Source organism: Nannobrachium achirus, assembly GCF_963921795.1.
Source record: "Nannobrachium achirus genome assembly, chromosome: 14".
Taxonomy (NCBI): domain Eukaryota; kingdom Metazoa; phylum Chordata; class Actinopteri; order Myctophiformes; family Myctophidae; genus Nannobrachium; species Nannobrachium achirus.
The window spans coordinates 26,884,854-27,029,032 of record NC_137821.1 but is presented as its reverse complement, the minus strand read 5'-3'; the positions used below and the strand labels follow the sequence as shown (position 1 = coordinate 27,029,032).

General features: G+C 41.9%; 2 protein-coding genes across 4 annotated transcripts; both read right to left on the bottom strand.

The window, feature by feature from the left end:
- Positions 1 to 53,688: 53,688 nt before the first annotated feature.
- Positions 53,689 to 108,834, bottom strand: usp53a (ubiquitin specific peptidase 53a). Of its 3 annotated transcripts, none has more exons than XM_080742362.1 (17): positions 108,393 to 108,834; positions 97,736 to 98,469; positions 95,203 to 95,295; positions 94,455 to 94,589; positions 92,605 to 92,715; positions 90,095 to 90,177; positions 89,531 to 89,615; positions 88,526 to 88,672; positions 83,874 to 84,023; positions 80,704 to 80,875; positions 76,428 to 76,619; positions 73,677 to 73,823; positions 65,710 to 66,514; positions 64,355 to 64,419; positions 56,568 to 56,634; positions 55,733 to 56,472; positions 53,689 to 55,521 (listed from the first exon to the last, which is right to left on the bottom strand). In XM_080742362.1, the coding sequence occupies exons 2-17, from the start codon at positions 97,877 to 97,879 to the stop codon at positions 55,445 to 55,447; spliced, it is 3,213 nt and encodes a 1,070-aa protein (XP_080598488.1). In that variant the 5' UTR covers positions 97,880 to 98,469; positions 108,393 to 108,834; the 3' UTR covers positions 53,689 to 55,444. The 3 variants fall into 3 exon arrangements, with proteins under 3 accessions (XP_080598488.1, XP_080598490.1, XP_080598489.1); XM_080742364.1 differs by having other exon boundaries at positions 55,733 to 56,469; XM_080742363.1 differs by having other exon boundaries at positions 108,584 to 108,834.
- An 18,226-nt stretch (positions 108,835 to 127,060) lies between these two features.
- On the bottom strand, positions 127,061 to 138,783 carry myoz2a (myozenin 2a; the record flags this gene model as incomplete). The annotated part of the gene is made up of 5 exons (XM_080741510.1): positions 127,061 to 127,286; positions 128,552 to 128,732; positions 133,920 to 134,058; positions 137,390 to 137,565; positions 138,702 to 138,783. 5 exons carry the CDS (start codon positions 138,781 to 138,783, stop codon positions 127,061 to 127,063), a joined length of 804 nt encoding a protein of 267 aa, XP_080597636.1.
- Between the last annotated feature and the right edge of the window lie 5,396 nt (positions 138,784 to 144,179).

Genomic DNA, 144,179 nt, shown 5'->3' with positions numbered 1-144,179 from the left:
GCAGACATTTTCCTTCGGTACCAGCCAGTGGGAGTGATAATGTTCCGGTTTGGGGGCTTGATGAATATTCATTTGCTCCCATTTGCTTCACAAACTACAAAGTATTATGTTGTTTTGGTATATTGTGTGCAACATGGTCCATGTGTGCCACGGGAGGTTGGATCATGGCAAACGAACAGCCAGGATTAGAGACTAAAAATGCAGCTTCAGCCACTCATAAAAGACAGAAAGAAATCAACCTCTGCACGCCAGCATGCACACCTATAGCTGGGGGCTGTAACAGTACATACCTTGCCAGCAAGTGCAATGGAACCCCCCACTCCCTCCATGATGACACGATAACATTCCACCTCCATCATATATATACTTTACCTTAATCGAATTTGACACGAAACCCAGTCTGTGTCCGCCAGATAATGGAGGGTGACCTCGACCCCTTGCGGTCAGCTGATCAGGGGGTCAAAGCACCATAAAGGATACAGTATATCTCAAGAAGAGGTGACAAACTGTAGGCTATCAAAAGAATGTGACAAACAACCCCATTTCGACATTCCTCAACCCAAATACAGTATATCTATGCTACCCCCCCCCCCCCCCCCCAACACACACACACACACGCACACACACACACACACACACACACACACACACACACACACACACACACACACACACACACACACCGTTTAGTCATCTGTAATTCCATTATCACGGCTTCCTCTCCTCATTACTCAACCTGGTTGTCTTCACTACTGAGCCATGAAGAGAAATTAATTCTTTACCCCGTCCTCACGGCCATGCAGATCTCCATCTTAGCTGGAGGAGTGGCTGCTTCCTCGTCTTCAAAAATTTCCAACAGTTCATGTTTTTTTTTTCCTGTACTATTTCCTCATGTGCCCCCTAGCCAATTTAAATTTTGAATTACTCGACTCAGACGAAGCGAAGACGGGGTGTGATTGCACGACTGCATTGTGTAAAAAGACGGCGGGGGGAATGCGACCTCGCTCCGTAGCCGCCCCCTCCCCTCCCCTCCCCCCCCCTCCCCTCCCCCCTCCTCTCACAGTCAGCCGCCACCGCTGCCATTTCCATTCAGACAGCGACATGTGACTGGGAGGATCCCATCTGCAGCGGGTTGTCAATCACAGGAACCCCTTTTCACCTGGTGCTTTTGAACACTGCACGCGACCATGCTCGACTTGTTCCATTGCTTCTCCTCCCACTCTAATCCCCCCTCCCTCCCAGTGGCGTCAGTTCAGAAAAGGCTAAGGTATGGCAACATGACTGGTGTCTTCGCGCGCATGTAAGACACCAGTCATGTTGCCATAACTTAGCAACAGGCATGATACATTTATTGTAAGACATACATTCTATTTTTCCCCCTGTTTCTACGGTACTACGTGTCATCTTTTCGACACCCAACTCTAACCCTTACCCTAACCAAACCTCCGTGGGGTGAGTCGCTAACCCTCCCGACGCTCCTTTGTCGAAATGACGGTCGTTCGAAAGAGCGAGATTTCCCCGTCTTTAACAGTTGTTCAAGTGCAGCTAAACTTGGCATATTAGTAAACGTGCCACAATTAACAATAATGAATTGCACCTGTGAAGCTGACCTGCAGAACCTGGGAATACAAAATGGGGAGAATAAAAGTGTGGAGAATATAATTATAATACCTTGTTAAACGGACCATTTTGTAAAATTTTGCATTTGTAGTTATTTTAATGTAATTTAACAACATAACCAGCACAGATAGACAAAGAGACATTCGTGGATTTATATTTAAAAGTAACTTTTGTTCTCCCCCTGGACCCATGGCAGCTGCATACCCCTGCCATACCCAATTGACGCCCCTGCTCCCTCCCAACCCTCCCCCGACTACTCTCGTACTTCAGTGCGTTCTCACACATCCAGGGGGGGGGAAACAAACAAGCGGTGTCATACCTCTATTATGTGCCAGGAAGCCCACTACTCAAGGCCTGACACGTGCATAATGAGAAGTAGACGTGGTGTGTCCATCACCTTATCAGATGAGAGCTCCTTCACGTGATGTGCGGCGGCGGTGGAGAGAAGTTTCAGAGGTTGTCAGTAGGGATGGGACGATAAGCGATATTATCGTTTATCGTGATAAAAAAAAACACTCACAATAATCGTATCGTGGAGATTTCATTTATCGTGATATTGTCCTCCGTCATGCACTGGGATCAATTCACCTTTTATTGCCGAGCTGCATATCCGGTACCACTTAAACCCTCTATTATTGGTAAAAGGAACTTATAATATACGTACTTTATACAGTCTTTTTTTCACTCTATCAAATGTCTTTGCCAAAAAATAGCCGATCTACAAGCTCACAACGCGTCGTGTTATGAGCTTGTAGATCAGCTATTTTGGATTTTGGATTGGCCAGGATAATGGATCTTGATTATCATGATAATATCGTAAATTGCGATTTCTGTTGTCGCAATATTCGTGATATGAAATTTTCATATCGTCCCATCCCTAGTTGTCAGATGGAGAGAAACACCCAGCCTATGGCTACACTGACGAATGCACGCCCTTGTAATTGCATTTTACAATATGAGCTACCACATCAGGAAAAAAATAAAATGTATAGTTTTACACGTTTTGCAATAGAACTCAAAAACGTGTTCACACATTTGTTACAAGATCATGTTCAAGATGTAAAACACTAATGTTGTTATCTCTCACCCTAGTCTTGTTAACAAGGCTAACCACCTCGTTAATAATCCAACCAAACAACGCATTAAAATTCCCCCCACAGATCGCACTTAACAAATAGGCACACCTGAAATTAGATCCTCTCCCTTGTTTTTAGGTTGCGAAAAGTAAGGCTGTGCTTGGGCATATAAATATAGCAACGGTCTCTGGTGGCTCAACATAGATGCTCTCCGGATAGCGGGGGGAAAAAAGGCAAAGTTAATTGGGAAACTCTGGGCTGGAGTGTGATTGTGACTTTGATCAATGACTGGGGAAACTCATTACCAGCGCAGGCCAGCGCGTGAGGCGGACCCTAATTGCGTGCCAGTCTGTAACTCGGTGGTGTAATTGACAGCTGCATGAAGCAGGTGTGCCCGGTGACACGGGGCACGATGCAAAATACAAAGGAGAAAGGGACGGAGAGTAGGGAGAGTAGAAGGGAAAGGATGAGTGATGGAGCAATAAGGAAGCGGAAGTAGGTGTCCCGAGCGGTGTCTCGCGCAGACATATGGCAGATCTACAAGCTGAGTGCTGTATGTGTGAACGGGGACTGCCCGCTGGTGTGCAACAACCAAACGAAAAGAGAACAGCTCGGTGCACGGTTATCATGGGTTTTGCACGTGACATTCATTGCAATTGTTCAAAAGAACTCCAGCCTGATATCACTACATTTAAGTTTTTTTGGGGGACTTTTTTGCCTTTATTGATGCCGTCGGGATCCGGACTCGAACCCACTATACACGCTGTCATGCTACAGTACATTGAGTGCCTGGACTGCTGAGCCAGCGGCCCAGGCCGGTGATAACTACTTTTTTCCAAAATGATCTAACAGCGTGACCGGCTGGAGGATGACTACCTTTCACATTTGGCTGTGGACACCAGACCCACCATTTAGGGTTTTCAGTAATCACAAAGAATAATTTACAAACACGAGTACTGTATAAAAGAGGTGCTGTAGACCACTTATTGTACAAAAAGCATTTCTTTACATTACAGCATTCAGAAAAAAGACTATTCCCCGCTGGTGCAGCAGTAGCTGATGGTTGTAAATAGCATCGTCGACTTAAGTGCTTGTCCAGATGAAACTAAAACATCAGCATTAAGCTGATGTAAACAGACCGAGGCAATAAAGTTGAGACTGGTCTCACCTCTTTGGCTGGGACTAAATCAAGTGCCGGGTAGAACAGAGTTTTTGTAATTAGCACTAGCAGTATGTAAATCAGACCAATTACTGGACAAGAATTAAAACGTGTTTTGTTTGCAAATTTCATGTATTATTCTCACTGACTTCAATCAGTTTGGCAGTGTTTCTTTGATGACTCAGATGCAATAGCACAACTTGTCATTCAAAAATTGTTTTAATCCCAACCAGTACCAACCAGCAACCAGCGGTGTAAAGTAACTAAGTACATTTACTCAAGTACTGTACGTTTTTGTACAAGGGTTATTTTTTAGGTATTTTTACATTACTGGAGTTATTTCCCATTTTTAATTCTTCTACCCCACTAGATCTGAGGTAAATATTATATACCTTTTCTCCACTACAATTACAACTTTAGATAGTTACTTTGTAGATTTTGACTATTATTACTACTAGACATTACTAGACAGCCCTGTATACATTTTGGCCATTTGAAAACAGACAAAAATAGCCATACTTTTGGTATGTATTTGATGCCAACAATACCTTTGTACTTTTACTCAAGTACATTTTGATTACGAGACTTTTTGTAACAGGCCAACTATGGATTCTCAGGCGTGCTGTAATTACAAAGCAGAGTTTATTAATGATTTAATTTGTATTTGAGTATTCTGGCTGCGCGTCAACCTGGAGCTTCACCGTTGCCCACAAACTCACAGTAAATCTGCCCTTTCTCCTTCTGGTGTCCCTTTTTATCCAGTCCGCCTCCACAGGTCATGTGTTTTGCCTGGGCAACCACATTACAGTATTTCTACTGTGGTATTGATACTTTTTACCAGGCACGTGCACACATAGACATAAAAGGGGGCTTGAGCCCCGGCCCTTTTATCCGTCTGTAAAAAGTGCCCTCTCCAGACCATGAATGCAGTTTTTACTATGGTGAAAGAAATGCAAATGCCTCCTTTCCATGCCATATACCTGAAGGCACCATTCAAGAGAATTGCCTGGTCCAAACTCTCCTGAATTTGAACACAGCATCTTATGTTGAAAGAATTGCCCTCTCTGTGTAGAAATCCATGCCGTTATGCCAGATCTCAAGTATTGACTTGATTATGCTTAGTTCAGTGTTGCATCAAGCATCGACAATAGCCGACCTCCAAGCTCACAATGTGTCGCAGCGCGACGCGTTGTGGGCTTGGAGGTCTACTATTTTCAATGTTTTCACAAAAAGTGCCCTTATAGAAATGTCAGCCCCTGCCTCTCTAACATTCTCTGCACGTCCCTGCTTTTTACTAAGTAAAAAATGAGTAGTACTTTTCCCACCACTTCCTGCAACAATCAAAGCGGCCTTCCTGCTTATCTGAAGTGATCCACTGATGCCGTACAGTGGCCCAAAGGCTGTGATTCATGCAGGGTTTTTGGGTAAAAAGCTTGGCGCTGGCGACCAGGGCCAAAGCACATTGAATTCAATCAAGCCCACTATAACTCTTTGCAGTGTGAATGAGAGGGACTGACTCATAGGCCTCTAATGGCTGCCCATAATGAAGTACCATGATTAAGCACTTGGAAGAACAAAAAAAAAAGAAAAGGAAAAAAACTCTTCCTCTGATGCACCTCACAACGGCCTCTATGTGGGTGCTTTTATGCAGAGTCTCCTGCTTTCTTGCTTGGTTTTGGTATGATTCCCACAGAGAGTAAAAGGCAAACAAAAAGAGGTTGCATGCTATTTCCCATTTAAGCCTAGAATTATTGAATGCTTTAACTATAGAAAAATAGCAGATATACAAGCTCACAGCGCGGCACCGAGAGCAGATCTACAAGCGTGGCACTCGGTGCCGCGCTGTGAGCTTGTATATCTGCTATTTTTCAATAGTTAAAGCATAAAATAATGATACACAATAATGTGTACCCGTTCTGAATGGGTTAAAGCCTTTGTGGATCCCGTGCTCCATGGGCTGCTTTTCTCAGTGTTCCCGTAGTTTGGATATACATTTTTGGCCCCTATTTTAGCTATCATATTCCGCATTATATAGAAACCAAAAACAAAAGGACCCATAAAAATGTGTCCGCGACCCACAAATGGGCCCCGACCCACTGTTTGGGAAACAGTGATATAGACAGTATATCGTCACTGTCGGACAGAAACCTCGTATCTCCAAATTTCAAATTTGTACGTTTTTTTGCGAAGTAAAGCCCTGCTTCATCAGACAAGGCCGTCGCACAAAAGTAGTGAAAACAGCAGATCTCAAGCACACAACGCCTCCCACGGCGAGGCGTTGTGTGCTTGTAGATCGTCTGTTTTCACTAGTTTAGTACATTATTTTAAATGATAAAAACCAACGGTTTTGGACATGCAAGGTTTCCACCCGACAACGACTATATGTAGAATTGGTGGAATCACTTAACCACTGTGTGAACCAAGTCAGCATGGAGCTCTGGGATTTGAGATCACTCCAGGATATTAATGCTTGGCCCTTGACCACACTAGGAGACAAATCACACACTTAACGACTGACATTCAGATTCTAGTTGTTAAAAGGACACATCGTGGTGGACCTACTGGTCCGAGCCTCAATCAGGAGGCAACTGATTTGAATCCTAGATTTGATCCCAAACCCACACACCCCACAAGACAGTGTGCCATGGTGACCACCTGCCCAATTGTGTGAGTTTGCTGCCATCTAAAGGTGACACATCATCTAAAAGGCTGGTGGTATACTGTGATGAAAGTCACATAACTGCAACTAAAACATTTAACCACATGGACCTAGCGTCCATATTCCTGGGCATGACATAAAAGTCAAACATTCGGCAAAAATAGCAGATCTGCAAACTCACAACACAGGTTTTGTGAGCTTACAGTATACAGTAGATGGCTATTTTTGACTACGAGATGTACTGTAAAGGGGAAAATGGAGCGTACCAAGTATAGACTCCTGGGGTCTTTACTTGCGTGACCACTCACAAAAGTGCCCTATAGGGTTAGTTCCACCTAAAACTGGCATTATCATTAAGGCTCACTTATATCCATTATTCAGGTACATGAGACAACTCAGCCAGACCCCCTCCCTCCCGTGCTTCCTTCCGCATTGTTATTAAGGCAAACACAACAGGGCAACGCACACCTTGCGGTGGTGTCACAGACACCGGAACACAAGTTGTGTTCCTCCGAGGATGTCTTGAAGAACATAGACTAATTATAATGTTAACGTGGCCCGTGGAGACGAGGCTGGGGCAAGCGGCCAGCCGGCGGATGACACCGTCCACATGGTCAGACACACTAGATGACCAAACAGATGCTTCACACCTCCAAACTCATTAGCAGGGGCCATCAAGGTGCTGAACCAGCCTCCACCAATCTGACCATAGCCATCTGCATTCTAAAAAAACAAACTAAAAAAAAAAACACCCACCTTGCATCTGTTTAAGGAGCCTTGATGACCACGTGTTGTTCAAATAGCCACATTTGTCTACATGGTTTGTGAGCAGATAAAGGGATATGGGATTGTACTAATGAAGAAAAAAAAGAAAACGTGTGTGTGTGTGTGTGTGTGTGTGTGTGTGTGTGTGTGTGTGTGTGTGTGTGTGTGTGTGTGTGTGTGTGTGTGTGTGTGTGTGTGTGTGTGTGTGTGTGTGTGTGTGTGTGTGTGTGTGCGTGCGTGCGTGCGTGCGTGCGTGGTATGTATGTATATAAGTATATACTGTATATATTATAGAACTGTCACATCTTGTGATTGACTCACGCGCTGACATCACTGTGATGTCAGGGGAACCAAATCCCTTTTATGCCCATATATGGAGATCCCATGGGTACCATTTGTCTCAATATGGGTAACTGGTCCAATATACATGACTGGCCAGATGGCCAAGACATGGCGCGTCTTACTGTGTGTGTGTGTATATATATATATATATATATATAAAATCTATTTTTATGGTGTTTGAGGTCTTTTGTTGAGTGAAGGGATAAGTGACCACAGTTGCACTTATTCTCATTGCAGTGATATTGCATTGTACCAGCTAACACATGCACATACATGCGTGCACACATGCATGCGCGCACTTGCACGCACGCACTGCCTTGGGCACAGGAGAAGATGGATTGCCGCTAAGTGTTTTCTGAAACATATCACAGTCCATAGATTATAGCTATTATAGGTAAAGCTCCTGGCGAAAAGATTAGTCTAATTAGTTTTCTCTTTAACTATGCTCCGTCTTTGGCTGTACATTATTTGTGATGCATTGCCTCTTTAAAACTTGGAGAGGCGAGTGGAATGCCACTTTAATCGAGTGTTTTGCATCTTCCGGTCGGTTTACCCTCATCAACATAACGGTTCGAGGGATGCTTAAATGGCTCTTGAAGTGCGTTATGGACGATGATGATCTGCCTCATATTTATTTAGCACCAAAGAGAGGATGCAAGGCCACGGAGAAATCCAGAGAAATCATCAAGCTGTTATGACTCTTCTCCATCAAAGAAAATCCTCCATCAACTACTTTGAGCCCTTTCTCTCAAAATATGGACGTAATGATAGTCATCTCTTACTCCCAAAAATAAGCACAGACATGATGTCTGACAAATGCCCCAAATATCCATCAAAGTGCTATTTCCTCACCTTGTGTCCCCCCCCCCTCCCTTACCAGCTACTGACAATACATCACTGACTTTGATCCCAACTGTCCTAACTGTCTGCCGAATGTCACACCAGTTCTGAGGCTGGCTGTCTAGTCTGCTCGTGTGTGTGTGTGTGTGTGTGTGTGTGTGTGTGTTTGTGTGTGTGTGTGTGTGTGTGTGTGTGTGTGTGTGTGTGTGTGTGTGTGTGTGTGTGTGTGTGTGTGTGTGTGTGTGTGTGTGTGTACGTGTGTGTGTGTGTGTGTGTGTGTGTGTGTGTGTGTGTGTACGTGTGTACGTACACGCACACACGCGTGTGCACACACACACACACACGCACATATGAATATTTCAAAACTGTACTGAGAGTTTTACGGATACTACCATAATATGCAACTGTGTGTGTTCACATGTAGGTATGCGTGTGGCAGTGCATTGGTTAAGTGAAAGGTGTGTGTGTGTGTGTGTGTGTGTGTGCGTGCGTGCGTGTGTGTATTTGACACGTCTGGGCAGCAGCCTTATCCAGGGAGGATAAATCCAATCCATTACCTGGCGGGGCTCAGGGCAGCTCAATCGATGGCACTCTCAGTGGCTACTGATGAACTTCCCTCCCTGACAAGGTGTATCATTCAGACCTCTAGCCAGAGTGTACTGTAGGCCTCCGTCTGGCATTTCAAAGCATTAAGCACGTGGAGGACTCAAATATTTCTCAGGCAAACCGAGCAGATAATGTGTTGAGCTCAGAAAGCCTCACAGCGCAGTGCATATATGCTGTGCAAAGAGTTCTACTCTACTCTGCAATAAGTAATGCAGTGCCTGGTATGGTGCCGGGCAATATATCGATATTATCTTGATTTGAGAGTAGATATCGTGTGGGGTTTTGGATATTGTAATATTGTGTTATGGCGAGAAAAAAAAAGTGTAGTCTTTTCTTTTAACCACTTGAGCCCTATTTTATACTTAACCCATTTAGGCCTAGAATTATTGAATGCTTTAACTATTGAAATATAGCAGATATACAAGCTCACAGCGTGGCACCGAGTGCCACGCTGCAAGCTTCTAGATCTGCTATTTTTTTAAGTCTTTGAATATATCTTTGTCTCCACCAGCCGAAGGCATGGGGGAGAGTATGTTTTCCCCTTCGTCCGTCCGTGCGTCCGTCCGTGCGTGCGTCCGTCCGTCCGTCCGTGCGTCCTTGCAGTTTGTGTGCACCAAATCTCAGTCGCCGTTGGCCCGGTCGCTGCCAAAGTGAGCACACACATTCCCTGGATGCCAATCTAGAACCTCTGCCTTAAATTTTTCAAATAGGCCTTTTCTAGCGCCACCTAGTGGCCGATGTTCACAAAACACATTTCTGTGCACTACTCTTACAGATTTTGTCCAAAAATCCCACAAATCGGTAGGCAGTATCTCGACAGTCATGTGATCGACACAGATCTGTCCAATTTTGCATATTCCATCCTGATTGGCTAAGATTGGCTTCCAAAATTTGTAGGATTGAGCCGTTTTGAACAAAATGCCTCAAATCCCAAACGCAAAGTGTAATTATCATGAAATTGCGCACACACGTTCCCACTAGGTCGAGGAAGAAATGCCACTTCAAATTTTTGAAATCAGCCTCATGGTGGCGCTATAACAGGCCAATTTCTGGTTTTACCTATAACTCCACCGATCAATTTCAAACTTTGTAAGCGCACTCCCTAGAGGCTAAGGATAAACCTTTGCCCTGCATTTCTCACATCAGCCTTTTATAGCGCCACCTTTGGGCCGACTTATGTAAAACACATTTTTTAATATTACTCCTTGAGATTTTATCCAAAAATCACGCAAATCGGTACACAGTATCTCTATAGTCATGTGATCAAGTCCGATCCGTCTGATATTTCATATTCCATCCTGTTTGGCTAATATTGGCTTCCAAAGTTTGCAGGATTGCTCTGTTTTTGAACAAAATGCCTCAAATCATCAACGCAGCTTGCGATTACCGTGAAATTTGCCACACATATTCCCACTAGGTCAAGGAACAAATGCTACCTTTTTCACATTGGCCTGTTATAGCGCCACCAGCAGGTAGACTTTAGCAAAACACATTTTTGGAACACAATGCTTCAAATCATGCATGCAGCGTCCGATTGCCATGAAAGATCTAAGGTGAAGAACATATGCCACCCTTTTTTACATTGGCCTATTATACAGTAGCACCACCAGGATGCACGGCCTGGTGGAGACCTGTTTCTAGTTTTAAGAGCACTGCTTCTAGTTTTAAAAGTGTGTTTGTAGATTGTAGATCTTGCTTGTAGATCAGATTGTCTATTTCGGTATTTGGGGAAAAAATACATTATCGTTAAAATATCGATATTGAGGTATCTGGTAAAAAAAAACATATTGCCCAGCCGTATCGGGTATACGTTTTTAAACCAGTTTACACCAGACCTGCTACATTTACTCTGCAGAGCCGAGCCAAGTCGCTCTATTCAACTATTTTGTTGTAAATTTGGTTGTGGCAACATTGACATTTGTATGTCACCAATGTGTTGTCGCACAAGTCTATTCACAAGTGTTGTATCATGTACTGTATAGCTCAGAGCAACAACAGACTACATCTCAACTGAATCATGCATTGAATGTCACTTTTTTGCTAAACTCGCTTGAGTGGGGCGAGAGATGGGGAGCGACACGCGGCAAAGGTCGAACCGGCGACGCCAACAGGCATCCATGCCTATGTGGCAAATGCCTAAGTGATACCAGTGATACCGCGCCCGGACCAGTAGGCCAGCAGGCGCCCGAGTTTAAACATTTTCAACTCAGAGATTTGTGTTGCTTCGCATCTTCACATTGACTTAATGTAATCAAACCACTCCCGCCCCTAGAGGCTGTGTTGCTCCTTATACCAAGCCAGACATTTTTGGACTAGAGGTGGCACTATAGGCAAAAGGCCATGGGGCCATCAAAATCAGTTTGATTCTTCCCTCAGTCAGCCTATTAGATTAGATATACAGTATTTTCTGCAAAGTTGACACTTTAGCCTGATGCTGGCTCTAGTGGCAATATCATCATGGTCACTCAAATGGTTTGTCTTCGGGGGAGCAGCAGTATTTGTCATGGTACAGTAGTTTGTTTCATGGCAATCCAGAATCCACCCATTGGATTTGGAGATATCATTTTGGCATGATTGTGGCTCTAGAGAAAAGGCCATGTAGTGTTCCACTGGTAAAGTGCACAGTAAATGTAATTTACTGAGCCTGTTGTTTTCCACATATCTTGTTGCAGGCCTAAAAATAATCCAGTATCTTCTAAACACAATGTTACAGTTAGATTAATTATTATTAAAACAATAAAAAACTCATGTGCCGACATGATGCGAGATAGATCCTTTAGTTAATCGGTGTATTTTTGGATCCAGCACCCATCCAATTAGTTTTGGGGATGTGCATGTCTTTTTTATTTTTACTTTTTACTGGACTGGAATTTTGACATAGCAGTCTGATTGTGACTCCCTTCAACTGAGAATTGTAATACCTGCTGAAGACCGCTCTGTCCTGTACCACTGAAGCATTGCGGATGAACCGTTTCAGAGACATTTTACATTTCAGAGGATTACTCTTGCATCATGTTGGCAGACTCCCGCTTTAATGATTCCAACCACTGCTGTACGTTTTAAATCCATTTGATGGGAGCTATTTGGTGTCTGGATTTGTCTGTTTTTTATATGACTAGATATTTTGGATCCAGTGCTCATCCTATTTGGTTTAGGGAGTGTACGTTTATTATCCACTAGGGGGGGCTGGTTGACAGATTGTAACTTTAAAAAAAAATTCCTTGCCCCCCCCCCACCCTTCAGATTTTTTTGGGTGATCCCCCCTGCGTGACTTGAAGAAAATGCATGCCCCCCCCCCTCCCCAATAAACTATATATATATATATATATTTATATATATTTATATATATATATATATATATATATATATATATATATATATATATATATATATATATATATATATATATATATATACGCACGCATGCACGCACGCACACACACACACACACACACACACACACACACACACACACACACACACACACACACACACACACACACACACACACACAGTACTAGGAGACAATAAAATGAATGCTGACCTATTAATATAGCACCCTATTTGACAATTGATTGATTGATTGAGGGTACAGAACAGTAGCCTACAGTTCATTGATACAAGATTAGCCTCGGAAACCCAGGCATTTTATTTTGGCAATAGGATACAAGATCAACTAAAAGGACCACAAGAAAGCTTTTGGGATTAAATGTGGGTCTCTTTGTACTCAACTAATACAGAAAGGGTCCATTTGGTTCCATAGGTGGCCTCTTGGGGTTACAACAACACTCAAAACAAAAGAAAGATTGAGCAACTGTGAACTATTTTCCATGATATAAAATCTAAAATCATTGCCTTGAACTAACAATATTTGACAGATATGACTGCTTATACATTTCAGTCTCAGGCCACATTCTCATATACATAATTCGGTAGTCAGACTCAGTGCGAATTATGGGAGGGAAGAAGTTGCAACATTCTTGCATATAGGATACGTTTGCTGCTCCACTTTGTCAACCGCAACAATTAAGCCTCGCTTAGTCCACGTCTGTCCATGGGACATGTATGTATCCAAGCTGACTAATAATGCATCCTCCATCTCCCTGTGATTATTAATTCTTCAAGTTCAACCTCAATGTAACCAGGCAGTGTTTACCTGCGGTCGGAAACGGGCGATCAAAAAATAAAACGAGCGGCGGCCAGCAGACTCGCAAAATCTTGCAATAAACCAAACAGCAACTACAGTACTTTAGCAGCTGTACTTTAGCAAGATAACGTCTCTCTCTCTCTCTCTCTCTCTCTCTCTCTCTCTCTCTCTCTCTCTCTCTCTCTCTCTCTCTCTCTCTCTCTCTCTCTCTCTCTCTCTGCGCTCCACGCATGAAGCGTCTCCATTTGGACATGATTTGGAACGGAGCAAGAGAGAGATGGAGAGAGAAAGCGAGCGAGCGAGGATTACGTTTTGTTCTTCTGGTTTAAGTTCATCATGGCTCGGTCAATTATGAAGCGATTAAAACAAATAAAACGTCACCTCTTCCGCTGATCTACCAGTGCGCCATGCAGTGCGCTCCCAAAATGGACATTTCCCGACATTGGTTTGCTATATAAAACCATATTTGATAGATATAACTATCATCTACAATTACTTATTGTAGAGAACGATAGGGTATTTTAGCCTAGTGCGCACTGCCACCCTGGCAATGCCGATACGAAATGAATATGGCATTCATATTATTCAAGTTATTATACAGCCTACCAAAAGCTGTATGGTTTAAAGTAGGCCTAGGCCTAATTAATATAGGTATATAGGATATAATGCAGCACTCGTGTGTAAAGCCCTGTGTTGGTTCTTCTGTTCGCTTCACAATCACTTTTGGAGAATGCAACACAAACTCGAAGCACTGCGCTGTCAGCGCCGAGTCGCCGACTGCGCCCAAACATGAATGCGTTTTCTGTGGGGAGATTTACAGAAGCGGAATATACCAAGTTAATCAGGGGGAACTTGATAAATATAGGGGAGTAAACACGTATGAAAAATAACAAAATAAAACATTTTTTTAATACAAAATTCAACAAATTAAAGTAGCATGGACCCCCCTCCAGCCAAAATAAAAAAGTCATGGTCCCCCCTGACAATCAAATTATTATTTGAGAACCCCCCCCCGCTGTGGACTATACCAACCTTAAGTATTAGACGAACACTCCCTTAGGCATGTGCATATGTCTTTGTGTTTGTTTGTTTTTTAATCATTTAATTGGGCAGTTTTTGGACTCTAGACATGGAAATAAGATTTAACTTTAATTATCCAATGAACAAAAAAATGTTGCTTACAGTAAAATGACATATGGGCGCCAGGTTGAAAGTGTTGAAATTGGTACATCGGCATCAGTTCCATATCGGCCTAACTGAATAACCGATATATCGGTCTGGCTCTAATACTCCAGATCTGCTTATATGAAAACATGGAACCTCGTGTTTAAACAATCCAGCATAGCCAAGTAGCCTCCATATCTGGCATCTCATTGTCAAAAACCTAATTGAGGGCAGAATAATGTTACCCCTGTAATAGGCTACTACTGTATGCACATTGCACAATCATACTTCACAAAGTGAAGTCAGAAACAAAACCAATAAGAACAGTGCCAGCAATGTATTTGCCATGTCTAGAGAGGCTCTACTCACATCCAAGCATGTTTTCATATCATCTGACTGCCACTTCCTCTCAAACTGAGAGAGAGAGAGAGAGAGAGAGAGAGAGAGAGAGAGAGAGAGCAGACGGAAGAGGAGGAGGAGATGAAATGGTGCGGCGGTTATGAGATGTGTGTCTGATGCCTTTTCAGAGCTGCAGTGTTTTGGCCGCCGCACCAGTCAATCACGATTACAATGACGACGGGAGACGGGAGCAGCGATGCAGAAAGAGCAAGCGCGATAATTACAATGCAAGGGACAAGATAATGGGAATGCGCCACACTCTCCCAATCATTTCATGTATCAACTGTCGACCGAAGCCCCCCCCCCCTCCCCCCAGACACCGCCAGACCACCCTCCCCAAACAGCACTCCCCTCCGACAACTAGCAATCACTTCACAGGTCATATTTGTGAAAACTGAAATGAATTAATTTGCTGAGGATGGCGGCATATAGCTGCACATGTGTTTGTGTTTGTGTGCCTAGTCGGACTTATGAGCTGGTGAACGATCTAAGTCAGCTGAAGGACGAGTTGTGTGGGTTTGCTCAGCTACAGATTTGAGAAGCACGGGCCAAAACACTGATCTCCAAGAGGGACATGTAATGTTATCCAAGTAACAAAAAAAATTATAATAATACTATAAAAGGCCTATACCCAAGCAAATGGTTCCTAACCAGCTCTTGTAGCCTATGTTAGCTTTCAATTAGCCTGAGATCAATGCCATTTTCGGGTTTCTGATCCGGTCAGGAGCAGAAATAACTTAGGTCATGTTTTAGGGATGCTTAGTGATGTTTCGACGTGCCGTTGTTTTGAGCGGCCAGTTGTCCGAATCGCCGGTGAACGCTAACCCTTACCCTAACCTTAACTGGAGTACTGGGGATGCGAAACAGCAGGACATCGAAATATCGAGATTTTGTCATGTTGTAGTCATCAGGTGGACTACAGGTGGCCGGAACCAACTAACCGGAACAACCGGTGCCGGGCACCTCTAAGATGTTTCAAATTGGTATAATCGTTTTCTTTCTTTTGGTATAATAATCGTTTCTTTTGGTATGTTAATTTTTTTTAATTCGAACTAATTGATTCGCTTTATTATGGAAATAATGTTACGTCAAGTTATTAGTCATCAGGTGGCCGGAACCAACCAACTGGAACCACATATGTGTATTTGTTTTCCTTTTAGTTCTAAACCGGATAACACGGCTATAGTTTTAGAACGAATACCGGGCTTTCCTCTGAGGTGGAAAGTATGGTGTCGCGAGGTTAGCTATCTTTCAATATCGCCATGAGACCGAAGGCAGTATCTTGCTTACACGTCTGTGTGCATCTTGCAAACTACTGCACCGATCAGTGTCAAGTCAAATTCTTAAGTTGTGCATGTATTTTACACATCAGTCACCGACAATAATGTTATTTTTGTGAATTCATAATCTCAGATCTCTCCAGGCTATGGGATATGTGTGTCCATGGCTATGGAGTTAATAATCTAATCAGGAGCAAGCTGTCCGTCCTCCACGCTATTGTTCCTGTGACTATGTCAGCATGTGTGCAGTCTGCACACAAATGTGAAGCTGTGGCTGGTTTGAAAATATATAAGGACTTTCTTTCTTTCTTTCTTTCTTTCTTTCCTCCCTACATTTAGAGTAGCCAATTATCGCTTATCCTATCTCAACAATTTAGTAACATGCCAGTTAATTCCTCCCACTGCTAGCCTGTTTGTACTGGCTCACCTGACAGTGAAGAGCTTACTTGCATACATTTTGTAACAAATACCCCCTTTTCCGCCCAGCTTCCCTCTCCCGAACACGGGCCAGTTGTGTTCGTAGCAAAGCCCGGACAAGCCGGATGCACCACAGTGGATTTGGACGCCTAGACTTTGCGGTGGTGGGCAAGAACTTTTTCCCTGCACCACTGCTCACACTGTGACCAGTTTCCATCCTGTACTTTATTAGTCAATTACAACTCAACACACGATCAACTGACTTTGCACAAACATGCGTGCACAGATACAGAACAAGATAGCGAGAGAGAGAGATAAAGACACACTCAGAGTGTCAAAAAGAAATCAATCAGTTCGATATTACTGCAGCATACAGTTTAAGAATTATTATTGGGGTGTGTCTCTTGTCAGAGCTTTTCCCCTATACTCAGTGCACCTTTGGTTGTGTTCAATTTGGAATTAGCTGCATCTGCCTGCTTGAAACCATAATTTCCATATAAGCCACTGATATATTCTAACTAATGACAATATGACAAATTAATTCCATAAATACAGATATGCCAGTTAACAGTTTGTATATAACAGTTTGTATGTAATCTACATTGTAATCATAAAATAGAAATGCCTTGTTGCCTTTAGCATATTTCAGATTTATGCCACAAGGAAACAGTCATTCCAAATTAACAGTCATTTTTGCTACTGTGTATTTCCACATGTGTATAATGGACTAACACTGACATATAATCAGTTTCAGTAATCAGATTATTGTAATCAACTCTAATATGTTACTTGCAAACATTGCTCCCACGATATGAAGAAAAACAGCATTCCTTTACTAAGCTGGGCGGGGTAGATATCACCCCAGTCTTCTTTCTAAGTGTATCTAGCTGAGAACATTAATCACAGGATAATTAAATTTGCTGTAAAGTGTAAAGAGGCTTAATGAATATTAAGTTGTTTATGATGCTCATGATCACATAGGTATCTTCCTTTAATGTATGTAGCTTAAATGAGCAGTGGAATTTATTGGGACCATTTGTAAAAGGCGAGCAATGGCACCATGGACGCCCAGAAAGCACTCTAGCAAAGTGGGATGAGGATAATTAATCAATACAGTATTATTGGTATACATTAATCAGTTCTGCATGTGTAATGACCCCAATTCTATTTGTATACATTGGTTAAAAAAATAAGATTATAATCTGTGATTATTTAAATCTAGGTGAAATTGCTCCCTTTACATTTAGTACAATGGAAAATGTCTGGAATTAGCAACAGTTGTTTTCAGCATTTGTTATATGAAAAAGAGAAGAAGTCTGTAATCTGTAAATATTTGAGAACAGTTAACCTAAAGGGGATGTAATAGAGTGCTTATTCAGTAACAGTTAACTTAAAGGGGATGTAAGTAATAGAGTGCTTATTCACTAACAGATAACTTAAAGGGGATGTAAGTAATAGAGTGCTTATTCAGTAACAGTTAACTTAAAGGGGATATATGTGTTTAGAATGTTTGTTCAGTAACAGGGCTCTCCCTGTCTCTCCAGCTCTTTAGTAAACAGACAATACATTTTCAGGTTGGGATACCAATCCAGTCAGGGGAGAGAATACATACACGCTACAGGATAAAGTGAAATTAGTGAAACAAATAAAAATAATTAACTGACACATTTTGAATTGGAACACAATTGAAGCTGATAAATGGTTTCTCTTTCCCGATTGGATGAAATTGTCGACTCACATGAAAATGTATTTTTAGTTGTCCTTTAAGGGCTCTCCATACTGTCCACCGAACTTTTCTTATGAGAGTTCACGGCTTTCTGACGTGCAGCTTTCCGAAATCGTCATTTTGTAGTTGAACCGGACTTTTCAGACAAAAGGTGGTCGGAGACAGTATGGACAGGCCTCATACAGACACTCATACATATGTGACCAGATGGACACTGATAGTATTATTGAATATATTAAAGTGACAACGCCACTCCCAATTACAGGGTGGGAGACCCGCCTATCTTATACATGTACTGTTATCGTTATGACCAACATAGTCTCCCCACACAGGGCTAAGAAGACGGACAGAGGCTTTTGTGAATCATAGGTTTACAACTTTATTTAAACATCATCAGTGAGCAAAGTTAATCAAACATGTCACACTACCATCATTGGACTGGGGTATTAATAACACTGTACAATAAGAATAAATCACTGCAAACAAAGATAAATCACTGCGACTTAAAGCGCACACCCCAAAGATATCATTGAACACTTAAAACACTGCACACTAATAAAATAGGGAAGGGTAGCATACAGTCCTCAAAAAGGTAGTGGAATAATTTGATACTCTAGTAAAAACCTGTATTACAAATAATGGAGGCACTTGAACATCAACTATAAAACTAAAACCAAGAGGAGGAAAAGAACAATGGCTGCCTGCTGAACACAGCCGTGTCACCAGTACAGCCTGCAATAAACAAATGCACTCATTAGTTTCCATAAACAGCATATACATCCCATTACATATACACATTATACTGGCAAGCTCAACTTCATACCTCCTAGGCCCTAAGGACTGGGGCGCCCAACAGGTAGGAACCGAGCTGACCAGGAACCAAGCTGACCAGGACACTCATCTAGTATGGTACAGAAAATAATATTAATATAAACAGTCCAAAAACGTTCTGCAGTTTAAATGAAATAAACCACCATACTGGTGGACACCATAACCTTCATACAGTATACACATGAACCTTGTTTGATAAAGTGTAATTAAGCCTACCTCAAGACTCTAATGCATGTGCATGAACATTGGTGATTTCTGGCTCCCACATAAATCACAGCCCAAGTCCCAGCACAGCAACACCAGGAGTCTAGAAGTGCAGTAACATAAGTAAGTACTTGTAATGTGACTCATAAAACCAACAGAAGATACAGAAGGTACCAAATCTAAAGTGTCAATGCCTTTGGTAACATACCGTTTAAGTTGGGAGAATACACACAAGGTGCTGAACACCAGCGCACCGCGCTCCTCACAGTCAGACAGCCTCGACGCACGAGAACAAACGCTAGTACAGCTGCTCTCACGAGACCTCTCCTATATGGAAGGCTCCGCTCTAGTCCCTGCCTGCTCTAGGCTCCCAGGTCCTAATGTCCCACCCGTCACACATAGGGACTTATAAAGCCAGATGTAGGAGCAGTTGGCACTGCTCAAAAATAAACAAAATACTTTTGATAAAAAGGAGGGTGAAAAAAGTGATACATTTGTCGGGCTCTATTTGCGGCACATTTTAGGTTTAATGGCTTGAAGTCACTCCCAACAGCAGAGAAACATGTTCACACTGTAATTTGCACTGATTCAATGATTCAATAGGCTTTGACAGCCTCTGAACACAGAGCCATCACTTGCTATTGTGGGCGCAATGATTTATGCCGTGCAGAGAGATACAATGGAAAACAGTTTAATTTGAATATTAAGTCTGTGGGAATACTCATACAGTAACAGCTGCTCCCAGCATGTCAATCAACTGCCATGCTTGCCTCAAAACAGCAAAAGCTGTTTACACACACATGCACAGTAGCTGCTGGGGATTATGATTATATGTCATACAAACGTAGATCTGGAGTTATTATTCTGTTTGAATAATTATCAAAGATAAGATTGGTTTCCACTTTAGAATACAAAAAGGACATCTGCAAAGCCGGACTCAATTTTAGTGGCTAAAGAATATAAAGCTTACTTCACTGGCTGTACTTTGAATAGCTACTTTATCGACTAGTTCTAACTATAAGGAGCAAATAACAAAAGCAGAATAATTTGCAGTAGGGCAAGCCATTTGTTGCATTGCTGTAACTTATGCAAATGCATAAACCATACTTATGTGGGAGAGAGCCAAATGTGCTTTTGTGCCCTACTCACATTGGAAAGAAACACACAATCCAACACTCTTGTGGTGAACGTACGTGACACAATTGACACTGACACATGCACTGTGTTGGACAAAAGATAAGACAAAAAAATAAGGAGACAAAATAAAAAATAACCTCCCTAACGGCTACAAAAATAACAAACAAGCACAAAAACCCACATATCTGACACGATTGTATGCCCATGTAGAGAGGGAGAGAGAGAGTGTGAGAGAGAGAGAGCACATGCACAGTTAATGCTTCTTGAGGGAAAAGGCAGCGCTAATCCCTGGTTATCAACACTTTTAAGCTTGCAGACTTCAGAGCCATTTGCAAATGCTCCCTCCGATTCTGCTTTATTTATATATTTCACTGCCATCCCCTTTTTTTTATTGCCGTGTTGCTATGTACCAAGGCGCTCATGTCGCCACCTGAAACCGTGACAGGCTGCCTGCACAGTGGCAGGCAGCGTGGTAATGGTTTCCAGGGAGACTGCAAAAGCAGCGCTCTGAGATGTACACGGGATACAATGCGTTACGCCCCATTTCTACTCCCAGGCACACACCAACGGGTTTTCAATCTGGCAAGCATTGTGCCTCAACCTCTGTTTACCGCACGAAGCTGCCTGCCTGGGAGATCAAAATGTATGCAGCGGCGTATGTATGCGGTCGCTACTACTTTGAGATACACATACGGGTATTTGTGGGGCATGACAGAGACCACCATTGTCTTGTAGGTGCAAACAGCACAGGTATCACCACTGGGGAACGTATACAGTAGTGTTACAACTTACGCCCCTTTTCTACTCCCAGGCACACACCAAAGGGGTTTCCAATCTGGCAAGCATTGTGCATCAACCTCTGTTTAACGTATACTATCCAGTGTATAAACATATATTTTATTTTCTGACCTAAAGCTATGGTTAAGATATTGTAGTGCAGGAACCTGCAACATGGAAAATAAAGACAGGATGTCCAAATAGTTTTTCAAGCTCCTTAAGCGACAAAAAGGAGCCACATAGCACTTGCTCTTCACACTCACATGACATAGATAACCTTTGAGTCGTCCTTTTGTTACCTTGTCACTACACCCAATCGGTGATCAAATATTTTCATGAGGTTTGTTTATTAAAAATAAATAAATGGGGGCCCCGGGCACCTATGGTCTATGGCTCCAAAGTAGCCTGAAAGCGTATCGCGGATTCGAGTCCCAATCCCGACGGCCTTTGCTACATGTGACTCCCTGGGCTCTATTTTTGTCCATGCCTTACCCCTTATTCCTAAAGCTCCTTGCCTTTTTTTTACTATTTTGAAAAACATTTTAAAACACTTCAAATAGCTGTTTGTCAAAATAGTAGATAATAGTAAAAAAGTTTAGGCATGGACGAAAATAGGGCCCGTTACTCTTATCTCTCTCCCCCTTTTCCTGTCAAGCTACTATCCTTTCAATAAAAAAGCATAACAAAACACACACAATTGTGAAATTAGCACATTTAATAACACCCCATACATATTTCATTGTTGAGTAATGCATGTTGAATTCAAGTCAAAGGGATTATGAAGCTGTATATGGGGGGTCATGGGGTCACTCAAATGGATAGGATTCTTCCTCCTGGAAGTGTGAATTTGCTCAGAAGATATTGTGGCAATCCGCTCATTATTGATTGTTAGATATCTTTATCAAGTGGAGATCAAGTGGAGATTTTGGCTTGATGGTGGCCGTGCACTGCTTCTCAAACATTTTCATGTCAAGGACCCCCGAATTAATATGCATTTGGTCACACCCCATCTGAAAATATAGGCACAAAAAGAGCAGGCAGTGATCACCCCATGTGCATACAAACCCCATACAAAATGTTTCAAAACTATTCATTCAACATTTTAAAATGTTTTTTAGTTTTTTTGGGGGGGAAATATCAGATCTACAAGATCACAACGGCTGTAGGGTTGAGGTGAAAAACAACAACAACAATACACAAATTAAAAATAAATTTAAAGGCATTACATAATCGGCATCATAAAATGTTGATGTCCTCATGGGTATAGTAATACAAACGTGTTGCACACACGCACGCACGCACGCACGCACGCGCGCACGCACGCGCGCACGCGCGCACGCACGCGCGCACACACACACACACACACACACACACACACACACACACACACACACACACACACACACACACACACACACGTTTGTGTATGGCTTGTGCAGCACTCACACATGCACATACACAGCCACATACAAATTTCTTTCAAAAGCCTGACAGTTTATGTCATCTCTCGTCTGAATAGAATATTTACAGTTTTCATGGTAACAACACATGGGGCTCCGTGACCAAACGGAACAAAGGACGTGGACATCTTTCTAAATTAGTTTTCAAAAATCTGTCTGCTAGGGTCAAAGTGCTAAGATGCTATAGTGAAAAAAGAGGAAGATTATTGGATGGCAGACAAACATGATATTTTTTTTCAGCTGGAGAAAGGATTAGACCCCACAAATCTCAATTAAAATATATCTTCAAGGAGTCACAGGGGGCAAAAGTTAAAACCCTGGCACTTATTCATCAAAGACATATTTATTTATTTATTAATTTAAATAAATAAATACGTCTCTTGCTATGTTACTTTTTCTATCGTTCTGTGGTCTGAGCTTGTGCCTAATGTGCAGCTATGTATCTTCTTTCTTCTTATATAAAAGAAAGTATTTAACGTTGGAATGTAGCAGGAGGAAACCTGATATTGATTTGTTGCAGGTGAGGAAACCAGATATGGGTTTGTTGCAGGTGCAGGAGAGAAAATATATTCCCATAGACTAGACATAGAGAAAAAACAACACTCTCCAAAATGGAAGACGGGAAAGGAAAAGAAATTTAAGGGAAAGGAAACGGAATCACAAGTGCTGTACAACAGTGGTTCCCATTTATTTCTTGTATTCTACATTTTTCCCAAAACAATTTCCGATCTACAGCGCGGCGCAAAGCGACACTTTGTGAGCTTGTAGATCTGCTATTTTATAGTAGAAACATTTGTCTTTTGGGTCTTGCGCTAATAAGATTGGGAACCACAGCTATCAGGCATACGGTAGAGAAAACAGCACTCTCCAAAATGGAAGGCGGGAAAGGAAAGGGAAAAACAAGTGCTGTACAAAACAAAAAGTAATCAACTGTTACTACAATTGCCTTTCTAACCATGCAAGGTGCATTGTCACTGTCAACAGATCTTCTTCCCAGATCCTTGCAGTAAGACATGAGCATGACATTGTGTGACTAAAATGTGCGTGTGCAAAAAATATGTGCAAACCTCCCTCTATTTGAACCCTCCCAGGGAAAATCCAAAACGTGGTCTTAACTCTCCTCTCCACTCCAAATGACAGCTCTTCCCTCACAGTCGTGTGTTACTTTGCACCGTGCAGTCATTACAGTGATTTTATTTCATGCAGGCAAGTGGGAAAGGCACATGTGTGGAAGTGGTGGAAATTGGCATGCAGGCTTCTGCCAAATAGCCCCAGGTTTGAGTGGGAAAATGTGGTCTCTTAATGCCCCCTGCTGGTTAATTGAAAGACCTCAGGGAAATGTACCTTTCTTGCCATTTATGGTCCTTGATTCTCTCTCTTTCTCTGATGAACTTAACTTCTCCCCAGGCGAGCCTCTTGCTGGTTATGAAACAGGAGAGTGTAGTTTAGCCTTGACTAATGTCTCCATGTGCTTGGAGATGGGCAGTGATTTGGCCATTACTGAGGGTGTTGCGGAACTTGCGGTTCAGGGTCAAAACACCTGACGATCGATGGATAGCGTCTGAGGACCAGGCACGTGCAGTCGTGCACACATAGACATTGAGCCCCTGCCCTTTTATCCGTCTGTAAAAAGTGCCCTCTCCAGACCATGAATGCAGTTTTTTTCTGTGGTGAAAGAAATACAAAATGCCCCCTCTTCCATGCCATACCTGAAGGCAGCATTCAAGACCCTTTGTCCAAACTCCCCTGAACTTGAATGCAGCATATTATTTTGAAAAATTGCCCTCTCTGTGTAGAAATCCATGCCGTTATGCCACATCTCCAGTATTCACATGATTATGCTTAGTTCAGTATATAGCCGACCTCCAAGCGGGCCCTTTTAGAAATTTCAGACTCTAACGTTCTCTGCACGTCCCTGCTGAGGACATCAACTCCTCCTGGTCAAGGCCACATTCACCAAAAGTGAATGAAGGAGAAGCATCTTTACATGGGGACCGTACCTATGTTCCCCAGGTTCTATGTTCCCCACTTACCACCTAAACCTAACTTTAACCCTCCCTAACCCTAATCTCAGTCAAATTAACGCTGGTGAATGCTAACCTGGTGAATGTTAACCTGTGGGAAACATAGAACCTGGGGAACATAGGGAGGAACCCTTTAGATGCAATTGTAATCACTTGTGCACATGTGCTTGGATTAAATTGGATAAAATACTGAAGAATATGTAAGCAGTGTGCTAAATCAACAATGTAACATGAGATAAGATGATCTGAAATGTCTCGAGCAGGATCTTTGACCCCAGACATTTACAGTATGGGTGAGGTCAGGAAACACGTTTGAAAAAGTTGGAGGAAGAAAGGCTGTTGGCAGTATATTGTCGTTGTTGGGGGAAAACCGTGTATGTCCAAAACTGTTTGTTTTGTATTTATCGTTTTAAAAATGATTTAAACCAGCGAAAACAGCCGATCTACAAGCGATGCGAGGCGTTGTGTGCTTGTAGATCTGCTGTTTTCACAAATTTTGTGCAACAGTCTTATATGACGAGGGAGGGCTTTAATTTACGAAAGAACGTGCACATTTGAAGCTTGGAAATACGAGGTTTCTGCCCGACAGTGCCCTACGATATGTAGCCTCTCTCTCTCTCTCTCTCTCTCTCTCTCTCTCTCTCTCTCTCTCCCCCCCCCCCCCCATCCTGTCTATTAAGCCACCCTCTCAAATGTGAAAATTTGGTAAATCCCCAGAACGGACTACTACACCCTACCGCTTTACTTCCCCAGCCTGCTCGTATTTAGGATTCCACCAACCTCACTGGCTGATATTTTTTAAATCTTCCAAAGCAATCAGATTTCACACTTTCTCCTAGCCCAAGTAGGGGGGGTTATACCCATAATCCTGCTCCTACTGCTTGTCAGGATGACAAGGCAAACAGAAGACTGTGAGCTCTCTCTCTCTCTCTCTCTCTGTGTGTGTGTGTGTGTGTGTGTGTGTGTGTGTGTGTGTGTGTGTGTGTGTGTGTGTGTGTGTGTGTGTGTGCGTGTGCGTGTGCGCGCATGTGTGTGTGTGTGTGTGTGTGTGCGCATATATGTGTGCGTTCGAGGCAGAGGAGTGTCACTGGTCGCAACAACCTCACTTTTTAAAGCGTTACTTGATTAAAATATATCTATAATTGTTTTGGTCACCAATGTGCAACCCCAAAGGCACCACCCCACGACCCCACTTTGGCTCAGGACCCATACAGTAGTTTGAGAACCGCTGGTTTAGGTCAATGTACAAATGTACCCACAAAAAAAGAAATCAGTTGAAATCTCTTTCTGCATCCTATGATTCTAAAGCGACCCCTTTTCCACTTCAAGGTCTACCCTGACCCACAGTCACTGTCACTGTGTGAGGAGCACACAACTAAACTCACAGTGGACTGCTACCTTCAGGATTTGAGTTGAGCTTACAGGTACCTCCAGTCAGAGTCCTGGAGGTCATTCAGCAGAGTTCTACCCTCAATCCTGACGGCCATGTAAAGCACTAGAGTGGTTTGGCGGTGAGCGAGTTTTTAACTCTTCAGTTTCTGACGGCCATGATATAGATGCACAAGAGTGGTTTGGCGGTGAGCGAGTTTTTAACTCTTCAGTTTCTGACGGCCATGCAACGCACAAGAGTGGTCTCTATATGCACTAGAGTGTTTTGGTCATGGAACAAGGTTTTACTCTATCAAGCCTGGTGGCCATACAGAGTTGCGCTCAATGTCTTGGAGGTACCAGTCAGTGTGAGTTCAGTCTCAAAGTCCTGAAGGTAGCAGTCCACTGTGAGTTTAGTTGTGTCCTCCTCACACAGTGACAGTAACTGTGTGTCAGGTTAAATGGAGGCCGTTATCCATGCCTATCTGTCAGGCGGTCTGCCCAAAACGTTAGAGTGCTGTCTATCACAATAGAAAACCACTGATGGACAAAACTCCTGCTAAAGCCAACCTTTTCCCCTGTATCTTCTTCGCCCAGATGGCATGAGTTTGAAGTAGTGATACAGGGGATTGTTAGGGTAGAATTATGATACATAATTCTATGATTTGTGTACGAGGCTCATATGACCATATAAGGATATATTATGAACTGAACTTACAGTATAGGAGACCACATTTTGGTCGGATACTGTAAGCTCAGGCTAATAGATTACAGGTCATAGTAACTTTGGTTGCCCTGATTATGAAATCATGTTTTGGTTTATACTGTATGTCACTAGTGGAAAGTTACCAACACTACGTGTCACTGTCTTCCTTGTTATGATCTGGGAACAAATGAATGAGTCCCACGAAGATCTTACTGTCATAACTGTACTCTTTATATACTGAATGTTAACTTCCATTTTGGAAGAGAGAGATTTAGAAAGCTACCACTATGGTATGCTCACTGTATTGTCTCCTTGTCTGACTCTCTTCAAATACAGCAATCTAAGATATAGTCCTTTGGCTCGTCTCTGTCTTATTTTGGATATGGATTTATCCATATCCATATATTTATTTAACTTTATTATTAATTTATATAACAGGGATGATCAGTGTCATTAACATTTTATAGCATTATGTTTCTCTATCAATGTATCTATCTTTGTTGATGCTGCTATTTATTTATGTCTCGAGAGCCCATCTTCCCAGCCCAGAGGGACCCAGAGGGACCCAGAGGACCTGTCGAGGAGCGATGCCCACTACCTACGTGAACGTACTAAAGAAAGAACTGGCCAGATGTATGGAGAACCAAGATGATTGGAGATGCCGATGGAGGGCTCCTCTGAGGACGACGTAGAGAGAGTGGTAAGACTACACTTGTACCGTGTTTGATATGATATCAAATCAAATGAATGGATTGTCGCATGCGTTACTATACTGTATCCATGCATGTGATATATTGATGATGATGACAACGATGATGATGTGCGTTCGAATATACTGTACACAGCACTGGTTCCAAAGAAGTAGTAGTGAAAATAGCCCACCTACAAGCACACAACGTGACGCGAACTGACGCTGTTGTGAGCTTGTAGATCGGCTATTTTCAGTAGTTTGGGTCCTAGGCAAACATATAATCTCTCTTTTGGGTCTTGAGCTAAAAGGTTGGGGAACCACTGCTGTACCAATACAAAACTAACACAGGAGTGCACACCCCCATATCCGAATGCACACTCCTTTGTGTACATAATTATTTACCAAACTCTTCACTTTGCAGTGGTTTTAGATGATGAGGAGCAATGCTATGGTGTGAAGGAGCACTACCCCATTCGAGTGTGTGTCCAGTGGAGGTAAGAAGTGAACAATGAATGTGTTTATTTTACATTTTCAAACGGAAAATGGGCTTGCAATGTTTACACCGTTTTCTCTGGATTCAAAGCAATCCTATAGTTTACTGAGACACTACACTGCCTCTCTGCATTCTATGATCCTATAGTTTACTGAGACACTACCCTGTCTCTCTGCATTCTATGATCCTATAGTTTACTGAGACACTACCCTGTCTCTCTGCATTCTATGATCCTATAGTTTACTGAGACACTACCCTGTCTCTCTGCATTCTATGGTCCTATAGTTTACTGAGACACTACCCTGTCTCTCTGCATTCTATGATCCTATAGTTTACTGAGACACTATGCTGTCTCTCTGCATTCTACGGTCTTATAGTTTACTGAGACACTACACTGTCACAGGGATTGTCCATCAGTGGTTTTCTATTGTGACTCATTGTTTGAACTCATACTACTTTGTTTTCTGTTACTTGGTGATCCCATGCAGACAAATGCTGGAGGGTCAGGTTGCGGGTTGTTGCCGAGCAGTACTCCAGCTCTCCTTGGTGGTTTACCCGGATCTTCTTCTGCTGAAGCCATGAAAGGCAGGTCATTCCTTAATCAATCGCATTAAGCCCACATTGTCATGCAGCCACATAGTGTCTTGTACTGTAGTCACTCACACTCATTCACTCACCTAAATGATTATTGTAAAACAAAAAAAAACAAAAAATATATATATATATATATATATATATATATATACAACGAATGGTGGTTTTAATGAGTTTATATTAAAGCAGTTGTTCACCCCCAAAATGACTTTTTTTCAATCGATTACTCATCCCATGGAGACTTGAGTATCCCTATAGGCATGTGACTACAACATGCGGAAATGTAAATCTATGTAGAGTGCTCTCTTTACTTTGTAGTGACTGACATGGATTGCCATATCAACACATATGTTGTTGGAAAGGTGTGGTTCCACTGAATTCAGCAATGGTGTCCCAAATAGGGGGTAAATATATGGGCATTCCCATATGAAGTCCTGTTAGATATTGGATATGGTTTAATAATGATGACATCAGGGATCTCCATATATGGGCATAAAATGGATTCTGTTAGTGTGGTTAGTGATGTCAGAGCTTGATGTCAGAGCGGCAAACCCATTGACCGTAAAGAAAACGCACACGGACAGACGTCCGGAGACATGATGTGCTGTTTCTCATACTAAACTGCTACCTTCGGTCGCAACAATCTTTACAATATCACACTGATTAGTTTCATTTTCAATTCACCTATCAATGGTAGAATGGTAACACACTCACTTGAGTAGAAGTCCCTGAAATGTATGAAATGAAAATATGAAAACATGTAGACCTACTGTAGTACTACTTTTTTAGCAAACCTGGCTGATGGAAACCAAGCTCCATCCATGTGATGCTCATTATTATCTGAATAACAACAGTCTGGGGAGGAATGTGAAACTCTGAGTCTCCACTTCTCCTCTGTGTGGGAGAATATTACACCTCGCCCCCTCCTGGTTGATGATGGTACCAACCTACCTAGTACACCTGTCACTTATAGCATCGGGCAGGTGAAGACGCTTCTTCGTAGAGTTGATGGGAAAAAGGCAGCTGGAAAAGACTGCATCCCTGCCTGGATTCTTAAAACCTTTAATGAAGAGCTTGCCCCAGTGCTGACTCATCTGTTTAATGCTTGTCTCAAAGAAGGACATTTTCCTACCCAGTGGAAAGACTCTTTAGTCTGTGCAGTTCCCAAGTGCAGTAAACCAAGGTTCCCACAGGACTATCGCCAAATCTCTCTTTTGAGCTGTGTTGGTAAAGTGTTCGAGGGAATCCTGAAGAACCAACTCCTGCAGGAAACTGAAAATGCTATACTTGCTTCACAGCATGGGTTCATGAAGAACAGATCTACTGTGTCAGCTTCATTGCACATTCTGCAAAGCTGGCATGATGCTGTTGATGCAAAGCCAAAATATGATGTGCATGTCACATACATTGACTTCACTCGTGCTTTTGACACAATCAACCATGGTCATCTTCTTCATTCATTGAAAATGCTTGGTGCATCGAAAAACATCTGGCTAACAGTGCAAAGCTATTTAGAGGATAGGTGGCAAACAGTTAAGTGGGGAAATCATTTTTCTAAGCCGCAGGCAGTCTTAGCTGGCGTCCCTCAAGGTGGGGTACTATCCCCTCTCCTTTTTGTTCTTTGCATGAACTTTCTCGATCACCTGTTGCCAACTAGTGTTGAGCCAATAAAATATGCAGATGATCTGACTCTCACTGAACATCTCATGGGCTCCCTGCCAGGACAGATGCAAGCAGCTGTTGATGCAGTGACAGCCTGGGGTCAGACCTACTGCCTTGCAGCCAATGCTGGAAAAACAAAGGACATGGTTATTAGTCTCAGGGAGCCTCAAAACAGACCAATACCTCCTCCTATTGTTTTGAACAACCAGGCAGTAGAGAGGGTTGATACATTCAAGCTCCTTGGAATACAGCTCTCCTCTGACCTGAAATGGGATGCACAAGTTCAGTTTATGCTAAAGAAGGCTCAGCCAAGGGTTCACTATCTGAGCGTGGCCAGACGAGCACAGCTCCCCCCAGATGTGTTGACCCAGGTATACGTGACCTTCATCAGACCAGTGCTGGAATATGCATCACCTGTCTGGGCCGGCCTTCCAAAACACCTGACCCAGGAACTGGAGTGTCTGCAGAGAAGGTGTTGCCGCATTATTGGGATACCAACTAATTCCTTCCCTACTCTGGAGGCGAGGAGAGAGGAGGCCACTCTTAGAGAATTCAACCGACTACTGAGAGAGGGGACCAGTCCGATGATTCAGAGCCTGTCTGCAAACACAAGTCGCTACAACCTGAGGAATGGGAGGACACTCACACAACCTGTGAGTCACACACAAAGGCACCAGATGTCATTCCTCCCAAGAGCATACAAGCTTTACCAGAAGTAATATAAATGTTTTTATTTTTGTATTTTCATATTTGATGATTTCTTTTATTTTTTAGTAGAGCGGTCCTCTTGTTTTATTGATCTGAACTGTAAGAAACATCAAAATTCATATTGTTATGCTATGATGTTTTCTAATAAACTTGAACTTGAACTTGAGTCTTTCAATCTGAGCCTGGCCTGCACAACCAAGAATTTCACCCACCTGACTTGTAATGTGACGAGACAATAGTTTGATTCTGATTATTTAACATATTGGTTCAAATGAAGTTATATACTACAGGATTCTAAACTCATTGCAAATATTTTTGGAAAGTGAAAAGATGAGAAGGACCTTGCCAAATCAAGAGTGATCTAGCGTAAAGTTCCATTTTAGTGTCAGAGCCTCTCCAATAGCCTACATTGACATTGTATTTTGTATGTTGTGCTGTGGTCTAACCAGGTGGCTTTTAAAAGTGCTCTAGAAATAAAATTGACTTTACTTAACTTGACTTGACAATAACAGCACAATGACTCTGTTTCACCAGAATGGAACAATGCCTTAGCTGGTATCAATATGGTTACTGTACACAGAGTCTTCAACGTTTTCAGGCCAAGGACCCCTTAGTTGAGAGAGAGATGAAGCAGGGACCCCCACTACCTTTTCATAGATTCCATATGGCTTAATTGTTTGACAGCACAATCATCGTTTGGATTCATGTCAATTTGTTTTCAGATACGTATTTAACCACTTGAACCGCCAACACATGACATTTCACTCTGTTCTTAGTCTGCTCTTTTACCATCTACACCCATCTACAAGCTCTTGTAGATCTGCTATTTTTGGCTAAAGTTCTCCGAATATGGGCACTAGGATTCAAGCGGTTAATATAAAAAAAGATTCAATCATACAAAGATTTGGAGGACCCCCTGTAGTAACTCTGAGGACCCCCCTTTGAAGACCCTTGATATAGAGCCTAACAATGGTGTATGTACAATGTACATATTTGTATTTTATTTTACCTGAATGTAGAGTAGTGGTGTATAAATATTGATCCAAAGCTTTGCATCATCAGTGCAGCCCACTGCAGAGGGCCTTAAATTCATACTAAATGTAACTCAACGGAGAGATGATGATGTTAATAAAACCCTGTCTCCATATACAGATGATATACTTTCTTTCAAAATGAATTGTACCTTATCATATATCATTCCCAATGTATGAATGAATGAACCATTGTAAAGCGCTTTGAGCACTTGGAAAAGCGCTATAAAAATGCAATTCATTATTATTAAATTCATTATGTAGAGCAAACTATTCCAGTAAGAAAAACAGTGAGCAACAAGTTGCAAATGTTGATAGTGAGAGCAAACATGCACTAGTCCCAAGAAGCGGAGCAGGGTTGATACAACATTGTTTAACATACAAAAAGATTGTTTCATTTGTGGGAAGGCCAGTACAAGACCAGAACATCTGACAGCCAGTATGACTGCTACAGGTAAGAGTACCAGAGACAAGGTCTTTCATGCAGTATCAGCAAGGTTGATGAGGTTGGTGGAGTTGTACTGTACATCAGCGGTTGCTCTCATACCCATGTATTTGTGTATGATGCCAAATATCATAAAAGCTGCCTTATGCACCAAGATGTAGAAGCTGCCAGACTAAAAAGAAAAATCAGAACAGCAGACCAATATCTACCAGTAACACGCCTAAGGGCAAAAAGGGCGAGGTTGCGCCATGTCTTGGCCATCTGGCCAGTGATGTATATCCAGGGGTGTCACAAGGGGGGGAGTGGGGGGGAGTTACATGGGCCCAAGGTGGAGGGGCCTTAATTATTTTATACTTTAGCTATTGAAAGCTGCAAGCTTGTAGATCTGCTATTTTTGAAATGTGTGCACATCTTTGAATATATGTATTTTTAAGCGAACATTTGTAACTCAACTTTTGCTTCTGGGGGTCCCTGGAGCTAAATATTTTGAGATGGGAAACATAGGTTTTTCAAAAAACCTTAGAAGGATTTGAAATATTCAAAGACTTGCAAAAATTTTCACAATATTTCAAAAATAGCAGATGTAGAAGCTCGCAGCATGGCACTTGGTGCCGCGCTGTGAGCTTGTATATGTGCTATTCTACCACTTTTTCGAGTCACGTGTTCAAATACTGGATTCTGATTGGCTAAATTCCGGAGGTTATGAGAGGACAACTGCCGCAAAGTTGTGTGCGGACTTGTCCGAGATCAATGCGCCTCAGTGTACATCCGGGGACTTCAGGAGGTAGTCGGAACACCTTTCCCCCAACCAACAAATGAAGGTCGCAGCGGTCCTATGTTTACTAACGTGCGTACTATCGTCGCCGATTTATTTGGATCCAATGCAATCCGCCAACTTTAAAGCCCCTTTTCTCTGAACCTATGCCTTTCTGGAAGCGAACAGCCTCTATTTACGGCCGGAACGGTGCTTTTAACTGACGTTAGCTTAGCTGTAAGCTAGACGCATGGATTAGTATGTAGTTGGCGCCATCTGTTGGTGAGTAGAAGATGTTGTTGGTGGAACTATCTGCTGTCTCGCGGAAGTTTTATAGGCAATAATGATTGTAACTTAAGATCCTTGCAAGTTACAACTATGTGTTTTCTTTCATGTATACGGGAAAAAGTGGTAGAAAAGCTATTTACCACTCGGGGTCGGACATTATGCTCTCATAATGTCCTGAGTGAGGGTGTTATCGGACTCGGCTGCGCCTCGTCCGATAACACCCTCACTGCGGACATTATGAGAGCATAATGTCCTCTCACTCGGGGTAAATTGCTTACTTTTTCAACAGTTAAAGCACAAAATAAGGTGTAATAATGCGTTCCCAGTCTACATGGGTTCAACCCCTATGTTAAGTCTTATGACGTCTATGACATCTGACATACAATCCCTTTTATGACCATACATGGAGATCCCTGTCTGTAGAAGTGGGGTTGGTTCCCCTGGCATCGCAGTTATCTCCATATATGGCAATAAAAGGGATTTGTTCCCCTGACATCACATCACAGTGAATCAACAAAAAAGACAAGCGTTACCCATACATACAGATACGGTCAAGATGTGATGGTTCTGATAGTAAACTGAGACCTACGGTCGCAATGACAACGCTTTTTATTAAGCTCACTGGAGTAATTGGCAAAAATAAGTCAAGATCTTTCTGAGAGGCAAATACTACTTACACTGTAGAGCTGCAGCTGTATCCAGATGGGCATGGACCAGCGTCTTCAGTATGTCATCTTAACCCTTAGTTTAGTAGTGTCATCACTTCAATTTCTATACGTTTTGTCAGTGACTTCAGTGAACTAGATACTGGACTCCTGCTGTTTTTTTGTTTTTTGTTTTTTTTTGTCTGGCAGCTGCAATATTAGGTGTGGTGTTTAAGGCAGCTTTTATGATATTTGGAATCATACACAAAGACATGAGTACAACTTCATCAACCTTTCTGATGCTGCATAAAGGACATTGCCTCTGGTACATGTACCAGTCATAATTGCTGTCAGATGTTGTTTTTTTGTTTTTATTTCATGTCTTTTTGATGGGACTTTAACTCATACACCGTCTTTTGAAAATACCTTCGAAGTCCCAGACGCCTCCCTCTCCATAGACTTCCATGTAATTCATAGTGCACTAATCATGTCATGTCCATGCCTAGATCATGCACCACGTGTGTGCACATTGCTCACAGCTTTCAAACAACAGGAAATTCTCTGGATTATCGGGCCTGGCGGGGAGGGACATTAGCATATTCTCGGGACTATCGGGCCAGGCAGTGAATGAGTAAAATTAACAGGAATTGTTTGCTCTACTACATGATAAGATATACTGACTTCATTTTGAAGGAAGGTATATGTCATTTGTATTTTTATGAACATGGGTTTTATGAACATCACCATCTCTCTTTTTTTTTATGACTCAATGTTTATTTTGTTTTAGATTTTTCACAATAACATCGTACATAACAGTGTACACAGCAACCATAGAACCGACCATCTCTCATTTTGAGAAGGCCTTCTGCTGTGTTCCAATCAGAATTAATTTGTACAGTATTGTACGTACGTTGTTGTTAGGCTCTCTCTACAGTAACCATATTGTTAGCAGTGATACTAATTAATGCTCTGTTCCATTCTGGTGAAAAGGACAGCTCTGTTACACTAGATTAAACTTTAAGTTAGGTTAATTAGCTACTTGATTTGGCAGCCCATGTAGGAAATAAGATGCAGATAGAACAGCTGGAGCCAAATTTTATAACTTGACTGTAACCAAATATGTTAAATGATATAAATTAAAAAATATAAGCTTGATTTCCATCAGCCAGGTTTGCCAAATAATTTGAGTTCTATTATGGGCCTGCATTTATCTCTGCACTATTGTTGAGGTTGCATAAAATGCCAGGACATTTCATACATTTTAGGGATGAAATGTCCCAACTCAAGTGAATCACGGTAGTAAACATCTTCCACCCTTGATAAGGTGAGTTGAAAATGAATCAAATCAGTGTGATATTGTAGATTCCATTCGGCCGGTTAAAATGTTCCTCCATTTGGGACACCATATACATTTAGTGATACAACTGAGTATACAAGGTACCTTTACATAAAATCACAACTGGTATTTCAGAAAAAAGGCCTTCTACTGTATAAGGAGGTTAGAGACATTTTGGTAAAAGTGGGAAACCAGACCACTTCACATAATTCATGGGTGCCAAATATGAAATACCTGGTACCCAAGCAAAATGTTGAGTTTTTGACCTTCCAATTTGTATAACAAAATAGTTGCCGAATTGTCAGCTCTTCAAGGGCTATTTCACTTTCAAAAAACTTTTAGTAATTGTATCGTCTTCAAGCTTTTGGGAACCCCCAGAGTTGTTTGATTCAGTTTAGTTTTAGATATTTGATATTCATTTTCATCAGACACTCCCCCTTCCTATACAAACCCATTGTAACTTCAAACTCCATTTTAACCATGATGGATTTAATGAAAACACCCGTCCTTTTTTCTGGTGACTCCTGACGCCCTCCTAATACGTGAGCAGGTTGTGTTTTGTCGATAACATTTTTCATTTATTATTAATCATTTTCCCAAATAATTATTAAAACGAAACTAAAAAAGGTTTGTTGTTTTCATTGAATCTATCATAGTTAAAATGTTATTTTCACAAATAACATGTTTATGTCTATGTCAAATAAAATAAAATAAGGTGGATGCCTATGGACCCCTTTGAGTACAAACCGTTTCTGTAATGGTGGTCTCTAATTTGCATATTTAAGAGTAAGCTTACCACTAATTACATTGAAAATACCTTAAACAAAATGTATACACTTTATATGTCAGCTTTTTTGTTGTTATAGAGCCATTTTGTTACACAAATTAGAAGGTCAAAAACTTTGCTTTGGAACCATTGTTTTCAGATCCGGCACCCTTGAATTGTGTAAAATAGACTGGTTCCTAACTTTTACCCCAAAATGCCTCTAGGACGCCTGACCTGCTGGAGACCTGTGCTCGGAAGAGCAAAAGTTTAATTTGCTCCATTCTTCTATTATCTAATCACTCACATGCACAGTCTTAAAGGATAACTTTGTTTTTTACAACAAGGGTTCATATTTTAGATTGTAATTAGAGAAATGAAAAGATGAGCTTTAAATTTTAGGGATTTTAATTACTTCGATTTCAGTGGTTGGGGCATGCGTGCGTGCAAGTGGCTAAATATAGTCTTTTTGGATACAATAAGCCCATTCTCAAGATGCACCACAATCTTTCATGGGGGCCGGATGTCACTTATGGGGGCCAATAGTTTTACTGTAAAGAAATCGCCGGCTTGTTGCGTCTAAAAAGTCACTTGGCCCCCACCCACTGAAATCAAGGTCATTAAAATTGCTAAAATATATAGAGAGAAGTAAATGAAAACATTTTAACACATCTTTTCGTCCCTCTAAGGCAGGGGTGGGCAATTATTTTTTGCTTGTTATCGAGACAACATCCAATGATCACGCACACGTGCTGATGTACGCATTGCGTCCATATGTATGCATGATGTAAAATTAGACAATGGGTTTATGTTGTAATTTGCCATTAACCCTACAAGGGCCGGTCAGAGTGGACCAAAGGGACGCATACGGCCCCCGGGCCGCACAATGCTCTAAGGGGTCCTCCCTATGTTCACCAGGTTCTGTTTCCCACCCACCCTCTCCCAAAAAAGGTTCTGTGTTCCCCGACCCCCCCAAAAAAAGGTATATGTTCCCAACTCAAATGCAGGAAATGGTGGGACAGCTGGGCACTTAGAACACATGGTAATTTAGGTGCCCACTCATCCAGTTGTCCAGGTGCCCACGTTCCTAGTGCCCAGATGTCACCACCCCTAAGTGCCTACTTGTCCAGGTGCCCACTCGTCCAAATGCCCAGATGTCCTGGTGCCCACTTGTCCAGATGCCCAGTCATGACAAATATATGGTGCCCAGATGTCCCTAGTGCCCCCCTGTCCCACTAGTATTGTAATCACTTTGTTCATACACTCTCACAAACCTAAATGATGGTCTGTTCTACTGAAGCCATGGGTGGCACACGCTTCAGCAAAATGTATATCGCTATCTCAATCAAACTCACTTGCATTTGTAACCTTAACTCAGTCATTTCAAGTATCGACACGCTCTCTCTCCCAAACTCATACACAATTACGCAATTCACACTAAAACGCTCACCTCTTTAAAATGTTCTAAAATGCGGGTGTATAATGTGTTTTGTTTGTTGATGTTTAATCATCATGGATATCTTAATTGGTCTGCCACATCGCTCCATTTCATTTTAGGGTGTGAAATATCAGTTAATTTGATGTGTCTTTTGTAGATATTATTTTTGGAAGCAATTATGGGTTCCTAACTTCCTACAACTTCCTAGATGTGGGGAATTCACTGCTTGCACTTATCATTGTGTGACCTGACCTTCAATTCACCCTTTGTCAAGTCCCGCCCGTTGTCCTGCCCCTCTCCACACCCATTGGTTGCTGTGTCTTGGAGGGACATTCAGTGGGACACTCCATCCACTATCATGTTAATTCAGTTGCTTCGTATTGTTATTCTGTGTGCTCAATTCTAATTTCAAACTTGGTTTCAGTCAAATGAAGTGAATCAGCATGTTTTTATATGTTTGTATTTCTCCATAAATTATGTTTTAGCAAATTCAACATAAAAAGGCGGAACCAGGGTGGGACAAGGCAGATATAGCCTGCTGGTTGGTCAGTCTAGGGACCAACCAGAAGGCTAACAAAGGGTGAATTGATCTTAAGCACTCTAAGCAGTTAATTATTCTGATGGAATTTCAATATTTATTGTAAAAACTGATACTGCCTGTTTTCTGATACTGCCTGTTTTCTGTCCATTTCTTCTATGAGTCGCTACCTGCAATGGCGATGGTGGAAATGAACCCCTGTTCGTCAAGGATGCTGGGTGGGACCACGTCAAGGCCTAGTTTGGTGCCGGGCTGCTTTGTGGTACTGACTCTACTATGAAACGATAGTACTGACCATACTATGAATATAACTGGCATCATTGTTATTTCTAATTGTGTTATTTTATTATTTTCTTTCTTGTTTTTTTCATGTGTTATTTTATTGTGAAGTCTCTGGAAGTGTGTCCTCCCATGCAAGTGGAGTGACGGGTTTGTTTGTTCATTTATCCATGTATATCAAACTGAACATTGTTTATTTTGAATGTTTGGTTGATTTATTTATGCTGTGGGAACAAGTTGTACTGGATGATCATTTTTCCCTTTAGTACATGCAGCCAATGAGGTGTTTGTATTTTATGCTTTATTTTTATGCTGTATGATGCTTTTGTTTTGTTTTATTTGTTGTGTTTATGCTTTGTTTTTATTTTCACATTGGGTTGTTGTTGTGTTTTTTGGGACTAGAGGGAATGACAAGGAAACTATGGTGCTACTATATAATGTTAACAACTACTATGCTACTATCTATCTATAAATGCGACAAATCTCTGTCTGTTTGTTTGTTTGTTTGTTTGTTTGTAATCCGCGTATCTCGAGAACCGTTCGTCCCACCGGCTTCAGATTCGGCACGCGCGTTCCCCGCTGCGGCGCAGAGTGCAGTGCCGGGCCTCGGCCCGACTCGGCATGCGGTTTTCCCGAAGCGGCGCGAAACGTTCGGAATCTCCTTACGCGGAGCTGATTGTTAACATCAGGCTGTTCCTGAGGAAATCGGCACAATCGCTGACTCATTGTGACATCACTTCATAAAAGGCTCTGACATCACGTACGCCAGGAGTCAACAAAAAATCTCTGTGAATGTGTATGTATGTATGTGAATCTCGAGAACCGTTCTTCCCACCGGCACGCGCGTTCTCCAGATATGGGCATAAAATGAATCCCCGAATGCGGAGCTGATGTCTGACATCAGAGTTTTCCGCAACCGGTACTGTGTGTGCAGAGATCTCCATATATTGGGGTTTGCATTAAAGGGTGGGGACAAAGGCTAACAGAAGGCAAACAGATGGTCAAAACGGGTCATATGACAACATGACAACAGGTATATTGGGGTTTGCACTGAGGAAATCGGCACAATCGCTGACTCATTGTGACATCACTTCATAAAAGGCTCTGACATCACGTACGCCAGGAGTCAACAAAAAATCTCTGTGAATGTGTATGTATGTATGTGAATCTCGAGAACCGTTCTTCCCACCGGCACGCGCGTTCTCCAGATATGGGCATAAAATGAATCCCCGAATGCGGAGCTGATGTCTGACATCAGAGTTTTCCGCAACCGGTACTGTGTGTGCAGAGATCTCCATATATTGGGGTTTGCATTAAAGGGTGGGGACAAAGGCTAACAGAAGGCAAACAGATGGTCAAAACGGGTCATATGACAACATGACAACAGGTATATTGGGGTTTGCATTAAAGGGTGGGGACAAAGGCTAACAGAAGGCAAACAGATGGTCAAAACGGGTCCTATGACAACAGGTATATTGGGGTTTGCATTAAAGGGTGGGGACAAAGGCTAACAGATGGTCAAAACGGGTCCTATGACAACAGGTATATTGGGGTTTGCATTAAAGGGTGGGGCAGGCATAAAATGGACGCAAATAGACAGATATCTCCATATATGGGCATATGGGCATAAAATGGACCCAGAACTATATCTGCAGTGATCTCCATATATGGACATAAAATGGACGCCGACAGACAGACAGATACAGATATCTCCATATATGGGCATAAATGGACAAAGGCAAACAGATGGTCAAAACGGGTCCTATGACAACAGGTATAATGCCTAATGGGGTTTGCATTAAAGGGCGGGGCATTCATTCTCTATTTACATCGTTCCCGAGTTGGCCAGGTCGCCGACTAGATGCTGGGCCGCCCGAAGGGCGGCCCAGCTTCTAGTAATATTAACTGCTATACTACTGTAATAGTTAATAACATGATAGTAGTATAGTAGTTACTAACATGATGTAGTAGTTGATGTATTAACATGTAATTTTGGGGGTTTTGAAGACAATCTAAAAAAAAAAAAAAATTTCATATCCATGCGTTCGTCTCGAAGAGCTATACAACATACTAAGAGACAGGCGCTTAAAACCTATTGGTTTCCTAGTTATTGCACTTTGAAAAATCTAGGATTGCATTTGTCGAAAAAAAGTAGGGTTCCAGGGGTCGCACAGCAATGTGTCACACATCCACACGTTCGTCTCAACGAGCTATACAACATACCAAAAGATAGACACTATCGGAAATGTAAGACTTAAAATCTATGTTTTGCGCCTTAGTCTTATGTCATTTTGGGGGTTTTGAAGACAATCTGAAAAACAATTAATTTCATATCCACGCGTTCGTCTCGAAGAGCTATACAACATACTAAGAGACAGGCGCTTAAAACCTATTGGTTTCCTATTATCGCACTTTGAAAAATCTAGGATTGCATTTGTCGAAAAAAAGTAGGGTTCCAGGGGTCGCACAGCAATGTGTCACACATCCACACGTTCGTCTCGACGAGCTATACAACATACCAAAAGATAGACACTATCGGAAATGTAAGACTTAAAATCTATGTTTTGACGCCTAACTAGTCTTATGTAATTTTGGGGGTTTTGAAGACAATCTGAAAAAAAAATGAATTAATTTCATATCCACGCGTTCGTCTCGAAGAGCTATACAACATACTAAGAGACAGACGCTTAAAACCTATTGGTTTCCGAGTTATCGCACTTTGAAAAATCTAGGATTGCATTTGTCGAAAAAAAGTAGGGTTCCAGGGGTCGCACAGCAATGTGTCACACATCCACACGTTCGTCCCCACGAGCTATACAACATACCAAAAGATAGACACTATCGGAAATTTAAGACTTAAAATCTATGTTTTGACGCCTTACTATAGTCTTATGTAATTTTGGGGGTTTTGAAGACAATCTGAAAAAAATGAATTAATTTCATATCCACGCGTTCGTCTCGAAGAGCTATACAACATACTAAGAGACAGGCACTTAAAACCTATTGGTTTCCTAGTTATCGCACTTTGAAAAATCTAGGATTGCATTTGTCGAAAAAAAGTAGGGTTCCAGGGGTCGCAGAGCAATGTGTCACACATCCACACGTTCGTCTCGACGAACTATACAACATACCAAAAGACAGACACTAACGGAAATTTAAGACTTAAAATCTATGTTTTGACGCCTTACTATAGTCTTATGTCATTTTGGGGGTTTTGAAGACAATCTGAAAAAAATGAATTAATTTCATATCCATGCGTTCGTCTCGAAGAGCTATACAACATACTAAGAGACAGGCGCTTAAAACCTATGGGGCTTTTAAGCCGTGACATCATTTTGTAGGCAGAGGAGAATCTGCCCCCAGAGCATTTTCTGTCCCTCACTATTAAAAAAAACAACTAAAAAATAACGACTAAAGTATAATTCTAACACTTTCCTTTCAACAACAAAGAGAAGAAACATGTGTAAATAGTAAAAATAGTAAAAAGATTCACAGAAACTGGGGGCAGAAATTCTCCTCTGCCTACAAAATGATGTCATACTTAACAGCCCCATTTGTTTCCTAGTTATCGCACTTTGAAAAATCTAGGATTGCATTTGTCGAAAAAAAGTAGGGTTCCAGGGGTCGCACAGCAATGTGTCACACATCCACACGTTCGTCTCGACGAGCTATACAACATACCAAAAGATAGACACTATCGGAAATGTAAGACTTAAAATCTATGTTTTGACGCCTTACTATAGTCTTATGTAATTTTGGGGGTTTTGAAAACAATCTGAAAAAAATGAATTAATTTCATATCCACGCGTTTGTCTCGAAGAGCTATACAACATACTAAGAGACAGGCGCATAAAACCTATTGGTTTCCTAGTTATCACACTTTGAAAAATCTAGCATTGCATTTGTCGAGAAAAAGTAGGGTTCCAGGGGTCGCACAGCAATGTGTCACACATCCACACGTTCGTCTCGGCGAGCAATACAACATACCAAAAGATAGGCACTATCGGAAATTTAAGACTTAAAATCTATGTTTTGACGCCTTACAAGTCTTATGTAATTTTGGAGGTTTTGAAGACAATGTGAAAAACATTAATTAATGTATCCACGCGTTTGTCTCGAAGAGCTATACAACATACTAAGAGACAGGCGCTTAAAACCTATTGGTTTCCTAGTTATCGCACTTTGAAAAATCTAGGATTGCATTTGTCGAAAAAAAGTAGGGTTCCAGGGGTCGCACAGCAATGTGTCACACATCCACACGTTCGTCTCGACGAGCTATACAACATACCAAAAGATAGACACTATCGGAAATGTAAGACTTAAAATCTATGTTTTGACGCCTTACTATAGTCTTATGTCATTTTGGGGGTTTTGAAGACAATCTGAAAAAAATGAATTAATTTCATATCCATGCGTTCGTCTCGAAGAGCTATACAACATACTAAGAGACAGGCGCTTAAAACCTATGGGGCTTTTAAGCCGTGACATCATTTTGTAGGCAGAGGAGAATCTGCCCCCAGAGCATTTTCTGTCCCTCACTATTAAAAGAAACAACTAAAAAATAACGACTAAAGTATAATTCTAACACTTTCCTTTCAACAACAAAGAGAAGAAACATGTGTAAATAGTAAAAATAGTAAAAAGATTCACAGAAACTGGGGGCAGAAATTCTCCTCTGCCTACAAAATGATGTCATACTTAACAGCCCCATTTGTTTCCTAGTTATCGCACTTTGAAAAATCTAGGATTGCATTTGTCGAAAAAAAGTAGGGTTCCAGGGGTCGCACAGCAATGTGTCACACATCCACACGTTCGTCTCGACGAGCTATACAACATACCAAAAGATAGACACTATCGGAAATGTAAGACTTAAAATCTATGTTTTGACGCCTTACTATAGTCTTATGTAATTTTGGGGGTTTTGAAAACAATCTGAAAAAAATGAATTAATTTCATATCCACGCGTTTGTCTCGAAGAGCTATACAACATACTAAGAGACAGGCGCATAAAACCTATTGGTTTCCTAGTTATCACACTTTGAAAAATCTAGCATTGCATTTGTCGAGAAAAAGTAGGGTTCCAGGGGTCGCACAGCAATGTGTCACACATCCACACGTTCGTCTCGGCGAGCAATACAACATACCAAAAGATAGGCACTATCGGAAATTTAAGACTTAAAATCTATGTTTTGACGCCTTACAAGTCTTATGTAATTTTGGAGGTTTTGAAGACAATGTGAAAAACATTAATTAATGTATCCACGCGTTTGTCTCGAAGAGCTATACAACATACTAAGAGACAGGCGCTTAAAACCTATTGGTTTCCTAGTTATCGCACTTTGAAAAATCTAGGATTGCATTTGTCGAAAAAAAGTAGGGTTCCAGGGGTCGCACAGCAATGTGTCACACATCCACACGTTCGTCTCGACGAGCTATACAACATACCAAAAGATAGACACTATCGGAAATGTAAGACTTAAAATCTATGTTTTGACGCCTTACTATAGTCTTATGTAATTTTGGGGGTTTTGAAGACAATCTGAAAAAAATGAATTAATCTCATATCCACGCGTTCGTCTCGAAGAGCTATACAACATACTAAGAGACAGGCGCTTAAAACCTATTGGTTTCCTATTATCGCACTTTGAAAAATCTAGGATTGCATTTGTCGAAAAAAAGTAGGGTTCCAGGGGTCGCACAGCAATGTGTCACACATCCACACGTTCGTCTCGACGAGCTATACAACATACCAAAAGATAGACACTATCGGAAATTTAAGACTTAAAATCTATGTTTTGACGCCTTACTAGTCTTATGTAATTTTGGAGGTTTTGAAGACAATGTGAAAAAAAATTAATTAATTTCATATCCACACGTTCGTCTCGAAGAGCTATACAACATACTAAGAGACAGGCGCTTAAAACCTATTGGTTTCCTATTATCGCACTTTGAAAAATCTAGGATTGCATTTGTCGAAAAAGAAGTAGGGTTCCAGGGGTCGCACAGCAATGTGTCACACATCCACACGTTCGTCTCGACGAGCTATACAACATACCAAAAGATAGACACTATCGGAAATTTAAGACTTAAAATCTATGTTTTGACGCCTTACTAGTCTTATGTAATTTTGGGGGTTTTGAAGACAATGTGAAAAAAAATTAATTAATTTCATATCCACACGTTCGTCTCGAAGAGCTATACAACATACTAAGAGACAGGCGCTTAAAACCTATTGGTTTCCTAGTTATCGCACTTTGAAAAATCTAGGATTGCATTTGTCGAAAAAAAGTAGGGTTCCAGGGGTCTCACAGCAATGTGTCACACATCCACACGTTCGTCTCGACGAGCTATACAACATACCAAAAGATAGACACTATCGGAAATGTAAGACTTAAAATCTATGTTTTGACGCCTTACTATAGTCTTATGTAATTTTGGGGGTTTTGAAAACAATCTGAAAAAATTTTGATAATTTCATATACACACGTTCGTCTCGAAGAGCTATACAACATACTAAGAGACAGGCGCTTAAAACCTATTGGTTTCCTAGTTATCACACTTTGAAAAATCTAGGATTGCATTTGTCGAGAAAAAGTAGGGTTCCAGGGGTCGCACAGCAATGTGTCACACATCCACACGTTCGTCTCGACGAGCTATACAACATACCAAAAGATAGACACTATCGGAAATGTAAGACTTAAAATCTATGTTTTGACGCCTAACTAGTCTTATGTAATTTTGGGGGTTTTGAAGACAATCTGAAAAAAAAATGAATTAATTTCATATCCACGCGTTCGTCTCGAAGAGCTATACAACATACTAAGAGACAGACGCTTAAAACCTATTGGTTTCCGAGTTATCGCACTTTGAAAAATCTAGGATTGCATTTGTCGAAAAAAAGTAGGGTTCCAGGGGTCGCACAGCAATGTGTCACACATCCACACGTTCGTCCCCACGAGCTATACAACATACCAAAAGATAGACACTATCGGAAATTTAAGACTTAAAATCTATGTTTTGACGCCTTACTATAGTCTTATGTAATTTTGGGGGTTTTGAAGACAATCTGAAAAAAATGAATTAATTTCATATCCACGCGTTCGTCTCGAAGAGCTATACAACATACTAAGAGACAGGCACTTAAAACCTATTGGTTTCCTAGTTATCGCACTTTGAAAAATCTAGGATTGTATTTGTCGAAAAAAAGTAGGGTTCCAGGGGTCGCACAGCAATGTGTCACACATCCACACGTTCGTCTCGACGAACTATACAACATACCAAAAGACAGACACTAACGGAAATTTAAGACTTAAAATCTATGTTTTGACGCCTTACTATAGTCTTATGTCATTTTGGGGGTTTTGAAGACAATCTGAAAAAAATGAATTAATTTCATATCCATGCGTTCGTCTCGAAGAGCTATACAACATACTAAGAGACAGGCGCTTAAAACCTATGGGGCTTTTAAGCCGTGACATCATTTTGTAGGCAGAGGAGAATCTGCCCCCAGAGCATTTTCTGTCCCTCACTATTAAAAGAAACAACTAAAAAATAACGACTAAAGTATAATTCTAACACTTTCCTTTCAACAACAAAGAGAAGAAACATGTGTAAATAGTAAAAATAGTAAAAAGATTCACAGAAACTGGGGGCAGAAATTCTCCTCTGCCTACAAAATGATGTCATACTTAACAGCCCCATTTGTTTCCTAGTTATCGCACTTTGAAAAATCTAGGATTGCATTTGTCGAGAAAAAGTAGGGTTCCAGGGGTCGCACAGCAATGTGTCACACATCCACACGTTCGTCTCGACGAGCTATACAACATACCAAAAGATAGACACTATCGGAAATGTAAGACTTAAAATCTATGTTTTGACGCCTAACTAGTCTTATGTAATTTTGGGGGTTTTGAAGACAATCTGAAAAAAAAATGAATTAATTTCATATCCACGCGTTCGTCTCGAAGAGCTATACAACATACTAAGAGACAGGCGCTTAAAACCTATTGGTTTCCTAGTTATCACACTTTGAAAAATCTAGGATTGCATTTGTCGAGAAAAAGTAGGGTTCCAGGGGTCGCACAGCAATGTGTCACACATCCACACGTTCGTCTCGACGAGCTATACAACATACCAAAAGATAGACACTATCGGAAATGTAAGACTTAAAATCTATGTTTTGACGCCTAACTAGTCTTATGTAATTTTGGGGGTTTTGAAGACAATCTGAAAAAAAAATGAATTAATTTCATATCCACGCGTTCGTCTCGAAGAGCTATACAACATACTAAGAGACAGACGCTTAAAACCTATTGGTTTCCGAGTTATCGCACTTTGAAAAATCTAGGATTGCATTTGTCGAAAAAAAGTAGGGTTCCAGGGGTCGCACAGCAATGTGTCACACATCCACACGTTCGTCCCCACGAGCTATACAACATACCAAAAGATAGACACTATCGGAAATTTAAGACTTAAAATCTATGTTTTGACGCCTTACTATAGTCTTATGTAATTTTGGGGGTTTTGAAGACAATCTGAAAAAAATGAATTAATTTCATATCCACGCGTTCGTCTCGAAGAGCTATACAACATACTAAGAGACAGGCACTTAAAACCTATTGGTTTCCTAGTTATCGCACTTTGAAAAATCTAGGATTGTATTTGTCGAAAAAAAGTAGGGTTCCAGGGGTCGCACAGCAATGTGTCACACATCCACACGTTCGTCTCGACGAACTATACAACATACCAAAAGACAGACACTAACGGAAATTTAAGACTTAAAATCTATGTTTTGACGCCTTACTATAGTCTTATGTCATTTTGGGGGTTTTGAAGACAATCTGAAAAAAATGAATTAATTTCATATCCATGCGTTCGTCTCGAAGAGCTATACAACATACTAAGAGACAGGCGCTTAAAACCTATGGGGCTTTTAAGCCGTGACATCATTTTGTAGGCAGAGGAGAATCTGCCCCCAGAGCATTTTCTGTCCCTCACTATTAAAAGAAACAACTAAAAAATAACGACTAAAGTATAATTCTAACACTTTCCTTTCAACAACAAAGAGAAGAAACATGTGTAAATAGTAAAAATAGTAAAAAGATTCACAGAAACTGGGGGCAGAAATTCTCCTCTGCCTACAAAATGATGTCATACTTAACAGCCCCATTTGTTTCCTAGTTATCGCACTTTGAAAAATCTAGGATTGCATTTGTCGAAAAAAAGTAGGGTTCCAGGGGTCGCACAGCAATGTGTCACACATCCACACGTTCGTCTCGACGAGCTATACAACATACCAAAAGATAGACACTATCGGAAATGTAAGACTTAAAATCTATGTTTTGACGCCTTACTATAGTCTTATGTAATTTTGGGGGTTTTGAAAACAATCTGAAAAAAATGAATTAATTTCATATCCACGCGTTTGTCTCGAAGAGCTATACAACATACTAAGAGACAGGCGCATAAAACCTATTGGTTTCCTAGTTATCACACTTTGAAAAATCTAGCATTGCATTTGTCGAGAAAAAGTAGGGTTCCAGGGGTCGCACAGCAATGTGTCACACATCCACACGTTCGTCTCGGCGAGCAATACAACATACCAAAAGATAGGCACTATCGGAAATTTAAGACTTAAAATCTATGTTTTGACGCCTTACTAGTCTTATGTAATTTTGGAGGTTTTGAAGACAATGTGAAAAAAAATTAATTAATTTCATATCCACACGTTCGTCTCGAAGAGCTATACAACATACTAAGAGACAGGCGCTTAAAACCTATTGGTTTCCTATTATCGCACTTTGAAAAATCTAGGATTGCATTTGTCGAAAAAGAAGTAGGGTTCCAGGGGTCGCACAGCAATGTGTCACACATCCACACGTTCGTCTCGACGAGCTATACAACATACCAAAAGATAGACACTATCGGAAATTTAAGACTTAAAATCTATGTTTTGACGCCTTACTAGTCTTATGTAATTTTGGGGGTTTTGAAGACAATGTGAAAAAAAATTAATTAATTTCATATCCACACGTTCGTCTCGAAGAGCTATACAACATACTAAGAGACAGGCGCTTAAAACCTATTGGTTTCCTAGTTATCGCACTTTGAAAAATCTAGGATTGCATTTGTCGAAAAAAAGTAGGGTTCCAGGGGTCTCACAGCAATGTGTCACACATCCACACGTTCGTCTCGACGAGCTATACAACATACCAAAAGATAGACACTATCGGAAATGTAAGACTTAAAATCTATGTTTTGACGCCTTACTATAGTCTTATGTAATTTTGGGGGTTTTGAAAACAATCTGAAAATTTTTTGATCATTTCATATACACGCGTTCGTCTCGAAGAGCTATACAACATACTAAGAGACAGGCGCTTAAAACCTATTGGTTTCCTAGTTATCACACTTTGAAAAATCTAGGATTGCATTTGTCGAGAAAAAGTAGGGTTCCAGGGGTCGCACAGCAATGTGTCACACATCCACACGTTCGTCTCGACGAGCTATACAACATACCAAAAGATAGACACTATCGGAAATTTAAGACTTAAAATCTATGTTTTGACGCCTTACTAGTCTTATGTAATTTTGGAGGTTTTGAAGACAATGTGAAAAAAATTAATTAATTTCATATCCACACGTTCGTCTCGAAGAGCTATACAACATACTAAGAGACAGGCGCTTAAAACCTATTGGTTTCCTAGTTATCGCACTTTGAAAAATCTAGGATTGCATTTGTCGAAAAAAAGTAGGGTTCCAGGGGTCGCACAGCAATGTGTCACACATCCACACGTTCGTCTCGACGAGCTATACAACATACCAAAAGATAGACACTATCGGAAATGTAAGACTTAAAATCTATGTTTTGACGCCTTACTATAGTCTTATGTAATTTTGGGGGTTTTGAAGACAATCTGAAAAAAATGAATTAATTTTATATCCATGCGTTCGTCTCGAAGAGCTATACAACATACTAAGAGACAGGCGCTTAAAACCTATTGGTTTCCGAGTTATCGCACTTTGAAAAATCTAGGATTGCATTTGTCGAAAAAAAATCAAACCTCGGTTCGAAGTGGAGCGGTGAATCTGAGCAGCTATACCCTGTGTGTGTTGCTAAATGCCTAAACTGTAAACTGTAAACTGTGCCTGTGAGTGAGTGGTGAGTGTGCCTGGCCTGCACAAAACAGCGCCCCTCCTTTAACTAGTGTGTTGTGTGTGGCCACTCAAGGTATTGCCAGGCTACGGACACGGCCAGCCAGCCACCCACCCACGGACATACCCACGGACATACCTGTCTATTGGGAGCGCTTTCACCGCTCCAAAAAGTAGGGTTCCAGGGGTCGCACAGCAATGTGTCACAATTCCACACGTTCGTCTCGGCGAGCTATACAACATACCAAAAGATAGACACTATCGGAAATTTAAGATTTAAAATCTATGTTTTGACGCCTTACTATATACTAGCCCTTACCCGTTCAAAGATATGAGCTCCGAAATGATGTGCAGTGTGTGGATTATGGGATGTGCACTGTGCACACAGTATATGAGGGATGGAAAGTAACTTTAACTGGTGCTTGCATGCTAATATGTAGGAGCATCAATGTAAGAAATACCCGTTCCATTTAACGGCTACAGAGATACTGTGTACCGATCTGCATGATTTTGGACAACATCTGTAACAGGGCCAGAACCCCCCCCCCCCCCCGCCCGCCCGCCTGCCCGCCTGCACACACCACACTCCCCCCCCCCCCCGTGTGTGTGTGTGTGTGTGTGTGTGTGTGTGTGTGTGTGGGTTTGTGTGTGATTGTGCATGGCCTGAACAACAGCGCCCCTCCCTTAACATGTGTGGTCACAAAAGGTACTGTAGGCTAAATAGATATAGATACACCATAAAAATGCTATTATACAGCATACGATTTGTGAAAGTGACAAACGGGCTTCACAGTTATGTCAGGTGTGTTCATATGCTGATGGTGATGCGATTTCAGATCAATTGCTCCAGCCACTGAGGAGAAACGCTGAGACACTCAGACACTCAGACATTCGCAAAATTATAGTATAGATAGTCTTATGTAATTTTGGGGGTTTTGAAGACAATCTGAAAAAAATGAATTAATTTCATATCCACGCGTTCGTCTCAAAGAGCTATACAATATACTAAGAGAATGGCGCTTAAAACCTATTGGTTTCCTAGTTATCGCATGTAAATCTAGGATTGCATTTGTCGAAAAAAAGTAGGGTTCCAGGGGTCGCACAGCAATGTGTCACACATCCACACGTTCGTCTCGGCGAGCAATACAACATACAAAAAGATAGGCACTATCGGAAATTTAAGACTTAAAATCTATGTTTTGACGCCTTACTAGTCTTATGTAATTTTGGAGGTTTTGAAGACAATGTGAAAAAAATTAATTAATTTCATATCCACGCGTTCGTCTCGAAGAGCTATACAACATACTAAGAGACAGGCGCTTAAAACCTATTGGTTTCCTAGTTATCGCACTTTGAAAAATCTAGGATTGCATTTGTCGAAAAAAAGTAGGGTTCCAGGGGTCGCACAGCAATGTGTCACACATCCACACGTTCGTCTCGACGAGCTATACAACATACCAAAAGATAGACACTATCGGAAATGTAAGACTTAAAATCTATGTTTTGACGCCTTACTATAGTCTTATGTAATTTTGGGGGTTTTGAAGACAATCTGAAAAAAATGAATTAATTTTATATCCACGCGTTCGTCTCGAAGAGCTATACAACATACTAAGAGACAGGCGCTTAAAACCTATTGGTTTCCTAGTTATTGCACTTTGAAAAATCTAGGATTGCATTTGTCGAAAAAAAGTAGGGTTCCAGGGTCGCACAGCAATGTGTCACACATCCACACGTTCGTCTCGAAGAGCTATACAACATACTAAGAGACAGGCGCTTAAAACCTATTGGTTTCCTAGTTATTGCACTTTGAAAAATCTAGGATTGCATTTGTCGAAAAAAAGTAGGGTTCCAGGGGTCGCACAGCAATCACATTGGGTCACATTGGGTTCAGAGGTATAGATTATGTCAGTTGTTGTTACATGATATAGATGAATGATAGTTGGCACAACATCCTACTAGTGACCACATTTGGAGATAACTGAAAAAGTTTTTTGATCAGGCCTATTCCACGCAGTTAAAAATACAACAGGACAAAAGGTGAATAAGTCAGCAGGGCACCGCAGGGAGTTGCACCCCATCCCAGAGTAAACCAGGAGTACCATACTACCAGAGCCTTTTGCTGTTTAACACCATGTCCTTCCTTGTATCATGATTCATGTGAATAAAGTTGTTGCATCACAGAGCGTGTAAGAAAATATTTATTTGTATTTATTAATTTATTTTAAGAGGATGGCCCCTGATGTGGTATAACGTTATTTTCCATCTATCCTAGTCTAAACTGTGTCTTAGACTGGGAAAGATAATGACACAACTCTAAGGAGCTGTAAAGCATTGGTTCTCAGAGTGGGGTCCGTCTGCGGACCCCCAGGGTTCCTTGAGGGAGTTCCTGGGGGTCCGTCTGGCGGTCCGTCTGCGGACCCCCAGGGTTCCTTGAGGGAGTTCCTGGGGGTCCCCAGCCAAATGATAGTTAGGAACCAAGCCCTTGTGGATATTTGACTCTGAGTGTAGCATTGGTTCCATTCGTACACTCTGTGTTAAATTAACATTGATTTTAAAATATACATTGGGGTCTAATATAGAAATGCCATTACATGGAGACAAAACAGTTTCTCAAATAGAGCTAACAGCTAGCAGCATAGCACCTGTTCATCCAAAGATGACGAAAAAAACTCCAGTCTCTAACACTAGACAGCGTAGTCTAGGTGAATGGGAAGCGTGACTACCTGGAGAACAGGAGGTCGCAGGTTCAAGACCCGACCTCGGCAGACGGTTTGATGGGAATATGGACATTGGTACAGCTGGATTATCTAACACATCAGCAGGCTATTCAATAATCCAATACAAAATCTGCACTTTGGAAGGGAAATGTTTAAGGAAGTTTGAATCAGGCATCAAGCCATTTATATTCACATTATTCCTGACCTTCTCCAGGGCACTATTGATATTACTATTGATATTTTCTCTGTGTGCTGCATCTTTTCACTTCAGATTGAGCCAAAGAAACGGGCCAGGTCTATGAAAATAAACCCAAAAGCAACGACTACTTTCATTGGCTATTTGAAAATAGCAGAGCTCACAATGTCACATCACGACACGTTGTGAGTTTGTAGATCTGACATTTTAAAAAGAATAAATGTATATTTCTGAAACATTTTAACAGCACAAATCTTGCGGTGTGGCACCACATATTTTCAGATGGGGATCAGAAACGATTCCGTCTGAGGTTCACCATGCTATGACCCACAAGCACCACTAGAGGTCACTAAACACCAGACTATATCACCACCAATTCTCCCATAATCATTTGGGTTGAGTCAGGCAGTGTTGGTGTAGCCTGGCTCCAGCCAATAGACCCGCCCACTCTCTGAGTGAACTGCCCCAGCGTAGAGTCTGAAATCAGGCTAGTGTTAGTGAATCCTATTTTACTGACATCAAAATACATTAAAAGTTTAGTGGTATTTACTGTGGTAAAACAAATGCTTTAACAATTACACAAAAACAATACTTATATAATACGCATATATTTCACATTTAAATAGTAAATTGGGCTATTGGGGTCATTAGTGAGGAATACCTCACCATTTGTTTGTTGTGCACTCTCCAGCTGTATCCTGATATCCCATAAATGTATTTGAAATACATAATGTTGTTGACACTAATAAAAAGCAAAAAGCTATACACATCCATCGTATACCATGGATGCTTACAAACTAAAATGGAACCATTTTAGTTTGTATGTCAAATTGTTTTCCTGCATCATTATTGCTGCCGTTTCAATACATTTTATGAAGCAGGCTTAAATTGTTTTCCTGCATCTTTATTGCTGCCGTTTCAATACATTTTATGAAGCAGGCATTGCCCCCTCTGTTTAGCAATTCTCCTGGTGCTATATTACAAACCAAACAGTAGATGGCAGCAGAATATCATGACCAAATGTATCTCTTTTCTCCATATCTTTGTATTTTTTTTTCTCCCAAAATGAATGCCCTACTTCATGTTGATAGTAGCAATAGTAGCAGATCTGAAAGTTCGAAATGTGTTTTGCAGGTTGAGGTTTCCTGACAGAGATAATAATAATTAAATACAGAGAGATTTCATATTTTTAAAGCAGCTATGATAGTACTGTAATGAAAACTCTAAACAACTTCATACATTCATGGTTAAATAAAATAGTTTTATTAAACAGTTAATCAATAAAAATGAACTTAAATGTTATAAAATAATCTCAAATTACAGAATTATACAAATTATGACTCCTATTTAAACTTGTTTGGACGTAGAAAAATACAAAGGCACTGTGCAGTAAATTCTGCTGAGCAGTATACAAAACACCATATTAAAACAAAACAAATGAACAGAAATTACCAATGAGATTTAGAGCATCTTTTAAAATAAACAAATATACAGTATGGGGCTTGGGTTAAGCAAGAACATAACCTACTAAAAAAAAAGTAATAATATAAGTAAGCCCCTTCTATCTCTTGAAGACACTCTTGATATCTCCATACCCTGCCAAAAAAGGTGTACTGGAAAGGCAAATTGCAACTGATAAACCCTTAACATTTCACTCAATGTGGAGGAACATTGGAACAGCTTATGACTGGAAGGAGTGTGAAAGATACACATTCTAAACCTGGGAATACAATATAAAGCCATATAAACTGTATATGATTATTGTGTTTCTGTGTGATGGGGGGTGTGCAAGCAAGTACGCCTATGTGCCAAATACCAGTTTACCAGCAAACAATAAAGACAACTAAATCTGCCCACCACCATATACCTGCAAGGACCCTTGGGATCCATTTTTAAGTAGCAGTCCTCTCATAAATGTACAATACAGTATGTACAGTAGAATTTAACTTCCCCCAAAACAATATTATTAGGTTTCAAAAACCTCTACACCAATAAATTACAGAAAGAAAAGAAAAGAACAAAAAAAAAAACATTCAATAGGCGGAATTAGGGCACAGACAGACATCTTGTAACACTGAAATGAGAGCAATTCAACAAAGAGATATAAGCATTCCATAGTTTGAGAGAGAACAGATTGGTTAGAAATAGGTTATTCTTTGTTAATCTCTTGACATGGAAAGTGGCTTTTTGAGATACATTCTTTACTAATCCAACCAACAAATCATTGGCTTGCCTTGTGAGTTCTGGGAAATCCAAACATTGATTGATAGCAGCCATCTTGGTGCCGTTTTCTTCTCTTTTTTTTGTGTCTCTCTCTCTCTCTCTACCGTGCAAATTCAAACTTGGAGTTAAGTATCTCATACCAGAATTCAACAGAAAATCCTTCCATTCATTCCACCATGTTTCGGGACCAATCTCTTTGGCATCCAGACTTGTGTCCAAATTTGTGACTTGACACCTGTGCAAGCACATGCACAAATCCTTTTGAGGGATTCACTTATTGCAGCCGTCACCAGGGGTGTACTCTGTACTGTGGACTTTTTAGCTAGTGGAGCGATACGTCGCGCACATACACACGAACGTGAACGATCGGCGATTGAAATAACCGCTTTAATATGTAGGCCTACAATATACTGTTTATCAAATTTTATAATATTTACTTGAAGAATGGGGACACTTTAGTATTGGCAGAGTGTCACCTCTGCAATTTAATATGTCCAGGGGAATCCATCAGCCAATGTTATCCAACTATTCAGCAGGTTGGTCATTCTTGTTAATTCACGCTGTGACACTCTGCGTCGGCAGCTTGCGAAAAAAGGGCGGTTTTGAATCGACCCGCAAGGTAGATGCACGTGGGTACGCACGTGCATGTCCGTGCATGTGCGGGAGTGCGCGCACCTTCAGAGCTCACCGGCAGTACACCCCTGGCTGTCACAGTGAATAACAACTTCCAGCTTTGGTGACATGTCACTGATATCAGGTCCTTCAATGCTTTAGCTAAAATCACAGGAACCCGTGTTCATCAAGTCCTTTTGGAGTGACAGGGTTCCATTTCGCAGTTGGTTTACATGTAGAATAACCTGCAAAATAAAAGGACATACAAAGCGATTCAATTACCATCTGCAATAATATAATCATTCTGACAGCTGAGCTGCAAAAAAGTAATTTGTATTATTGTGGTGCTCTAGAAAATATACAGTATGTTGGGATGAAGCAAAGACATTTGTTGATCAACAAATGATTTACGTATATTAAAAGAAAAAAGCTCTATAGCACATGATATTTCTATACCTGATTCTGATCTGCTTTTGGGGGGCTCCGGTGGCTGGACCTCGGGCTTCGAAAGCCCCTTCTCTTCAGCATCACTTTCCCCTGACAAAGCATGTTCCTCTGCTTTCGAGTCTGTCATCATGTACAAGGCCGGCCTCTTATGGTATTTCGCCCGATAAGTGTCTGTCATACAATTATCTACAGAAAAGTATGTGGTGGGCAGAACCATTTCTGTTGGAGAGGGGGAGTCAATGTTCTCATCATGCCCAGGCTTTGGACTGGGAAACCTCTCTTCACTCTCGCTGGCAGACAGATCATTTCTGTCCTGGTCTGAGGAGCCTGACTTGGAGCTGGCATACGAGGCCAGCTTGTGCTCGGCAGGTGTCTCGATCCACCGACGAAGGTGGGAGTGTGAGAGGGAAGAAAGCTTGTTTTGGGAGCTCGTCCGTGACGGCACCGTCGGGGACTGAGGGTGAAAGCCTGATGTGTCATTGTATCCATGGCCATGAGTCTTGGGAGGTATAGGAGGTGCTAAGGTATGGTGATTGTGCATGAATGGCTCCCTGTGGATTAAAGTGAAGTCCTCTTGCTCAGAGAAGGGACCGGCGAGATCGTCAGAGCTGTTCCACTCAGAGCTGCTGGTCTTGGCCAAGTATGGTGGCACGGGGCTGACAGGGCTGCCATCGACGTTTTCCTCCCGTTCACTATCAAGACCGTCTATCTTCTGCAGGACTCCGGGAGTGTATCGGAATGCTCTCCTTCTGGTGCAAGCACAGATTATGTTAATGATGCATCTGTGAGGCATGCAATCTTAATTACATGAAAATAAACAGTGGTAGAGTTTAACGTTTTGTACCTTTGTAAACATGGACTAGATTTGAGGTTTGCGTCTTGTAGATCTGGAGATTTCCTTCCGTATTCACCTTGAAGACACAAATGACAGCTTACATCATCACACTAGTTTCTACATTACAGGTAATTACTGCTAGACCAACAAAAACCAAACAAAAAAGTCTGTGCAAAGTTTCTACATTACAGGTAATTACTGTCAAGACAAACAAAACAATGTATTTAGAGTCCCAGAGATTCTGTGTTTTTCTGTCTCCAGCACAGACATGTTACCTAACAGGGGTCATGGTAAGGGCCCTTGTCTGGTGCTGGGAGAGGAAGTATAAAAGCAGATAGCCAGTCTGGCAGAGCGCCCTAAGGCCCCCTGTGTACCACTCTGACTGTCTGATCCAACAACCAAAGGGAGGCCCCCTCAAAGGGAAGTCGGGTTCACAACCCTGCCAGTTTGTAGCTAGCAATGCTAAGATGAATGACTCAATGAACCTACACTAAAGGGAAAGAAACCTCACATTTGCTTGATCTTTCATTTCTGCGTTCCTTTGCATCCTTTCAAGGAATTGCCTTCTATTGTACAGTATATATAACCCACCCATCTACATGTGATTGGATGGTATCAGGTTATTAGACTAAGTCACTGGATTAAATTGCTACACTGAGATAATACATGAAGGTGAAAAGGTGGCCAAACAAAGCAAATCCCCAAAGCTGGTGGCATCGGTGTGATTTGTAAGGCTTGAGACAGACAACAGCTGACTAATGGGGCAAGGAAGAGAGTGAGTGGCTAAGGACCATCTGTGATGTGTCAGCACTCCCTCCCTTTTTTGCACTCTCTGGGAGCATTAGTGACTAAATCCTTTCTGCTGGCATGCAATTACAGTATGCAAGGGTCAGACTCTAGAACCCCTCCCCAGCACTGCTGTGTGTTTAAGCCTCTAAGTCCACGTGGCTATTCACTATTTGATGCAGTTGAATTCCAAAGTCTGCAAACGAATTTAACAATACAACTCTCGAAAAAGACAGTGAGATGGCGTTTGCAAGCCATGTAACACTGCTCCTCAGCAAATCCCCTCTCTTTGCGGTCACGAGCGCTGTTGCCAAGACAAATCTTGGAGGGAGTAAAGAACTGTTGTATAGCAAAGGGCAAAGCGACTGCTAGTTGGTTAGAAAGCTGCCTGTTGCTGTTGAGATCATAAGACAATGTCAGCATTGTAGGGCAACAAAACTCATTCTTATGATCCAGTGCTAATTCACCAATAGGCCTACAAATAATTCGAAGTGAGGCTTGCTGTTCATATGCAGTGGAACCCGGGGAGGTATGTTGCTGTAGGTGTCTAAAAAAAAGCCTGTACTGCTCAATCAGTGTGTGCAGCTGACTGAAGTGAATATCATGTTTGCCCAGCAAAGCATCCATCCTGTGACTGCTTATGTTTGAATCTGAGCCTCTATATAATATAATTACACAAACATAATATCTTATCTACAGTATACAGGGGGTGTCTATTAAACACTACTACTAAATTCCTAGTAAAGTGGAAGAAAATCATTGAAACCAGTAGGGTTCTTCCTCCAGGGAGCATGGAGGTGCACAGCCAAGTTTCAAGATAAGTCTTTTGTGTTGGACCAAGCATCCTTAGCTAAGTACCGCTTACGTTCACAGCTTCATTTCATACAGTATAATGTAATTTAGTCCGAGAAGAGCACTGCAAAACGCATACAACCCATTTATGGAATGATCAAAAAAGGCTCCACGCTGTGTGCACAACTCTATATTTAGCTTTTTGAAAGTGATGGATGCGAAGATACTGTTTCTGGAGATCTAGTAAATCACATAGTGGCCTTTGATCTCATTCCAGCAGACCCAAATTTGCAGCCGCCAAAAGAGACACCTGTTGGGTGGATCGATATGATCTGTTGAAACAGTTAATCATGTCACCTAATTGATGACAGAGGGAAAGCAATGTGACCGTTTTGATTATCACTGGCAGAGCCTTAGGTCTGATTCTTTCCGATGATTTATTTTGGAAAATGTGTTGCTATACATTATACACTGCGCCGAAAGCAATGCCAACTTAGCTTTGAAAAATTACAGGGGAGGATTGTTGACAGCCTTTTGAAGTTCAGTTGATGTAGCAAAATTAGACACCTGCACACAACTCCATGTGTGATCCAATTCCTGCTGATTTGCCATCCTTAAAATTCCTCAACATCAATCATTTCCTCAATGCATATTTCTATGTGCACTTTTAGAAATAATTGGAAAAAGTAGCCGAAAGCTATTTGGTTGTTTCAAAATAAAGTTCTTGTTAAATGTTGCCAAATGGTGTGAAGGAGGTAACTTCATGTTGATGTGTAAATGCAGCATCATCACAGGCCTGGCACATTATTACATAATCGTCAAATCGCAAATATTTGAGATTATCTTTGCATAATCGTTTTCATCTGTTTCCATCGGTTCACACATTTTCGGATATTAGAAATAGCAGAAACAGCAGATCTACAAGCTTACGACATGTAAGCTTGTAGATCTGCTGTTTCTGCTTACGACATGTAAGCTTGTAGATCTGCTGTTTCTGCTATTTTTACGTGTATAAGATTATTACATATTTCAATATAATTCATTTATACATTTCAGTTATTTGTCATATCTGCCCTGTGCCATTTTTGATTACGAAGCCTAAAAGGCCAACAGAAATAACAATAACAATGTTCAAAGCCAAACACACAATTAAATCGCTAATCGCAATTATTTGAGGGACATTTAATCCTCAACTTCAATTTGTAATCGTGACAGCCCTAATCATCACTTCTCTGATCATTTTAAGTCACAAGAGTCCAACACAAATGATCCAAACTGAGATCATGTGTATGAATATTAATACACTGAACTCATCCTGTATTTACTGTGAGTGGTAAGAAACTGAGCCATTAACCCCATTGGCATGATATTACCGTATATCAAAATGATCACATTTTGATTGAATCGCCCCTCTACTAAACCTAATCACCCCTCTTGGCATAGCTTGCATGGGTTTAGTTATGGCCCAAGCCTGAAAACATTACGCCAAAAAAGGTACAATATGAATTTGGACTCATTCCAAGGCATTAACACTTAGGTTAGCACACGTCAGTCACCAGCTTGTTAAGTGGCATCAATCGGCCCTCTAAGCCTGGCAGCATTATAGTCCAGCTCTCAACACAACGGACTCATCGACAGACATGCACACCACAGATGCCTGCACAGCACACGCATTACCGCCATGGATATCATAACCGCGCTTTATCCCTATGATGAAGTCTGATAATTCCTCATAACAGCTTTTATCTTTTTGATAAAACCTCTATTCTGACATAAGTAGATTTACTGTGAAGTCAGGCTGTAAAACATAAAAGCATATGTAAAAATGCTTTGCCCTCCGAACAAGGAGACAAAAGGAATTTTCCCCTTCAGGCATCAGAGCCCGGGCACTTTCTCAAGCCGTCAATGTGGACATATTCACTGCCCACTTGAATATCTTCAGCATATTTCAAACAGTTATAAAAAAAGAAAAACTAAAAACACAGAGAGTTAGTTTTCTTTTTTTTTGCGTTTATATTTTTAGATAGTGTGTGAACGTTGGGTCAGTTTACTCTTCACCAAGACAATCACATAACTGAGAATATGCTGAGGTACTAACAAGACAAAGCTGGTTGCACACTGCTGCATTTTTTTTGCAGTCTTCTTATTTTTCTTTTTTTTTTTTATCCGAAATCCGTAAAAACATTTTTCAGGCCAAGGAGAGAGAGAGAGAGAAGGGAAAGAGAGAGAGAGAGAGAGAGAGAGAGAGAGAGAGAGAGAGAGAGAGAGAAGAGAAGAGAAGAGAAGAGAAGAGAAGAGAAGAGAAGAGAAGAGAAGAGAAGAGAAGAGAAGAGAGAGAGAGAGAGAGAGAGAGAGAGAGAGAGAGAGAGCGAGCAAGGGACCCAGTGGCGACAGTTAAATGAAACGGGCTGCAGTGTACAAACGTGATTGACATAATGTGAGGTTCATTTCTTTTATTTACGTGTTCCGAAATCCGCTCCGATATTCGTCTGAAAAAACGAAGCAGTGTGCAAAGATTAAAGGTTTCTAGGGAACCACAGTGAGCCAAGCTGGGTGAATTAAAGTGAGGGGGGTGGATTTACTGGTAAGCAACCACAGGTTGATTTGGCCTGACGCCCTAACCATCTCCCAGCAGCACAGCCTTTCCAGTTGACACTGACATAATCCACTAGTACCTAGGGGTCAATTTGTAAATTAAACAGGGGGGAGACATGTTTTAACCACTTAAAGGACCACTTCACCCATATTCAATCTTCACCCATTTTGGGTCTCAGAGGAGGGCTGTGGATAGTTCAGAAACCTGCCTACCAGTGACGTCATCAGTAGGCAGGTTTATAATGAATGTAAGAACACTGGCTTCTATTTCAGCATGCCAACTTTCCAGGAGGAGAAAGGCTGCAGTTTCTATTAAGCTTGGAACCCCATTGATGAGGTCATTGGTAGGCAGGTTTCTGAACTGTCCATAGCCCACAAAATTAAACACAGGAGGTGCCGTCTTATATTGAGTATTAGTAAGGACCAATTATATGAATTACTGTAAGGTACGTGTTTTAACAACTTAAACCCCATATACATTAGATGTATTGATGTTGATGTATTAATGCACACGCTTATGCAAGTCGCTCTGGATTAGGAGTGTCTGCTAAATGCCTAAATTGTTACTTGACCGCTCCTACATCTGGGCCACGCTTCAGCTTACTTAAAGGGGAAGACAACCCATTATCAATATTGAACAATGTCATTGTATTGTAAAGTACACCGAGATGACATCACACCGGTGTACTTTACAATACAAACCCCAAAATTAATCCTCCAGTTCTAGGCAACACAGAAGGTGTGGGAACTTTTTTTAAATAAATTATTTCCACACAACTTCTCTAAGGTATATTAATGACATAGTTCAATATTGAAAATGGGTGGTCTTTCATTTTATACAACAAACCTTGAGACGTTTGTGCCAAGATGTAGGCCAGGCTTCAGTTTACTTAAGCCCTGTACGTTTTACACAACAAACTTTGAGACGCTTGTCCCAAGAAGTAGGCCATATCTAGGCCAGGCTTCAGTTTACTTAATCCCTGGACATTTTACACAACAATCTTTGAGCCGTTTGCACCAAGACGTAGGCCACGCGGCGCCTCATTTTACTTAAGCCAAGGACATCTTTTAACACGTTTTTCCAATAGGTTTTTGACTGGACAAAGCCAGATGTTGGAGCTATAGCTCCTGTTCCAGGAGCATCGCTCAAAAATAAAAGTATTTTAGTGTAGCCGTGGAATCTTTCCAGACGTCTCTGGTATAGGAGAGCAGCCCGTGCCAGTGTATCACAGCTGAACTCTAGCCAAACTGACTTCACACACATTTGCTGCAGTTTGTCAATATATTTTGCAACTGTGGGCAGGAGAAGCCTCACAGTGGCCCCATGCGGGATGTTTTACCATAATATACATTTGGGGAAACATATAAATCAAACATGTTTATGTTAAAATAGCATAATGTACACAAATAATGTTCATGTGAATTAGTATGTTTGTTTAAAGAAACTTTTAGCAAAGTACTAAATCAATCCAAACTAAAAATGCAGTTCGATATAAACATTAAATGCAAGAAAGCAAAAAGTAAAGCTCATGTATAGCTGCATCGTTATTTTATGTTGTTCTCCGATTCCAGATCAGACGCATAAAAGAGCAGCAACATTATTATAAGCCTACATTTTGATTAAAGACATAAAATATATATATAATATGCCACCTTCAATTTGGGATAAAACTGTGTCTGTTTTCTTCCAGATAAAGATGATCTTGGCAAAGTATTCGTCCTGGAATGTTCAATAACACCAAGGCAGAGGAAACGCAGTGGCAAAAAGTGGCATTCAATTTCTATACTATGCTCAAGCATCTCCTTCTGACAGACCCGGGTCATAGCATTTTCTGCCTGACCGGGCACAGCTGGGGGGCCCTCTAAAGCGTACCCATCATCCCCCATTTAGCATGAGGATAAAACCATACATGCATTCCAGCTGTGGGAAGTATGGTGAAAGGTGAATGAATTTAAACCGATATTCTCCCCTCTCTCTGTGTTCATAGATCACATGGTCGGAACATGTGCTCCGAAGAAAGGAGAGAGAACTGTATGGTGTGGAGAATGTGGAGGGTGTCTGAACTACAGACCCCTGCTGCTATTCATGACATCTGCCCCCCCCCCCCCCCCCCCCTCCTCCTGTCTGGGAGATAAAAATAGCCATTATATTTATATCAACTTCTCAACCTGACTTGTGGTCAGTGGGTCTGCTTCTGAAACTTTCTCTCGTCAATCGCACACACAAGAGCAAACATGTGGCAGCTGGGTAGTGGGAGGAATGCCACTTTAAACCCGACGCAGGACTTTTAGTCATTGCTACAATGGTCAAATAAGATCATTGTCACAGCTGTGCAGAAGAATGAATTAACGCGTCTTTCACACAGCATCTTCATTCAGTCTGCTCACGCTCATCACCTTGTATCAGAGGACATATGATAATATCAAGAGACACAACTCAAAGCTGATATTGAATCGAAGTAAAACTAATTAAATTAGATCTATCTTGGGGCGCCCGCTGGCCTGGTGGTCAAGGCGCATACCACATACAGTACTAGGCTACGATGCCTGCTGGCGTCGCTGGTTCGATTCCCGATCCGGACGACCTTTGCCGCATGTCATTCCCCATCTCTCTCCCCATTTCCTGTCAGTCTGCTGTCCACCTGTCCTATCAATAAAGGCATAAAAAAAGCCCAAAAACAAATCTTTAAAAAAAAAAGAAATTAGATCTATCTTGTTTATTTTCCCCTTTATAAGTCCATATGCTAGCAATAGATACTTGGTATTGACGCTGAACTTTCAGGTGAAAAGTAATGCCCCACAGTCATTTACTTGGCTGAGGAAAAAGGTCAGGGCTAGTAAATGAGGGACCAGAGTACATACATTTCCATACAATATCCCTTCCACCAGGCTCTGACCTTAACAATGCTGATAGAACCATAAATCAAAGAAATAACTCAGTAATATCTTAATGTGTCTAGTCTGTACAATACATGGAAGTCCATAGGGCAGAGGAACTTGACAGGAGCAAGGTTTATAAATGACTCTTTATAACTGATGGCCTCTTTGCAGAGAAATACATTGAAAATTAGACACTCTCACCACTCTCACGGTTATGAGATAGAAAAACTCTACATTAATATTGCAAGATTTGATTTGACTGATGAAAAGTTCAACCTGTGGTGTCAACTAGCTTAAAGTCTTAAAGTCTTAAAGTTATTAAACTGAAACCATAGTATCCTTTAATTTCAAATAAAGACTGATGATTTCACTGTGTATATTTACTTATGCCAGATGTTTGTCCAAGAATTAGATACAAAATAGGCGATCACTCCAGCTGCTAAACAAGTAACGCTACCTTCCCAGTGGATAAACATTAGGACAGTGGTTCTCAAAGTGGAACCAAATGGATCATTACAGGTCTGCAAATCCTGTGAGTGTACAAATGGAACCAAATGGATCATTACAGGTCTGCAAATCCTGTGAGTGTACAAATGGAACCAAATGGCCCCATCAGGGTTCGCTCCCATTTGTACATCTCCGATGTATGGGGATCCGTGGTCTAATTCATACCAAACTGGGGGTTCTTGAAACGAAAACGTTTAACTAAAAACATTAGAACTGCATTAGAAGTAGTCTCTTACCATAGGAAAATGAGGAGTGCAAAATGTCTGCTTCTGAATCGTCAATTCTCTGAGCATATGGATCCCTAAAATAAAAATTCAACAAATTATTATATTGCATTAACAAGGGCTTTCATCATTTGTAATTCAATACAATTAATCTGTAGATCGTATAGTGCCTTGACATCCATATTTTCATGCTACGAACCTTTTAAAGAGTTTAATATGGCTCTGATTTGTATACTTGATTTACTACTGTAAATAGCTAACAATGATGTAATGTGATATAAATCCCTGCATAGCATCCATCCAACGTCAAAACTAGTGCCTGACTATTAAGCAAAAACGTCATATTGTCGCTGTCTTGTACAAAATGATTACTTTTCAGGAAATAGTAAAAAATAACCATTATTCCAATGGATACAATAATGTAGTTATTATTTGTTCACAATCTTGTATTAATAGTAGTCATTGGATAAATAATCTTAAAAGTTAAAACCCACAGAGAGACTGAACCACTTCCAGTAACACATTCAAAATCATTCAAAGGTAGCCAAAATAGTCAATCTACAAGCTTTGTGAGCTTGTAGATCAGCTATTCGTTATTTTTGTGAAACACTATCGTATGACAACGTAGGGTATTCATTTAGAAAATATGTGTATATATATATATATATATATAAAAAAAAGTTTAAATATGGAGATGCATGGTTTCTGGCCATCAGCAACAATATGTTAATCCCAAAAACTACAAAATCCTGTGTATTCAAATATTGTGGCTGATAACAATGGATATATTACTATAACTATGAAATACATGAATGGGGAATTCATTATTGAGCTACCCTATAACAAGCTACTCTCAAGGGACAGGCCTGCATAATGCACGCCTAAGTGGTTAAGCCAAAGTCAGCCATTGACTGTCTCTGTAAAGGATTTATCATCAGCTTGTTGAGATCGTTATTTCAAAACAAGACCTGTGCTGTAGACTACAGAGCCAACAAGTGACAAGCCCACTACAAGAACACTATAAAAGTGAAGCTGATAAATTGTGTGGGATTCTCTCTCAAGTTTGGATAAAGTTATCCATAAAAATGATTACTATCAGAGTACAATGATTTTCTTTTTTCTTTACAAAATCATCACACCACCTTTAAAAACGGTCTCGCTATTCTTAGCACAGATTTCTAATAATACCAGCTACAATTGATGCTCAAAGTATATGGGAGGACACAAAATGCCTTTCAAACAAACAATCAAGGGAAATTAAGTGACATCATTAAGCAGTGCCATATGGTTAGATGTTACCGATATATTCCTCGTTGTTCATTCAGGGAACAGTACCTGGTTAAAAACAATCAAATGATCTATTGTACCTTGTCCGATGTAGTTCAGGGATAGGCCTAAGGTCTTTGGAGGACAGGTTATCCACCACAGGAGAGTCTAGGTTCGCAGAGCCATTGCTGAGTCTGTCGCTGCTTTCGTATCCAGACTCGGTCCTCTGGATCTTCCAGTTGCTGTCCGTGCAAACTTTAAGCGTGGCCACGCCCTTCGGCCTGTCCTTGTCACTGTAGCCGCCCCGGCTGTCCGAGTCCAGGGAGCTGCGGCTGCCGCCCGTCTCGTGCCTCTGCTCGTCCTCATAAATGGTCATGAGGCTCTTGCTTGGCTTGCGCTCCTCTCGCCCACCCCATGTCGTCGAGTCCCTGTCTCGATCTTGCTCTCGTTCTCGGGTGGGCGACTCGCTGCTGGGCCTTCTCCTGGGACTGTGCTGCCTTCGCTCCTGACTGGCCACGCTGCTGGCGTTTCCGGCGCCGCTTATTACGCTGTCCACGTTCAGCGCTTCCCGCATGGGCTTCCACGGGCGGCTGGGCCTGCTGTTGCTGTTGCTGCGGCTGGCGGGGCGCTCCCGCGAGTCTTGACTGCTGTCTGTGTCGTATCCGTTGGTTTGCTGGTGGTCCAGCCTCCGGCTGTGGTGGCCGCCGCTGGGCACGGCTGGGAGCACTTGGACCCTGGAGTGGGAGCGATGGGTTTCGTGGGAAGATCGACCGCCCATGTAAGGCGTTCGCTCGGTCCGGATGGGTCCTTTGCCCTGGCTGGCGTAGAGTCGAGTGTCCAGGTACTGCTTGAAGCCGTTCTCTGGAGGGGAGGCAGAGCGCGAGTAGGGCCGATCTTGGGCTGGATCTAAGGGCAAGGAAAAACAAGTTATATTAAAGCTTTAACCAACAGCACACCATCTGATTTTGCTGAGGTTTCATGCAACCGTTGTTCTGCAATCTGCATAGTACTAAATCAACTAAATGCAGAATTATGGTTCGTTATTATTATGCAGGGTACTGCAGTGAAATCGCAATGCAGTGACAAATCGTCCATTCATTATTATTATTTTTTTTATTTATTTTTTCAAATCTTTTTTATTAAAGCACAATGTCATAATGAGGCAGGTACACCTATTGATGACACCCCAAGTCCCATTCCCATCACAGTAATCATAGGTACAAATTAGCACGACTGCACGAAACCTGAGGCCATCACGGTACATACAAATTTAGTACAAAGAAGAGAGACCCTGCCCATGAAAGACAATAAAAGAAAACATTTTATCCCCTCCATATACCCAGTTTAGTTAAGCCAATTCCCCCATTCCCCATGCTCTACGCTAGACCCATCCCTGCTAATCCCCACAGTACTCATTGGGAGGGTGAAGACAACAACGGGTCTCCTCCGATACCCGATCCGTCATGCCACCATCTTCTTTTCACCTGACATTAAGGAGCATCACCGGGGGGGCGTAACGCATGCGGAGGTACACGCTATCCTCCCCAGTTCCACCCCTCTCTGAACAGGCGCCCTGTCCATTCATTATTTTGATTTTTTAATTATCTTTTGATCAAAGCATGATATGGAGAAAGAGGGGACTTTTAGAGGTCAACATAACCAAACCAGGTAACAAGAAATGTCACTTTTTCTGCACAGCAGTGCTGATTCAAACACAGCTTTCTGGCTGGTACCATCTCTCTCCTGCTGTTTTGTGATCTTGTTGCCAAGAACAAAAAAATCACACCCGTGTGAAGTGGAGCTGTGTGTGTGTGTGTGTGTGTGTGTGTGTGTGTGTGTGTGTGTGTGTGTGTGTGTGTGTGTGGATCATGTGTACCGATTTTTGTGACATTTGAAGAAAATATGTAGGAAAAGGAGCAAAAAGTGTGTTTTGCGTTTCCTGCGTTTCTGAAGTAAGGATATGGTTTCTTGTTTTTAAGAAATAGGCTCCTCCCACAAGTTCCGCAAGGCGATTACGTTGTCGCGTCTCTCCAGAGATCGTTTGTGTTTCGTTTTGAGAGGGTCATTCCCCCTGAAAAACACGTTTTGGCATGAAACGGTTACGTTTTTCGCGTTTGTGGCGCCCCCTATGGGTCGAAGTGGAAATGCTTTTGGGTATATGTTCAGTATAGCGCCCGCCACTTGTGTTTAAAATTTTGTGTTGACTGGATGTTTCGTTTGTGATTTATGGCTACTTCTTATAAAATGGGTTCCTCCCGCTAACTTTGGAAGCTTGTCACGGAAGAACGGTATGGACTATCAAAATATCGTTTGAATATGTTTATCGCATGAGTCGATAGATCATGTGTACCGATTTTTGTGACATTTGAAGAAAATATGTAGGAAAAGGAGCAAAAAGTGTGTTTTGGAGAAAATTCAAGATGGCGGAAAATCTATCCTGGCGCAAATGGGCGTGGCCTATGTGGGGAGATGCGTCTTGACCCAAGGAATCCAGGGAAAAAAGAATTTTAATTTTCCGATCTACGGTTCAAGAGTTACGGGGCAAAACGTAAAGTGGGCCGTTATAGCGCCACCATGAGGCCGAATGATGTAATTATTTTTCAGTTAATCCTTGCCTGCATTATGAACCTCCTCTCCAAGTTTTGAAACTGTAGCCCCAATGGTTTGTGAGGGAAAAATAATTCAATGTGAGTTTTTGTGATTCCCATTATAAGTCAATGGGGAAAATTAATTCACTAATAAATTTATATCAATTAAACGATACAACTTTTCTCTTAGAAAAGTAATAGCCCACGATTCCCGAGTAAGCCGGTCGATTTGACATATGGCGCGAGTGTGTGGTGGCAAAACTGTGGGACTAGTTACGCGCCGAAGTCCAGGCTACGTACAGACACACAGACACACAGACACACAGACAGACCCACACAGCCACGTATAGGGAGCCTGTGCTTCACACAGCTCCAAAAATAAAAAGCACTTTCAAAGCAACCAAGATGCAAGGCCTTGCTAAAAAACTACACCAGGTGGGGTGGTGACCACAGGGTCTCTTGACATTTAACACTGGGATCCCTGCATTGCGTGCAGAGAGTAAATAATGGTCAGCTCTATGCTGGGTGTCCTCTATGCCAGTGGTTCTCAAACATTTTCATGTCAAGGACCACACAATGAATACATATTTAGGATGTGGACCCTCATTTGAAAAGATTTGGTACCAACGATCCCCAAAAGAGAAGATCTTAGTTGTCATTCAATTCAATTAAATCTTTATTTCAGACTCAGGGTCCACAACAGCATATATATATATATATACACACTATTAATAGTGATAATAATGTAGACTTTATTAATCCTACAAGGGAAATTCAGTTTCAGCTTCACCCTGCTGATGGCTCTTCATATTGAGTGCTCACAGTTAAGGGTTAAGTGTCTTATTACTCCTGGACAGGCGGCCTCTCAACCCATTATCTACGCCATATTGTTGAGCCACCTTCCATACTATATACGCTCCGATCTTTGATTTGTTTTTAAGCGTGTCTGGCAGAACTTGCTGACGGTGCATGGATTATAATTTTGAAGACGCCACAGTCAGAGAGTAGAGTAGGCGCTCTGCGCATCATATGCACGGTCACGTATAAAGCATTTAGGCCTAGAATTATTGAATGCTTTAACCAGTGAAAAATAGCAGATATACAAGCTCACAGCGCGGCACCGAGTGCCGCGCTGCGAGCTTGTAGATCTGCTATTTTTGGAAAAAGTCGTGAAAATGTGTGCAAATCTTTGAATATATGTATTTTCAAAGCGAACGTTTGTAACTGAAATTTTGCTTCCGGGTGGTCCCTGGAACGAAATATTTTGAGATGGGGGGTCCGTGGCCAAATAAATATAATTTTGGGGGTCCCTCACATGAAAAGGTTTGAGAACCACTGACATAGTAGTCTCTCGAGAACAACCTAACTGAGCTCCATTTAAGTGAAAAGGACCTTTTCTTTGACGATGGCCATAGCCAGATTGCTGACATAATAGAAACATAGGTTTTTCAAAAACCTTAGAAGGATTCAAAAGACACGTGTAGAATCGGGTCAAAATTCTAATTTTCACGATTTTTCCAAAATAGCAGATCTACAAGCTCGCAGCGCGGCACTCGGTGCCGCGCTGTGAGCTTGTATATCTGCTATTTTTCAATAGTTAAAGCATAAAATAACGATACGCAATAAAATGTGTATCCGTTCTGAATGGTATAAAGCACATCAGCGTGTGATCTACAGCAGGGGTATGCTCTCAGGTGTGCAAAGTGAATTATGGGATACAAGCCCAAGGAAGTAACCCCTGGAGATGTGGGGCGTCGCGTCGCCGTACAGAGAAGGATTCTGCCGACGCTGCGTGGGACTTTAACCCTGCAAGGCCCGAATTAATTTCTACTGGCCAAAAAAAATAAAAAAAAATAAGATGGTGTTGTAGGAGTCCTAATCACAGGAAAATGTAATTTAAAAAAATTAATGTTTTTGTAAGGGTTTATAGCCATAAATCATAAATCATAAATCATGCTCTAATTTGCATTTTGGGGTTTATTTTTCACAATATTAACTTACAGGCATTTTACTTATGTTTTTGTGAGGAATAGCTTCAGTTAAAAAGTGAGATGTTGTTCGTCCAGACGCTGGAATTTCAACTTCTCTGGGAGGTGTGAATGTCAGCCCCTGTGGGGGGTATTTATATGCAAATATCGTGGCCAATGGCATTGTAATACTAAACAATAGGATTTAATGGTGATGTTAATGTGAAAAAAGAACAGGAAAACTAATTTAACATTTTTTTAAAAAATGATTTAAAAAACGTTGCCAAAAAGCAACGCTGGGCCTTGCAGGGTTAAATCAATTCAAACGGTACAGTACATGCACGCTTTCAGGTCTTGTGGCACCGGGCGTGACGTTAGACTTTCTGATGTCAACTTGGAAGTTTATGAGTGGCTGAAAGAGATCCACGGTGTAGTTTGGAAGGAAGAGGTCTAAATCAATGCAATAGGACATATCTTCAGGGGTCTTCAACAGGGGGTCCTGGACCCCTAGGTGGTCCTCAAAGTTACTACAGGGGGTCCTCCAAATCTTTGTGTAATAGAAACATGTTGCTTTCCCCCCTTTTTTATATTAACCACTTGAAGCCTAGCGTCCATATTCTGAGAAACTTTAGCTAAAAATAGCAGATCTACAAGCTTGTAGATCAGCTATTTTGGGTAATGAGCTTTGGAGGGGGAAAAGGGCAGACTAAGTACAGTGAAAGGTCAAGTTGATAAAATATTGATGGTTCAAGTGGTTAAATATCTGAAAACCCACATTAACATGAATCCAAAATATGCTGATGATCGTGCTGTCAATAAAATGAAACTAGGCTATATAGAATCTTTGAAAAGGTTGTGGGGGTCCCCGCTTCATCTCTCTCTCAAATAAGGGGTCCTTGGCCTGAAAACATTGAAGACCCCTGCCGTATGGCCGTAACTCCAAAACTGTTGCTTTTCAGGAAATAGACAAAAGAACAGGTGTTCCAATGTACGATGTGGCATTAATTTACGAAAAAGTAAAAAAAAGAAAAAAAGAAAAGAAAAGAAAAAGTTGCAATATTTGGAGATATAAGGTTTCTGCTCGACACCAACAATATCAATTAAAAACACCTCAGGGTCAAATATACCACCCAATGCCACATTCTTACTGGACCGGCAATATTTCTAAAGGCATTTCTTCTTCTTTGAGTGGCTGAAGTTGTTCTGAAAGTGGGCTCTTCAGCAGAATGCTAGTCTGGGAGCAAGCATTCCCGGGGTAGATTTATGCTACTTGCATTAACCGTAGTGTCACCTCCAGCCTCGTCATCCATCACGGCAGAGACGCTATAGCCTCCTTTAGTCTGCTGCATTCAATCATAATGCAACGTGGGCCGGTGCTAACAGGGACTATTGGGGTTTACATAGTTCAGTTCAAAGTGTGTCATGAATAAAAAAAAATATATATAATTCTACCAAGATCTTTAACTAAATGTTTAAATGTTAATCAATTTAATCTACTTAATTGATTATAAAACAAATTATAATTATAGATTTTTGTGCTCTTTGTTATTAGTTGCTAGTAATATTAATGATTCAGGGAGGTTTATCCTATGCGGAGATGCTTGATGCAAGTTGCTCTGGAGTGTCCGACAACAGCCAAAAGCGACCATAACCTGGTCGTGGCAAAACACCAGAAGGACTATCTCATAAATGCTATAGATGTTGAGAATAGGGTTTAGGGAGGAGAGCAAGCATACTGTATTCTACAGTCAACATTGGTAACTTCCTCTGAAACTTGCTTAAATATTAGCAAGTACTACAAACTTCAAGTGGAATCATATTATGTAATACGTATCATACTTAGCTTCTAATGAAAGATACTAGTAATATTATGGCATACATACAGAAAAAAAATAAGGTCAATTGTGTATGGAACACTGTAAAAGAGTAAATGCATGATGGGTGTCAATGTCCATGGTGTCAGGAGATCACTGTTACGTTAAAGGATTATACCTTCTGAGAAAACGTATACGATTATTTTTGTGTTACCGACGATTAAAACCCATCTGCGAGGAAGTTTAGCAAACTTAAATCTAGAGTGCTGCCTACCAGATTGACCACAAGTCTGAAGTGAGGCTAATTTGCATTAAAGTTCTCGTCCTTCCACCAATAAACCCAAAACATATGTGAATACTTTCACGATCATACTAAAGGGCAACCTCTCTGTCTTCTCTCAATCTCTGCCATGATGTCGCACAGGTACGATGAATGTAATACTGTAAAAACAAGACCAGTAATACCGCCGGCGGCTGTGTGTCACACCAAAAGTGGAGACCCATTGAATATAACGATTGCGCAATCGCCGAAGGCATCGGCCCATTTATAAAGGTAACAATGCAAATGTGTCGGATGTATTTTAGAAATGCCTATTCCTAAGCTCAACCGTAACCTAAACCTCACAGAAACCATGCCTGAACCTAACCTCGATACCACGCCCATCCGAGGCGAAACACCGGAATCACGGAGAACCACATACTGTAGGTCAGTGAAGAAAACCATCTACAATCCACATTTATGAACGAGAGCAACAAAGGCATGGTAGGTTTGAACAGACGTCAGCACGTAATCCCCTTTGTGACACTTTGCTCCCAAACCTCTGGTTACATAAGTGATAGTCTTCACTAGCTAGCCTTTTGCTTCATAATGCCTGATGGCGATTTGCATGCGTATGTTTACGTGCGAGATTGTGTGCATAGAGTGCTGCTTAAGTGTCAAAAGCGTTCATGTCACCTGATGCCTTATGCGTGTGTCACTGTGTTTATATACAGACTGTCAGCAAAAATCACATTGTCCTCTCCGTCACTGTTGTAAGCATGTTTTAACCAGTAGTAGTAGTAACATCTTGCTCTAAAAGCAGAGACAATTCCTTGTTGCCTTAAAGGCCTGTCTCTAGTATCTCCGAAATGTTCGTGAGTTGGACTTTCCGACATGCAAATTTCCGAGCTCTCATTCGGTCTAATGCTTTTCATTTTTTTGTAGTCGAACCGGACGGTTTGACCAAAAAGTGTGGTTTCGGTCAAAGTCAGTCAAGTATGTCAAGGACCCCCAAATTGACACATATTAGCCAGCGGACCCCACATTTGAAAAGATATGCCAGGGACCCCCATAAGAGATGATTTTTACAGCTCTATCAGTGATTCTCAACCATTTTAATTTCAGGGACCCCCAATTTGACATGCATTAGGCTACAGACCCCCATTTAAAGGCATTTCTATCTCTGAGACATTTATACTGTGAAATCAATGTTAATTTCACTCAGAGTGTATACATTTGTACACTCTCAGAGTTAAATACCCATAAGGGTACATTTGGTTCCCAACTATCATTTAGCTGGGGGCCCCCTGGAACTCCCTCAAGGACCCCACTTGAGAACCAATGGTTTACAATATGCCTTATTTACAAACTCACAACGCATCGCAGGCACCAGAGCGCCACTAAGTGTAAATCCCCCTTAAATCACGGCGGGCAACCAACCTCTGTAGCGTGACTCCACCCTCTTATGGCCATTCCTCTCAGGGTCTCTCCTGGTTGGATGCATCCCTCGGATCTCTCCTGCCTTCTGGGCCACTTCTCTGGAGATCTCCCTAAAGTGGCTCTTAGGGTCACTGGAGCCCATCTTCGCTGCAAAACAAAAAGGGGGCCAAGATATTAGCGGCGGTCATTTAGCAAGCAAATGTCAACACTAATGATCAAGAAGAAGAAAAAAAAAACAACACATAAACCAATTCGGAAGTACTCATACAGGGGGATGTTGGTGCGTGCAAATGAGACAATGTTAAAGCTGTTACTGTATATGGAACTTATATTTATGAATATCTAACTGAGTATGTAAACTCATTATGACTAGCACATCTGCAGTGGTTGGAGGAGGTCTCCCTACTCTTCCTTTGAGAAATCTACCATAGACCTTGGAGTCGGGTAGGACACCTACTAGTTGATAAGTAGTACTGCCTGAAGCACCAGAAGGATAATACAAGTATAAGCTAGCAGGGAATTGTCCATGAGCAGCGACTCAAAAGAAATGTGGTCTCTCATGCGGCAGAACTGGGCTCAAATCCTCAGCAGGACATAAAGCGACATAGTCACCCACAGAATTGGGTGCCTTGTTAGTGCATAGATAAAGACAAATTAGCCACATGAGCCAAGTTAGAAGTGCTGATTCTCTCTAGACAGTAGATTAATGACCATTTAATCACAAGGTAACTCTACTGCATCGAGCAGAGAATAGGCTTCCACTGCGCAGCCTAGATGGGGAAAAGAATCTTCATAGAGCATGATCATTGTGGATGTCCTGTTCCCATTCTCAACCTTGAGCCACTCTTAACCCATTTAGGCCTAGAATTATTGAATGCTTTAACCAGTGAAAAATAGCAGATATACAAGCTCACAGCGCGGCACCGAGTGCTGTGCTGCGAGCTTGTAGATCTGCTATTTTTTGAAAAAGTCGTGAAAATGGGTGCAAATCTTTGAATATATGTATTTTCAAAGCGAACGTTTGTAATTCAAATTTTGCTTCTGGGTGGTCCCTGGAACTAAATATTTTGAGATGCGGGTCCGTGGCCAAATAAATATCATTTTGGGGCCGTGCTGTGAGCTTGTATATCTGCACATTTTCAATAGTTAAAGCATAAAATAATGATACACAATAGTGTGTACCCGTTCTGAATGGGTCAAATCTCCCCCAACGCCGACAGCGCCCGCCCCAATTTCCCCAAGCTTGTCATCTCCAATGCCAACGTGCCGGTCCCAAAAGGCACCACAGTTGCTGAGTGTGTAGATAGGGAGGGAGGGAAGAAACCTAAAGTCGGATCGATGTGCTGATGTATACGCGGCAATTTCTGCTGCGTACAGGGAAAGGCACCAGGGTGGAACCGTGGCCACGAGGAGGCCATATCTCTAACTTCTGCTTCACTTCTGTGGCAACGAACGTCTCCTTGCACAAAGGATTTCTTTTTTTTATATATATTTGATCTACAAGCTCACGACGTGAACTTGTAGATATTATTGAACTGACAGAAAAAGACAGAAAATAATTGTGTTAAGTGTTTAAACATATTTTTCTAGGAAGTAGGAAGTCAGTGAAGACTGATGGAATTAATCGCATAAACGCTAGAATCCCTATTCTCTGCATTTCACAATAGGTGAACAATAACCGAAAACCGTAGATTTTCAAGCTCACAACAGATCGCAATCCAGCACTTTGTGGGCTTGCAGATTGGCTATTTTTGGCAAAGAGATTAGGAGCGGAGGGAAGTAAAATTGGCAGAGTGCAACTGGTAATATGTATCTGTGCCACTGGCGAGGAAATAAAAAGAAACGTGAAAATATGCGAGGTCCTAGCTAACAACAACAGAGAGGGCGATCACAAGGACATATGCAGGCTCTACAGTAATGATTACACAAGAATGTGCTGTAACACTAAACAAGTCATGGATTTAATGTCTGCCAAAGGACTTTTTCTTGACCTTGCACCTAAGCACTGCACTGTTCCACTCTCAAAGCAAACTTTGTTTGTTCTTTCTATGTTTCCTACTTGTAATCTATGTTTCCATTCTCTCTCTTTCACTCTAGTTCAGTGTGTTTATCTTCATGTCACCATCCTCTCTTCTTTTTCCCTCTTTATTCGTATGCATTGATAACAGTCCCTAATCCCTCTATTCTTTTTCTCTCACTGTTCTTTTTCCATCGTCTCTCTAATAACATTATAAAAAATGACATAATCACGCTAATGCTACTACTATAGCATCAATGAATACATTTGTTCCTGTATATCCTTCTATGAAATACACTTGGCAGCATGTACTCAATGGATCTGTGTCAGACAACACCATATGGACATTACTGGCATTTTTATATACATCAATGTGTTTTATTTATTACCATTATACTACTCATACTCATAATGTGTTACTATTACTATCACTTTACTAGTATTTCTTGTTTGTTTTGCACTTCAATATTGCCCACACAGAACCTTATGCATGCCTGTCCTGTTTGTCCCAGAAGGGGGTCCCCTCAAATATTGATCCTTCCAGAGATTTCTGCATTTTCTTGAGTTTTTTCCTTGCCTGATTCAGGGTCTAAGGACATTGATTTGGTTCCTTTTGAGACTCTAGGAAACAGGCTGTACAAATAAACTTTAGATTTACTCCCTCCCTATTCCAGTACCTTTCACATCTTTCTCAGCTCTCAAGCCACTTTTATTTTTACCCAGTGCACTCTCACCATATCCATTCCTTCCACTGGTCCTGCTGCGCTCCTCTCTCGTACCTGGTCCCCGGCCACCGTTGGTATGAGCGCTGGCCCTGCTCAACGTTGAAGAGGCCTTCTGTTTGAAGGAGCCCTGGCCCAGCAGTGCAGTGAGATTCTCCCTGGTCAGGTCCAGTTTTCTTGGGCCTGGCAGCGGAGAGTCCACATCTGGCAAAGACAGGAAAACAGTATTTTTAATATATTTTAAGTAAGTCTGTCATCATCACATGGCACAGATTCAAGACAAAAAAAAAGGAAATTGAGACCAGAGCCTAAATGCCGGCAGTCCGGCACGAAGTGACGCTCTGTGAGCTTGTATATTGCTATCTTGTATTCTTGAATTGCCAACCCTAAAATCTAAAATGACATAGATGCTTTCCCTGTTTTAATGGGTTGAAAGTAAATAGCCATAAAGTGAGGCTGAACAATAAAGCAGCAGTCAGATATAATAAACATGTCAAAGCATATCAGTGTCAGTGCAGCAGCAGTGGAGCACACCTGCAGTCATACACACACACAAACAAAAATCAAACCTCGGTTCGAAGTGGAGCGGTGAATCTGTGTGTGTGTGTGTGTGTGTGTGTGTGTGTGTGTGTGTGTGTGTGTGTGTTTGTGCCTGCACAACAGCGCCCCTCCTTTAACTTGTGTGGCCACTCAAGGTATTGCCAGGCTACAGACATACCCAGCCAGCCAGCCAGCCAGCCAGCCAGCCACATAGCCAGCCAGCCAGCCACAGACATACCTGTCTATTGGGAGCGCTTTCACCGCTCCAAAAAATGAAATCCTGTGTGGTGGCCTGTGTCACCGGGACAGCCAGGCGACAGGCAGGCTCAACGCTTGTTCAACAATCTGATGGTAGCCAGGTGGAAACTGTTCAGAAGTCTGGTGGAATGGCTTTTTATACATTGGTATTGCTTGCCTGGCCGTAGCCACATCCGCGGAGTGAATAGATTGTGGCTTGGGTGGTGACGAGCGTCCTACATCGCTACAAATTGCATTTGACAAAAGATGTATGATAACAAAAAGGTTCAGCTTATCAATATAGCTTGAGTCTAGGAAACAGGCATCATCTCAAGATAAATCCCACAGAAAATCATTCCTCATGCTTTCAGAGGAGCATCCACTGCGTTGTAACACTGGACAGAGAGTGGACCTTGGGCAGGGCCAGTGTGATGGCTTATAGCAGGATGTCTATTATTCTAAAGGGGATTACAAACTCCCCAATCTAACAAATCCAGAGCTTTATATTGTATACAGTGGAGATGTTCAGCTTGTTGTCCTAAACACATTGTCTACACTGCTGGCCAGCGTAGATAACACAATAGTCTGTCTGGATATAACTGGCGAGTTATAAGAGTATGACCTCACCCATTGTACTAAAGACTTTCTTTTCTCGGTTTCAGAGTCCTGTCTGGGGTGTATCTCAGGACACGCCACTTTAAGTCACTCAAACACCAGACAAACCACCAACGCTCCATGGCTGAACTCCTCGCACACTGTTACCGTTACATTCTCCCAGGGACCAGAGAACTCTGTTCACAGCACCAATTGTCTACGCTCTCCTCTGAATTTACTTTATTGCCTAAACATAGTATCTCCTTATTATGTATGAAATAGAATGGAGGAAGATGAATAATGGATGTCTGTGTGGTTCCCATGACTTTGGTACATGTGAGGGCGCCGAGGGAGTGAGATCTTTGTGTAATCTGTGTAAAGAAATTATATAATGTCAAAGCCCATGATGACCAACAATGCAAAAAGCACTGAATTGAGGTTTCCTTTTCCCCCTGGTAATTGCCTATCTCACATTTTTGTGAGAAAAAAAGAAAGAAAAAAAACAACAACAATCTGAAATATAACAAAGAATAAAATAGAAAATGCCACGCTATGAAGTTGAAATTGAGAAGAAATGTAAGAAAAAGAAAAATAATAATAAACAACAAGCCAACACATCTCCGAGGAGCTCCTCTGAAAAGAAATGAAAGCATAATTTAACAGGCATTTTTCACACAAGGCAACTGCCGACACCACGGTGATGATAATTACCATGGTGATTTTAACTTTTAAACAATTCACCCACTTATTTTCCAACTGTAAACTTGTTCTGTGACAAAAACAAAAATTAGCGGGGTAAGCATAGACCCATGGGGGTCCCCAGTCAACGTAGTATACTGTATATAGGGTTAAAAAGGTTAAGCAACTAATTGACCGGCTGGAATTGACATAAGGTCACTGACAACGGCTTAAATGTAGAAACATTTGATCTCCCTCTCTTCAATTAAAAGTATAGTCTAGTCGGCGACCTGGCCAACTCGGGAACAATGTAAATAGGGAATGAATGCCCTGCCCTTTAATGCAAACCTCATTATATCTGTTGTCATAGGATCCGTTTTGACCATCTGTTTGGCCGTGTGTCCATTTATGCCCATATATGGAGATATCTGTCTGTCTACGTCCATTTCATGCCCATATATGGAGATATCTGTAGGACCCGTTTTGACCATCTGTTTGCCTGAGTCCATTTATACCCATATATGGAGTTATGTCTGTCTGATGCGTCCATTTTATGCCCATATATGGAGATCTCTGTAGGACCCGTATTGACCATCTGTTTGCCTGTGTCCATTTATGCTCATATATGGAGATATCTGTATCTGTCTGTCTGCATCCATTTTATGCCCATATATGAAGATCTCTGTATCTGATGTCTGTGTCCGTTTATGCCCATTATGGAGATCTCTGCATCTGTTAGTGCCCCCGACTACCTGCTGCGGCAGGAAACACGCGTGCCAAATTTAAAATAGGGAATGAATGCCCCACCCTTTAATGCAAACCCCATTATACCTGTTGTCATAGGACCCGTTTTGACCATCTGTTTGCCTTTGTCCACTTATACCCATATATGCAGATCTCTGCAGACACAGTACCGGTTCCGGCCCTACCCTTTAATGCAAACCCCATTATACCTGTTGTCATAGGACCCGTTTTGACCATCTGTTTGCCTTTGTCCACTTATGCCCATATATGGAGATCTCTGCAGACACAGCACCCCTTACTTTACTTACAAAGCGCCCCGGAGTTCCCTAGCCCCTGGGCTCCTTATTCCCCTTTATTATTTAAGTTTAGCTGAGAGGGAACTGCCCAGGCTTATCCACATTATTCACCTGGTTCTCTTAAAGGCACAGCCCGCTAATACCCCTGAACCCAACCGCTCTGAAGAGCACCCTGAACTTTGCTCACCTCGAAGTGAGAGGAAGAAAGACTTTAGTTTATGCCACACTCAGAGAGATTTTTAGTTGACTCATATAGCGTATGTGATGTCAGAGCCTTTTATGAAGTGATGTCACAATGAGTCAGCGCTTGCTCCGGAACAGCCCGATGTCAGTCATCTCCGCATACGGAGATTCCAAATCTTTCGTGCCGGATCCGAAAAACTGTGTATCGGGTCGGGTCGAGGCCTAGCTAAGAACGTAGGCAAAGGTCTGAGCTGTCTGTGTGCGAAATTTGGAGTCTGTAGCACCAACCATGTGCTGTCAGGGCTCATCCATGCGATTCGGGCGATTCGGATTCGGCGTCCATTGGCTTCAATTAGTAGTCAGGACTCCGCATATGGAGATTCCGAACCTTTAGCGTTGGTTCCGGAAAACCGCATATCGGGTCGGGTCGAGGCCTAGCTAAGAACGTAGGCAAAGGTCTGAGCTATCTGCGTGCGAAATATAGTCACGATTATTCCTGCCAGTGTTGATTTCGTTTGATGACGAAAAATGTTTGTCGACTGCGTTTTTTTCACTGACGAAAACTAAATAAAAACGAAATAAAAACTAAGCTGTGATGACTAAAACTAATACTAAATATGTTGACAATTTCGTCAACAAAATAAAAACTAGACTAAAACGTTAGGGAGGGACTAGTGCTGACGAGTCATTTTGTTTGGTTTCTCTCAGGTGTTGTGTGCTGAAAATAGCCGATCTACAAGCTTGCAACGCGTCGCAGCTCAAGTGTAAAATCAGCCATTACGATGCCATCAAGGCCTGCCAAAATCCATTTTAGTCGACTAAATCAACTGTAGATTTAGTCGCCATGAAATCGTATATTTAGTCTACTAAATTTTTTTTTTCTTTTCAGGTGACTAAATTATGACTAAAACTAAATGAAATTTTATTCAAAAGACTATGACTAAAACTAAATCAAAATTTGCTTTCAAAAACAACACTGATTACTGCATATGTAATGTCTGACTGACTGGGCTTACCATGGTCCTCTCCATTAACAGGAGCCTTGTAGTGGGACTGGTTGCTGCTGTGGCTTCGTGAGCCGTCGTCTGACACGACGGCGCTTCCATCTGGGTTGGAGTAGAACAGCAGCAGGGGCTGGAAGTGACCTTTTATGCATTTGGTGACCACATCTTTCCACCTGGATCCAATCTGAGGCAGAGGACAAAGGATATGAAGTTAAAGCTACATAGATTACACAAGCGCAAATTCAGAGATCCCATTACACACCGAGAGAGGGGAGGGGGAGATGAGATGGATCTTTTACCACAGAGTGGTACATTTCAGTGCGACTGTAGAGCATATTATTTTGTATTGGGTCTTGTGTAAATACTACTCACGAGGCAGAATCTCACAATCACATTAGCTAAGCTGGGTTAGGTACAGTGCGTGCCTAGCCGCAAGAAACACCACAAAGGCAGGCTGCGAGCTAACAGATGCTAGCATGTTCCTTAATTAAGCAAATGAGGTTTAGATGAGGGGAGCAGAAGGTAGGAGAGGTAGAGATTGATGGAGAGGAGCGAGGTAAGGACCCGGGGATAGAAGCATAAAGGGGCGGTGAGGGGTGATAAAATGAAAGAGGAGCGACGTTAGTGCAGAATTACATCATGGATGACGGTAAAAGAAGAGACAGGAAGAAAATAAGAAAAGGGAAACGCGAGATGCAGCACCAACGCAAACCTATTCAGTGAGACACAATGCACCTTTGCTGTACACTGGTCTGAGTGTGAGACAATATTAAACACAGCAGAGCATGTGCACTTCAAGAACACCTGGAGCTCTTAGAGACTTCTTATTGTCTCCGCCAGGACGAAAGGCGCGAACGTCTGTCTGATACTATGTTTTGCCCCCTGTCCGTCCGCACGTGTGTGTGTGTGTATGTGTCCGTCCGTCTGTTAACGGCTATAGAATAAAGAACTTTTACTCAAGAAGTGCTGAAAAAAATGAATCCATTGATGAATCAAAGTTCTGTAATCATATTTTGGAACAACAACATTTCTGTGCTGGGAGTCACTGTAGCTCCTACATTCCAGCCAGGGAGGGAGGAAGGAAGCGCACACACAGCACTAGCTACTGATGGATTGACACTCTGGGATGGGGAGGGAGGATATGGGGAGGGGGAGAGAGAGAGAGAGGCACACTCACACGTGAGCACACGAAGAACAGTGGTTCTCAAACATTTTTATGTGAAGGACCCCTAAATTGATAGTACTTGGCTGCGCAGACCCCCATGTGAAAGGATTTAGTGCCAGGGACAGAAAATGTGTGTTGTTAAAAAAAAACGCTGATTCAAACTCTTCAAGTCCAACATATTAGGGTTCAAGTGGTTAAAGCAGGGGTCTTCAACAGGGGGTCTGGGACCCCTAAGGGGTCCTCAGAGTTACTACAGGGGGTCCTCCAAATCTTTGTGTAATAGAAACTTGTTTTTTCCCCTTTTTATATTAACCACTTGAACCACTGAGAACTTTAGCCAAAAATAGCAGATCTACAAGCTCAACGCCGTGCGAGGCGTTGTGAGCTTGTAGATCGGCTATTTTTGGCAAAGAGCTTTGGAGGGGGAAAAGAGCAAACTAAGTACAGTGAAAGGTCAAGTTTATTAAGTATTGACGGTTAAAGTGGTTAAATATGGGGACTGCCCCATAGGTCGAACTCCCGTTGGGTCGAACAGCGTCGGCAGGTTAGATAATCACCCGCGAGCGTCGGCAGGTTAGATAATCACCCGCGTCACGGTTACTGAGTTTAGGGTTAGGGTTAGGGTTAGGCATAGTTTTACTGAGGTAAGGATTAGGGTTTGGGTTAGAGTTTGGTGGTCGATCCAAAGGGTGTTCGACCTAATGACATGTTACCGTTAAATATCTGAAAACCCACATTAAGATGAATCCAAAACATACTGATGATCGTGCTGTCAAACAATTAAACTATATGGAATCTATGATAAGGTTGTGGGGGTCCCTGCTTCATCTCTCTCTCAACTAAGGGGTCCTTGGCCTAAAAACGTTTAGGACCCCTGGGTTAAAGTGTTCCTCGTTTTGCTGGACCCCACTTTGAGAACCTCTGCGGTAGAGAAAAGGGCACACACAAATGCTCATGACTGCATCGCTCATTAAAAACACAACACAAAGAAAGATGTCAGGAGGTCCCAGCTGACGGCACATATTTTATGTGCATGCTCTGACCTACGAAACTCTAAACCAGTGAGGACTCAAGCCACCAACACAACACACAGCACCACAACTACAGTGGCACAGAGAGAGAGAGAGAGTTGCTTCCAGGGACACAGTACTGCAGTGCTTTGTGGCGAGGGAGAAGGGGAATGCTGTGGGAGAGAGCAAGGGAGGTGGGGCTGTCTATTAAGGCTCATCAACCTGGAGCCCTTACGGGGCAATCGATGGAGCCCTTATTGGGCGATACGGAGAGCGCTGATGTTGATGAAGAGATGGAACACCCGCTGCTCCCTCCCTTCCATCAACTCGTGAAAAAAACGTGAAACTTGGGAGATACGAGGTTTCTGCCCGACAGTGACGATATACTTTCTGCTTCTCTGGGGGAATGCAAACAACAGTTACAGTATATGCAGTTAGGCTGCTAAAATGCGGTTTGTTGCTAAATAAATTATGTGCGCATGCAGTATATATAAATGCTGCGCATTTCAATGAGCTGGCATGGGTGTTTTCTTAATATCTGATGATGCGAGTAGGCGAGCATTCTGCACACACAGCAAAAGTCCCGACTGTCAATTCAACTCTGAAGTTGTGTTTCGGTTTCGGCTTCAATTTCAGTTGTTAAATTCAGTGTTAACCACTTCAGCCCTGGTGTCCCTATTCTGGGCATTTCATAATGGGCAAACATTCTGTCAAAATAAGTGATCTAGAAACTCACAACACGTCACGATGCGAGCTTGTACGGTAGATCAGCTATATTCACCAAAAGGATTTGGTGTAGAGGTTAAAAAGAAGAAAAATGAGGGGGCCAAGGATAGACCCCTGGGAGACCCCGGTCAAAAAAGAATAAAGGGTTTACAGTGGTTAAATATTTTAATACTAGATTTTGCATTGTATATAGATGTATGTTTAACCTCACTTGTACTTTTGTTTCTACAGAAGTACTATGTGCATCTTATGCATCTTTACCATTATGTACTTTCTCTCACCTCTTTCACTGTGGCGTCATCAAAGAAGACCCATTTAGAGGTCTTTGTGTGGAAGGTGAAGGCACAGTAGTGGCGGCTTGAGTAGCAGATCATCCCCACCAGCAGAAGCTCTCCCTTTTTGGCGTGTTCGTCTGTCACCCTATAGAAGAGCTGTACACACACACACACACACACACACACACACACACACACACACACACACACACACACACACACACACACACACACACACACACACACACACACACACACACACACACACACACACACACACACACACACACACACACACACACACACACACACACACACACACACACCAATTACTCAACGGCATCAATGCTGCACCAGCAAGTGGGCAGGGCAGTGAGTGATGCCGATAGCTAGCAGGATCAGTTACCCCATCTGTTTATAGATTAAGCTCTGAGGGAATGAACCGCCAATTGATCTGACAATCAACACAGATAAGGGCTGGCTTAAATCAGGGCCGCCACAGCCTGCATGGCTGCAGTGCTCAGAGAGTGAGCTTATAAAGTCATGTACATGCTATAGAGGCACTGTGCTCAATTTTATATGCTTCGATTTCCCAGCGGGCAATATAATGACTTAATCAGTGAACCAATCAACACAGAGGGGAGAGCCTGTACTGTAACTGATGGTACAGTCGAAGGGTTGAGTCAATCAGACTGAACCACATGAACCCTAGCGTCCCTATTGTGGGGCAAACATTTGGCAACAATAGAAGATCTAAAAGCTCTCAAACGCATGATTTCAAACGCATTCAAAGCTTGTAGATAGCTGATTTTCTGCAAATATATTTAGCACAGACGGACAAAAGGAGGCCTAGTATAGATCCCTGAGGAACTCAGGACAACTAAGTAGTTATAATAACTAGGTAGGGGTGGGCGATATGGTGATAATTATCGTTGAGAGAACTTGAGACGATACAATGTCTCCACGATATGCCTTTTCAGAGGTATCGTATACAATTGAGGGAGCCTTGTAAAAATCCTGTTTAATCGTTAATACAGAGATTCATTGCAGAATTCAATTTAAGCTTGCATTTTGGTCTAAATCAGTAGTTCTCAAACTTTAAAATGTCAAGGTCTCCACTTAACTCTGACAGTATACAAATGAAACCAAATGTACCCGTAAGGGTCCATTTGGTTTGGACCCGTAAGGGTCCATTTGGTTTCATTTGAATACTGTCAGAGTTACATACTTGTAAAGTTCAATTTAGACCTCCCAAAAAGGAACACAGAGAGTCTAGTTTTTGTCAACTTGAAAAATAACCATAAAAACCAACGTGAAAAAGAATCGTGATAAATCGTGTATCGTGATACAGCTTGGAAAAATATTGTGATATTGTATTTTTCCATATCGCCCACCGCTAAATAGAAGATCTAAAAGCTCTCAAACGCATGATTTCAAACGCATTCCAAGCTTGTAGATAGCCGATTTTCTGCAAATATATTTAGCGTAGACAAACAAAAGGAGGCCTAGTATAGATCCCTGAGGAACTCAGGACAACTAAGTATGGTTATAAGTTATAATAACCAGGTGGTTATAAGCATAGAAGAGGTTAATTCGAGACTACACGGTGAAAGCAAGCAACATGCTTGATCCTCCAACAACACACTTTTTGAAAAACAAACAGCCTTCTCTCGGACGCCCCACGCAACACTTCCTCAAGTCTGCACGGGCCACTGGGAGAAGAGAAGTTGCGTAATGGCCACTTGTTTCGCTGCCTGGGCCAAACAAGAACAGCCGGTTCTCTCGCCTTCTTTCTTTTCCTCATACTGAGACAAAAGGATTTCAAAGCAGGGGGAGGCTTCCTTTAACACCAGAGAGAGTCACATGAAATGGCCTCATGAATCAAGGTCTTTGTGGCGCTCCAGTGGGTTGGTGGTAGACTAATCCTTGTGATGGAATGCCTTCCAAACTCTGGTGAGGCGCGCGAGGGGAGCTGCTGTCAAATAATGGGTCTCTAATATACTTCAATGGAAAGGTTATGCAACAATCATCTCACGCTTATGAGCATTCTGCCCTGATTTGAACTGCACTGACTGACTTGTTTTGTTGTTCCCTTCTGTTCTCTTTCCGTGAAGCTCATCCTACACACAGGGGAGCATTTTGTACCCACTAGAACTGGGGAATATTAAATCTTTAGATTCCCCCCCACCCCATTGCCTATGTCTATACATATCTATATATTTATTTCTAAACAGTTATTTCTGCAATTTACACCTCTGTTCCACTGTTAAGGGCCATTCACATTGAGGATTATAATTGCGATCGTCAGGTCGCAGTTACTGTCAAAACCTCCACCAGCTGTCTGTCTGTCTGTCTGTCTGTCTGTCTGTCTGTCAGTCTGTCCGTCACACGTCACACTTTTGCCCTGCTCATATCTCTGCAACCGTTGCCCCCATCCATGCCACATTTTGCACACACACACTCCTTGCCTGCCAAACCACAACCACCACCAATCAATTCTCACATGGCCCTCTTCTAGCGCCACCATGAGGCCGATTCTTGCAAAACACATTTTTGGACACTGCTCCTACAATTTCTGCCCTAAAATCACGCAAATCGGTACACAGTAATGTCTACACTCATCTCATCAACATGGATCTGTCCCATTTAGCGCCACCTTCAGGCAGATTTTTTAAAATACATTTTTGGACACTACTCCTACAGATTTGGCCCTAAAATCACACAAATCGGTACACACTTGCTCTACACTCATGTCATCAACATGGATATCTCCCATTTAGCGTCACCTTCAGGCCGATTTTTTAAAATACATTTTTGGACACTACTCCTACAGATTTGGCCCTAAAATCACCCAAATCGCTACACAGTATGTCTACACTCATGTCATCAACATGGATCTGTCCTATATAGCGCCACCATCAGGCCGATTTTTCACACATTTTTGGACACTGCTCCTACAGATTTTGCCCTAAAATCACGCAAATCGGTACACAGTATGTCTACACTCATCTCATCAACATGGATCTGTCCCATATAGCGCCACCGCCAGGCTGATTTTTCCAAACACATTTTTGGACACTGCTCCTACACATTTTGCCCTAAAATCACACTGCGACCTGACAGTCGCTTATCTCCTGATTAGGGAGTTTTACTGGTTTTAACTATGGGGCTTTTAAGCCGTGACATCATTTTGTAGGCAGAGGAGAACTCTGCCCCCAGAGCATTTTCTGTCCCTCGCTATTTCAACAGATCCGAGACAAAAATAACGACTAAAGTATAATTCTAACACTTTCCTTTCAACAACAACGAGAAGAAAAATGTGTAAATAGTAAAAAGATTCACGGAAACTGGGGGCAGAAATTCTCCTCTGCCTACAAAATGATGTCATACTTGACAGCCCCATAAACGTATAGTTTTAAAAGTGGATGGCAGTGTTCACACAGACTACAAAAACAATACAATGGTGAATGATATAGTCATAGTTGTCTTTATAGTTATCGTGCCTGGTGAGAACAGCGCTTTATTCATGTACGATTTAACCTGAACATGTATTAACTAAGAAGAAGGCAGCTGTAACAGCATCAACTCTACTCTATTTGCATAAGGGCTTTGAGACACACGTGTGTATTTGACGACGATAATGTGAAAATAAACAAGAGAACGAATAACAGAGCCACCTCAAGCACGCCCACAAACAAAACACAAACATGTACTACTAAAACACCACACACACACACACACACACACACACACACACACACACACACACACACACACACACACACACACACACACACACACACACACACACACACACACACACACACACACACACACACACACACACACACACACACACACACACACACACACACACACACACAGCTGAAGGGGTGGGGTTTTGGACACGTTGACCCAGGCCAGCAGGGGCTTTTTCATCAGCAGCGCGAGCCAAGCGGGCACTGGGCGCTGGCTGCTTACGCAATGACCCCGACTTACAGAGAAATAAATCCCTACTTTATTCTCCACATATGTGCCGTCGCACCAAAATAAACTGACCCCACCACGGGGGGTCAAGAAATACAGCAGCCATGAACCTGTCTTTATGGACACACAATGGGAAAACGGCACAGCATCCACAGGGTCGAGGCCTACAGTAAAGTGTTGTGATCTTTCCCTTTGTAATGTGACCCATCGGGGAAAGAGGTTTGAGGCTCACTCACGGCCCCTCAGGGGTCAAGATCTATGCACATTTTGTTTTGGTACAGCCAATGCATAAGCAACTTACATCTTTCATTAGACTATTTCTACAAGGCTTTTAATGAATCTAAAAAATATATTTTATTTATAAAACCGGGAAAGCATTTTTTCGTTTTTTTACGTTGGCTATTCAAAAAAATATCAGACATACAAGCTCACAGCGCATCACTTCATGCCACGCTGTGAGCTTGTACATCTGCAATTCTTTTTTTTTTTCTTTCTTTGAAAAATCTTCAGGGGGGGGGACAGCGGCATTTGTAGAGTCGGCCACAGGGCTTAATGGGTTATGACCATTTATTGAGTCATGAAATGACTAAATATCTATATGAAGTAACAAATGTAAATATGTGCATAAACAAACAATAAGAGCACACCGACAACAAACATACAGTACATACCCCAGAGAGGTTGAGATGAGAGCCCAATGAGCGGATGACGTCCTCGGTGAGGTCGGACTGCTCTGTGTCCCAGACGAAGCCTATGGTGACAATCTCTGGGGAGTTCATAAGTACCCGGCGAATTCTGATCCTCTGGCCACAATTACTCTGGAAACAGAGGAGAGATGCAGAGAAAGAGAGCATTAGCCAACAGCAAGGACTACCAATTAGCAACTGCACTCCTAACGGCTCTGACAGATCAAGAAATACTCCCGTTGTTAAAACGCATTAATACCGAGGTACAAAAGCATCCTGTTCCCAGAGAGGGAGGGAGGTAAGGTTGGGATATATGGTGTTGAGGGTTCACACACGTTTTTCCCAATGAATTTCCAACATTTTTACCGAATATTTAACCCAATTTCCAGGCCTATATTACAATCATTCAGTGCAATAATGAGTCTCTTAATCCTATGTGCAATGCCCAAAGACAGGCAGTGCAGCAAAAACAAATGGTAAATGGAATGGTATGATGTACATAATGTGGATCGCGATATTATACATAATTGTATTTATTTTTCATTTTTGGAACACAGTCTTTATACAGGGGCATACAATGGAAAAGTACTTTGAATATGTATGTTATGACATAAATGAATCCAAGAAAACATAACTTAATGTTTTAACCTATATTATTATGATTTCTTAATTTAATTCATTACATTTACACAATTTTTTTTCATAAACTGTATGCTGTGATTATCAAGATAAGAAAAGGACACTTATTATAAAAGTTTCACTTTTTGAATTACATAACAGAAAGAAATGAACTGTTCCACGATATTCACATTTTTCGAGATGCACTACAGTAAGTGATTTCATGTGCGTTTATGACCCAGGGATGGTGGTTTTGACATCACAACTTTGGTACTCTATAGTGTGATAGGGAGTGTGACTGATGCAATGGTAAGTAGACTCCATATCGTGTGCACACTTCATGTACAGTACAGTAAGTGTTCTGCTACTTACTGGGCAGTTACGCATGTCTCCGATGGTGCTCGCTGCTTGTAACACCTCCCCAAATGACTCATCTCTCCTGTGATTCATCTGGTGGCTGTGGAGGAAGGGACGAGAGTTGCAGCTTGTCAGAAAGAAAGATGATGTGAGGAAGAAAGAGCAGGAGAGAGGACAAATAAACAGAGACTACACACAGGCTGTGGACTGTTTGGAGTATGTGAGGTGCGAAATTGTCAGCTAGAAAACATGTCAACCATAGCCGGTTCAAGTGAAAAGTCATTATTACTCGCCAGATCATAATGGGGGAGATAATAGTTTAACCCCTTGAACCCCAGTGCCTATTCTTGGTGGTGGTGGTGGGGGGGGTTATAAAAAAATAGCAGATATACAAGGAGCTTGAGAGATATTCTATTTTTGAGAAAATGTGCAAATCTTTGAATATATATTCGTTAAATTCGTTAAATTAACTCAAATTTTTGCTTGTGGGGGGTCCCTAGAACAAGATATTTTGAGATGGGGGTCTGCGGTCAAATACATATAATTCTAGGCGTCCTTGACATTAAAAACGTGTCTTACCAGAGGGCAGTAGTGGAGACATAATGCACCAGCTCTGTGAATGGCAGAGGGTCAGAGGATGCCCCGCAGCTACGGCACACAGACTGTAAGACAGGCAGGGCAGAAAGCACAAGAGACACTGGGGTGTTAGTGATGCTCCCCTCGGCCACTACCAAGAACTCATTTTCAAGTCAGCTGGTCATTTGTGGGTAAAGGGTGGGGACTGGATATCATTAGGGTCAAAAGGAAAGAACCTATTTTTGGGTGTGTTTTCTATCACTAACTAAAGTTGATGACACGCAATACAATGCAAAATCCTATCTATAAAACACCTGTTATTTATATAAAAAAATAAAAAAAAGTAGTTGTGGTGTACTGTAGGATGATGTAGCTCTAGCAACAGTAGCCTTGGTAACAGAAATAAAGCTCAACTCTTTAGCTCAACACTTCTCAGAGCTTGATATATCATGTGTCCAATTTAATTTCCCAAGTCATCAATCCTGTATCGACCGAGTGCAACTCGCATGATCTCGTGTGTGTGTTCTGTGACAATCCAATAGTCATGGGAATGAGCGCAATGGAGTGGGGAAAAAGCGGCTTCACTAACGGCAGACGTAAGGTGCGTCACCAATTACAGTGGGCCGTTCAAATACTTGATATGGTGAGCATTGCTATGGGATTTAGGGATGGGAATCAAAGTGACAGAGCAGGGTGTGTGCAAACTGGAATGTACTGTATGTGTACCGTTACTGTGTCTATGATTCATCTTGTTGCTCTAAAAGGAATCTGACCAGGGGCTCCCTCCCTCCTCCTGTGGGGTAACCCAATGTCCAAGCATGACAGATTAGACCACTAGTGTCTCAGACGGTGATGCATGTGCCTTTCTGTGCGAAACAAATGCTCAATCTGCACATAGCTTTGCTTCTTTGGGGACAATTTGTCCTTGAATTGTAAGAAGGTGCAAGTTGCATTTTACCACTTGAAGCCTAGTTTCCCTATTCTGGGGCAATCATTTCGTGAAAATAGTAGATTCACAAGCTCAGAACGTGCCATGTTAATATTCATTGTGAGCTTGTAGACGTCTATTTTCTGTAAATTTGGTGTAAAGGGTCAAAAGTAGGGTAGCCTACCTAGTATACTCTGGAGGACTGTGTGCACACAGACGTATAGGGTTTAAGTGGTTAAAGCAATGTGGGAGAAAATATACTAGACAAATACTACAATGCTGTGTAAAGCATTTTTTATTGCCTTGTTGTTGAAATGTGAAATACAAATAAACTTGCCTTGCCTACAATCAACACCCTTTCCACAGATTGGTGCGGTAGTACAAAGCAATAATTCAGTGGGTGGTAAATTAGCTGTCCACATCTCTTCCTCACATTGGTACGGTAGCACAGAGAATGAGTTCATCAAGTTCAATTGCTAGGCTGAATATCGCTGTTGTCGTGCAGAAACCTTGTTATCTCCACATTTCAATGTGTTGTAGTGACAGTGAAAATAGACGATCTACAAGCTCAAAATGCAACTTCTATTGTCACCATTTCTGAACCATTTTGAAAGTGGTTAAGTGTGTCTTTGGGTGTTATAAATATCTAACCAATGAAAAGCGTTAAGGGCACTTTTAACCAAACCGATTCGGCCGCGAATCGGCGGCGGAAGGCGGCAGATAGCGTCGGTTGCCGAACGGGAGCTCATCGTCAGGTTTTCGGCAGCGGGTCGGGAACGTTATCGACCGAAAACTGGAAAACTGGACTTGCTCAGTTTTGTTCAGTCGCCCCTGGCCGTCGGTAAGATTGAGGGAGTTGTAGAATAGTTTGCTACTGTTGCAAAACCAAGCCAAAATAAGCCAGAGACATTTTCCCGTCGCATATTTTTACTAAATACCATATTCTCAATCTCAACTCTCAGTTCCTATTCCAATCTGATCCAAAGCAAAGCTAGTAAATAGTGCAGCAGCTCCCCGTGTTGTTGTTGTTCTTTTTTTTCTCCTTCTCCTCTGCACAGAGAACACACAGTGCCTCCGGGTATGGTTGCCAGATTCTGTGAGTGAAATAAGCGACCAGGTCTATGAAAATAAGCCCAAAAGCAGCGACCAGTTTCTCCTCTGAGCTCTATTACATTAGTTATTTTATAAAATAATGTTGAAAGCAAGGCCAAATAAGCAACTACACTTCAGAAACAAGCCCAAACAAAAGCAACCCACAACTAGCAACATTATAGGAAAACAGGATCAACATTGCTTATAACGAGCAGAACTGGCACCACTGCCATACAGTAACTACAGTCGGCGTCGTCTGAAAAAATAAAAGTGCTTAGTTTTTTGCAGTTCTTTGCAGTTCTTTGCAGTCTGTGTACAGTCAGAAGTAGTCTCCTGTAGGCTGTTTGGTGTGGAGACACCTTTACAAAGAGCTTGTGACTAAGTACATAATAACTACATTGGATCTATTGAAACACGGGTTATTTTATCCATGGTCTGAAAAGTAAAAAGGAGGGACAAGCTTTCCACCCAACATGGGAGGTGGTTCATTTACCTGCTCGTACACCGACATTGCAAACTTTTGGTGGGTGATGCAATTCTTTGAGGTGCAGGCATCGGTCTCCTCAGGCACAATGTGGAGGTGAATCCTCTCCAGAATGTTCTCCTGAGAAGGATGAGACATACGATTACATTTTGTTATTTGTACTCTGTTTTTCATTTAATTTAATGATGCGTTTGGGAGTGAGTGTGTGGTGTGTGTGTGTGTGTGTGTGTGTGTGTGTGTGTGTGTGTGTGTGTGTGTGTGTGTGTGTGTGTGTGTGTGTGTGTGTGTGTGTGTGTGTGCGCGCGCGCGTGCATGCGTGCGTGCATGCATGCGTGTTCTACAAAAAAAAAGGAATTAATAATAATGAATAACTTTATTTATTTTTCTCTGGCAAAAGAATCTGGTCATTTCAATCCCAAATTTTAGGAGATTGTGCTCTGGATTCAACTTTCCAGCTGTAGAAAAACTTTCAAGAGTGTTACTCAACTTGAGCACTCTCCAGCTCTGGCATCATTATTATATGTTTGTGTTGCTTGTAGAACTGCAAATGTTATTATTATGCATGATTCATAACAAATTAATTTATTTCAGTAAGCCAACCGTGTGACACTGCTGCCAATGCATTACATGTCAGTACTCAACACTCAAGCCTTGGATCTGTGTTGGATTAGGTCAAGATTACCCATCAAAGCTGCAGATACATGTATTTTGGCCTGCGCACAAATACACACAGAAAGAGGACCTTAAAATGTCCAAGTGCAGTGTGTCCATGGTGAGATTTAAGATAAAATAAAAAACAATGTCACTTCAAAGAGGTTCTTTGCATTCTGAGTGTAAGCCAAACACAAAAGTCACTGCTTATTTTCAACTAATTTGTGTTATAGCTGTGGGAACTTGAGTTGTGTATGTTTTTGTGTGTGTGTGTGTGTGTGTGTGTGTGTGTGTGTGTGTGTGTGTTTGTGTGTGTGTGTTTGCGCGTGTGTGTGTGTGTGTGTGTGTGTGTGTGTGTGTGTGTGTGTGTGTGTGTGTGTGTGTGTGTGTGTGTGTGTGTGTGTGTGTGTGTACTGTGCATGCATTTGTGTTGTGTGTGGGAATTGTAATGTTTTCGTTTATTTTAATCCCCCATGCAGAATAGTGGGGGGGTGCTCTGGTTGGGTAAGCCTCTCCTCTAAAACCAACTCCCATCTTCATTTTGTCAGCTGTTTATCCAATATGCTACGTAATGAGACATCTTAACTGAACACACCCTTCATTGCAAAACTGCTGAGCCACACAGAACAGGATGATTACACATCTATGCTGACTAGCATCACAGCAGCTCCACTACAGGAGGAACCTTCATGCAAGCTATAAACAGGGCCAAAACTCGATTAACAATGAAATGCATTGTGAAGCAGCGTAGGCTTAGGCTACAATATGTGTTTTATGTTGGATCATCGCAGCCAAAACAGAACTGTAGTGGAAACAAACAGACCTAAAACTAAAGCCTTACAATTCAGCTGAGAAAAAGAAATTGGAACTGTATCAAATTGAACACAATAAAACAGTCCAAATGTGTGAGGATCCATTAGATCCATAAACAAACATTACTTGGCATAATAGTGGGACTCCAGACACAGCTCTGGTGCTTATGTAACCTGCCATGAAGATATTTAGAGCCAGTGTGGCAGGGGGTTGACGGGAGGGGAAGGCAGGGACAGAGGCTCTCTCAGTGACCTCGCTAAACAATTTGTTACAGTGCATCACCCTACACACTGTTTGGCAAACACCCCTCACACACACACACACACACATTCCAGAGTCCCTCAACCCCCTATGCCCACCCCTGCTGGGACGGCCTGGTTGCCGCGGGAACTTACAAAGCACTCTGCGGCATCATCCATGTAACCAAGCTGGAAGCGTTGCTCGTCCTTAAAGGTCTCCGCCAAGGCGTTGCGCAGGTTGTCAGAGGGCAGCGCACGCTCGCGACTGTGCTGGAATTGGGAGAAGATTCCCTGAAGAGGAAGAGCAAAATGTTTTATTTATTCTAGATGATAGATATTAAGATTATTGGGTAATGACGATGAAGATAGTCTTACATTTTAATACATCTGTTCATCCAGTGTTCAGTATTATAGTGCCTTGCTCATTTTACTGCAGCCCCTTGTTGCGACCGTATGAAAACCGGCACATCTTGTCCGCGTATCTCTGTCTGTGACGTGTCTGTCTGTCTGTACGTCACGCCTGACACTGTGTTTTGTCTGTGGTTCTATGGGTTTGCCGCTCTGACATCACGCTCTGGCTTGATGTCCCTTTTCTACCCTTATATGGGGATCGCTGATGTCATCACAAGTTACACATCAATATTAAGCACATATCTGGGAATGCCCATATTTGGTAATACCCATATATGGGCATGTTCTGACATCACATTGTTGACTATCATGCAGGGGTCTCCATATATGGGTAACTGGTCCGATATGGCCAAGAATTGTCACGACCTCGCCCTTTCGGGCTAGGTCGCATGTCGCCCTGAGGCGTCTTACTAGTGTGATGGTTTTGTATTATAGTGTTGTAACTTAAGCATGTGACAATAACACCCTTGAAAAGCTGATTACATTGTGTTACCTTCAATGCACAGAAGATGCAGTTGTCTCCCAGACAGAAGTGTCCAGGTAGCTGCCTCAAGCTTCGCCTGAAGATATCCAGCTGCCACAGCACCTAGATAAGAGTAGAGAAATGGCATTATTGCTCCAACATTGCTCCAACATGACCATGACATTCAAAGCACAGCACAGCTTACAGTTGTTTTTTTCTTCTCCGTTATCTTCATTTTAATTATTTTATCCATAGATTTTATGTGCAGTTTTTTAATTGTTATGGTTATCACGCTGCTCATTTACCTTGTGCTATACTTGGTAACTTGGTAACCTTGTTTGGAAAAGCACTATACAAATAAATGAATTATCATTATCATTACAGAAACATAAAAAGCTAAAACATATATACACAAAAGATTCAAAAACATCAAAAACATTAAGCACCATGGGAGGAAAATCAATAAATAAACAATGTTTCAAATTCTTCCCTATTTCTGTATTACAGGCACATGATGCTTTGACGGGTGACTTGGTATTAGCCCATTTAGGCCTAGAATTATTGAATGCTTTAACCAGTGAAAAATAGCAGATATACATACTGCGAGCTTGTAGATCTGCTATTTTTGGAAAAAGTCGTGAAAATGTGTGCAAATCTTTGAATATATGTATTTTCAAAGCGAACGATTGTAACTCAAATTTTGCTTCTGGGTGGTCCCTGGAACTGAATATTTTGAGATGGGGGTCCGTGGCCAAATAAATATCAGTTTGGGGGTCCTTCACATGAAAAGGTTTGAGCACCACTGACATAGTAGTCTCTCAAGAACAGACTAACTGAGCTCCAGTTAAGTGAAAAGGACCTTTTCTTTGACGATGGCTGGCCAGATTGCTGACATAGAAACATAGGGTTTTTCAAAAAACCTTAGAAGGATTCAAAAGACACTTATAGAATCGGGTCAAAATTCTAATTTTCACGATTTTTCAAAAATAGCAGATCTACAAGCTCGCAGCGTGGCACTCGGTGCCGCGCTGTGAGCTTGTATATCTGCTATTTTTCAATAGTTAAAGCATAAAATAATGAAACACAAAATGTGTACCCGTTCTGAATGGGTTAGAAAGTCTGGGAGGACACGCAGAGGAGATGGTGGAAGGGGGTGGGGGAGTTGGGGGCTTCTTCTGTGCAGAAACAAAGCCCAAGGTAAGAATATTCTTCAAGAAGCTTGTCGGCTGTCCAACCCTGTGACTCACAGCGTCTTAGAATGACCTCACTGTGGGCTGACCACAGTAGACGCTCGTCTACCAACGAACATCCCACCAGTACAAAAACAACCTTCGGTGAAGTTCTGGGAAGTAGTGACACATCTAGAGAGTGACTAAGCTTTGGGATTTTAATGTGGAATTGTTGTCCTCCACATGATGACGTGAGCAAGAAGGATCGTACATGCACATTTAAGATAACGGCTTTGCTTCCTAAGAATTAATTACTCTTCGGTGCTGTGGCGATATGGAAAATTGAAAAACAAATAATAAAGATTTATAATTGTTTTCACTGTTGTATTACATTTTGATGGTATGGCAAGCAAATAAGTGTTTAGTCACAATGTCATAAGGACAAGTTATTGCAGAATGTTTGTGCTTTTGTTAAATGGAAATCCAGTGCTACAGCTAATGTACTATTGGAAATCATTAGATACCATAATAAAGGCACTAGCCAAAGGGAACATAACACATCCATGGTACCCATTACACAGAGTAGGATGAATGGTACAGCTCTATGTTGATCAATTTTGTAACCGAGACAAATGGTGTTGAGAAGTCCAGGGAAAAAAATGCTGAAATCTCTTCATTATTAAACTTGTGTAATGATGACATGAGGTTGTAGCTTACAATGGAGTAATCATTGACTTGCTTTGGAAGACTATCAATCTGCTCCTGTCCAGTAAATGTCAAACTAATTAGGATGAATGTTTCAATAAGAATCGTTGCAATGATTTACAAGGTAAATGGTACTGTGGTCCTGAAAACGTGTGTAGGAGACATGGGTAATATCTCTAAAATAATCATTCCCATGAGGAAATGTTGTTAACCTCAAAATATTTTGCATGAACAGAATACAGATTAGTTTGAGGTCAGCAACTCCAAAAACTCTAAACGTATTTCTTAAATTAATGCCACACTTCTTCATACTACAGCGTCATACAAAAGTAGCTAAATTGGCCCATCTACAAGCTCACAATGTGTCACGTTGTGAGCTTTTAGATCTGCTACTTTGCTACTTTTAAATATTTTTAAAGGTGTTTTTTGTTTTGTTTTTAGTTTTATGATAACTGAACTAAGACAGAGCTTGTGACTAAATAATGACTACATTGGATTATTTGCAACACAGGTTCTTTTCTGTTCTTTTTTCTTAAAAGTAACAGTTTTGGGCATACAAGGTTTCCACCCAACAACGATTACAGGTATATAATATATATGATCATCCTCTGGAGAAGCTCAGCCATTATAGGCTTAGAATGTCTCATTATACTTAGAGGAACAATGGTTTGCAATGTGTTGGGACCCACCTGCACAGCACTGTTGAGGAAGCAGCTGTTTTGGCCTGGCTCGTTCAGCAGACCCTTGGTGGGGGCTAGAGACAGCATGCTCCCCGGCTGGTAGGATTTGGCAAGATTGCCCCCCGGCTTCCTGAAGAACTTGACCCATGCCATTGGATAGCGGGGTCTGCCTTTGGGACGGGTGGAGGAGACAGTCTATGGGGCTCGCTGATGATGATGATTGTTGGCGGGAATCCTCGGCCCCTGGTGGAGGAATTCCCAACAGTCTGAAGCTCCGTTAGCTAGCTATGTACGCTAGCTGCTTCAATTGTCCCTCCCGCTACACACATTAGCCTCTAATCCCCCATTTCTGCAGCTTTAAAGGGTGGTGCTTGGCCCTTGTTTGATACTTGGAAATGTCTCAAATGTCTCCGAATATATATTGAACACAAATGGCAAAATTGCAAGTTGAACTCAAGGTTAAGGAAAACCTTATTGCTTGTCGGATTTCTCTTCAGAGTAGTTTTTTGACCATACAGTAGGTAGTAAGAAGCGCTCCGTCATCTTGATTTCCTTGTTCTGCACGTCACCTCACAGAAACGTTGGAGAGGGAATGTGAACCCCGGCTGTCCGCTGGTGAATCACCACATGGCTCTGGTGTTATTGAGGACAATCAATCAGAATCAATTGTTGCTCGCCGAGGTTCATCCATAGGGAACGTCTAACCATGCTGCTCTTACCATTGGATTTCACATTCAAGTGGACTGCATAGAAGAAAAGAGAAAAATCAATATCATTATAACAGTGATGACTGAGCCTATTATCTGCTAATTTAGACATAATAATTGATTAATGAATTAACAATCAATTGTTCAGGAGCACTACTGAGAGGTGACATGTTCGACATGTAAATATTGTAGTCTGTAAAAGCAGCCTTTACATGTTTAACTAAAGATCTTGTGTCAACCTGCAATCTTTCAAGACTTGTCAACAAAACATTATACATTAACTTTTATGAGTACCCTTTGCACTAGAAGTGACACAATATCAACATCCATGTGTTTACATTTTTAACCTAGATTCATTGGATGTTTTCCAGGAATACTGGACATAATACATAGATGGCTTTGCTTAAAGTAACATGTTAAGTGCAATATCACTGGTCATCTCATTTCAAATAAAAGTTCATTAATTATAAGATAAAGATTCCTTATCAAAACTTGACCATTTCACATGATGGAAACCTATAGTCTACAATGTGGTCTGTTTCATTTCGGTTCAGGTACTAGTTATATTTCATATTTTCATTTTAGGAACAAACCCTAACTGCCTCAAAGAACTGCCGTCATCACTGCCTTTTCCCCCTCAAAATTACTTTACTCAGGTCTACTCTACTTGGACACTTTGACTGTTTTTGGACAAGATAAACAACCAGGACTTTTCTTAAATTATTCAATCATCCACTGAGCCATAAATACTAGCGATTGCCATTTTTAATTCATTTACTTTCTCAAATTAGGTATTTCGGATAGAAACAGAAAAGTTTCAACTGAATTTCTTATTTTATTTTATTTAGTACACACTGCATCACAAATTATTTTGTACAAGCTTCCCACAAATCCAGGACATACTCGGATTACATCTACCCGGTTTACTTTTACTCCTACCCTCTGAAATAAGGTAAAATCAATAACAAATTGGGCACTGGGCGATTCAATATTGTTTCATCATCATGGGCACTCATGTTTCTTTCATGTGTTAAAGAGGCTAAGAGTGAAAAATAGTTAAAGTGTCAATGTAAAAAAGAAACAAGTATCAGACAAGTATACATAAAGTAAAGTGTGTGACAGTGTTCCACAGTCACAAACATAGGCATAACCTTGTCATGTCAACACACAGAACAACAAACAGAAATAGTGCCATTGAATATGCAGGGCACAGCTATGAAAATAGAGTTGTTTGGGTGCAGTACGCTTCCAAAGGCTCTCTGAAAAGTGTCATCTGCACCCTGTGGCCTGGCTGGTTCCAAGCATGAGTATGCAGTCCAACCTGCTTCAAGGTTATTAGGTCTGCACATGCCACACGGGGGTTCATGAGGTAAGCAACTCTTCATTCAGGTCAGGAATGTGACAGTTGAAACTTGAAAGTTCTTAATTATAACGAGGCTTGGTAAATTATAGAAGGGGTTCTTCTCGTGCTAGTAGGCATAAGTACCACATTAAATGATAAATGGTTAGAGGAAATCGTCCAAAGCTAAAATGAGATAATGAGCAGCTGTTTCCTTTGTTGCACAGTTTTAACTATTTTTAACACCAGACACCTGACAAATAACCATGCTGACTAATTGACAAAAATGTTATCCTCAGATAATGCCATTCAGACAGCCCAGTTTGTAAAAATGAAACAATGAGACTTGTTTACCTCTCACAGAGAAGTGAGAGAACGCTCCAGGATCCTACGTTTTAGCCAGAACCAGTTGGACAACATATCCCTCCTGGTATTTCAGGAATTTTCACCTGATCCTGCCTAGTTGCAACCCCATGTAACTTAAGGTATAGCAGGTTAATGTTGCAACCAAAAGTTTAGCATTCCTGTTACATCTTTTTGCCGATTTCCTATCCTACTACATTCTTGTTACATCTTTTTGCCGATTTCCTATCCTACAACACAACAACTTGCTAGAAGGCCCAGTCTCTATACTTTGCAACTCAACTCCATAGCAACAGCATTCCACAGCAATCACTTAAGACCAACTAAAGACCAATGTTGCTGAAGTGCTGGAGGGGCAAGAGGTAAACCGTGTACACTCCTTTATCCACCAACTTGAAGAGTGACATCATACAGGCAGAAAGTTGGAAACCTTGTATTTGTAAGTCTCATTAACCACGTTGCTACTAGCTAAAATGTGTTATTTCCCACGTAGTTATAGGTTTAGTTTAGTTTTAGACAACTCTAATAAATTACCTAATTGATGTTCATAACATGGTGTTGTTACAACATCATACTGCCATTTCCCTCGCCTCAGGTCAAATATGAAAGTTACCCGCATCACAATACATGGCTCTGTTCAGCTTCAAAAGCACACCTCAGAATGACTTCACTACTCAGTCACTAGACATTGTAGACAGTGGCACTTTTTTGCAATCACAGATATCACATAAAACTGTAATATAATCAAGCTATTTCTTCCACTTGATGAGCCTCCTGCCTGCGTTATTATACATAAAATCGCTGTAGAATTTGTATTGTACTATACACTATTATAGCTCAAGCTAAATTAGCTGCTGAACACTATATTCGAGAAGGATTTTTGCCAAAGAGGTTTGGTGTAGAGTGATAAAAATGGGGGGCTAAGTACAGACCCCTGGGGGACCCTGGTTTAAGTGGATAAGGTTAAAAGGCCATCTCTATTTAACTGAAGAGGTAAGCAGATGGTTGTATGTACTATTAAAAGTCAGGATAACAGGAGAAAGGGCATGATCATTCCTCTCAATATGGGACAGTGTAGACTTGGCGTGGCTATCTATGCACTGCAGTGCAATGGTTTGGGGTAACTAAAAAACAGAATGAGAAATCTCTCCACCCAGTCTTTTGTCATAAACTCATTAAAAAATCTGCATCCCCAACTACTGTGTGTGTGTGTGTGTGTGTGTGTGTGTGTGTGTGTGTGTGTGTGTGTGTGTGTGTGTGTGTGTGTCATTTTGCTTCGAAGGAAACATGCATTGTAATGTTTTCTGGGTTATGTATCCTGTATCTCTTAGTACATTGTGTATTTTGTGAATTATACAGTTGCACCGTTTGTTACGCAACGACATACTAAACAAACTAGACACGCAGCCTGCGAGTCTGTGACTGTGACCTGCAAGTATTATTCTTCAGCGTTACTGAAAACACCAATGCACAGGAGGTTAACGTGAGACCATGTTGCTTGGTGAGATCAGGTGTAGAGATGGAAAGCTGATACTGTAGGACTGAAAGAGTGATACACGTTGTCTGCCCAGGTGACTACGGCCCCATTTGTACTTTGCTGTGTGCCTGTGTCACGCACCAAATGTAGCAGATCTACAAGCTTAGCTCACAAGGCGTCTCTACGAATCACATTGCAACGCCTTGTGAGTTTGTGGATCTGCTATTTTCCGAAGGCGACGCCGGTGTGCTACAAATTATGAATAAGACTAAGACAACATGTTTTTCAGTGTCTGTGTGGTATTGCTATTCAATTCAAAGATCTACATCTAAAAGATAGTTCATTTGATTTAAATGAGTGTATAAGCAATGATTGAGGTTAAAAATGTGCTTCCTCATTTCAGTTCTAGGTGGAGTAAATTACTACTGTATGTATACACTTTGATCACATGTCTTCTGCAAACAAACAGTTATGTCATGACCTAGTGTAACCCAAGCGGTCAGTCCACACCCTTCCGTTTCAAGTATTCAGTATGAGTGAAGCTGGATCATTTTCTTCAAGCAGCATGGCTTCCATACATTTCAGAGATTTTTCTTTTCTTAAAAGGGGTCATGACATAAATAAATTAACATTCAACATTCAGTGTTTTCTTTTTCTTTTTTGTATTAATGGCATATACCTGTAGTTCAATGTTGAGAATGGGTGGTTCTCCCCTTTAATACAAATGGCAAAACATTGTTGCACATTTTAAAGGTAACTGAAGTTGAAATGTTATTCATTTATTTCTAAGACAAACAGGTACAAAGACAATTAGTACACTAAGTAACTTTTCTTGCAAAGCACTTCAGAACAGAACTGTCCGGTCCTTAAACACTTTGAACCTGGCATTCCAATGTTGGCCAAGTCATTATAGGAGAACATTTTAAACATTTTCAAAAACACTGCAAAGAATCTAAACTAAAGCATTGTCAAATAGACCATCTTATAGCTCGGCTACTATCGCTATTTGTCGTACGAATAACTTCCGACAACATGTGAGCTTGTAGATCCGCAAAAAAAAAAAAGAATTATCAATCATTTTATAAAATAATACATTTGTAATCAATCCCTATTTGGGGTATGTCATAGGTAAAAAAAAAATATATATATATATATAAATTGTCTTGTAAAAAAATGCAAATAGCAGATCTACAAGCTCACAGCACATCATGATATGACGTGTTGTGAGCTTGTAGATCTATGACACCATTGTGCGACAAAGTATAAAATAAAGCTTAAGTGGTTGATCAATATGTTGACATAAAAAAGTCAACATAAAAATGCGCTTAAAGTAATCGATAGAACAATCACTAAGGCGATAATCGATAGTTGCAGCCCTACTACATTTCCAAGAACCATCTTAATCTTCTCTGGCTACTTAAATCATCAGAACGCCCATTAGAATTCCCCATTGCCTTGGACATTTGTTACTGTGAGGTATGTATATAGAAGAACAAAGCAAAACATCCCTCTCACTACACCCTGGAAACCTGCCAGATATAAAATATAGATTTGAGAAGCAGCCAAACAGAGGGACTCTGAGAAGAACGGAGCCATTTCACTTTTCAGGACTTGGAAGTGACATTGCACACACAGGAAGCCCTGGGTTTTCCTTTGTAAACAAAGACTCCCCAGGTTGTGAGTGGTGAATTATTCCAGGATTGACTTTTTTTCTTGTCGCAGTAAAAATGCTACTGCCAGCACCTTTGGGTAATCAGCCAAAGAGTCTCTCTTGTGCATCAGCAGCTTTAACAGTCCGGGCAGTCTGCTAGATAGTACTATACACAGCATGCACATTGTGCGATGGTACAGAGAGACTGGTGCTGTAATTTATCTATTAGTGATCCGTTGATGGATAGCCTCATTAAGAATGATTTAATTGATCTCCGTTATATGGTAGTAATGCTAAGAGCCTGTGCTGCATTGATTCATGGTGAAGTGAACCACACTAATTTAGTGTCTGAATTAAGAATAAATAGTGATAAAAGTGATAACTGCATAGTGATAATAGTATTGTTGTAAAGTATTGTTGAATCAATTGATATTTGTTGGACTGCCTGAATGTACCATCCATATGTAATATATATACCGTACGTCATATTGCTACAAGGGAGGACACCTCTATATTCTTTGCATACTGATGCTAGGTCTCTCTGCATTCCATGTGTGTATGTGATTGCCTTGTTTGTAATTATAAGTCGCTCTGGATAAGAGCTCAATTGACGCAGGAGGGAGAAAGCTGCCCTGAACGTCTTCTTGCAGAAATATCTGGCCAAACTAAGTGCGCTCCCCTGCATCCAGCAGCCCAACCAGGGTCTCCCAGGGGTCTATACTTGGCCACCTTCTTTTCTCCCTGTACAGTCTACACCAAATCTCTTTGCAGAAAATATCACATCTACAAGCTCACTGTGTGAGCCCTAGCTCTAACCTTGCTCTGAAAAGTCTGATACAACTTGAGAACTTCTGAAATTGTTTAGAGTTTGACCATGGCGCAATATGCTTTTTCTTAATGCAGATCAATACATCATCTCGCTGGCATGGCACATTACACACCTGTGTGACAACATAGTGTGTCCCTTCCTGTGTTACCCCTAAACTCTGTCTCAACGTTGATGGATGGCTTTCCTTACTGGGGATAACATTCAACTGCAAAGCGTTGTCCCTACGGACACTACAGAACACTCTGATCCTTTCGCTCTTACAAAGTATGTTTTTCGTAGTAGCTCCTGAACCGGCAGTATCATGCACATGATGCATTGCATGACAACCAGAGCTGGGCCAACCTATATGTTCATATTGTTTAGGTAAAAGTTAAGAGATGTTAAAGTTTAGGTATATGATTAAAATGGTTTAGGCATTAGGTTGAAACTAGGTAGGTATAAGGATAAAATTGGAGTGTAAGTTAGAGATTGTTAAGTTTAAGTATGGGTTTTCACATGGTAAAGGTCAGGGTAAGATTCTGGGAGGTCATTGGTGTAATGAGAATCTCATTATCCAATGAGATTGCGTGACCTTGAATTCCTGAATTTAGAACTTGTAGAAATTGGTTACCGGTTAGGAGGCACAACCTTTTTTTGTCAAATCTAGGTCTTTTTAACCATTACAATGACTAATTAAAGATATTCTAGAAAATACTGGTATACCCTTTAATGCAAACCCCATTATACCTGTTGTCATAAGAGCCGTTTTGACCATATGTTTGCCTGTGTCTTTTTATGCCCATATAGGAACATCAGAATACGTAACCATGGCATTTTTTGTTGACTCATGTGGCATACGTGATCTCAGAGCCTTTTATGATGTGATGTCACAATGAGTCAGCGCTTGCGCCGATTTCCTCCGGAACAGCCTGATGTCAACAATCAGCCCCGCATAAGGAGATTCCGAACGTTTCGCGCCGGTTAGGGAAAACCGCGCGTCGGGTCGGGTCGAGGCCCGGCACTGCACCCCGTGCCGCGGCGGGGTACGCGCGTGCCGAATCTGAAGCCGGTGGGGCGGACAGACAGACAGACACACACGCAGACACGCAGAGACTTCTCGCATTTATAGATAGATAAAAGTATGTGTCGTTATTTTCACCATTTAAACATCTAACGTCAACAACACATGCAATATAATTTGCATGTGTCAATATAATTTGACTATTTTTATTCAAACACCTACACCGAATTCAGCCTCCACAGTGTAATTGGTTTTGGATTCAAGTTAACGTCCTTGTCTGACACCATCACTGAAGAATGTGATATGGTTATAAATAATCTTGAAATGATGTTGCTAGAGTAACAGAGAAAGAAACATTGTGGCTCAAACTATCCTTTAAAACATTTCACAACCCATTCATTGACTCAAGTTGGTAATTAACTGGACTCAAAATGCCCCCAACTCTGGGAAGGGGGAAAAGTTCAATTTTCCCACCAGATAGTTAGGAAAATAAAATACCAGGTAAGGCAACAGATAATAACAGCTGTTATTATATGTTTAACTACCTCCCTCGCTGAATACACTCACTCCAACTGTAGTTCACTGTTCTGTTGTTGCTCATGGATATTTTTAATGTCAGTCCCTGGAACACGTATGATGACACATCAGACAGCAGCTAGAGTATGTTTTTCCTTCTTCCAGAGTTAGCCCAGGGAATGCACAAAAAAATGTTTCCAAGCCTAACTGCCAACTTCTCAAGAGTCCCAACTTGCATGCTGAATTTATGAATGAATTCACTGATTGCGTGATACTCCTATATAGCTCACAGCAAACTGTTAACCACCCTGGTTTCCATTATGATTTTTGCACTACTATCACATGGTGAACTACATGTCAAAATATACAACTATAATCTCCCAAAACATTTTCTATTTCCTAATATGTGATTCCTCCTGATTACTGTCAGTGTGGACTGATAACAATTGGCATCTGGTCTAAAGACAAAAGCTAAATGCACTTCAAATCAAGCAATTCAACTCAATCCCCCTGTGCAGTGAAATCCTATGCACTGAAATCCTAAAAGAACTGTAAAAATCGCAGTATTCCCTGAAGACTGCGGACACGGTTCAGGCCTCGGGGTAACAATGCTGTGGCCCGTTTCCTGTGTACGCTTCCTGCTGAAAAAGGCCTGCTGCGTTCCAGCACACGGTCACCACTTCCAGCCTTGTGAAACTGAACAGTTCACCCATACGACGCTGAGTCACCCACTGTTCCCTGCTCTGTCCAAGAGAGGAAAGCTGGGAACAAAAGCAAATGTTCCTGGAACAATATTCTGAAAAGAATTTGATTGAAATATAAAACATTACCGCTTGTCGGAATACTTTCTAAATCTCTCCTGTATTCTTCTCATTTTTCTTTACACTTTGCCAATAATGTCAAGATTGGTGCTGATGCCGGCCAACAGCTTTATTTCCCCCCCGAGTTTTTGCAACTAAAGCTAAATGTAGCAACGCACTGTCTGGGTCAGGTGCTTTTAAATATGTAAAGCTCAGGCTTTGTGTAAACAGGGGTTGCAGTACCTGGCTTAATCTGACAGGGGTTGCAGTACCTGGCTTAATCTGACAAAAGCTGTTATTATATCTGGTTAAAGCTCAGCACATTGGCCGAATAGACAGGTCTTAGAAATGGGTCTTGTTTTCTTTGTACAGATACAGTACAACAGTACATGCAACACATGTGATGAAATCTTCCATGCCAGCAAACAAGGGAGGCTTATTTATGTAAAAACTGGTTCTTCAACGTGCTTCCTTCAACATGCTTCTGGGCAAAATGGAAATATCCGACAGTAGTAGTTAAAAGGTGGAGTGAGTGTGTTTTTAATACGTGTTACATATCTCCAAATTCTGAAAGTAATAGAGTGTGTTCAGTAAAAGTCTCTCCAGTTTTTCAAAAAAAGAAAATGTCAATTTTATCCAATCAGGAGAGAGATAATTCATACAGGATACAGGATAAACAAGTACAATTGGAAGTAATGACACAAAGAAATGAGCAGACAATATTGGAACTTGAACACTTTGAAATTGAAGCTGATGAATGCGTACTCTCTCCTGATTAGCTGAAATTGGCAAACCACCTGAAAATGTATTTTTTCTGTTTATTAAAGAGCTGGAGGGGCGGGGAGACTCCCGTTACTGAACAAACACTCCATAGCAATAGCTAAACCTTTTGGTTGTTTTAACCAAAGAATATCACGTACCCCAATTTTAAGTGTAGCCTATGTAGGCCTACGTGTCATGGGCAAGGTTGACTATATGACATTAATCTCACTGTTCCATCATCCAAATGCTTGTGAGGTGTGCATACTGTGCAGATTGTATGACTAATGAATTACAGACAGAAAACTATTTCCAAGTTGCAGACTGAAATATGTTCAAAGAATACAGAGTCCTGACTCCTGGTTGTTTTAAAGAACGTTATAATACCTAAAACCCTTTCATACAACCAAACCCACCCATTAATAGAATTGTCTATGCTTTAAGCCGGTTTGAGGTAGTAGTTATGAGTAAAAGTAGTCTCATTTGAGAGGATGTGCTAGTGCCTTTCTTTGAGCCTTTAACAATAGGTGATGTTGATTTGCCAAGCAGTGGATTGTGGACTGGCAAAGACACAGCCACAGGACTTGCTGCCTTGCACTCTGCACTGAAGTGAAGTGACAGAAGCTCTTTTCACTACAGCTCAACAAAGCAGAGTAGTTTGTTCGTTTTTAAGACAATGAATATATTGGAATTACAGGCACAGGCCGAACAAATAACAGCCTCTCAAGTTCAAGGGGTTGTTTACAACACGTCAGGAAACATTTAGGACTCAGTAGTTAAAAGTTACACCTTCTCAAGGATCAGAGAGGGGATAGAGCGAGCTGTCAAACTGGCCGGGGGAGAGACCATTCATTCCATGCGCTTTAATGAGGAAACAATCACGGTCGGAACGCTGAACACAATGTAATAAGTTGACCTTTTCCCACAAGCTACCAATCGCATGTCTCAACTTTCCTGTGAACTATTGAAGCCAGTGATTCTCAAAGTGACTCTGTGTGTTCCATTGTTGGGGGTGTCTAAATTGACCCATAGACAGTATAACTCTGACATTGTACACATGGAACCAAATGAACCCGTTAACCCTAACGGGTTCATTTGGTTCCATGTGTACACACTGTCAGAGTTAAGGGGAGACATTATGGATATTTTTGAAAGTTTGAGAAACACTGAGCTAAGCTAACCAGATGCTAGCAGCAACAACAGGCCTACCTGCTTTACGACTTACCTGAGTTTCAGGTGGAGTCGATTTCCGCATGACGATAACAGCGACACAACAATAAACAGCTGCGTTAAAAAAAAGTTTCAACAAGAAACCCCCCAGCCCGTTTAAATAAAGTGGAATCCCGCGACACTCACTCAACTCAAAATGTTGTATCGTTCCAAAGCGATAAATCCTTAAGCGTAAAAGAGACAAACTTCTGTTCTGTGTCCAGTAGTGGCGGTTTGTTTGAGAGCGGACTGTGCTGAGTTTCGGTGAGAGCAGCAGCAGCGAGCTGAACACAACGCGTGGTGCTTCAGTTCCAATCCAAAGCCCACACTGTCCTCCTGCCAGCCAGTGTCTGCTGCCCCTGCCTGCGGCTCTCTCTCTCTCTGTGTGTGTAAAACTAAACACGCAAGAAAACAGTGCAGGTTGTACACGGTATGTCTGTGTAACTAACAACCTAAAATATCACTTGTCCCGCCCCCTTTACAAACACTAAATAAAAGAAGAAAACTAAAACGAGACAGCCGTCCCCGCAGTCACTTCCAATTCAATTAAAAAGTCACTGTAATTCTTCTTGGCAGTATAGTACATTCCGTTTCTTTTTTGCAGTTTTGTTGAATGTTGCGTGTCGCGGCGGTAGTGAGCAATGGTTGACTTTACTACTGGCACCTGAAATACTGGATTAGTGATGTTTTCACTGCGCTGTGTGCGAGGAGGTCAAACCCCGCCTCTGGTACAACTCCTCCACTGTATTTACTGCTGCAGTCCCTGTAGCCAGGCTACTGTACAACACTGCCACTCCGCGACCACGCGCACACACACACACACACGCACACACACGCACACACACACGCACGCGCGCGCACAGCGCACACACACAGTCTATGGCGCACGGCACACACACCGTGGCAGCCCCTCGTTATGCTGTGATGGCATTGGCAGGAGTTTATAAGTGCACTTGGGTAGTGGTGGAAAAAGTACTAAAAATGTCGTATTTAAGTAAAAGTATCAATAGGCCTACTGCAATGTAGAAATAGTCTGTTGCAAGTGAAAGATCCGGAATTCACAATGTACTTGAGTAAAAGTCCAAAAGTTTTGGCATCAAAATGTACCTAAAGGTACCAAAAGTAAATGTAGGCATGCTGCAGTGCATGCATGTCAAATTTCAAGTTTTCAAATGTATACCAGTAAGACTCCCTAATAGGGAGATAAGCGACCGTCGCAGCGTGATTTTAGGGCAAAATGTGTAGGAGTAGTGTCCAAAAATGTGTTTGAAGAAATTGGCCTGTTGGTGGCGCTATATGGGACAGATCCATATTGATGAGATGAGTGTAGACATACTGTGTACCGATTTGCGTGATTTTAGGGCAGAATCTGTATAGGAGCAGACGAGCAGTGTCCAAAAATGTGTTTTAAAAAATCGGCCTGAAGGTGTCGCTATATGGGACAGATCCATGTTGATGACATGAGTGTAGACATACTGTGTACCGATTTGCGTGATTTTAGGGCAAAATGTGTAGGAGCAGTGTCCAAAAATGTGTTTGAAAAAAATCGGCCTGATGGTGGCGCTATATGAGACAGATCCATGTTGATGACATGAGTGTTAGACATACTGTGTACCAATTTGCGTGATTTTAGGGCAAAATCTGTAGGAGCAGTGTCCAAAAATGTGTTTTAAAAAATCGGCCTGAAGGTGGCGCTATATGGGACAGATCCATGTTGATGACATGAGTGTAGACATAGTGTGTACCGATTTGCGTGATTTTAGGGCAAAAATTGTAGGAGGTGTGTCCAAAAATGTGTTTTGCAAGAATCGGCCTCATATGGCGCTAGAAGAGGGTCATGTGTGAATTGATGGGTGGAGGTTGTGAATTGGCAGGCAAGGAGTATGTGTGCAAAATTTGGCATGGATCGGGGCAACAGTTGCGGAGATATGAGCAGTGCAAAAGTGTGACGTGTGACGGACAGTCACAGACGGACGGACAGACAGCCGGTGAAGGTTTTGATAGTAAGTGCGACCTGATGGTCGCAACAAATATTTCAGCTCATAAACGCGTTGCATCGAATGTAGTGGAGTAGGCCTATAAGTAAAATTATTGAAAATTGGACATACTAAAAAAGTAAATCTACTTAGTTACTTTACACCACTGGTGATGGAGTTTAAGTGCACTTATGGCTGGCAATGAATCATCCACATGATGCTCATTATACTGAAGTTTAGAGCCCCGACTAGTTTTAGGTGTGAAGTGAGAAATTATTAACAGTGATTTTATTGAGTTAAATATTTTACACGCATGGTAATGCTGCAGCAATGTGGTGATAATTAGGCTATAACACCGCTCAACGTCCGTATAAAGAACCGAGAGCAGAGGAATGTGATGTAAGACCCTTGTTATCCAAACACCATCTGCCCAATCCTGTTACATAAAGACAGCAATGCAATGGACGGACCCGCAATTAAGCTCTTCTTCCCCATGTCACTGGTACTGACTGAAATGGGTCTGACAGCACAGCAGGCAGCGCATTGCAATGTGTGGCTGCCCACACATAGTTTTCATGTGCCTGTTTAAAATACATTAATCTATCACATAATATTTTAACTGACATCTTAATTTGATACTGTAATAAATAATGATCAGTGGAACTCAAGCAACCAAGCCAATAATTCTTCAATAAAAAAGGAGGGGGGGGGGTTCACTCAGGGTTCCTCCCTATAAAACACAATGCTGAATACACTATAAAACAACATAATACATTAATATACCGCCAACACATTCCTCATACAAACAACTAATTTAAATAACACAATAACAGAACAATAAACATGTGTACCCCAAGGCATGTTGGGAAGTACCTCTCCTGTCCATTGCACTCTGGGACACTATACCCACCTAACTGACCTAAGGGCTTTTACTGTCCCCGTAATGCCTATAATTCAAGCAACGTTGCAAGACGGCATCACATCCTGAAAATAATAGACCTACAAGCTCACAGTCTCAACATGTCACATCGCAACGTATTGTGAGTAGGTTGGCTATTTCCGGTGTGAGACACCATATTGTGCGATGAAGTATGAATCTGACTTTACTTTTCTGACCCCAACAGCGTAAAGCCCCAGAGGTGCCAAGGGAGACACTCATCCTCTTCCCAGGTCTCAGAGGTTCTGTAGTGCTAAGCGAAGTGATCTACTGCATGGAGTGGAGGGGCTCTTTGTCTCCTTCCAATCTTCCTTTTTACTGGTAAGAGGACGAAAACTTGCTAGCTCGTTCTGATGTATGACCAACCACCTTACCCCCCAGACCTCATCTGACATCTTGGCCAAAACATAATATGGTCCAGTTCACCTGAGCGACAGGCCCATTTCTGGCAGACCTCTGCTTCAAAGATTGCTTACCACCATCTGGAGTATTGGCATCATTGTACACGGCTTATTCGGTTCGAGTCAAATGCCAGGACCGAGGTTCTGGTGAGCAACTCCTGCTGCTGCTGAAAGCCGGTGTCCCATACCACGTCCCAAAGGAATGCCTGTCCCTTATGTGTCAGCCGATCTATAGGGCTGAGGATCGCTGCAAAGTCCTACATGAACCAACGTTAATAAGAAGCCAGACCCAGGAGGCTTACATTTCCCTGGGTGGAGACGGAGTACAGAAAATGGCCTCAAACACTGCAAGCTGGCCAGGGCGTCCCTTGAAATCTGCTTAATGAACAAGGAGGTTGTTGTCGAGGTTCACACAGCAGTTTCGAGGGACCCTAGCCATGACCTTCTTCATTAGCCGTTTGAACATGGAGGATATGTTGCAGACTCCAAACGGCATGACCAATAAAGAAGGCGGTATTGGTCAGGGTCTCGGACTTGCCAGGCAGCATCCACCAGCTGGTGATGTTGTCAGTTCAGGGCTGCAGGTAAGATTCTTCATGGATTATGGTCCACACGGTGGACAGTTGTTCCCTGGCTGAGGTAGGCCAGCAAAATCACAATTCCAGCGACCCCATAAGAGTGGAATAGCTCATCCTCTCCTCCAGTCTGAGGCTCACCATTTGTCTGTTGCCCCATGGTAACTTGGCACCTTCTCTCTTCTCTAGGTGGCATGTTGCCGGTGGAACCAAGCAGCTGGGAATGGTGGCTGATGGAGACCCCCGAGGCCCTGACACATCGGTGAAGCTGAATAGCAAGGGCCATGGAAAGCCAGTAGCTGTTGAGCAATACTTTGTAATGTTTTCTGGGTGGCACGACTTGGATGGTGGCGGCGATAGAACACATGCTGCAACTATAATCTCAAAGAGAGTGGTTGTAAAGCACACAACACCAAACTGCATGCTTCTAACTTAGCCCTAGAAAGGGGGTGGGGGGTTCTCCCTATCCCTAAAACACACATAAAATAAATGCTGAATAAACAATACCACCACATAACACCAATTAATCCCCAAACACATTCCACATGCAAACAAAAACGAAATAACACAACAACAGAACAATTGTGTGTGTGTGTGTGTGTGTGTGTGTGTGTGTGTGTGTGTGTGTGTGTGTGTGTGTGTGTGTGTGTGTGTGTGCGTGCGTGCGTGTGTGCGTGCGTGCGTGCGTGCGTGCGTGTCAAGGTATGCTGGGAACAGTGGGAAATCCCTCTCCTGTCCAACGCACACCCCGGGACACTACAATAGTTTATAGCAATAAATTAATCAAGTCCATTTAAATCTTATCACAAAGGGGAGAAATACATTTTGAGGATGAAGCCAGAGAATCGTTTTGACACGGTTTAATCAGGCGGAGTGCATTTGCATGCTTGTGGTTAGACATGGTGACTTTATTTTGTGAGTATATGCCAGGGAAAATAATTAGCGCTTTAGTTTTAATAAGCACTCCTGCTGATATGCAAAGGTCTTTGCAGCATATCAACCGGTTTAATGCCTTGTCAATCCGACTTCAGAAATACCAACAATCATCTGTGCAATCAAAAACTCACACCATAGGTCTAACAGGCTCTTTGTGGAAGATAAACATTGGTTTTCAGAGTAGGTTGCACAATCACTGTGAGTGGCTGAGGAAATCAGACACGGTGATCAAGTGTGCGGTGAAAGGGGTCACTGTGTATCAGTACGGTCCAGGCTTTCCCCAGGAAGTACTTGAAAGGGCCCATCGAGGAGACAATGCCTTTTCCCTCTGCACACGTTTCCCCAGGGGACATATAATGCTTCCTCTTAAAACATGGAACATGTTTAGGAGCGTGTTAATCATTTTAAGTGATGTGAGCTTGACAGCCTAGCCACTGGAATATTAGGCCTATCTGTTCAATTGTCCATTCAAAATCCAAGCAGCGGAAGTTTTCTTTTTCCTTTTTCCTTTTTTTTTCTCCTGTACTACAGTATAGCGTATTCAACATGGAGCCTTTTGAATGTAAAAGGTCACTGACATGCTTGAATACTAGTCTTCAGTAAAACAGAGAACCTAAGTACAGTAACTAAACCAAACAAGCACAGAGAAAAACACCTGTTCTGTTTGCGTTGAACAAAAGTTCTCTTGAAAGTTGACCTCACCATTAACATTATAGCTTCTGCTGGTTCACACACAAATGGCTTTTGTTCTGCGTCTGACCACACAATATGCATCATGAACTTGCCCTGTTCTGTTGACCATGTTGTATCACCATTTTGCTACGGCACTCTGCTTACTTATTTGTTTGTTTATTTGCCAAGCTATCTATCTATCTATCTGTCTGTCCGTCCGTCCGTCCGTCCGTCCGTCCGTCCGTCCGTCCGTCCGTCTTTATTTTATGATGCTTGTTACCTTTCAGTGCTACTGCAGCTATTAAATAACAATGAGTGCCATGTCAGCACAATTCCTCAGAATGCTCACACAGAGAGCCAAATGTCACAAAATATATATCTGTCTGTGTTGTGTCCATTACTTGGCTGGGATGCACTCAGCGAATGCCTTCTGCAGAAGATTGCCTCATTGAGTTCCTATTATTTGATTTCAGTATTATGTCTAGCTGACTTATACAGAGTACTTTGTAAAAAATAAAACAAAAGAAAACTTGCAGAGTTAAAATAACACTTTTTGATTTTGATGTGTAGGATCTTATTATTTCAAATTATACCATGCTGAATAACAGTCTAAATTGTTCTTCGCAAATCTGAGAGACCAGCAAATTAGCTCCAGTTTGCCTTCTCTGCAAGGAGAAACTGAGCACTGAAAATGCACCCCTGAGAGTTGCTGCCACTGCCCTGGCTCTCACCTTGAGAAAGCCCTGATGAACAGCAAGAGATTTGCTGAACACAGATGAACATAGCTCAAATGACAAACCTGTGTCGGTGTGTCCTCTGTCTTTCCGACAAACACACATTGTTTCTCCCTGCGTCCCTGCCTGGCATAGACTACTTGTATATCATACAGTGAATGACAGTGAAATGAAGTAGCCTACTCTATTTGTTAATATTTATTTATATTTATATTTTTATCGACCATCGACGAGTAGTACAGTGTATCAACAATAATCCGGTCTGCTGAGGAACCCAAACTAATTAATTGTACCTATATGTATGTACTGTACCTGTATACAACATGAAACAACACAGTGGCGCAGGCGGTAGTGCTGCCGCCTTACAGCTAGAAGGTCCTGGGTTCGATTCCCGCAAGGGGGCGCCGTGGGCGTTGGGGCCATGTTCTCTCCTCTGCGTTATCAGCACCCACTCCCTAGGTGGGGTTGGCAAAAGGGCCGTTCTGTGTGGAGTTTGCATGTTCTCCCCTAGCTCTGGTCCATCGCGTTACCTCCCGGTGACGCTCTGACAGACCTGTCGGCAAATGAATAGACCTTGTTTTCTCAGCCCCTACCAGCGCTCAACTTGAGTCAAAATAAAAAATCGAACCTCTGTTCGAAGTGGAGGTGTGTGTGTGTGTGTGTGTGTGTGTGTGTGTGTGTGTGTGTGTGTGTGTGTGTGTGTGTGTGTGTGTGTGTGTGTGTGTGTGTGTGTGTGTGTGTGTGTGGCAGTTGAAAACAGCGCCCCTCCCTTAACATGTGTGGTCATAAAAGGTACTACACCACAGGCTTGAGGCTACATACAGACAGACCCACATACAAACATACATACCTACACACGCGGCCACGTATAGGGAGCTTGTGTTCCACACAGCTCCAAAAAACTACTTCACTACTCACCAAACCAAAGGTAGTTTTGCATTGTTGAAAGTCTATTCTCCGCGGTGGTGAGCCCCTCAGCACCTCACCCACTCTGTAAAATACATTATTTTTTGTCATGAAATAAAACGCACCCACCTCGAGCCACCCAGCGGCCACCGCAGATACAATGGTTCACAACCCGGAAATAAGCGTCGGTCGAGTTGGATGCACTTTATTTCATGCCAAAAATAGTGTATTTTACAGATTGGGTGGGGTGCTGGGGGGCTCACCACCGTGGAGAATAGACTTTCAACAACGCAAAACTACCTTTGGTTTGGTGAGTAGTGAAGTAGTTTTGTTTATTTTGACTGAAGTTGAGCACTCGTAGGGGCTGAGAAAACGCGGTCTATTCATTTGCCGACGGGTCTGTCAGAGCGTCACCGGGAGGTGATGCGATGCCCCAGAGCTAGTTCTCCCCATGTCTCCTAGGGTAGATACCCTCACAAAAACCTGCAGCAATCCTGGTCTCTATAGACCGATTTCCTGAGCGACACCCTGGACGCCATTCCGCGGTGTAAACAGTAGTGTAAACTTTAAGTAGCTTGTAGCCTATAAGTACTGAACTTAAATCTTGAGTATTTCCGATTTTCAATAATTTTACTCCACCACTGACTGCTGTTTGCACTGCAGTTTCACCGTAGTTTGCACAGGGAAGCGCTCAGGAAATCAGTCTATACTGCCCCGGGCACGTACCTTTTAGGCGAAGCCCGAACTGGCGAAGTGGGGAAATGTCCGATACCGTAGCGATCTGGCGAACGTCTTCTGGACAGGGCGTTTATCGTGCGCTTGCCCAGGCCTTACGGCCTGGGCATAAATATAACGATTGCATTCACCACGGCTTCGTAACTCGCGCTGGCCCGCTCTTCGCGGCCACTCGCGCCTGCGGCGCTCGGGGGCGAAGAGCAGGACCAAGGTCCGCTGGCCTTCGCGCCGCTTGCAGTGTCGTGGACAATCGATTCGCCAGATCGCTACGGTAGGAGACAAATCCCCACTTCGCCAGTTCGGGCTTCGCCAGAACAGGACTTTCCCTACTGCCCCTGGCCAGCCGAAGCGCCTGATGGAGGGGAAAAGAACTGTTTGGAATAACGTGTTCCTTCCACGCACTACGTCCAACCGGGAAAACTCCCCTGTCAGGTGAAAAGAAGCAACTTGGACTTGGACATGCATAGAAGCATGAGGTCAGTCCGTTGTCTCTCCAGGTTGGCAGAGGAGTGTAGCGCCCAGGATTACTTATTATTAGTTATTACCCGGCTTGTTTCGATGCTTGATTCTGATTGGTCAGTTGCTGAAATCAGCGGTCTGTTATTTCTGGATAGCAGACCGCTCCGCTCTATAACAGACCTCTGCCTAATCAAAGACTCAGAGCAGCTGCTGCAGTCAAGCTGCACTGCGTGAATCTTGTGCTGTATCCAACATGTCAGCCATGAAAACAGACACACAGCGACATTTACAACTAAACGTTGCTCTGAAGAATGTTTTTAAAAATATTTTAAGCGAGAAATAGACGACGTAGTACCAGAAAATGGACCTTATCTAATCAGCACTTCCTTGTTTTCCAAGGCGACCGTGTCGCGCTGGGAGGACGCCCAGCGCAACACTTGTGGAACACTTCCAGCCGTCTGTAAACAAGGAAATACTTTGTTTTGTTTTTAGTTTTGAGTCAAATTATTAATTTGATTTAGTAGCCGGGTAATAAGCGGGATAATGAATGGCTCCTTGGGGATTGACGGTAGGCTACATAACAGCCCTTCGGCCTTGGGGAGATATCAGGCCGTGACCGTCGGTCTGTTGTACGTCAATCCCCGCGGAGCCATTCATTATCCCTTACATAATTGACACCGGGTGAAAAATGGGTTACAAAATCGTCAGATACTTTTTTTTATGAAGAAGGAAAAAAAATGAAACAAGAAATAAAATAATGATAAACCTTAAACCTTGATACTGCCTTGATCTACTCGACTCGTACTCCTCCTCCTCCTCCTACTAATAATAATTCATGATAATAATAAAAAGGATGATAATAATGATTTAAGCCAATTCTTTACCTGTTTTAACGTTTTCACGGGTTTGCTCTAAATAAAACATTTTGACAATGTTTTTGACTGTTGGCATGACTCATTGATTACTCTAATTGGGTCAGCAGGCAGCTACATAACATTTCACCCTAAATGATGTGTTCCGTTTGAAGGACAGTGTGGGATATTTTTAGCTGTGCTATTTGGCTTTTCAATCCATACTTATGTTGTTGTAATGAGATTACAACTGGTAATGGGGACAGATTTGGTACTCGAAAACTAGCCTATATGCTAACCCAATCAGACCAAGTGCAGATGGCTCAAGTCAGATTTGTAAGGGTAGGCTACTTACAAATGTCTCCGCCAAGCCGAAGGCATGGTAGAGAGTGAGACTATGTTTTACACACTGTCCGTCTGTGTGTGAGTGTGACCGTCCGTCCGAGTGTGTGTGTGTGTGTGTGTGTGTGTGTGTGTGTGTGTGTGTGTGTGCGCGCGTGCGTGCGTGCGTGCGTGTCACAGTCTGTCTGTCAATCTGTGGCCTATTCAGTGGCTGTGTTCACAATGAAGATGAAATTAGAAGCAGGTAGGCTACACTAGAAATGCAGCCACAGCATTTCTCAAAGGATAAGAGCAGATTCTAAGAAGATAACATGTTCGATCACACTGCACAGCTCCATCACGTAATCCATTTTACCCAATAAATTGGTATGATCTGAGAATCCACAATGGAAAACTTTACTTGATAAATAAAACATTAGTGCAGTATCTGGTCCTTACTCAACAAACCTGTATGCGCATGTGTGCATAAATAATGCTGTAACGTTGCACATACACTCACCATCACACGCCATCGTGACTGTATGACTGCCTGACTGTCAATCATGATTACAGAACTTGTTCTGCATGATATAGTATACCTGCAAGAAATGTCCTGAGCACAGCACCTGCAAAATGTATTCTGTCGGCACCATGCATAATGTCCCTATTGAATTACTACTAATGAGGAGCTACATAGAAAGTGAATCGCTGCTGTTATGTAAGACGTTAGACACGCATGAGGGACACGACGGGGGCCACAGGAGGCAACGCCTCTGAAGCAACTCGTTCCGTACTGTAGGTTTCACTAGTAAGAGACCTCACAACTGAACAAAGTTTAATGGGTTTATTGAACGATAAGGGGTGGATGTGATTGTGTACTATGAGGAACCCAGGTAGGGCGAGACTCGGGGTGGGGGTGTAGTCTCTGGAGCAGACGGCCATCGATGGTTGATGGACGTCTCTCCTCCGACAATGGCCCCTGAGTTCCTGGAAGTAGTAGAGAAAGAAATAGAAAAAAAGGGGGGAGTTTGTTGTGGTGGATGGAGGGTTGTTCGAGACCACGTTAGTAATAGGAACGACTAAGTGATAGCTCACGGGTGTATTTATACTGAGGTGATTACGGCAGGGATTGGCTGGCTGATAAGAGGAGGCAGGTAACTTTGATAAGATGATTGAGAGCGGGGGAGTGGCTGTGATAGTTGGTGCGTGGGCTCATGAGATCAATGAGCAGGGGAGTGGCTGTGATATTCTCCCGAACTTATGTTTTAAGTTCCAACATACATAACCGGAACGCTCTGCGCCAAAACACACTAGCCCCATTTGTTTTGTGGACCGCTCGTCCCCAGTGGTTCTTGTGTTCTCATCACTGTGATGACTGTGAAAAGTGATGACTCATCACTTTTCCCACTTTTGTTGGTCCGTTTTCTAGCCCAAGGAATGTTTTTTGTGCAAAACAAATGCTTGCAATGGATTCAGAATCATGAAAACCCTCCAGTTTGACCCCTCTTATGCTACTTAAAGCAGATTTTTTCGTTTTTATAAAATATTTCCTTTCCTGTGTAGTGGATTCAATGGGACAGTGAATATACAAATGGCCATAACTTTTTTTCGCGATGTTTCCAGCAGAGCAGGCCTCTCATTCTGTGGACCTTAATGACCAAACTAATAGATAAAACAGAAATAAAAAGTGCGGCAGAACATCACAGGTCCTCTCCCATTTTGAGGGACTGGATCCCCGGCTACCAGCCATGCAAAACTCTGACTGACTGACTGACTGACTGACTGACTGACTGACTTCCATGCAACTGTTCTTGGGACTTAATTGCAATGCTCGTCTCATACATTCGTTTTGCTGACTGAGTTGAGTTACAACTTACACCATTGGTCTGGCCGGCCGAGTGTTGGTGTTTGGCTGTTGGCCGTTGTGCTTTCAGAATGATTCAGCTCAGACAGATCCTACTGTATTATGTCAGCAGGGGCCGTGCCCACAGGGGTCTTCAATTACAGTATTACTGTACTGTATGTCCTCAGCGATCTCACAAGCCATTTAGTTCCTCTAAGCTCATTTCAAACATATTGTACGCTAACATCAGAATAAATTGCTGGGAAACGTCATCACTTGTCTCTCAGCTCAATGAGGAGGCGAGAACTGTGCCACTCATTACAGGTAATTTTCTAGGATTATGGATATAATTAGCGACTTTGCATGCACATAGTTACGAAAGAAGTTGCTCTTTGTAAAGATAAGGCGTATTTTGCTGTGTTGTGCGTCATTCAGTAGCTACTGCTGAATGATGTATACTAGTAGAGAGAGAGAGAGAGAGAGAGAGAGAGGTATCATACCTGTACGTATGGTGAGCCTGTACCTTTAGTTTTATACGTTTGTGTTTGCCTAAATATATTGTATTTACAGCCATAGTTTTTATTATTAATATTATTATTATTATTATAAGTGGGAGGAAGAGTGAATTTCTGATGAGGTCAGCTAGGGGAACCGCACTGTTAATTCAGGCCTGTCGCGTTGCATACTAGGTTTTGGTGTAGTCTTGAACCTTTACTTAGGTTTCTGAAGCTTAAATCAGTATTTCTCATTTAAATGAAACAACATTACTCATTGACTTTAAAAATTAGTGTTTACTATGTGACTTAATATTATTATAATATCAGCCTGAACATTTTATAGACATTTATTTCATACTAGATCAAGAGAGAAGATGACCGTGAGCAAAACTAGTAAATTACTACTCATAATTTAGTGCCATTACTGCATAAAGGCATATCACTGTACTGTACATTGAATTCAGTATTATCCCCCTGATTTACTGGCTACAATGTTTGCACTATTTTCTATACTGCAGGAAACAGGGGAAACGGATGACATAAGCATCACCTTTTGGCACTTGACCAGTTACATTAATTTTGGCTCATCGCCAAGCGGTGACTGTGATATATTCCGTTGCTGTGTTTGCCGTATCCCATGGTAGCTGAGGCGCTGTGGGTATCGCCTCAGCGCTGTCTGCTAGTGAAAGCAATGGCCTGCAAAAACTGGGATAAGAAACATTCATTTATTATACTTCCATCCATGCCAACATCATCAAAAAGAAGGGTATTCCTCACTTTAGCCTCTTTATTACTTTGTATGAACATAGATCTACTTAGTCTGACTGTTGCAGTTTTAAACCCAGAGCATCACAACATAGTTTAGTCACTGATTATATTGTCTCGTAATTATTCTACCTCCTCGACCATTAACTGAAAAGAGGAGGTTAATGTATATGTATTATATATATTGACCACTAAGCAGGGGGAGAATAAAGATGAGCCCCGACACCCCCCTGAGATAAAGGTCACAGGCTGGATTACTGTGAGAGTACACAGATTTAATTAGTCTCGGGGGATTTGCGTGTATAACAGGAACACGATCTTGTGTGTTCAGGTGTCGCCATGGTAATTAGGACCTCTCAGTGCAGAGCCTCATGAAGTTCTGCACAGTTGTGGATTTCTGAGTGTTATATTCCCTCGCTTTTGCTAGTAAATGAAATAAATACAGGTTTGTTTTGTTAGAACAGTATGTGTGAGGGAACATTTATGCCATATCTTGCGATGTGATCTACAGCAACCACCCAGTATATCCTGTACGGAACAAGTATTCAGTGTCCCAGACACATATGCATGCGCGCGCACACACACACACACACACACACACACACACACACACACACACACACACACACACACACACACACACACACACACACACACACACACACACACACACACACACGCACACGCGCGCACACACATGCACGAGCGCACACACATGCACGTGCTCATGCAGCTCTACAGCGCTTTTCAGTTCAGTTCAGCCTGTTACATCATTTCACCCCAGGTCACCACTGGAACACGCACCCTTTCACCTTTCAGCCGACCTCATCAGTAACCCTATACCACCCCAATGACCACTTGGTTACTTTATTTTCCCGCATATTTTTAGGCGTCCCACAGGGCTTTGCGCTCAGCTCCTTGTGCGTACGACCACCTGCTGTGAGCATTCATTAGGCTGACCCGTGCAGTCTAATAGTATAATGTCACCAGGTGAAAAAGATATAAACTGACGTGCTGTGCACCGGTGTCGCTTTACTTGAAACCGGGTTATTCGTGCATTTGTGTAAGAGAGGCCGAGTAACACAAGACCACGATGCTAAACATATGTCTGCGTGCTGTAAACGTACAATGAGAAAAACATATAGGCGATGCCCATAAAAGCTGTAACTGTTATACTCTGCCACGTATGCCCTATAGCTCAATGGCAAAACCACCAGCACATTTATTTAGCTTTCAGAACAACTCCCTCCAGCTACACCTCATGCCTAATTTGTCATACGACAATGTCACACGTCGAAAATAGCACATAATACAAGCTCACAATGTGTTGAATGAGCTTCTACATATCTGCCATTCGTCATGGTCAAGTCCTTTTTACAGTATATTTTAATTTTGAACTAAAGCCGTTGGGGGTTATTGGCCAGTTGCATAGCTCAACCTTTTAGCAATTGTGTGTGTCAGCAGCAGCAGCAGTGCTGTACTGGCTGCATGATGCTGTGTGTGCAGATGGAAACCCGAGGGACTGAGGCTCTTTGCCATGACACTAAAAACAAGAGCTGCAGTGTCCATTATTAGCTGCTCAAGACCCTGAAGGGCAGTTACTCATAGAAATATTTGACTCACAATTGCAGCACCCCTGAAAAGAAAAGGTTTTTATTAATTATTTTAAACTGGTATGTCACTTCCTTCCAGCACTCCAGTCTCAAATCAGAACTGTCCCCATCTTATCAGTGCCCTTGAATAAAAATGCATTACATAACAAGTGCTGACTAGCACAGTCTTGCTGTAGATGTCTATCGGGTATACGCATGCCAAATCTCCTTTTCCAAAGGCATTGTTGTACAGACATTGGATTATGCACTGTACATGGAACTCAGTGACCTCCGCTTCAACACTTCTGGCCCAGTCGTCTGCCCAATGCCCACTGGTCCCATCCCATGCCAAGTCTTACTGCCCAGTTTGCGCACACACTCCCAGGGGAAACAGGTGAAGATAAAAGACAAGCGACCCCCAGTCGCTTGTAACGTCGGCTTCCTTTGCCCCGAGCCCTCACTGCTGCCACTGCCAATAATATTTCCTTTGCAGCATTCATGATAATGGCTACAATCATAGTTCAAAGAGAGTTCATGCCCGCCCTTGATAAACAGCGCTCAATATTAGCCGCGGTGCTTGCCAGAGCTGGCGCTGTCGGATACTGGGCAGTGTGCAGTAAGTACCATTCTCCCATTGAGACTGATGGAACGAGGAATTCAATAATACGTCTGCAAACGTTAGGGAGCTACTGAATGCAGTGCATTCCAACGAGTGCCCGGCGGAGGCGAGGAATGCTGCCCGCCACTGAACTGAGTCATATGACCAATGGCCATAGGAAACACGAGAGGCATTTCCTGTTTCACTTGGGCCGCACAACTGATGCCTGTTTCATACTTTGTTAATGCTTTTTCACACTGAAAATATCTGATCTGCAAGCTCACATTGGGTCGTATCCGCGACACGTAGTGTAATCAAAAGCATGCCTTTCTCATCTCAAGACAACAAGTAAAGACTTGCTAAGTTGCTGCAAAACTGCAAAAAAAGGGAAAGAACTCCCCACAAAAATAGGCCCTATTCATAATTTTCTTGAAATGTGACAAATTTGAATCAGGAGGTGTGTTCATTCATACTGCAAGCCTGTAATCACCTACAGGCTGTTCGTCTTTCATTCTAATTTCATCACATTCACTCTTAAATTTAATCGACTCAAAGTGCATGTCATTCATAGGCCGACATGTATGTTGTATGAAACGTACCACACAGTGCTAAAATGTTCGTCAGTTCTACCTAGAGCAAAAGCTGCCATCTTCTGATCTTTTTCCAACTTGTCATTGTCTACATGTCATTCATGTCATTCTGTAGGCATGTAGCCGGTCTCTTTTCTCTCCTCCATTTGAATCAATCAATTATAGACTCAATTATAGACAATAGAATTATAGACTAAACTATAACTAACTGCTAAACCTAAGGCAGTGTGGGGCTGATCAGTGCTCTTAAAATCTATGTATCTTTCTGTGGTCACAGCTAGGTGAAATGCCTGGCAAAGCAGCTCCTGTATGACTTTAACCCTAGGTCAGCGTGTCAATCCTACCTTATATTATATTGTGCTCCACCATACAGTAACTTGTTCACAAGTGTTTCTGAATAGTGGCCTTTATTTAATTGTCCTTCTGCTTCCTCAGCATTTCCTGTTGAAAACAATAGACAATGATAGCTCACTTGTTAGCATGCACAGCACGGCTTGTTAGCATGGTTAGGGCTTTATTATGAGGTATTCTAAAGTGCACAATAGAGAGAATGCAAATACTTACAGTGTCCAGTGTCTGGTGTCAAATGACGAAGATCTGAAACTGATTTATTTATTACATTTGAGATAGAATTAAAATCTAGAATCCGAAGCAGCACGATTGTGTAGGCTGACAAATATAAGTCTTGAGACAGTGATTTAGAAAAGCATGTAGTTAGCATGAAGTCCATTGCTAAGGTTACACCACTACTGTTGTGATACTGCAGGCAGACAACTAAAAGTAGTGCTAAATCAACATCAGGTGATCAGTCACATGCATGCTATACATCAGAGGTCTTCAACAGGGGGTCCGGGACCCCAAGGGGGTCCTCAGAGTTACTACAGGTGGTCCTCCAAATCTTTGAATGATAGAAGGCTTTTTCTCCTTTTTTTATATCATACAATTATTTATCCATATATCCATATATCCATTCCAAGGACAGCCGACATGCCCAGCCTTTAAAGCTGGTTTCCATTGAGATTACATTGAATTACCAAGCAAAACGTTCAACTATATATCTGTAGTGTGAATGAGGCATAAGTAGAGTGAAAGGTCAAGTTTGTTTTGTTGACGGTTCAAGGGGTTAAATATCTGAAAACACAAATTGACATGAATCCAAAATACACCGATGATTGTGCTGTCAAACGATGAAACTATATGGAAACTGGGGGTCCCTGCTTCATCTCTCTCTCGACTAAGGGGTCCTTGGCCTGAAAATGTTGAAGACCCCTGCTATACATAATTGGAGTGGGCTAAAACCTTCCTGCTTACCTGCTCATTCTGCTTGCTGCTGCTCTGTTACTTTGCTGATGTGCTGTTGTTGCTATTTTGTTCTGCAGTATTTATTTTGTATTTCAGTCCAAGACATGGCTGTCTGAACTGCTGAGTTAAAGGACTCCTGACTTCATCCCTTCTCTAACGTTCTTCATAGCTGGTCCTCAATAATGCCCATTATGATATGGTACAGATTTGTCTACTCATTCTGTGTCTCAGAGGAGGTCTGTGGACATTTCAGAAACCCGCCTACCAGTGACATACTCGCTGGGGAATCCAAACTAATAGCAGACTTTCTATTCCTTAGTATGCTATAATAGAAGCCATTTTTCTTGCATTAAAATAAAAAAATAAAATCATGTTTGAAATGTCCAAATCTGCCTACCAATGATGTCACTGGTAGGCGGGGTCCTGAAGTGTCCGTCGTTCTCCTCTGAGACACAAAAATGGTACCATATTATGATCATGAGCATTAGTGAGGAGGAGCAATTATATGGAGAAAGGTTGAAAGCTGTCTGAAGTTGTCCTTTAAGTGTCTAAAACTTGTGATGAATAGAGAGACAGATAGATGTGACCACTAGAGCGCATCAAGCAACTCTACCATCCGTCATCGCATGTATTGCATCATGTGGTATCAGGCGACATAAGCATAGCCGAAAGGTGAGAGACATATCAGTCAACCCGCATCAGTGAAGCAGATTCCATTCGTCAGGCTGGGCAGTGTAACCTTGTGGCAGCCTATATGTTACAGTATACTGGCTCACATGTATCTCTGGCTGCTCTCTGCATGTGATAAGTGATGGGTTTGCATGCTAGGCTACTGTACACAGCTGTGGCATCATTCAGTCAAGTTGTTGAAGTCAAGACACTCACCGGGGAGAGGTTATTCATACATTGCTTAGGCCAGGGTTTCTCAAAGTGCCGCGGAAGATTTTGATAATATTTGGAATTTACTAATATCACTTATGAGAATTATATCAAATTAATTTTAGTGTGACGTAATTTTTAATCAGCTGTAACCGAAAGGGTTTCCAGTTTTCCTCATGACATATCTCGGAGGAAAGAATTTACACATTTCAACTTCCTTCATGTTCACTGTACACTACATGTACATTGATGTGTCTCTCTATATCCGTCAAGAACAAGAGTAGTAAAAAGAAATACTCATACTGTATGTACCGGACTACCTGTAAAAAAGATGTAACAATAAATACATCTTGAAACTTGAGTATTAGGTGTATCTTTATTTGGCTAACTGCAAAATCGTATTTTTCAACACCCATTAAAGCCCAAAACAATAGCATTGGATCTTTCTCGTACATGAATAAGCACAGAGGTAAGATACAAATTCTCAAACACATTAATATACAGCACATTCTATATATTGTAGAAGCAACTCTGGCTATGCCAGCTGATTAAAATACTTGCGGTGCACTGTGCAGTGGAACACTTTATAGGCCTTGAAAAGTAGTGAATCACACTTTCTACTCCTGTACACGTGTGGCTAGCTCACCTCAGCAGAGACAGTGGGATAATTCCTCACTGACACTTGACCCGGCTCTGATCGAGCCAAAGCCTACCCCAACCACCACAACAAATGCGGGAGACTCACGATTACTACTAAAGATAGCGGTTCTCAAAGTGGGGTCCAGGGACCCCCAGGTGTTTTTGAAGGGGTTCCAGGGGGTCCACAAGCAGCAAAATTAGTTAATAGCATCAACATGTGTTTAACCACTTTAAACCTAGCTTTTGAAAATAGCCGGCCTACAAGCTCATAACATGTCGCTCAACAACGTGTTGTGAGCTTGTAGATCGGCTATAAAAAAAAGAAGAAAAATAATGTTTTAAACATTTTAAGAACACACATCTTGTATGGGAGTCCCTGGCACAAAATATTTTCTGATGGGAATCTGAGGCCAAATACATTTTAACTTGTGGGTCCTTGACATGAGAAAGGTTTGAGAACCACTGACTCAAGGGGCTCAAAGGTCTTCTGACTCTGGGATGAACACAGGGTCAACGGGAACCGTGGGGAGACAGACGGGGCCGCAGGCCGAAACCCAGCCCTGAGGCGCTCTGTTGAAGGTGGGTCGCTTGACTACCGTGTCTTCATGGAGCTCAGGGGGGGCCGGAAGGTCAAGCGGGAGCCTCTTGACTGCAACGGGAGGTGCTGAGGAGTTGCTGAAGCCGCCGAATGGGATGGCCACCCTGGAGGTTTCAACGGATTGACAGTGTTAACAGTAGCTGTCATGTACTAACGAGAGGGAGAGAGGTGACAGATGAAATGATTCATGCAATTAAAGAGAAGCTACAAAGGATTTGGCCATTGGACATTATTCTGAGAGATGGCTGCAGTTAGCAGTAGGCTTACAGGCATATTTACAATAACGACTCGGTTGAAGGGCAGCGCTAGTTCTGCTCTCTCAGCGTTTATACAAATACACACGTATGCATAATTAATGAAATAAAGAATAGGTGCATAATACCTGTGTGTGTGTGTGTGTGTGTGTGTGTGTGTGTGTGTGTGTGTGTGCGTGTGTGCGTGTGTGTGCGCGTGCGTGCGTGCGTGCACGTGCACAACACATGCGTGTGTGTGTGTGTGTGTGTGTGTGTGTGTGTGTGTGTGTGTGTGTGTGTGTGTGTGTGTGTGTGTGTGTGCGTGCGTGCTGCATGTAAAGTTTTGTATGGAGGCACTGCATGAAATGGGTTGGAGAAAAGATTGATGCTTACACCACCATTATTCAAAAGTATTTTCATTAGGATAATGTATAATGTATGTTCTGTATATCATCTGGAATACTCAATGAACACCAAGCACACCCTGTACTTTATCCCGCAAACATTATCGATCACTGGCAAGTGCAACCGTGCCTCCGTGGCAGTGCAATTAGACAGGTCTTCAATGAGATTCCACTTGTCATCATAGTTTTACTTTTATTTTTCTTTATTTTTTACTTTGTATAATACAGTGTGCATCTGATTAACTCAATTCCATTGCATGTGCAGACTAGAGCAGGGGTCTTCAACAGGGGGTCCGGGACCCCTAGGGGGTCCTCAGAGTTACTGCAGGGGGGGCCACCAAATCCTTGTGTGAAATGATAATTATTTTAAATGAACAATTGAACCCTCGCATATACTCTGACAAGAACTTCAGCCAAAAATAGCCGATCTACAAGCTCTCAACGCCTTGCGCTTGGCAAAGTTTGGTGTATAGGTAAAAAAAGAGCAGAACAAGTAAAGAGTGAAAGGTCAAGTTCACTAAGTAGCAACGATTTATGATTTTAAGTGGTTAAGTGTCAAACATGTCTATGAATCTATCTATGAAATCGATGATAATCTCCATCACACATTTATACAATATGTATAGGGGTCCCTGCTTCATCTCTCTCTCTGCTAAGGGGTCCTACGTTGAAGACCCCTGGACTAGAGGAACATAAACATTTGCATTGTGTTTCTAACAGTACTGTTCTTACCTGTTGAAGCACTTGTACCCTGGGAGCTCTGGTTGGGTGGAGGGTTCCGGCATGTGGCTGGTGAGAGTCTCTGCCAGGGCAGGGTCACTGATGATGGCCTGTTCCCAGGGTGAGCGGTAGGCCTTTGGGCCTGGGCAGTTGAACTTCTCTGGAGGGACGTCTTTCAAGGGACCTCCATATCCTGAGAGATGACACACTGATTGTTCTTATTTTGTTTATGTGAGAATGTTGATTGAGCAATAGTGCTATTATTTCACCCTCATGCCAATGAGGAATATTGAACTGAAATATATTGTTGTTGTCGGGTTGTATTTATCATAAAAAAAACGATTTAAACAAGTGAAAATATCCGATCTACAAGCACACAACGCCGATGCGAGGTGTTGTGTGCCTGTAGATCTGCTATTTTCACTAGTTTTGTGAGACAGTTTTGTACGATGAAGCAGGGCTTTACTTTACGAAAGAAACGTACAGAAACTTGGAGATACGAGGTTTCTGCACGACAGTGACAATATAATAACATTTAGGTGAGATAGAGAATGGTCAGAATATACCGTACAAACATTAAACCAAACAGTTAAAAGAAAATAAGGACAAAAGCAGCACATGAAATCTCAGAAAGAACACTGCACTTAAACTGTATTGAGAATATAGGTGACCCACCCCACCCCTTCCTGTTCATCACATTAGCGCAATTCCACAGGTCTCCAACTACCCCCTCAGGCAATAAAAAAACGGTTAATGGTTCACAGCAAAAAAGGAAAGGCACTTTGTTGTAAAATGCACAAGGCTTGACCCACATCCCAGTATCTGTACATATGCCTACTCTCATAACTATACGTAATCACTCTTAAGCTTTGTAATCATATAGATAACGTGTTTGCGTATGGGCTTCTTTCCCTATCACAAAACTGTATGGCCAGTATGTATACCGTTTGTACCACATCCATGTTCCTATTCCTAACTGGTCTTGCCTATAGTCATGATGACTCATGTATCTTCCGGCAACACAATGTATTCTCTGTGTGTGATTAATAAACTTCAGGACATGTTGTTTGTCACTGCCGTGCTGTCATCATGTTCTCGGAGCTCGCGCTTGCTTGCAGAAGGGTAATCCAGATCAATGACCTGCCACCACCTCGGAGAGTGATCAGAAGATTATGGTTATCTCTGTCTCAGAAGTGTGTGTACATGCACACGTGTAGGCCTCATGGGGGAGACCGACATGTCGTTGTTGTCGGGTGGAAACCTTGAATGTTCAAAACCCGTTTGTTTTGTCATTTTAAAATAGTGAAAATAGACGATCTACAAGCACACAACACCTCGCACTGCGAGGCGTTGTGTGCTTGTTGATGTGCTATTTTCACCAGTTTTGTGGACAGTCTTGTATGATGAAGCAGTGCATGGCTTTACTTTACAAAAAAAAAACATACAAATTTGAAACTTGGAGATACAAGGTTTCTGCCTGACAGTGACGATGAGTTTGTGTATCCTTCAAAAACAGCACTTCACCCATGGGGGGGTGCAAGCTCAAGTATTATGTAACAGAGAGTACCATGACATGTCATGTCCAACCCTCACTCACAATGCACAATCCCCCTTCCTGAGTTTACCCTTTGCCCTGAGGAGGATGCAGGAGAGACCAAGCAGAGACCCTGGGGAAGTTTACAATGTTGGAGAAATCCATTGCAGAACATTTTCACAAGAACGTCTTTGGCTGGTGAAATATTTCTTCTGTGGTCACTGGTTGTACAAGATGTTTTCGGTTAATGATTGTCACATGACAGAATATTCCCAGTGAGCAGTCTAAAATCTGACTAATCAACGTCTAGAAATGAATGTTTTTTTAGACGTTTTTAGACAAAGCTGCTTATAGACTAGAGTCACTAGACGTTGATTAGACATTATCAACGGCTATATATAGACGGTCTATATATAGAAAAGAATGTTCATTTCTAGACGATGATTAGACCGATTTTAGACTAGCGTTTAGATGTATATTAGACGTCTAATAGCCCCGAAAAATACTCAGTGGGTACCAGATACAGTCTTTTTCCTTCAATATACTGTGTTTAAAGAATGAACTAACAGGATTGTATGACATTAATGTGACCACCTCGGGTCAAACTGACATGGCAAATAAAATAAAGAGAGAGTTCTCACGGCACTAAAGAATTAGGTCCATCAGTATATGGGCAGTAAAGGAGTGCTCAAAGTTATAGCTTTATAGGCCTATATCGTCACTGCCGACACAGCGGCTATGACTTTAAATCGCAGATTTCCAGTCATTCCACCAGTTAATTTGGCTCTACGGTAGGACATGCAGGGGCGTCACAAGGGGTAGGAAAGTGGGACTGAGTTACTAGGGCCCAAGGTGGAGGGGCCCTAGTAACTTTATCTATTGAAAAATTGCAGATATACAAGCTCACAGCGCGGCACCGAGTGCCGCGCTGCGAGCTTGTAGATCTGCTATTTTTGAAAAGTTGTGAAAATGTGTGAAAATCTTTGAATATATGTATTTTTTAAGCGAACATTTCTAACTCAAATTTTGCTTCTGGGGGTCCCTGGAATTAAATATTTTGAGATCGGGGTCTGTGGCTTGGGGGTCCTTGACATAGGTTTCTTGCACACATTTTCACAATTTTTCAAAAATAGCAGATATACAAGCTCGCAGCGCGGCACTCGGTGCCGCGCTGTGAGCTTGTATATCTGCTATTTTTCAATAGTTAACATTCATGGGGGGCCCGCAGTGAATCCTTGTACCCAGGGCCCAGAATTTGGTGTGACGCCCCTGAGGACATGGCTCAGATAAATTAGTAGCCTGAGTAGCCTATAGATAGATGAGGTCATCCACCAGTTCTGAACTTCTGACCTCATCACATTTTTGCAGAAGAGTGCAAAGCTTAGCACGGAAATCTTAGTAACTGCCGACTACATATTTCCCGTTGAGCTTCCATATCATTGCTCATTACGACAGCTGAATTAGGTGAATCTATATGAGCCGTGCCTGGCGGCTTTACGACTTAACTTAGACACACGCCTACTGTACAACACCTGGGCACGGGTGTGAGCTATTTCAAGATCTATTACTCAATCGATACCCAATACTCTCTGACCTAATTCCCTCCGCCTCTGGAACGGGTCCACCCAACACCTCAGAGTAGGGGAGGTGGTTAATGAACGTAAGCTCCAGAAATAGCACTGCATTCTCGGTCCATGTGCTCATCCTTAAATCAGTGTTGGTTTTGTGTCTACTTGGCTAAATTGAAAGGTATTGGAGGGGTGCCTGCCAGCCAGGCTTATCTCAACGGTATCAGTATCTCCAGGAAGGGGCAAACAGGATACACTCCTCGTTTCCTGTGGGTAAAACTGGCCAATTATAAAAAAGACAGTCACAGCGGATCGTAAAAAGAGGGCAAAAAAAAAAAAAAAGAGGTAGAGGATAAGAGAGAACGTTCTTGGCACTAGAAAATTAAAAGAGCGGGTGGAGTATGGAGAGAACGAGAAGGCAGAGCGAGAGAGCGAATGGTGAGAAAAACCCGTCATTTTATTCTGCCGTGGGCCAAGAGATTCCAAGCCAAGATAAAATGTTCTCACTTCATAGAAGAAAGGATAACACATGGATCCTTTTTTTAACAGCAAGATAGCATGTGCTGCAAATCATAATAGATAATATAATTGCAGACATTTCGTAAAGTTTCAAATAAAATATCCAAGCACTCTTCGCCCACTTATATTGCCCACACCGCCCTCTGCCTTTTTTTTTTTTTTACAATCATTAGAGATTCTTACAGTTTCCGTATTGCAGTGATAGCAGGGTGACCAGATGTCCCCCTTTGCGAGGGACAGTCCCACATTTCCATGACTTTTCAGGCGTCCCCCAAATTGAGACTCTGTCCCACATTGTGACTGGCAGGTGTTGATATAGGTGCGCTGATTGTTGCTGAAGAGCTCTTTAACATGAGCTCACAGCAAGCTAGACTGGACCACACTGGACTACTATATTAATATGTTATAGGACATTCCATTGTAATGTAAATCTCTCAGTGTCTCTTTTACCTGCAAGATATGTTTTTAAGACTGTTATTAAAATAACAAGAGAAATATCCCCTATAGGGGGGTAAATAACAAAGTAATAGGCAGTATTAGGGCTATGGTCGAATATTAGGGCTATGGTCGAATATGACATCAAAGCATAAGCATTTATTAGCAACTTAAGTAATAATTTGCTATTAACTCCCTGCCCGCCCGCCCGTCCCACATTGTCCCACACAAGGTGGTACTTCTGTCCCTCAAATGAACAGTTTGGATCTGGTCACCCTAAGTGATAGCGAGCAGTTTCTAAAACATTATCCATGACAATGGTCTCAGGGCAGTGGTTCTCAAACATTTTCATGTCAAGGACCCCCAAATTAACATGTAGTATTTGGCCACAGACCCTATATCTGAAAATAGTTTTTACCAGGGGCCCGAAGAGAAGATGAAAGAGAAGATTGCTTAATTCTTTTTTTTCTTTTCTGCCAGGACTATTTTTTGCCCCCTGTCCCTCCATCCATGTTTGTGTGTGTGCCTCATGGTGGCGCTATAACAGACCGATTCGTGTTTTTAGCTATAACCGATCAGTGTAAAACTTTGTACACGCACTCCCTAGAGGCCAAGGAAAAATCTCTGCCCTGCATTTTTCACATCTGCCTTTTATAGCGCCACCAGGAGGCCGACTTATGTAAAACATAATTTTTTTATATTACTCTTTCAGATTTTATCCAAAAATCACGTAAATCAGTACCCAGGCATCTCTATAGTCATATGATAAAGACGGATCTATCCTATATTTCATATTCCATCCTAATTGGCTAACATTGGCTTCCAAAGTTTGCAGGATTGGTCCTTTTTGAACAAAATGCCTCAAATCATGAAGCACATTCCCACTAGGTCAAGGAACAAATGTCACCCTTTTCACATTGGCCTGTTATAGTGCCACCAGCAGGTCCAATTTTGGAACAAAATGCCACAAATCATGCATGCAGTGTCTGATTGCCATGAAAGCGTTGGCCGATTATAGCGCCACCAGGGGGCCACAATAACTTGGCCTGGTGACCTGGTGGAGACCTGTGCTCGGAAGAGCACTGCTGTGAGACCCTAGACATGCTGACTCGGGACCCCATGGGTCTCGGTGTCAAGTACAATGGTTAAACTGATTGTCACGCAATTTGAACTAGGACCCTTGGTGAACTAACTGATGTAGGGTAAGATAGATGGAACAGAGGCGATCAACATTATACTAGCTTATTATTCATTTTCAACTGAGGTCACTTAAAAACCGTAACTTATTATTATTATAGCACAGTTCAGTGCCTACATTACATACCTGGTGCAATACAATCTGGGTTTGATTCACATGTTCTTGTGTCTGGCGTGTTGGGTGGTGTCTTAGGATGTTCGACAACAGCGCCCAGGTTGTCCTCGCTACCAGCATTACCATTCTCAGTTTGAAGAAGCTCTCCATTCTGAAAGAGAGATGAAACGGAGTCAAAGAGGTTAGATCAGATTGATTGATTTTTATCAATTCAAATACAATGCTGTACTACTGTGTCAAGGAATCTATCAGGATATCACAATAAAGTCACATGACATACTTCCATTGTTGTCCTGTATACTTGGCTGGAATGATGTGACGTATTCTCTGATTTCATTTGGAATTTTATTCCATTGTTACCCCTCAGAGTAAAGCAATGTTGGCTATACTTCTCCCTCAAATTGAACTGTTTCTAGACCTCATATACATTTTATGGAAGTTTCTAATTAAATGAAAATACACAAAATTCTTTTGGACAATGAAAGGATGAAAGGAGCGAAATATCAGTGATGGGTGGCTCCCGACTGATGACCCTGCATTAACATGGCAGTGTCAGAGTTTGTTTGTTTTGTGTTACCCCATTGTGCCAGGCAGTGTAATCAATATGACACTGAGCTAATGATGCGTCATCATTATGGCATCTTTATGGTGCCTTTATCCAGGAACCTTCTGGCGAGAAATGCGTTGTTGTTGTTTTGTTTTTCATTAACCTTTCAAATAACAGAAAGGGCCATAGCTTCACCTGTCATACATTGGTCAAGCTCACATCCAAGATAATAACAGAATGTTTTTCTCTGAACTCTATCACACGGCACTCCACAGAACAACCAGCTGAGGCTCTTCCTTGATCCAAATAAAATACATCCTGACTTACCCAAGTGCAAAGATAACATTGTCACATAACCAACCACTTACATTCGGGAGCTCCTTGCCAAGTAATGTTTCTATGCCTTTTCAAGCTTTGAAAAGTGTATATTTCAACCAGTAATACTGTTGCCTTTTGAATTAAATCAGTCTAAAGGCCCATTTCCACTGGGCCAGATAACAGATATCTGGAGATATTTCTCCAGATATTTCTCCATGCAAAGTGGATGGTAGATACAGATAAAAAAGAAAATTGCCACAGATAAAAGTATCTGTGGCAAATATCTGTGGTAGATATTTTTTTTATCTGTATCTACCATCCACTTTGAATGGAAAAATATCTGGAGAAATATCTCCAGATATCTGTTATCTGGCCCAGTGGGAATGGGCCTTAATAAAGTAAACCATTCTCTAGTGAACAAGACTCAATGGTTCTTATTCTTGCACCGGTTAAGATATTATAAATGTGGTCATGAATTACTCTAAGATGTTTAAAAACTTTAAATAGACACAAGGTTGTCTGCATGCCTCCTGTCTCTTCATTGTTAAGATTAAAAGCCTTCCAGCACTTCAGATCCAGTCTTGTTTTAGTTTGGATTTCTTTGAAATCCGCAAACGTCTAATTGTGACGACCGTAGGTCACAGTTCACTATGACAACCGTCACATCCTGTCCATCAGTGAGTCAGTCTGTCAGTCTGTAACGCTCCAATGTCTATAGTTGAGCTGTTCTGACATCACACTGTTTACTGTCACGCTCCATATTATGACCAAGACAGCCTGTTCTGGCAATCATATATGGAGATCAGTCCTGCTGACTATCATCACCTGGATATCCATATATGAAGATTACGACACTGACCTCATCAAACCCTATCCATACATGGAGACGACTGGATCATCACCTAGATCTCCATATATGGAGCTGACCTCTACATCTGATTCCCAAGTTGATGCCCTGTTAGGCCAACCACCCTAACAGAATCCCTTTTATGCCCATCAATATTAAGCCAATATCTGGGAATGCCCATATATGGACATATTGTGTCAGTCTAACCAGTGTGGTTGCCGCGACACAAGTCACTCTTGCAAATTAATTCCGTCCCTGTCCCTTTTATGCCCATAAAAAGAGATCCCTGTCCCGATGTCATCAATATTAAGCGCATCTCTGGGAATGCCCATATTGGGCAATGCCCATATATGGACACTCCATATGGCCAAGACAGAATTAATTTGCAAATCAAGACGGCTGACTATCATCACCTGGTTCTCCATATATGAAGATCACAACACTGACCTCATCAAACCCTGGATATCCATACATGGAGATGACTGGATCATCACCTAGATCTCCATATATGGAGCTGGTCAATAATACCTCTATCTGACCTAACACTATAACTAAACTAAGCATAATCAAGTCAATACTGGAGATGTGGCGTAGGTTATGGATTTCTACACAGAGAGAAATTCTTTCAACATAAAATGCTGCATTCAAGTTCAGGAGAGTTTGGACAAGGCGATTCTCTTCAATGCTGCCTTCAGGTATGGCATGGAAAGAGGGCATTTGCGTTTCTTTCACCATAGTAAATCACTGCATTCATGGTCTGAAGAGGGCACTTTCCACAGATAGTTAAAAGGGCAGGGGCTCAAGCCCCACATGTGTGCACGTGCCTGCATAACATAAGAACTGTGTTCCAAAAAGGTAATACAAAATGAGGCCATGGGATTTTGAATGGCATGAGTTTGATGAAATAAATAACCTCTGCTACATCACTCAGGAACCTACAGTAGCTGGAATGTTATCAAGGTGAGCCAGTATTTTCAAAGGTATTTGAACCCGATTTCCAGCAACATCAAGCAGAACAAGGCCCAGCTGCATATACGCCTTCAACACAGGAAATTATGTTTTGTAAGACTTCAGTGTAATGTGTTGCAGTCCTAGCTGGCCAACAGCTTTCATTCCAGTGGAGATATTTGTGATGATTTATTCCAGAACTTCCTGAGGAAATGTTGACAACTTAAAACAAAATCCCTCTTTCCCCCAAGAAAATAAACAAATCCCCCAAAAAATGTGCAGGCTTTCTAGCTTAAAAGAAGTGGCGAGAGACACTCTCCTGGCTGAAATAGTTACATTGTTATAAGCGCTATTCTGAATAATTGTGAAAATAGCTATGTTCTACTACACTAATATAAAACTATGATCAACAACATTTGCTACACATCAAAGCAGGACAAATGTCTGGGAAGGTTTGAACATCGAACCTAACTACAATAAGCACTATTCGAAGCGCTCGGGAAATTCATATTATATTTGATATAAAAGCACTCACGCAAAACAAAATCTGTGGACACAGAAGGAGTAGGGGGTCTTCCCTAGAGGATGACCCCTACAAATGTTGGTGACACACCACGGATGGCACTTGCTTATTCTAATCTAGCAGCAGCAGCACCCTTGAGCCTACACTTTCAGGTTCGTTGCAAGGAGTAGCACGGCCTCTAGGGGCTGCTAACGGGGCTGCTATCAGTCTCTCAGTGTTGTGACCTTATCTCACTTGACATTATGTGTGTACACCACACACCCCATTGTGTTTGCTTGTGAACCACACAGTAAACTTACATTGGTCAGAATGGTCACAGCGTTGGTTTGATTCTGTATGCTTTCAAAGGTGAACTTTTCAGAGCGTATCTGGCGCTTCTTGAAGAGAACAGAGCCCCGGTTGGAGGCCAGAGAAAGCTCCTCCAACATGATGTCCTTGGGTACACTCAGCTTCTTCCCAAGGTCCAGTTCAGCACCTAGCAACACACAGAGACACGGAAGAGATGGCTTGTTTATTCTGCCATCATATTTCACACGTGTCTGTTGTTGGCCTTACTTGTACACTGTAAAAGTGTGTGTGTGTGTGTGTGTGTGTGTGTGTGTGTGTGTGTGTGTGTGTGTGTGTGTGTGTGTGTGTGTGTGTGTGTGTGTGTGAGTGTGTGTGTGAGTGTGAGTGCGTGTGCATGTGCGCGTGTGCGCTTGTGTGTGTGTGTGTGTGTGTGTGTAAAGAAGTACCACTTGAACTTTTACATGTTAGTATGAAGATGCATGTTTTGTATATCCTTGCAAACAAATTGGACCATCCTGACAACATAGATTTTGTTCAGGTTAGGTGTGGCTCTCACTCTAAAACACAGCTATTGACATTGTGCAAAAAAAGAGAGAAAAAAACCCACTTAGCATACAGTACATGGATTGCTGACTTGGTATTTCTGCCAATATGATAAACGAGGAATAATTATTCTATTCATTTCCTGTCAGCCGCTCACGTCCAGTGACATGTCCAGCGTTTGTGGTCAGTGCCACATGCTAGCAAAATGCATGCTAATCATGGTGATGTCATCGGCCTATACCAAAGGGGCACATTCCAGATTTGCCAGAATATACTTCAGCTGTCAGTATCCTTCAGCCCCTCCCCCATCCCAGTGAGTTACACAGATGTCCTCACCCTGAAATAGTGTGTTCAAAGGACGATGACAAAGGGATTAGTTACTTTGGCCAATAAAACTTCTCATTTGCTTATTTATAGACAGGGTCATAGAAGGGAACTGCAGGCTGGTGACTGGAACACTGCCGAACGGTGAAAGTGCAAGGATGGATATGTGCGCGTGTGTTATTGTGTGTGATTGTGTTGTGTTCCATGCCTCCACGTGCAACATTTTAATGAGTGTAACTGAACCCACCTGGGACATAGGCTATCCTTCCAGCTCAGTAAATACAGTGATACATTACAGTATATGCCATTATATTGAATGCACACACTCTCACAGGACACCACAGGAATGCTGTCCGTTGGGAGCAGGGGGAGACAGTGGGGGACACGGAGAGACGAAGAAGAGCGGGGTCAGAGGGGACACAAAACAAGGAAGCAAAGGAGGAAGGGATTTGCTACCTTCCGGGCCTTGGATCTCCCTGCAGATTGCTGCCGCCTGTATTTTCCTCTCCCTGGTTGTCATGGTACAGAACTGTGACATGGCTGCCCCTGGGGAGGCAGGAAGTCACAGAACACAGTTTACATCAGTACAACTACAACCCTGTTCAAACTAACAACGAACAAACAAACAACAACGACATGCAAAAGGGAGACAACATAGCAGCATGCCGAGTGTTGACTATCGATTGACCGGCATGACGCCTATACAGAAACGCACACAACACACGCCAGCACGCATGCTGCAGCATGTAGAATTTATTGGGACAGACGAAAAGGGCAAAGTTTGCACATCCCTTTAAATAACCTTGCATGGGAAACCAGCACCGTCAAGAGAATGGGGAATCTATACGCTTGAAATGACACGGGCAGAGAACAAGCTAGGCGACAATGTCAAAAGCAGGTGTGACGGTTGACGGTTGGGCAGGCAGGGGAAAGTTCACACGCTAAAGTAAGAGATATTGCATGTGTGTCAATGAGCTAAACAGCCATTTCTTTCATCAAGACATTATATTCAATAAATACTATAATTCATATCACTGTTTGAAAATCAATTCATAGCGCTTTACATAAACAAAGCAATAAAACAGCAAATAGTGAAATTAACAAAGAAATACAGTAGCAAATAGGAGTAGAAAATATAAATGTAATGCTGTAAAATACTAATAAAGTGAGTAAAATACAATATTTTCAGAATTACAAGACAATAAGTGATATATAATATCAGGTAGTAAATCCCATCTATAAAAGTGTAGTTTCAAAAGTGATATAAAGGATACTGACTTTGCTAGCCCAATATCTTCAGGCAGGTTGGTCACCTTTATACTATAATTAAAGGAGCACTTCACCCATTTTCAACCTTATGATCATATCATTGGTCCTCACTAATGCTCATTATAAGACTACACAAATTCCATCTATACTCACTCTATGTCTCATTGGTGGGCTATTAATAGACAGTTCTGAAAGATGCCTACCAATGACATCATCGATTCCGAGCTAATATAGAAACTATACACAGCCTTTCTCTGTAGAAATAGAATTCTAATACTGAATTCCACTCATTGTTCCGGCTGACGTCGATGTTATGTTCGCATTGTATATTCTTAGTTAGCACCGGTGTCATCAGCATAGAGCTGTTAAGAGCTGGAGGAAAACACGCGGCAGGAGCGGGCAAAAAGTCACATCTCGAAAAGTCACACATTTTGTTATTCCACAGCAAACATGCTGCACACCTGTGAAGTGACCTCAGAGAAAGACTTACCTGTCCTGTAGGGCCCTATGGAGGAAGAGAGGGCGGGGTGGGGGGGCGGAGGGGGTTTGTCTGAAGTTGTGCTTGTCTCCTTGGAAGCGGACGTCAGGAAGATGAGAGGCGAGGGGGTCAGACTGTGCTCTGCGACCTGCGTGGGTGCTCGTGCGCCCCGGCAGACAGAGGGGCTGTCGCGGTGAGGGGGCAGGAAGAATAAGGGGAAGGGGTGGGGGGTTGTCAGTGGCCAAACTGATCTGACTGACTGACTGACTGACCGACTGAATGAGTCACCGTCACTGGTATTGGGTTCACAAGCGGAGGGGGGGCTAAATTTAGAGCTTTAGGGTGCTATTGCTCCCTTTGCCCCCCATTTCTCTCTCTCTCTCCTTCTCTCTCTCCTCTCTCTTTCTCTCCCTCTCTCTCTCTCTCATTTTTATAGTAGCTAATGTTGGACTTGGGCTACATGATACTATCTTAGCTCATGTCTTCCTTCTTACTGTAGGCTACTGTGCAATAATGCTACTTCCAAAGGGATATTAATATATTATATTCCCATGTGCTTGGCTCTGAAGAAAACAAAAGTAACTAAACTCTGCTCAAGCCTTATGACACAGTAAAAACTTACTTTTTTTTAGCTTTTCTTCTCCCCCCTGTGTTATCCACAATGAATATTGATTTGGTCTGCAAATGTCATTTTAATCTCTGCCAGGCCAAAGGCAAGGCCATGCGGAGATTATGTTTTCACCCTTGTACCTATCTCACAAACTACTACACCGACCAGTGGCATATTTATTGTACACGATGCCAGGCCAAGGAACTTGCAAATAGTTTCCGTTGTATTACTTACATAGACTGACTTGATCAGCTGGTTGACATACGTTGGCTACTTGCTCCAAATACTGTTATATACTGTTACATATAGGCTGTTTATGCCAAGTTGGACAGACATGGGGGCTGCTGTCATTTACATTCCCAACCTGAATTAATTATGTTGTGTTTCCAATCTGGCCATGTACACATAATTGACAAAAAAAAACATTGACAAGCATCCTTTATGAGACTATCAGACTATTCACCTGTGGGGGGCGGGCAATACATTGTATCCAACATAGAAATAATGTTCACGGCAGCTACTAGGCCCACTGTTATGTAACAGGTTGTGACAAGCCCCCATCGTCTCTCACCACCCCCTTGCCCAGCGGTGACAAGCCCCCACCAACATCATCAGCCCCCCACAACCCCCACCCCCGATCCATCGCCATTGGATATTATGGAGATTGTTACTCCTCAGGACAACCAACAGACCCAGGCAGACAGACAGACAGCCTGCGTGTGTGTGTGTGTGTGTGTGTGTGCGTGCGCGTGTGCGTGTGCGTGTGCGTGCGTGCGTGCGTGTGTGTGTGTGTGTGTGTGCGCGCGTGCGTGCGTGCGTGTGCGAGCGAGCGCGCAAGCTATGGTACATTGTCAAATCCCAGGAAATCCATGCCTTGAATGGGATGCCTCACGCTTGGAATAGAGTAACACAACACACCAAACAAACATTCTGAGCTGCAAATTATGCTATAAGAATTGTTTTTATTTTGTAAAATGATTTATATCAATTCCAAATCATTACTTCAACGTGGAACATGAATTGTTCTCTGTCATCGTGGCACAGCTAGGTGGAATTCCAGCCAACTTGAGCAATAAGCGTACATGATAAATCAATTGGTGTCCTGCAGTACACTTCAGATGCTTAGCACAAGTCACAAGAACATGTTGTATGATGAATCTGAATCCTGCATCTGTGAGATCATGCCTCACGGACTGTATACTTTATGAAAATCTCAACATAGCTTTAATCCATAACCGTATTAATCGTATTACATACAGTTTATGCTTTGTTTTGATGTTGTTTGTGTCAGCATAATAACCAGAGCTTTAAACAATCATCAGACCTTATTTCTGAATATGTATAAATCATCATCATCCATGGGCAGTGGTGTAAAGTAACGAAGTACATTTACCTAATACTGTACTTAAAGGACCACTTCACCTCTGGGACAACCAGTCAGATCTTATATTATTGTTGTTATAGGTCATATGATGCATTTCGCATCATACTATATGACCAGTTGTTGCATGCTGAAATACTAAAATATCTAAAAACACAGATTGAACACATATAACTCAGGATTGTGTTGATCGTGTCCCAAACAACAATAAAATAAGATCTGGTTGTCCCAGAGGTGAAATGGTCCTTTAAGTACAATTTTAAGGTAGCCTATTCGTACCAATTTCCAATACTTTTACTTTATACTCCACTACATCTCGATCCAAATATTGTACTTCACTACATTTATTCTAAAACATTGGTTACTTCATAGATTTCAATTATCATTACAAAACATACATTAACCACTTGAGCCCTATATACATTTAGGCCATTTGAAAAGTGGATATGCGATGCATTATGAGATCTGAAAGATCTGTAAACATTTGAAAACTTGAAATGGGACATTTTGCATAATGAGTACTTTTCCATCCATCCATTGATGGCAACAATTTTGTACTTTTACAAAAGTACATTTTTAATTCCAGACTTTAACTTGTAACGCAGTATTTCCGTATTGCAGTACTTTTACTTAAAGGGGAAGACCACCCATTTTCAATATTGAACTATGTCATTAATATAACTTAGAGGAGTTGTGTGGAAATAGAAAAAAAGTTACCCCCCTTCTGTGTTCCCTAGAACTGGAAGATTGATTTTGGGGTTTGTATTGTAAAGTACAACGGTGTGATGTCATCAAGTTGTACTTTACAATACAAACCCCAAAATCTATCCTCCAGTTCTCCTTGTATATTAATGACATAGTTCAATATTGAAAATGGGTGGTCTTCCCCTTTAAGTTTTCCACCACTGTCCATGGGAATCTATGTACCATCTATTTATGGAAGACACCCAACAAACACCATGCCTCAATACTTTTCTAAATCCATAACCTACATCTATAATTTTGTTGATACTTGATATGCAGTCAATAGAGTTATGTAATACCAGGATCATTTGTCCAGGTGTCACTGTCCAGGTATAATCTGGAGAAAACGTCTAGTGGGGAAAAAAATACGTCCTGTCTGAGCCTTCAAAATTCCCCCCTCTCAATCTATCACTGCTCATCTGTCACATGCTAAATGAAAAGGCAATCAGCGAAAGAATGAATTAATCTTTCTGAGTGGAGCTTATGTAACAAAATGTCCGCCCCCAATGTGCTGAATTGTGGATTTATCTTTTCCCCAATTTTTAAGCCTGGCTTATATCCATGACACAGCTTTGGGCTGTGGAACGATCCTGATCAACAGAAAAAAAGAAGAAAACAAAACAAAAAACTTTGTCTGACAATGCAGTATATTATTGTGGAGAACTTAGCCAGCCTCAAGTTTCATGAATTGAAAGAAGAAAATACAATCATAACAAAAACTAGCATGCTTAAATACACCCATATCAGAATACCAAGCCTAGATGAACAGTAAAACCGCAAACAGTGACCTTTTGATATCAAACTCAAAAACAATTTAGTGCTATTGCAACTACAATGTGCATTCTCCTCTTAGAATAGCTATTCCGATAAAGTTCTTGCTTATCAATAATCATGCCTGTAACCCTCTATTTTGTATGCCCATCACTAAACGATCTACACGTTGCTGTATAGTTGGTCTATCAACTCTCTCTTCAAATCATAAATTAGTCCTACAAGTTTTGCTTATTTTTGCACATGTAGCTACATAAATATAATCATATTATTTTACATTCTCAACAACATTCTCTTTGCTCCCTCTGAACATATCTAGCCAAATTGAAAATTATTTACTGGTATTAGCCATATTAGACAAATTATCGTCTGCATTACAAACTGTTTCATTCATTTCTAAAGTAAAATCTATTAAAGCAGCAAGCACCAAAAGGCTGTGGTTTTCAGCAATTTTAGAATGGTGTGTTGTTATGCACAATGCTGCTGTAAGTGGAGTGCCTAAAATCCCCTTAGCTATTTTACAATCACTGAAACCACAGCCTCTGCTGGCTTATAGCTGTTATAAAACTGATATGGCAAGTTGAAATCATAGACATATCCCAATTGAAATAGTTTGTACTGACGATTTCACTAGAATAATAATTTGATTTCTACAAGTAGTCCCTGACTGTCTGCAAGGTT

Bases quoted from the DNA above. Each gene is read 5' to 3' on its own strand.
- usp53a (XM_080742362.1), bottom strand. From the start codon at position 97,879: ATGGCATGGGTCAAGTTCTTCAGGAAGCCGGGGGGCAATCTTGCCAAA. The intron at 88,673-89,530 runs GTAAGTAGCAGA...CTCTGTTTCCAG, and splicing joins GAGACATGCGTAACTGCCCA to AGTAATTGTGGCCAGAGGAT. The intron at 80,876-83,873 runs GTGAGAGAAAGT...CCTCTGCCTCAG, and splicing joins ATGACGCCACAGTGAAAGAG to ATTGGATCCAGGTGGAAAGA.